The 108,236-nt window shown below is 54.4% G+C and overlaps 5 protein-coding genes across 18 annotated transcripts; 2 read left to right on the top strand and 3 right to left on the bottom strand.

The window, feature by feature from the left end:
• Window positions 1–1,300: 1,300 nt before the first annotated feature.
• On the top strand, window positions 1,301–11,014 carry DDHD2 (DDHD domain containing 2). Its single transcript, XM_039564334.1, has 17 exons — window positions 1,301–1,484; window positions 2,664–2,854; window positions 3,424–3,513; window positions 3,797–3,917; window positions 4,880–4,969; window positions 5,493–5,628; window positions 6,185–6,393; window positions 6,760–6,830; window positions 6,948–7,067; window positions 7,256–7,351; window positions 7,440–7,559; window positions 7,653–7,808; window positions 7,888–7,990; window positions 8,075–8,239; window positions 8,629–8,791; window positions 9,077–9,188; window positions 9,459–11,014. The coding sequence occupies exons 1-16, from the start codon at window positions 1,301–1,303 to the stop codon at window positions 9,165–9,167; spliced, it is 2,106 nt and encodes a 701-aa protein (XP_039420268.1). The 3' UTR covers window positions 9,168–9,188; window positions 9,459–11,014.
• Window positions 11,015–11,535: 521 nt separating this feature from the next.
• PLPP5 (phospholipid phosphatase 5) lies at window positions 11,536–20,998 on the bottom strand. Of its 2 annotated transcripts, none has more exons than XM_019291201.1 (7): window positions 20,911–20,998; window positions 15,737–15,845; window positions 14,119–14,209; window positions 13,945–14,008; window positions 13,510–13,634; window positions 12,488–12,658; window positions 11,536–12,157 (listed from the first exon to the last, which is right to left on the bottom strand). In XM_019291201.1, the coding sequence occupies exons 2-7, from the start codon at window positions 15,839–15,841 to the stop codon at window positions 11,988–11,990; spliced, it is 726 nt and encodes a 241-aa protein (XP_019146746.1). In that variant the 5' UTR covers window positions 15,842–15,845; window positions 20,911–20,998; the 3' UTR covers window positions 11,536–11,987. The 2 variants fall into 2 exon arrangements, with proteins under 2 accessions (XP_019146746.1, XP_010406606.1); XM_010408304.3 differs by lacking the exon at window positions 20,911–20,998 and adding an exon at window positions 15,920–16,281.
• NSD3 (nuclear receptor binding SET domain protein 3) lies at window positions 16,455–52,953 on the bottom strand. Of its 4 annotated transcripts, XM_039564306.1 has the most exons (24): window positions 52,788–52,953; window positions 46,435–47,162; window positions 43,440–43,508; window positions 42,824–42,983; window positions 42,257–42,411; window positions 41,485–41,991; window positions 40,586–40,712; window positions 37,247–37,347; window positions 34,818–34,863; window positions 34,160–34,290; window positions 33,486–33,614; window positions 32,737–32,863; window positions 32,147–32,344; window positions 31,353–31,523; window positions 28,676–28,825; window positions 26,324–26,480; window positions 25,561–25,763; window positions 24,997–25,109; window positions 24,278–24,547; window positions 23,602–23,718; window positions 23,362–23,503; window positions 22,992–23,098; window positions 22,472–22,676; window positions 16,455–21,710 (listed from the first exon to the last, which is right to left on the bottom strand). In XM_039564306.1, the coding sequence occupies exons 2-24, from the start codon at window positions 47,116–47,118 to the stop codon at window positions 21,469–21,471; spliced, it is 4,311 nt and encodes a 1,436-aa protein (XP_039420240.1). In that variant the 5' UTR covers window positions 47,119–47,162; window positions 52,788–52,953; the 3' UTR covers window positions 16,455–21,468. The 4 variants fall into 4 exon arrangements, with proteins under 4 accessions (XP_039420240.1, XP_039420242.1, XP_039420241.1 ...); XM_039564308.1 differs by lacking the exon at window positions 28,676–28,825; XM_039564307.1 differs by lacking the exon at window positions 43,440–43,508.
• A 1,934-nt stretch (window positions 52,954–54,887) lies between these two features.
• On the top strand, window positions 54,888–60,766 carry LETM2 (leucine zipper and EF-hand containing transmembrane protein 2). 3 transcript variants are annotated; one of them, XM_039564335.1, is made up of 10 exons: window positions 54,888–54,995; window positions 55,311–55,746; window positions 55,872–56,015; window positions 56,268–56,402; window positions 56,784–56,987; window positions 57,575–57,694; window positions 58,080–58,190; window positions 58,324–58,410; window positions 59,119–59,193; window positions 59,451–60,766. In XM_039564335.1, exons 1-10 carry the CDS (start codon window positions 54,949–54,951, stop codon window positions 59,499–59,501), a joined length of 1,410 nt encoding a protein of 469 aa, XP_039420269.1. In that variant the 5' UTR covers window positions 54,888–54,948; the 3' UTR covers window positions 59,502–60,766. The 3 variants fall into 3 exon arrangements, 2 of the variants coding, with proteins under 2 accessions (XP_039420269.1, XP_010406607.1); XR_752769.2 differs by lacking the exon at window positions 54,888–54,995 and having other exon boundaries at window positions 55,017–55,746; window positions 59,451–60,240; window positions 60,515–60,766; XM_010408305.2 differs by lacking the exon at window positions 54,888–54,995 and having other exon boundaries at window positions 55,017–55,746.
• A 3,143-nt stretch (window positions 60,767–63,909) lies between these two features.
• Window positions 63,910–90,486, bottom strand: FGFR1 (fibroblast growth factor receptor 1). 8 transcript variants are annotated; one of them, XM_039564316.1, is made up of 19 exons: window positions 90,260–90,486; window positions 85,538–85,651; window positions 84,051–84,258; window positions 75,696–75,959; window positions 74,907–74,990; window positions 74,296–74,471; window positions 72,989–73,112; window positions 72,007–72,197; window positions 71,159–71,309; window positions 68,771–68,973; window positions 68,097–68,242; window positions 67,877–67,998; window positions 67,657–67,767; window positions 67,344–67,534; window positions 67,076–67,198; window positions 66,855–66,925; window positions 66,462–66,599; window positions 65,899–66,004; window positions 63,910–65,812 (listed from the first exon to the last, which is right to left on the bottom strand). In XM_039564316.1, the coding sequence occupies exons 3-19, from the start codon at window positions 84,139–84,141 to the stop codon at window positions 65,636–65,638; spliced, it is 2,469 nt and encodes an 822-aa protein (XP_039420250.1). In that variant the 5' UTR covers window positions 84,142–84,258; window positions 85,538–85,651; window positions 90,260–90,486; the 3' UTR covers window positions 63,910–65,635. The 8 variants fall into 8 exon arrangements, with proteins under 8 accessions (XP_039420250.1, XP_039420249.1, XP_039420252.1 ...); XM_039564315.1 differs by lacking the exon at window positions 85,538–85,651; XM_039564318.1 differs by lacking the exon at window positions 85,538–85,651 and having other exon boundaries at window positions 68,777–68,973.
• Window positions 90,487–108,236: the final 17,750 nt, after the last annotated feature.

Below are 108,236 nucleotides of genomic sequence, written 5' to 3'. Positions count from 1 at the left end.
CTGAGCCGAGCTGGGATCAGGGAGCAGGGCACACGTCCCACACCTCAGCCTGCAGGAAACTGCTGTAACCGCATCCCTACCTGCTGCCTCTGCCTCCTTCACACAGGACCAAAGTGTGTCATGGCTCAGCCGGATGACCCGAATGGAGACATTCTGACACGGGCAGGAGCTGTGTCAGCACCGACTGGTGCGGGCTCTGCACAGACAAGGTTCGCAGGCATTTGCTCTCCAGCTGCAGAACTGGGGATTTTAGCACTCCTGACCCTTCAGTTTTCCTCACCAGCCCCTGCTGTGGCAGCAGTGAGCAATGGCAGAGCAGCTCCTGGCAACTGGTTTATCTTGCAGCATCCACCCACATCACAAACCCCAAATTAGAAAGTCTCTCTCTGTTTATCGCTGGACTCATCTCTACAGAAACCAAACGCTTACTCTGGGGTGGCCCATTGCTTCTCCAGCAGCGCTCGCCCTCAGCAGAGGGTTTCTCAATCGCCACAGAGGCTAAAGGGACTGAAAAACAAACATTAAATCAGCACCTCGTGGTTTCTGCTGCAATCACCCCATGCTTGAGTGTTTGTTCCTGCCGCAGGCAGGAGGCAGCTGGGTGGTGTTTCCCTGCACCCCAGTGCCCCGCATCCAGCTCGGGGCCACAATGACCCACCCGGGCTGCTGCCAGCGGCCGGGGGCAGGGAACACGGGCAGGGGTCACAGGCAGGGAACAGGGGCAGGGATCATGGGCAGGGAACACGGGCAGGGGTCACAGGCAGGGAACAGGGGCAGGGATCATGGGCAGGGAACACGGGCAGGGGTCACAGGCAGGGATCATGGGCAGGGGACACTGGCAGGGATCATAGGCAAAGGTCATGGGCAAGGATCGCGGGCAGGAGCTGCAGGCAGGGGCAGCGATTGCGGGGCTGCAGGGCAGGGCTGAGGGCAAAGGTAGCGGGCAGGGATCACGGGCAGGGGCCGCAGGCAAGAGCTACAGGCAGGGACTGCGGGCAGGGATTGCGGGCAGGGATTGCGGGCAGGGATTGCGGGCAGTCCCCGCTCCTCCCCGCGCTGACGGCAGGGGCGGGCCGCGGGCAGCACCGCCCCGGGCTGGGCGGGCGCCGGGGCCGGGGCCGGGGCCGGAGCGGGGCCTGCGCTGCAGCAGCCGCCGGGGCGGCGGGGCCGGAGCCGCTCGGGGCCGGAGCCGCTCGGGGCCGGGGCTGGGTCCCCGCGGCGCAGGGCGCGACCCGCGGAGCCCCCGGTGGCGGCGGAACCGGCGCTCCCGGGGTGGCCGCGCTCCCCCCGCAGCGGCCCCATGGCGGCGCAGGAGCCGCCGCGGCCGCCCCCGGCCCCCGCCGAGCCCCCGGAGCCGGAGCCCGGCGGGCGGTACGAGGCCGTGGTGCCGCACTGGTTCCACTGCAAGGTCACGGACACGCGGGAGCGCTGGGTCCCGTTCAGCGCGCAGGACTCGGAGCGGCTGGAGGAGGCGCACGGCGCAGGTGGGGCGGGATGCGCCGGGGGGAGCGCGGGCAGAGCGCGGCCGCCGCGGGCGGGGGTCCCACGGCACCGCCGGCCCCCGGCTCCTACGGCCGCTGTTCGTCCGTCGCCCTTTGCTTTTACATCCCGCGTCCTTGCTCTTAAATCACCGTAAGGGATGGGCCTGGTGAGGGTGACGGGTGAGCATCAGGTGTGTGCTTGGGGGAAGTGCTGTTTGGGTACCGGGGAAAAATTCCCCGGAGACATCCATGGCTTCCACCTGGCATGCTAGATTCTCCCTCAAGGAATTTTAAATTGAGACTTTTTTTGGCCATGCGCCTGCTCCCAATAACTGAGCTGTTTGGATGCATCAAATGGTCTGACCCCATTCAACTGATACTGCTCTAAGTTATATATAATCATACTGCAAAGCATCCTCTGGTGAGGCGGGGAGAATGCCAGCAGGATGGCAGGAGTTCCAGTGGGACATTCACCATGGCATGGGGCTGTCCCTCCTATGGTAGCAAGGTTTGGGGGTCAGCTCCGAGCCCTGTGCTGAAGCCCTGGTGTGCCAAATGTCACCATCTGTGCCACCTGCTGCTGCTACAGGCAGAGCTCCGATTGCCCAAGGGTTGGCTCCCATCCTCCCTCGCCCAGGAAGTTTCGGATTAGAGGCTGCACTGCCCATCCCCAGTGCTGCTGCCCGGCCCAGCCTGGCACGGGGTGCTGTGCCACCAGCCCAGCCCGCAGGCAGACCCAAAAGGCAGCGAAATTCACAGAATTTGAGGTCTGTGTTGGGGTCTGTAGAGAGTTCTCTGTTTCAAAGAGGAATGGCTTAGAGACAGGGACCCTGGTGCACCCCCGCGGTTACACAACGCACTTCCCAGGGCCACAGATTCTCTTTTACCCTGCAGGCGAGGCAGGAAAAGGACATGTAAGCATGTGCCTGAACTAGAGAGAAGGACAGTGTTGTGTAATGTTTTCATCTTACCTTCTGCCTCTGGGGGAAGTCTGACTTCGGGCATCTCGCCCAGGATACCCCGACACCGCTCCCTGAACTTGGGAGCAGAGGATGTTGGCATCTGCTGCCGTGGCTCTGACCTGCTCCGCTGTGCTGCCCAAGGGAATGATCCAGCCTCATGCCTCTGGGAACTTGCCATTCCAGGCCTCTCATGATTAATTCCAGGCCTCGGTTCCCACAGGGAAAGACCGGGATGACGTGGTTGTCCCGACATCAGGAGGCAGGTACGACGTGCACCTGCGGACGCGGCAGCGCGTTGCCGTGTACTGGGAGGAGGAGGCGTCTGAAGTGCGTCGCTGCACCTGGTTTTACAAAGGAGACAAGGACAATAAGTTTATTCCCTACTCAGAGTCCTTCAGCGAGGAACTGGAGGTAAACACACCTTTCCCATTGGTTTCCATCCCAGCTTCTCCTTGTCACACACTGTCTCTGATGTCCCAAACCCCATACAAGGCCACTGGCACCGCAGTCAGGCCTGAGGACGTGAACTCCAAAGAGGCTTTGGCACGGCATTCCTGCGGCTGATTGATGTAGCTGTGAGCACTGCCATGGCCTCCCCTTCCCCTGCCCTCGTCCGGCCTCGGTGCATCCTTCCACGGCACCTTAAAGTGCCAGGCTTTCCTTTGGGAAGATGCAAATGTAGAGATATGTAGACAGATGTATAAAAATACACATCCTTGCAATAATTCTATTCTGATGTACCAAAACCACAGTTCGAAGTTGATGGGGAAGTCTGATGCTGCTGCTGTCAAAGCGGCGAGTTCTTAAACACTCTCAGCAGGTGATCCTGGGATGACCCTGCTGCTCCTCCAGCTGATTTCTCTGCTTCTTTTACAAAGTGTTGATAAAAGATTCTGAAAACTGGGTGGGGAATGTCCCAGAAGGTTGAACATTCATGGGCATACTTCCAGCTGACTCACAGAGGGTGTTCTCTTCTGTAGGAAGCTTACATGATTGCCGTGACCCTGGATGAGTGGAAGAAGAAGCTGGAGTCCCCCAACAGAGAAGTCATTATCCTGCACAACCCAAAGGTGAGCAGGCCTGGTGATTTCTGTGGTGACCAGTGAGGACATCCCCTTGGGTCTCTTTGTGCTGTTCCCTTCAAATGGGTTTGTCCCAATGGCATTGCACTCACTTGCCTGTACCAGAGGCGAGGGCAATGGCTCTCTGTCTGCCACCAGCTTCACATTTCTTTTCAACACCCCTTTGGGCAAAGGGCAGCACAGTCTGGTACCACCCCGTGTCACCCGGCAGCTGCTGTAGCCAGAGCTGTCTCTGCTCTCGGGTCACTGACAGGCTCTCCTTGTTCCCAAGCTGATGGTTCACTACCATCCCGTCGCCAGCTCCGACGACTGGGTCTCCACCCCCACGGAACAAGGTCGGCCCCGGACTGTGAAGAGAGGAGTGGAGAGCATCGCTGTCGAGATCCCCAGTGGTGAGCTTGCTTCTCCCTTCCACCCGTCCAAAACCCTGTGGAGTGTTTTCCAACCTGTTCGCTCAGAAAGACTGGCAGAAGCTCCCCTGATCCTTTAAGTGAAGTGCACATCAAAAGATTTTGTGCCAAAAGGATCCAAATGGTTTCAGAGACCTCCCCAGCCCCAGCGAGCTGCAGATCCAGGGGAGGGTGGTGAGCTTCCAGCTCCTGTACAGAGACAGAGCTGTTGGGAGCTCTGCAGTGCCTGAAACTACCCCCGAGGTCTCGATGTCTATTTGCACAGGAGGAGAGTTTCTTTCCCTGGTAGGGACACAGCTGTTTATCACTTACCTACGTGCTGGTGGCTCTCTGGAGCACATGTTCTCCCCATCGATGCAGCCAAGTGTCAGCTCTGTCCCCTCCCAGCTGCCCTGAGCCCCCAGTCAGGCCTCAGGACTTGTCCCCGTGGGGAGGTCAGGCAGTTACTCCATTTTCCATGTGTGCCTGCCCTCAGGAAGGCACGTATGCAAACTAAGGTGTGTGGGAAGTAGAGAACAAGCCCTGACTCCACCTGGGGCCTACATGGGAGGTGCAGCTCCGTGGGGCTGGGGTGGCTCGTCAGGGTGGGCTGGGCAGCTGGACTGAGACCTCCTGGCCCTGTGCTTCTCTGTGCTGAACGCTCCCCATGGCTGGACAAGGGTGAACTGCCCAGAGCAGTGAGTGAGGGTGGTGGCAGAATGGGGACGAACCACTGCGCCTTCCTCTACTGTCCCGTTGGTCCAGATCCATTCCAGGGCAGGCGGCTGAATTTAGCAGGACCAAGAAACCCCACCACCCCTGAGGTGCAAATCCAGGCACCAGTAAGGGTTTTCATGGGCTGAGGTGAGGGTGGGAGGCTCCAGTCCCGCACAGCGGTGCTTCCAGCAGGTCGATTCCCTGCTAGGCGCCGTCTCCGCAGCCCTGAGCCCCTCTCCCCTCCTCAGGAGAGCCGCTGCAGATCGACCACCTGGTGTTCGTGGTGCACGGGATCGGCCCCGCCTGCGACATCCGCTTCCGCAGCATCGTGCAGTGCGGTAGGTGCGAGAGCTGGGAGCCCAGGGGCGCTCCCGCCGGGAGAAACCTCGTCCTGGGCGACGGGAAACGCTGTCACGGTGCATCAAACCATCCCCACGCACTGGCCGGCTGCACGGCCAAACCTGCTGACTGTGGGGAGTGTGAATGGAACGCTCACTAACCCACCAAATCCCCCCTTCTGAAAAGGTTTAGGCAGCTGCTGTTCATCCCTTTTGCTTCACAACAGAGTTATTTTTTATAGATTTCTAAATGTGCCTTATCCTGACTGCCAGACTAAAGCCCTGCCCATGTGAAGGAGGCACAGATGGGGCAGTGAAATCCAGTAAACACACGTGGCAGGACTTGGAGCCTTCCCTGATCTCTAGTTAAAGATTCAGGGACTTAGGGGAGCAGCAGCAGCAGCAGATTAAAGACCCCAGTGGGATTTCCCTCTAATGATCTTTCGTGGTATTAAGTGTTGTTGGTGCCACGAGCTGGCCCCAGAGCCCGGTGGATCTCCATAAGAGCTCTTCTCTTTTCCAGTGAACGATTTCAGGAATGTCTCGCTAAGCATGCTGCAAGCACACTTCAAGAAGGCCCAGGAGCAGCAGCAGGTTGGCCGGGTGGAGTTCCTGCCCGTGAACTGGCACAGCTCCCTCCACTCCACTGGCGTGGATGTGTAAGTGTCTGCAGGGATGGCAAAGTGCACAGGCAGCCTCCTCCCCTGGAAACTCCACTTTTTCTGTCCGAAAAGCAAAGGGAAAGCTGTGAGCTTTTAGGGTAGGGGTGAGCAGGTGAGACAGGAACCCCCAGAGCACTTCCCACGGCCATTCTGTAGCACACAGCAGGCGCCTGCTCCGATCAGCATCCAGAGAGCAGAGGCTTCTGCCTTTCCATGGCTGATCTGGGGAGGGGCCGTGGATGCCCAAACCTTGCTAAAGGCCTCTGAGAACTGAGTACCCAGTTCCTGCACTGCAGCACTGCTCTGCAGTGCCCCAGGAAGGACAGAAAGCAGGCCAGGCTCCTGGGGAAGAAAGGGCAGGCTCTTCATTCTTGGAATATAAGAGCACAGGCTGTGCTTTGCCTTTGGTCTGGGCATAAGCCGAGGGTCTGGATTACAATGTACACCCTTGGGGACAGCGTCATTCCTGCTCTGAACTTCTATTTTGCTTTAGAAACATGGTGGGGTTCCGTGGCTTCCTCAGCTGCAGCCCCCTCTCCCCTTTCCCCCGCAGTGACCTGGAGCGGATCACGCTGCCCAGCATCAACCGCCTGCGTCACTTCATCAATGACACCATCCTGGACGTGTTCTTCTACAACAGCTCCACCTATTGCCAGACCATCGTGGACACGGTGGCCTCGGAGATGAACCGCCTGCACCAGCTCTTCCTGCAGAGGAACCCGCAGTTCAAGGGCGGGGTGTCCATCGCGGGGCACAGCCTGGGTAAGGGCTCACCCGCGGCTCCTGCGAGCGCCAGGGGAGCAGGGAGGGAACAGCCACAGAATGCTTTGGGTTGGAAGGGACACCTTCCACTAAGACCAGGTTGCTCCAAGCCCCATCCCAACTTCCAGGGGTGTGGCAGCCACAGCTTTGCTGGGCAGCCTGTGCTACTGCTTCACCACTGAGTAAAATAATTTCTTCCTGACATCTAATGTAGCCTGTCCTCTGTCAGTTTAAAGCCATTGTCCCTTGTCCTGTCACTGTCTGCCTGTGAAAAAGTTCAGGGTGCAGCTCTTCCATCCCAAAAAAGGAGGTGGCTCGGGCTCTTCCCCTCCGGCTGCTGATGCTCTGCCCATGCCTGGTTTCTAGGGTCACTCATTTTGTTTGATCTCCTGACGAACCAGAAGGCTGATCCTGAGGAGGACAAGCACTGTGCACAGGTAATGGAGGCCACTGACCTCACTCCTGCAGCTGTGTGGGGATGGGGGAGAGAACCCAATATGCACAGGAGCAAACTGGTGAGCAGAAAGCACAATCCCTTCTGGATCTGTTCACAGGGGTCCAGGACAACCTCAAGCACAGGGGGTATTGAGGAAGTAAAAGAAATCCTGAGGAAGCTGGAGCTGTCTGAGTATTGTGATGTTTTTGAGAAGGAGAAAATGGACAGGCAAGCACTGGTGAGAAGTTCCCCTGTTTTACTGGCTCTTGTGGCTCTTCTTTGCTTTTCTTCCCCACCATCCCACCAGTGCACATCTTCTGGTACTGAGTCACACGTGAAACATCTCTGAGGAGGAACAGTCCCATAGAACAGACACCTCACCACACCTTTGCTCCTGAACTAACACCAGCCTTGCTTATTTTCCAGTTCTTGTGCACAGAGACAAACCTTAAAGAAATGGGAATTCCCTTAGGGCCAAGAATGAAAATACTCCATTACCTCAGCTCCAAGACAGAGATGAAGGTTTGTTTTCTGCATGGCTTGTGCTCATCCCATCACATCTCATCCCATTCCATCCCTCTGACACAAGGACCCCTTTGTGCTGCTGCAGGATCAGAGCTCAGCAGCTCCCGGGCACAGCAAACGCGGAGCCGAGGCAGGGGGGTCCCAGCACGGGGACAGCACGGAGGATGGCAGGAATTGCCAATACCGGGACATTGGCTTAGGACAGGTAACAGCTGAGCTCTGGCTGCACCCACGAAGCCCTCGTAACACCAGCACAGAGATTGTCTCGTGAACAAATCTGAACATCCCCCTCTCCCAGGTCTCAGCAAACTACCCCCAGCTGAACTACAAGCCCACCATCTTCTTTGCCTTTGGCTCTCCCATTGGGATGTTTCTCACAGTGCGAGGAGTGAAGCGCATCGACCCAAACTACAGCCTGCCCACCTGCAAAGGCTTCTTCAACATCTTCCACCCCGTAGGTATAAGAACCAGAGCTGTCCTGCGTGAGACACGTGGAGCACAAGCCCTGCCACTGTCCCCCTCTTCCTGTGCAGTTTGACCCCGTGGCGTACCGGATCGAGCCCATGATCGTCCCAGACCTGGAGTTCGAGCCGATGCTGCTGCCCCACCACAAGGGCAGGAAGAGGATGCACCTCGGTACGGCACAGGCAGCCCCTGTCCCCCGGCCTGGGGCCGCTGCTGCAGCCCCCAGCCCCACACCCACCCCCTCCTGCCTTGCAGAACTGAAGGAAGGGCTGACACGCATGAGCGTGGACCTGAAGAACAACCTGCTGGGGTCACTGCGCGTGGCCTGGCAGTCCTTCACCCGCGCCCCGGTGCCGGCCCTGGAGGCAGGGAGCACCGAGGCCGAAGCAGAGGCAGAGGCTGGCACAGAGAAGCAACCAGGTCAGTGGTGGGGGGCAGGGGGGAGCCAAGGATGCAGCCTTAGGAGCTGCCAATGAAGCAGCGTGCCTGGATTCCTGCAGCCACACTGCCCATCATCTGTGCCCAGCAAAGGGATCGCCTTCAGGCTGTGGATGCACCTGGCTCTCCCCAAATGCTGTGGCCTTTTAGCATCTGATGAAGGGATTTTCTGGTGGGTCTCAGCACACCACACCACGTTTTAAGCCTGTCCCCCTCCTCTGGCTGCTCCTTGCACTGCTGTTTCCGAGCACTTCAGCTGCCCCTTCCCTGTGTGAGCCACAGAGGTGTGAAAGGAGGGCCTAGCCCTGCTGTTGTACTGTCATGGTTGCTGGTGCCCTGTGCCTGAACCACGCTGCTCTTCCTCTCTCCAGACACAAAGCCAGAGGAGCCCCCCACAGCAGTGAAGGAAGAGACTCCCCTCATCAACGTGGGGAGGCTGAATGGAGGGAACCGCATCGATTACGTGCTGCAGGAGAAGCCAATAGAGAGCTTCAACGAATACTTGTTTGCACTCCAGGGGCATCTCTGCTATTGGTAAGTGTCTGTGTAATGCTCAGGGCTTCAAATTCGCATGTGGTGGAAGCAGAATGACATCAGTTTCACAGCCAGTGTAGTAAGAAAAGCCGTAACTGATCAAGGGAACAAGATCTTCTCCTGCCCGTGACACGGAGGCTGGGCAGGGACAGAGGAAGGAGACTTGTGGTTCTCCTTGCCTTGTGCTGCCTGCACCTGCAGAGCACTGCATCTACTCCAGCCATCACAGATGTGCTGATAGAGTGCAGGGAAGCCTTCCCTTCTGATGCCCATGTCCTCCTCCAGGGAGTCAGAAGACACCGTTCTGCTGGTTCTGAAGGAGATCTACCAGACACAAGGCATCACACTGGATCAACCTTTACCAGGAAGCCAGTGACCAACCTGTGCTGTTCTGGCTGTAAGTCACCTTTGCCTAAACCCCTTCTGGATTTCCTAGGATACCTCAGAGGAGATCTGGTTTGTTTGAGGGAGTAATATCCATTAGCTAAGGCAGGGAGCTTTTGCCAGCCTTTTTCTTTGGCCTCTCAGCACCTCTGGTTTCTTTCCTCTTCCCTGGACACAATCAGGCATGAGGAGAGAACCAAGGAGGGTCCAGGAGGCTGTGCTGGGTGGATTCTGGCTGCCTCACTGCAGCCAGAATTCCTGTCTTCTCCTTTTGCTTTCTTAGGTCCAGTTCCACTGAGTACTCACCCGGAAAGTCCAGATCTCTTCTCTGCCTTCCTCTCTCCTCTGCTGCCGTGTCCTGCATGCTGCTTCCCAAGTACTTGCTGCTACCTGGAGATAAGGATGGATTTTTCTCCATTTTGGGTAGGGCTAGGGGGGAAACTGTCAAGGGAAAACCACTTCTGCTCAAACACACACAACACCTGTACAGTGACTCCTGTGGCAACGTGTACTTTTAACCCTCCACCCTGCGAGTCCTCACCCCAGCTCCTCCAGCACTGCAGCAGATGAGCTGTCCAGGCTCAGAACCCACCGAGGGCCTGACCCTGCGCCTGGCTCGGTGAGGACACTCACAGCCTGGGACCTTGAGGAGAAAAAGCCTTAAATACAGAGCGTGGAAAGAGCTACAGCAGCCTTGGAGCAAGGGAGATTGCTGACTGCTGACACAAACACCCACGCCAGCACTGCAGGCCTGGGAGGCGAAGCCCAGGGCACAGGCTGCTGCTGAGCCAGCAGGGTCTGTCCACCAGCCACCTTCATGTCCCTGCACTGCTGCTGCATGTTTGTGCAGCCCTGGGCCGTGCCAGGCAGGGCTGCCCCATAAAGCACCTCGTGAGAGCGGCATGTTTGTGCTCCTTCCTGCTCTGGTGTGTTGGTAGTGACGTCTCAGCACCCTCACCCAGCCCACGCTGGCAGACCAAGGGCCTCCCCACGGCACTGACCAAGCCAGTGCCCAGCTGTACCTGCTCCGAGGAAAGCTTCACCTCCAGCTCCAGCCAGCCTGGGGACCAGCAGCTGCTCCTGGCAGTGTCAGGGCAGCGTGAGCCCTGTGTGCCCTGCAGGGGCACGGAGCAGCGCTGCCGTCCCGCGGGGCTCTCAGGTGGTGACGGAGATCTTGCGCCCGCCGCACTCCCGTCCTTGTTTTTAGCTTTAAATATACAAAATGCAGCCAGCAAAGGTGGAGCCCAGATCCAGTAGGGCCTGGACACTGCAGGAATGACACCAGCTCTGTAAGCAGCTCAGTCTGCAGCTGCCTTGGAGCTCTGTTCTGAGGGGGACAGGGCTAGAGAGCCTCTGTGATCCTTCCCTGGCCACCGAAGCCCCCAGGCTAGCTCAGTGCCTGGGCTGGGGCTCCAGTGCTGTGTGAGGTGTTGCTGTGCAGCCTTTGGAAAAGCCAAACCACTTTCCTTCCCGCTGACTTTTACCCTGCATGGGGTAAGGAGCCTTTTTCCCCCAGAGCCTGTTGGTTTGTTTTTCCTCCATTGTCTGTTATTTGCACTATTGGAAGGGTTTTGTTTGCAGCCTCCATCCCTCCTCCCCTCCCAAGGAACAGAAGCTGTTCTTTACCTGACTGCAGGAACAGCCAAGCTGCTCAGTTGGCACCTGAACTACTGCTGGCTAAAGTCTCCTACGGGAGTAGGAGAAGGGACAGTTTTAACGTGGGACACTAACGATCAGCTTTTTAAGTTATGCACTTTGTTAAAAAAAAAGAAGTTAAATACATTTTAAATGTTATTTAATGTCTTTTCCAGTAAAAGCCAAAATAAATAAGTAGATGACTGTGGTGTATGCATGTCTGGGGGAAGAGGGAAGGGCTGGAGAATTCCATGAGCCGTTTTAGGGGAAAGTGAAGCTATTTCTGTAATTCTGTTGAAGCTGCAGAGCCATTGAGGGTTCCAACTGCAGCTGATGGGCTGGTGTTTCATTACTGATGCACCTGCCTTGCTCTGCTGCAGCCTCACCTGTGCTGTTTGCATGTACACACACACCCGATGAAACTACACCTGTGTGTGAAGGGACCAGTGACAAACAGCTGCTCACAGAGCTCCTGCCAGCCCTGGATCTCTGCAGCACTCTGCCCTTCCTTGTCTGAGAGACAGACCATGGGCAGGGAAACGAGCACCTGTGCAGGATGCTCTCACAGAGGTGCAGGGATGCCCTCAGACACCATTTCATTTTCTGCTGTCATCTCCTTAAAACTATACTAAAGCTGCAAGGAAACATACAAAATGAGCACCCACCAGAAACCCCTTCAGACACCTGAGGAAATGGCTTATAAAGCAACAACCCAAGCCTCGAAGTAAAGTTTGAGTACCACAGCTCAGTACAAAAATTAAACTTTATTTGGGAAATTAGAAAAAACTCAAAGCTGGCAGGTCCTGCACTTCATTTCTCAGGAGAAGGGCTGGGACAGCTCAGCTGGATTGCAGGGAGGTGACCAATGGTGCTTCCTGGGCTGGACACAAGAATTCCCACAGACTGGGCACACTGGGTTGTCACATTTTCCCAGCTCTTGTTCAGGACCTTCGTACTGCAATTGTCTTTCCGCCCTGAGTGCCTCCCTCGCCTCACAGTGGGCCTGAAGAGGGGGTGGCCTACAAAATCCAATTAACCGAAGCAACACAAGGGCCTGGGCAGGAAACTCACCGGCTCTGCAGGGAACACCTGCCCAGGGGTTCATCCTCATCAGAGCCACTTCTCATGAGCAGCCTCCCCAAAGGCATCCAGGGGCCAGGCAGGACAGAGCCCATCTCTATATGTTCAGGTGGAAGCTGGGAGCTGGAGGCTTCTCCTCATGCGCCGGCAGCGGTTTGGGCTTGGCCAGAGATGGTTTGTGGCACGTGGGGTCTGCCAGGGGAGGGTAGTACTGCCTGTAGCACAGGTACGCGAGCGCCAAGCCCATCGCTGAGCCAACCAACACATCTGTGGGCGAGAGCAGAGGGAAGTTAACGGCCCTTCACCCTCGCAAGCCTCGTGATGGAATTCCCCAGCAGCAGCAGCTTTTCTGCTGGATCCATAACCTGACTTGGCTGTAAACCCAAGCTTGGCATGTATTTCAGAAAGGCATCAGTTCCCTGCAGGTGGCACCAAAATTGCCACTGGAGGAGTTTAAAAAAAAAAAAAAAACCCCAAAAAACCCAAATTGCTGTTGGGGGCTCTGAACCTCTGTGGCACCACAGCCCTCCCTGCCTGGAGTGCCCACTCAGGCACCTGCTGAGCCCCGTCCAGGCGCACTGGCAGACGCTGACCCACCTTCCCAGTGGTGCTTGTAGTCACATGTGCGGGACACGGCGATGAGGGTGGCCAGGAAGAGCGGGAGGAGGAAGGCACAGAAGCGCAGGGCTCGGCCCCCCCGGCCTGGGACAAAGGTGTGCAGCTTCCCCGCCAGGTAGAAGGCTGAGAAGGCAAGACCAGCGAAGGCAACTGGAAGAGAATAGAACAGTGTTGGCTCAGAACATCTCCAGGCTTTGCAGCCAGACCCTCACCCTCTGCTGCTGCAGTGGAAGGGCTGTGAGAGGCATCTGTCCTGTCCCTGTGTGTTGAAGAATGGTTAGAGGATCAGGGGCATGGGTCATTGATAGAATTATGGGATCAATAAAAGAACTGTACAAGCAAAAGGCCTGCAAGCAAAGGTTAGTGTGAGAAACTGTCTCCATGAGAAAGCACCTGTGTGAGAAACAAGCCTGAGAACAAAAAGGGAGTTTTGAGGATGTGCAGCTGTGCAGATAAGATGTACTGACCATGAGAAGGGAGGGTGAACTCTGAATTCTTTAATCATAACATAACTAGTAGAAGCTTGCCAATGTAGTCTAATTATGTAGAAGCAAAAATGCGCTTTGATAGGTTTAAGCCAATAAAGAGTTAACAAGCTGGTATACGATATAAGTGCCTCTGGATTGCTGATAAACGGAGCTTGCTTTATCAATCACATTGGTTGTCTGCAATGTCTTCCCCCGCCAAAGTCATCGAACAGTTTCAAGACCTGTGAGCCGAGGGAAGTACCGGCTGGGAGTGAGGGATCATCTGGGAGTGATGGATCCTAGGAGCTGGTACCTGGCACACATCCCTCCTCCCGGCGTTACAGACAGCATTGGACCGCATTTCTCACCCCACTGCTTTGCACAGGGAAACCTGAGTCCCCCGACCAGGTCAACAAATGCAGCCAAAGCTGTGGGGTGTGGGAAAGCAGATCCAAGCTCCCTCCCCCGCCATGGGTCCTGCTCCCCACAGCTGCTGATCAGGGCTGCAGCAGGAAGGAGACGTGGAAAACTCACAGGAAGCGTGTCCGCTGGGGAAGCTTTTCCGCCCCTCTGTCACTCTGCGGGTGTCCCCTGTGCACACCAGCTCCGCGTTGGCTTGGCCGTCCGGGAAGCAGCGGTAAAAGAAGTCGGGCCGCGGCCTGGGACAGGGAAGTGAAGCTCAGGGCCCCCAGGCGTGGGCACACCCAGCACCCGCGCAGCAGCACGGAGCTGCCCTTGCCAATGCGATTCTCTGCAGTGTGGGCCTAAATGAGCCCATCTGAATAATGGACAGAGACAGCAGCTCCCCAGTGTTTTTTCTAATACTGAATTGTCTTTACAGCTAGAAAAAACCACATTCTTTCCAGGCTGGGCACGTCCAAGTTCAGCTCCTGGCCCTGATCTGGCTATTGCAGACCTGCTTCCCCTGCCCTCCCCGCACGGCGCAGTTGGGAACCAGCCAGTCCTCACCTCCCCACAACGAGCTTCAGGGCATTTGTAAAAACCCCATTCAAGGCAAGAGCAAGGCTGGCAGCTGGGAGAGAGCAAAAGGGTCACATCAGCATCATCCCCACCTGAAAGTGCAGCACATTCAGGCATGGGCAGGGCTCAAGCTGCCTTTCTCTGGGACAAGGAGGAGCTCACCAAGGCAGGCTTCCCGCGTGTCCTCGCGGTCGGCGCTCATGAACAGCCTCGCCAGGATGATGAGCAACAAGGGAGACAGAAATGCGATGAACTGCACAAAACAGGGAGAATTTTAGGTGTCAGTGAAGGAGGTTTAAATTCTCACCAGAACCAGCAGCATTTACTCCAGAACTCCAAGTACACTTCCCTTCCTCAAAGCCAAGCAGTGATTTGTCCTCTCCAACCACTGCAGTTCCAACAGAACACAATTCCCACCAGCTGGATTTGCAGCAGGTCCTGATCAGCCCAGCATATCCTTCAGCTCTCAGACTGCTCTTCTGGCACAGAGTGCTGCTCTGGCTGGTTATTGGGGGTGTCCCCAGCCACGGCACCTCAGCTCTCCCCTCCCTGCAAGCCCCAGCATTAGCACTCTGTCAGCAGCACCCGTGCCTGTCAGCAAAACCACAGGAGCTGCTGATTCAGAGCAACCAGTTATCATCATCCCCATCTCAGCCCTGGGGGATTTCATCCTGGGACATCCACACCACGGCTCCCATGGAGTCTGTTCCCACCTGAACTCTGGCACACGTCCTGCTTTACACTGTCTGTTCCAAATGCTATCCCGAGGTTTTATCCTTAATGCTTAGTGGCCACCTCTTGCAGAAAATCCCACCTGCCATTTGCCAAATCAAGAGCCACAGCCCCTCACCTCACACCTGTGACAGAGGAAGTCAATCCCTCTGGCACATTGCTGTCTCCTAGAAATCCAACACAGAGTTAGTCACTCTTCTAACCAAGCCTGAAGCCCTTGGGAAAACATTTGACAATAAAATCGTAATAAATCTCTGCTAAAAATAGCTGCTTGCAAGGAAAACATTCCCTGATAGAGAGAGCTATGCTATCTTCTATGTGCCTGATAACTTAGACGTGGAATGGATTATGGACAACAGTACAAAGTCCCCACTAGTTTATGAACTTCAAATCCCAAAGGCAACCCTGCATGGTAAAGCCTCAAAATACGACAAAAATCACTGTAAGTTTGGCCTAGTTGGTACTAATCTCACAGGATGGGGACCACCGGGGACCATCAAGTCCAACCCCTCTGCTCAGGGTCCTCAGAGCACATCACCCAGGATTGTGTCCAGATGGATTTTGAGTATCTCCAGGTAAGGAGAACTCCCACTGTCTGGGCAGCCCGTGTCAGTGCTCAATCACCCACATAGGAAAGTTGAGGCGGAAATCCCCATGTTCCAGCTTGTGCCTCTTGCCCCATTGAGCAGAGCCTGGCTCCATCCTCACAGCCCCTCCCTTCAGCTGTTTATCCACATGGATACAATATCCAGCACTTCCAGCGACGTGCACCAGGAGCTGCAGGTACTGCAGTGCAAGCCTTTAGCAAGCAGCTCTGCTTTAAAAGGAGAGCTTGTAATTTGAGAATAAGTCAAAGTAAATGCGGGAAACACTGGCACAGGCTGCCCAGAGAAGCTGTGGATGCCCCATCCCTGGAACTGGTCACAGCCAGGTTGCGTAGGGCTTGGTCTGGTGGAAGGGGGGCGGGCATCCCCCATAGTGGGAGGGGCGAAATGATCTTTTAAGGTGCCTTCCGACCCAAAGCACTCCACGAACCCACTGAACTTACAAACATGAGCACTGTGGGAACATGGTCCACTTCAACGTAGGGGTTTTTGTAGAGCCACATCTCCTCGGGCTGCACCACGCGCTGGAAGGGCGGCAGGAACTCCATGATCCTGGAACAACAAGACAAGTGAATGAGCCCCGGGGCGGGGGCGGGGAGGGCGGCGGGCGGGGGTCCCGCACCCACCCGAAGGTGGCGAGGAGCAGCGCCCGCAGCGCGCTCTCGGCCGCCAGCTCCGCTCGCCGCATGGCCACTGCCCGCCCGCGGAGCCGCCGGGGCGGGGCGAGCGCAGCCTCCGCGCCCGGCCCGGAGGAGGGACCCGCAGCCGGAGTCCCGTTATCCCCCCGCCCCGCCCCGAGACGGAACTGACTCATCTCATCATTGGAACATTCAGAACGATTTATTGAAGTCAACCTCAAGCAAAAATTTCAGATCAGTGGAATGTCATTAAAAACCTTTCCAAAGGAATCCTCACGGAAAAGCCAAAAAAACAAACAACCAAAAAAAAAAAAACCCCAAAAAACCAAAAAAACCCCAAAAAACCAAACAACCCCCCCAACAAACAAACAAACAAACAAAAAAAAAAAACAACCAAAAAACCAAACAAAAAAACCCCAAACAAACAAACCAAAAAAACAAACCAAAACAAAAAATTCCCACATCTGAATTCCAGAGTATTCGTAAAATAAAATAAAAAAAAAAGGCAACATCTCAGTAAATAGAATGTACAAAAATTATATGTTCTACCATCACACACAGTCAGTAAGAAGCTAAAATATTACAGGCAAGTCTCAATACGCTCTACCTAGAGGACAGGAGCTATCTATGTACAGGGAACCAGCTTTACAGGCTTCACACTATGCAAGAGGACAGAAGCCAACACAAACCCCCCAAAATATTGGATATCTCAAAGTCTATGCGGCAACATCAAGTCATGATACAGTAATGCCCCGTGGAATCAGACACTCCTCGTTAGTGCCAGGGCTGCGTCAGCGTCCAAAAACTCTTCGATACCGACTTCGGTGAATATCGATGCTTTGCTATTAAAGACTCGAGTGATTTCGTTAAAATAACATTTCACAGAATCTACAAAGTTTGTTACAGATAAACAAAGTCTACAGAAATAACGACTCTACAAAGGTCCATCTTACAGAGCACGTGGGGATGGAGACGGATCCGCGGGGATCTGTGTTGTGCAACATCACTCGTGTGGAGACAAACGGGTTGGGGTCCTCACAGCACCCGGAATGCAAACCCCCAACCCCCCCAAGCCCCCGGCTCAAACGGGACATGATCCCCCCGGGGGCTGCGGCAACGCCGTTGGCTTGTTGGAAAAGGAAAAGTGACACCAGAAATGAGATACAGATCCACCTGGGAATAGGGAGCGTAGGGGTTCATCCAGTCTGTTTATGACCCAAAAGCGAGAGAGAACTGCAAGGTGCGGGGTTCCCACAGACCCCACACAGCTGGGATCTCCCGAGGGACCCCAGGCAGCCACCTGCCCCTGGAGCTGGCGGTGGCACAGGGAGGGCACAGCCCCGGGGAACAGGGAGTGGTGAATGGCTTTGGCAAATTCATACATGTTTTCCCTTTTTTATTCACATTAATCACAGAAATCCCCTACACAAAGCACAGTTCCAGCTCCCTACCTCCCACTCTGGAGCAGCAAGACCCCTCCCAGGGGAACACAGACCTGAGCTGCTCACTCAGAAATACAGTATCACAGGGAACAGCTTTTCTTTTCTTCCTGTTTTGCCTTTTGTTTCTTTCTCCTTTTTCCCCTCAGAACAACACTGGGACTACATCCAACGTGTAGGAGTGTATCGTAAGTGCAAATGTTTTTGCTACACAAAGAGAAATGGTGGGGAAAGCTGATGGGAATGGGAAGCAAAGGGACAGCATTGCTCCAAGGTCGCCGTCTCCCACGCGACACCTGGTGAACACACACCTCCGAGACGGCTGCTTCCAAACCCTCCCGTTTGCCATGGATCCACTGTACAGCGGGAGCAGGAAGGAACTTGGGGGAAGTCAAGGACATTTTCAATGCAGTATACAAAAAATTATGTATAAATAAAAAAGCTGTAAAAGGAACCGCAGAGCTTCAAGTACATTAAACCCTGAATTCAATGAGGCAGAGGTTTCCATGTTAAAGTGACTTCTCCGTACCAGCATCGGACACCCCCATCCCACCCTCCCCCCTCCCCGCCCACATAATTCTGTAAAGTTTCAATATATACAGATTTTATGCTCATTGATAATTATGTCTAGTAATTGTGTCTTTCCCATTCTATCCTGAAATTAAGATAAAAGAAGGGAGAAGGGTTTTTTTTAGAAGAAAGGCCAAAAATCCACATTCCGGCCCTATTACTCCATTTGAACTGATTCTTCAAGACCATGTGGTGACCAGAGAAGGTGATTTGCCCACAAAATCTCCTTCCTGAGCTGCAAATGCCTTCAACAGTCTATGGACAGGACAAGTCTATACAATAACCTGACAGCTACAGCAGCTAATGCTTGCACCATGTGTTCAGGAATGGTGGAACCAGCCTCCGTACCACTGGAATCACAGAATCATGGAATTCTTGCGTCTAGACTCATCTGGCCACGGGCTGCAGTATGCCTGCACTGTGCTCAGGTGCAGCTGCAGAGGAAAAGTTCCAGTAAACCACAAACCCTGTTCCCTGGGCAGGCCAGCTCAGGCACTGCCCAGGTGCCAGAACTGGAGGCAGCAGGTCACCAGAAGTGTGGGGCCACCCCAAAAATTTAACACAAAAGTAAGGGGAAAATGTGCTGGTGTGTTCCCATGAAGGAACAACAATGTGCTGGGACAGCACACTGCAGTTCTCCACCAAAATCACCAGCTCTGTGGATTTCCTCTAGGTCTCAGCATGAAATGACCAAACTATCCAAGATTCCTTGTTTTGGAGCCCACACAAATCAATTCAGCAGCTGCCTCCCGCCCTGCTGAAGCCAATCCATCAGAACAGCTGCAGAATCTTTTCCTTACAAAGGAACAGCACTAAGAAACTACATTCTGGTTACTCACTTTACAAAGACATGATTAAAATGTGCATTTTAACATCTGAGTCTGGCACTCAGAACAGCCCCTCCAGCCACCAAGATCCTCTGAACCGGCTTTTCCTCATCTAACAATGTTAAAGCTTTTTGAAAGATTTACCTTCTCTTCAGTTCAGATTTTGTTCACAAACTGAACAACCTCACAAACCACCTCCTGTTTTGCCTTCTGAGTCCAAGCCCAGCTGTTGGCTGCTATGAATCTTTTTTTTGGTGGAAAAAAAGCATCTCTAAGAAGTTTGAACACAAAGTGAACCAAGACATTGAGTGGCACAGGAGGAGCAGCAGCCTCCATCACAGCATTTGAGAAGTTCTAAGCCTTCTGTGCCCTCCCTGTGTCCTGTGCCCTGGCACAGCACTGTGGCACAGCCCAGGTGGCCACTGACAGCCGTGGCTCCCATCCAATGCTCCCAAGGTGTCCTGGTGCTGCCACACCACGTCCCTCTGCTCAGCAGGTCACCACAGACACGGAATGAAAGGAGCAGGCCAGTGCACTCACACAGCAGCACAATATCAACATATCTGATATATATATATATATATATATATATATATATAAAATATATCAGCTGGTATCTGCAATATCAGAATGCTTTGACTTCCCAAGAGAAAATCACTGAACATTATCCAGCCTAATAAATCATGTAAAGTGAACACCTCAGGCCCTACAGATGTGGTAGCAAGAGCTGTGTTTGGAATTTCTGAGAAGGTTAAACATCCTCAATAAGAGCTTAAAAAGAGACATTTCTCACACAAAACCTTAAGAAAAATAAAATCCTTTTTGTAATTTTTTTTTTCTTTAAAAATACCAAAATCCAGCAGTGCTTTCCAGCAGGGTTAGTGTCGGACCCTCACTGGAGCACGGCCCACAGCAGGAAGTGCTTTAGGAATCCCAAGAGCTGCTGCCCCAGCACTGCCCCAACACCTGTGGGTTCTGTCACCCCAGGGAAGTGTGGGTAGGGGCTCTGGGCCGAGTCCACGGCACAGCAGCTGTAGTGTATCTATCACTCTATCATTGCACACACACAAAAACCTCCCCCTGTACATAAATTTGAGGATGAGAAGGACACCAGGCAGAGGCAAGACACGCTCTAAATTCCACATAGACCTTTTCAGCCTATTTTCTTGATCTGAGAAGTCTCCGTGCTCCCGTAGGTTTGTGTAAGCAGTTTTACAGAGACAAGGTTCTTAATTCTTCAATTCAGCCAGATGCCAGCAACACTTGATTATTTTCAGTACCCCCGAGCAAAGGCTGGCAGGGAGTAGCTATTATCAGCACACAAGTCAGAAGTACTCGCTGTACCAGAGCGGGGGGGGACACACAGTGCTTGGTGAGATCGTGGGCTGGGGGGGAAGAGTCACCAAAACTAGTTCCAGCCTGGGGACACCAGTGCCCCATGGCTCCTTGCACAAAAGAATGGGGGATAGGTTTTCTAAAGAAAGTCTGGAGCAAGAGCCAACCTAAGCCACTTCGAAAGTCTCACTGAAGGAGTTTGTCTCTCTGATTAACAGAGGAAATCCAAGAGAGAACCATCTCCTGAGGCTTCAGCTGGCTGCTGGGATATGGCCCCTTACCCAGACACAAAATACCCTGTTCATTGAGGAAGTGCTGAGATGTTCCTCAGCTCCATTGACAATGAAGATTAAAGTCAGAAGATCTCTCTCAACAAAAAAATCTTAACATCCCATCAAAACCAACACACATGGGTCAGGTCCCTCATGTGCCCAAGTCTCCCTGAAGCCAAGGGGAGCCTGAGAAGGCAGGACTGAAGAATCACACTCAGTAACTGCCACCAAACCAGCACAGATGTGGCAGATGACCTCACTGGCAGGACTGACTTCAGCTCTGACTGAGGCTGGGAGCCTCACCTGCCTGGGAAGGGCTTCCAGAATAGGTGGGATAAAGAAATGACCACTGTGCAATTAAACTCTGAATTTCCACCTGTGTGCAAACACCCAAGACAACTCTGGAGCAAGGAACCACCATTTCTTCCCCACTACCAGACCTTGTGCTACGAGCACTCCCCAGAAGTCACACACCTGATTTCTCACAGGAAAAGCTTCACAAAAATATTTGTAAGTAAACATGAGAGACAACCTACCTTCTCCAATGCCTTTAACAATAAGTACTGGAACAGAGGCATTTCAGAGTCACCTGGTCTGACACCCACACCTGTCTGTTTGGCATCTCAGTGTTACAGAGGAGAGAAGCTTTGCTCTTTCCATAAACTAGACACAAAAGTTACGTTGGCTTCGCTGTTTTGTTTTTAAAGACACGTTGACTGATCAAAGCCAGATCTTCAACACCCTTTCAAAATTAAATAAATAAATATGTGGCTATGCTTTGCTTTCTACACTCAAAGAACATTATTTTAAACAGAATATTCTTTTCACTGTCAAAAGGTTTACGGTTTTCTTCAAAGGCCAAGATGTTCCTGGTTTCCAACAGTAAGAGCTGCTGTAGCACATTCAAGGGTAAAAGAAAGACCAAACAATAAAAACCAAACACCACTGCCTGGTCCTTCTCACTCGGGTCAATGGTCCCGTTCCAGCTCACACGCGACAGTTCCGAGGACAAAGCCGAGTGTGGCATCACAATCTCTCTGAGTTCATCGCCTGCTGCCCCTCTTCTCCCCTCCCGCGTTTGTTTTTAACCAAATTCACTCCTTTGCCTCTTCCACAGCATTCTGTGCTTCCAATTTGCACTTGATCTTGCTCCAGTACTCGGGTGCCACGGGAGATTTGGGGTCATGTGCGGAGCAGCAGAGGCGGCTGTCCAGCGCCGACGGCACCAGGGCTCCCTTCTCGTGATCCTTACAGAAGGAATGGGGGCAAAACTCACAGAAGGAAACGGCAGGATTGCTACAGATGTCGCACTGATGCCATGGACATTCCCACTTTCCTGAGGATGGGAGGAGAGAGAGAAAGGAAGCTGGAATTAGTGCACTTCGGAGACAGCACCAGCCTTTAACCCTCACTCCGTGTTGGAATTGCTCAGATGAATGCAAAGAAAGTTCAGAAAAATCAGCCCTTACTTCTGCTTCTCATGTACAAGAATCTGACTGAACACAGTTCTATTCTGCATTTTTTTAGGCCTCTCTTGGCCCAGAACATTACTGCATGCAAAATCAGAGCCTAAAATGGTCAGATCTACCCCTTTGGGCATCAAGGCACTGAATGTCCTAGCAAGACTGAGGTTTTTTCCCACCTTTTCCTGATTTGTGAGCATCTCACATTGCCCTGGACACTGTGCTCCTCAGAGGGTATCTCCAAAGGAAGCTTCAGGTCAGCCCTACACATTCTGCTGGCTTTGCCAGTTTGAACTGTCATCTGACTTGTGCTAGGATACCAAGATGATGCTCATGTTTCAATCAAAATAAGAGGAAGTTTGATTCAAGGAGAGGAACAAGAATAACATTAAAAACTATGACAAAGCCTCTGCCCACTGGTTCTGTTTAGCAACAGCCACATGATATACTGCTAAAAGTGAGTGGTATTGCAAAAGCAAATTTGGTGCACTTAGTGCAAATGAACATTGCATTTAATGCATTTAATGTAAATGAACACTGTATTCTATGTACATGCATGCTGCATTTCAGCTCCAACGCTATTTTACAGCAGGAAGGAAAAGTTGAGCAGGAGGAGCCATGTGACTGCTCTTACCAAAAGGTGGTTGAGTCAGGTTAAGGCATAGGAGGTGGTATGCTTTGGGACAGTCCTTCTTATCACACATGACCAGCTCTCCCCCATCTCCACACTGGAAACAGTTATCTTCATGCATCTGCTTCTGTTCCGTTTTTATTTTCCGTTTCTTCTGCTTTAATTTTGCATTTTTCACCTTCTCTTCATTTGCTGTTGCAAATGCTGTCTAAGAAGGAGAAAATCACAACACAGAGTCACTTATAAACCCCTGGCACTAAAATCAATTTTGGGTTATTATTTGCATGAACTTTTCTTAAACGAGATCCATTTAAAATAGTTTTTAAGCTCTAAAAGCCAGAAATGCTCATTCAGGTGTTTCCCACCAGATACAACAGCATGGCAGGGCACACTTATCAAATCTTTTAGAGACTTTCAAGGGTAAAAGGTATTAGATAGGATAAAGAGGGAAATAAATCAAACCCCTCTTTGCCCTACAAAATTTCTGGATTTGGGAGGAGAAGCTTCAGTTTCATCCACGTACCTTCGGACGCACACCCAGGAAGCCGCTGCAGTTTTCTGCTCCGCAGTGACACTCAGTCCTGCCATTGCCCAGGCAATCCAGATTATAATTGAACGTTAACTCCATTCCTAAAATTTAAAGAAAAACAATTCACCCAGATGGACACTGAGGGAAGACAGGCCTGTGACAATGACACTTCACCAGCATTTGTTACCATAAGACCCCTGCTAAAACTGGAACCTTAAGTATCATCTCCACTCCAGTGAATGACAAAGTTCCTAAACACTTCACTGGTATTAATAACTTCAAAGACAAAAAAACGTGATTCCAAGTGAGGATCTTGGCCATTGCAAGACAAAAGCAAACATGCCAAATAGTGCCATCCTTTTACCTGCAGGAATGTCACAAAGAGCAAACAGTCCAACTCTAATGTCACCATTCACTGTCCACTTCTGTGTTTCACAGTTTGGATTACAACTATGGTTCATAAAACGAGAGTAGTTCCCCTTTGGGCCAGCATCTATTATTCGGTCCTTCAAAGAAAAAGACAAAGATGTGTTTAGTACTTACAAAGCAAAAAGGTTTCCTGGTGATCAGTGACATTTGCTATCAAACAGGACATAATATTCACCTTGGTTACAGTTAGCATATAAAAATTGGTGACACTGTTCTCGTGAGCACGTTTGATCCGCAGCCGGCACTCCTCCTCGTCAATCAGCTCCCCAACATATTCATTCACAAATTCACCCTGCAAAGGAAAGGAGAACAAGCATAAGGAATCTATGCATGCTAATCATGATGATAAAGGGAAGCAGCACAGAAAAAAGCATTTCTTATAAAAAAGGCTCTAATCATCACAAAAAGTGTTACACTTTACTGGTCTAGTAGGCACAATGTGAATACCTGCACCACATACTTGCTGTCCAAGCAATAAACCCACGCAGAATAAAAGGCAGCCCTGTTCCTGCATTCAATACACAAGACAGCTGTCAAGTCTGTAAAACCCTTTCAATTTTCCTGCTTTCTTTCAAAGAGGACAAAGTGACAATTTGAAATTTAATAAAATTAATGGCTAAACCCCATGTTTAAAAGCAGTCCTCCAGGCCAATAGTGTTTTCTAAGGAAAACCAGAAGAGCTGGGACGTGACCAACACCTCAATACAGGAGTCACCATTGGGCATTGCTCTGAGCAGCCAGGCAGCTGCTGAGGGGTTAAAACACAATTCATTCACTGGAGGTACAGAGTGCAATGTTTTCACCTAGACCCACCCTGACGGCTGTCACAGCCTTGTCCTGGGTCCCTCTACCTTTTTAATGCTCCTTTTGGTCCTGAGGCCCCACCCGCGGCGCTCCGTTTTGATGATCTCGGCGTCGGGGTAGAGCCTCTTGGTGAAGCATTGGTTCTGGCAGCGCTCCCCGGCTGGGCACACCTGGGGGTGGCACTCGTACTGCAGCATCCTGTTGAGGCACTCCGACTCCAGCCCGCACGGGTTCTCGTCCGACGGCTTGCAGTTACACCGGGGAATCTCGGACAGGTCGGCCACCTGGATCTGAACCTTCCCGATAACCTTGTTGGACTGGGGAACAAAGGGGGAGAACAAAGGATGAAGACAATGCACCGGGAACACAGAGTCAACAACTGACATGAAAAGGCAAAACCAAAAAATATTATTTTATCCTGTGTTTTACCGTACTATACAATAGAACAAGAGATTCGTGAGAAGACCAGCAAAATGATTTGCATGAATTTCTTTAAGCTTCCATTGTTGAAAACCTTGGTGTAAGTACATAACTTACAATCACAAAACAGCTTGGGTTGGAAGGGACCTTAAAGACCATCCAGTCCCAACCCCTTCCATGGGCAGGGACACCTTCCACTAGACCAGGTTGCTCCAATCCCCATCCAACCCATCCTTGAACACTGCCAGGGACTGGGCAGTCACACCTTCTCTAGGCATCCTTACTCATGCACAGGGCAACTTCCTCATACATAGAATGAAAATAAAAAAGAAAGAGGCCAACTCACTTTAATGTGTTTATAGGGTGGAGGTTTCCTTGAATTCCTTTCAATTTCCAATGCCTCTTTGCTTTCTCTTTGTGCTTTCAGTTCCTGGAAACGCTTTGCTGCTTCTTCAAGTGCTGTGCAAAGAATTCAGAACAGAAAGCAATCAGCCCCAGCTGCTGCTAACCAAACATGTACATGTATCTATTTAAATTTATTTTTCTTAAGGCTAGGAACAGAACTCTATTATCAAACAGACAAGCTAAAAATCAGTTATGCAATTTATCATGAATTTATCATCAGGTACTTTCAGCAGGTACCAAGATACTGAACAATGATCCCATGCAGCAGAGCCCAATCTTAACATTTCCCCCGTTTGTGGAAGCACTGAACTGGCCCACAACAACACACAATGAGTAGGCACTTAAACACATTTTTATCTGCAGTCAAGGGATCAACACAATGCTTGGAGTTCACGTGAACACAGAACACTAGTCACATAATATTCCCATGCAGGTTAAGTGGTGATGGAGACACAAACACGTGGAATTTTTGTCATAAACCACTATAAACTTTGTTTGATTTTACCTTTCTTGAAGGTCTTGTTAATACTAGTTTGCCCCTCAGCAAAGCTTTTATCTCCTTCAACATAAGGGAAAACTCTGCCCTGGTGTACCCAATAGTAGTCATGTGAACCAAAGAAAAATACTGGGAAGTCCCCGATATCATGTTTGAGGCCCTGTATGTTGAGAGGCACAGACCTGGGATTGCAGATCTCTGCTGGCCACCACCTGCAGAGTAGGAGAAAAAAGAAGAATATAAGTTCCCTAAACCAGAGCTTCCCAGTTTCCCTAATGGGATTGAGAAATAAAAGCCAGTTTTCCTTTCTTAAGGAAATGAATTCCTTTCTCACGCAGCCAAGGCTCCCGCTGGCAATACCTGGGAAGCTCCATGTAAAACACAAGCAAAGCTCTCACTCCAAATTTTGGAAAAGCCTTCTAAGAATGTCCGTGGCCTGAGAGTGGGTTTCTAGGACCACCTGTGAACACCTTTATTGCTGCAGCTGACTAAAGCAAACACCAGCAAGGACAGCTGGGCTCTGAGCCAGCCCCTCCTTTCCCACATCGTGATCACCCTCTGCAGAGCAAAGGTGTGCGCAATCCAGAGCCCAGCACTGCCTGGGAAAAGCAGGAGCGCTGCATTTCAAGGTTGACATCCGTGCCTGACACCAAGCAGAGGAATTATTGTATTTCTAACTCTTGTTCATGATGATTGAGCTGCTTTATCTTCCTGCAATTCCAGAGTACATGAAAACATCCAAAGCATTAAAACCCCCAAAAGGTGAACTTGCCTGTAATTCCCAAGCTTGACCCAAACGATCTGCTTGTACCGCAGCTTCTTGCCAGCTTTACAGTCATTGCAATTCCAGCATCCCTCAGGCATTTCTATGCTGAGACACTCGGGGTGGAAGGAAGCTGGGCAGGACTCACAGCACAACAGTTTGCCACCTTGAAACAAAGAAGCCCGCCTTGGTTTGTAGAAGCCAGGATTTGCTCCCCCCATGCACAGCAATCAACATTCATTTAAAATCATCCACTCGAGATTCCCACTGCCCCACAGAAAAATGGCAAAAGAAGGGGATCAAGTCAAACTTAACAATGTTGGTTAAAAAGGACTGTGCAGTGCTTAACCTAAGTTGGGACTCTTAACTGTATCAGACAAAAAAGCAGCTGAGGACTTAAACACGAGGTAAGTTGGCAGGAGCAGCACCATTCCCAAGGGAAGCACTGCAGCTGGGAACAGTGCTGCCAGCTTTTAGTTCTTTGGTGATGGCCAAAGCAACCACAAAACTCCGCATTTTTAAAGAATCCTTTTTCAATCAACATTGCTCTGACTGAATCCCCAGCAATCATTAGCGAGCACCAACCCCACAGCCTATAGGTTGATCAATACTTTTCTGCTGCAAGGACAGGAAAAAGAATTGTAGTGTGTTTATTCCACAAAAAGTTTACCAGGATAAGCCCAGTACATAAAGCAGAATGAGACACACATGAGTTGTCCCTATCCCGACAATTCCTGGTGCACAGAGGGAACCTCAGCACTGGGCTTCACATGAATTTCTGAAGTTTACACTTATTTGGGCAAAAGTTGTTTTGGTTGGCTCACATTTTGGACAATCTATTACACGTGGAGAGCCACAGCACAGCTCTAAGCCACCCTCAGCAAAGCAGCTCATATAAGATGACTTGATACATTACACATACTGTAATATTTTATACATGTAGGTATATAAAATATATATATATGTTCTTATATGTGTATCTATATTTAAAAATTAACAAGATTTTGTGTCCCAGATGGAAAATCTGGGAGAGACTTGAGAGTATTCAAACCAATTTTCAATCACAGTATCAAAAGAAGTGTGAATAATCACTTTTCAAACCTTTATCAGAAAATCTTGTCCACCTATAGACTTCCCAGAATATCATTGCATTAATTGATTGTTGCATGTTACAATGAGCATTCCTTAAACAATCCAGTTGCATGACCAACACTGTATTTCCTCTGCTAAAACCAGTAAAATACAGTCATATGGATCCTCCAGAGCTCCCCAAACCCATAATGAAATTTTGAAGTATTTTTTGCAAATGTAATTTCAGAGGAAATACAGACAAATTACTGAAACATTATCCAAGATGAGAAAATGCCAAGAGATGCAAAAATCAAACAAAATCAAACACAAAACTGTCAATGCTAAGCAAGAAAAAACCCAACATTGCTCTCGGGATGCATTAGGCAGATATGGCTCAAGCTAAGCACAGGGCTCAAAATAATTCTTGTTTTCAGGAATTACAGGACTACTGCAAGCCATCGATGTCACAACGCTCAAAGCGACCTAACTTGGGCTGGGCAATGGGGCACCGGCTCTGAACGCTCCTGGGGAACCAAATTTCTGTGGGGAATGAAACATTACATCTGAGCATTGCACACAGACAGCAGGAATTGCCCCAGGAGGGATCTGGGGAGGCTCAGCCCCCCTCGGCAGCAGGAAGTGACCCCTGTCCGGAGCTGCGGGGTCCCTGCGGGGTCAGAGCCCGGCTGTGGCAAGGACCCATCCCAACGGGAGGGGATGGGGATGGGGCACTGCTGTCTCAGTGGTGGAGGTGGGACACGAGGCCCAGGGACTAGTGGGGACACACAGAGGCCAAACCTCACTGCCTTCCCCCTCTGGCACCCTCCAGAAGGACACGGCACCCACCCTCGTCCAGCCCCAAATGCCCTCTCTTCTCTCAGGATCCGCACAAGATCCGAAGCAGCACATCCCCCTCTGCTTCAAATCAGTTTAAGAAGTGGTTTTACATCATCCAGGTAAATACTGAACTGCAACAATATCGAGATCCATCTGCTTCCTCTTCACATTGCTGTGCAAACAGCTCCCCGAACCTGGAACAGCCCAGGCCAGGTAGAGAGTGACCAAATCTCTTCCAAGGAGAATTTAGTGACAGCAATTATTTTAAGCCCTTTTATATTAAAAAAAAAAAAAAAAAATTGCCAACAACACGAACACAGGCTCACAATAACCATGAGTGAAGGTCACTGAAAGCAGTCAGTGTGGGGACAAGCAGACATTTCTCCGTTGATTTAGAGAGAAAAAATAGAAAAAGCGAAAGTAAATTAAAGAGAAAGAAACTATTTTGGTTACCTTTCTCACATTTCTTTTTGGAAGCTGACGAAGGAGGAGGAATCATAGGTAATTTCATCAACTCAGCACGATTTGACTCATTCAGTAGGTAGTGGGACTTATAGGCATAGGAACTGAACAGGGGGTCTGAATGGTCCTGCACTACCAGCCCTATACGAAACAAACAGAAAGAGATGAGTTGCAATGAAACTACCCATGATTCCGTGAAGGAAAAATCAAATAAACCCAATGAACACCTCTAATGCATTATGTGGGAATGAAAAAAGGATAAAATGAAGAAAAAGGAAAGTCTGACAAAGTTTCTGCGCTAACAAAGAGGTTGTGCTGGAGAGACTCAAACTTATCTAGAAAATCTTGCAATGAAATAAGCTGCTTCTAAGCGGAATTTCAATTGGCTTTTTACCCTTCATTTGTGCATTTATAGACAAGCACAAGAAAAGCAAAAAAGTTTGAATCAGTGGGATCCCCTCTCCTTCCCACAGGGCAAAAGGAATCTCCTCTGCAGACCCGGGGTGATGGTCACTGCAGCAGGGTCGTGCTCTGAGCTGGGGCTACAGACAGAACGGACGCTGGGAATGAGAACTCACCGTCCCACTCACTACAAATCTACCCCTGAGATCTTGCCTACAGAAGTGTTTTGCTTCTATAGTTGTGCTGGAAAGCAAGGAGGGGTCAGTGTTCTGCAAGGCACCAAGGGGGAAGCACAGATGCAGGTTCTGCCCTAGGCCATGGTGGCAAAGCTCCCCCACCCAGCCCTCCCAGGGCTGCTCCAGAACAGTCCAGAACTCTGTTCCCTACATAACTCCATTCCAAACCAGGCCTTGGCAATTCTCTGTCCTGCACCAAGAAGAGCTTTTCCTTGTTACTCCAGAGAGCCAGGCAGCCCAGGTGAGAGCCCAGAGCTGCGGAGCAGAAGCGCTTGGCCAGTAACTCATGGGAAGAGCAGAGCAACTAAGCCCCAAAGAAACAGGAAAGACGAGCTACCAAGAGAGCCCCCAGTTCTCTCCCTGAGGGACATAGCTGAGGGCTGTAGAGAAGCTCTTGGATGGTGCTAAAACACTGCTGTAAGAAGACTGAGGTCAGCCCATCTGGACACACATCCCTGGGAGGATGCCTAGAACAAGGGAACCTACACATGGAATCAGGTGAACTGTAACAGGCTGACTGGAGGGTACTGCAGGGTGGTGAACAAGAAGCCTTTAAATATTTCACATTTCAAGTACCTCACTGTAAGCAAGTTTGTATATTTTGTAGATTGTCTCTCATCTACATTTCTCACTTCAGTAACTGCATCTAAGTATGAAGTCTCTGCTTCTGATAGCGACTAACACTAATTAAATAACCATTCTCATAGAAGTGCCTGAGGATTTCTAAAGCATTCAGTTCCCCATTTCTTTCTGAGCAGGTGCTCAGTGCTCCAGCCCCAGGTACTGTCCTCAGCACTCTGGCTCCCGATTCCAGCCAGGCCTGGCAGAAACAAGGCCCACAAGAATGTTCTAGATGAACAAGTCCAGAGTTGCTCCAAGACACGGAGGATTCAAGCAGTGGCAGTGGTTTGTAACTGTTCAAGTTCTCCTAATTAAGATCTGGGGAATACGCAGGACAGGGAATTCCATCTGCCAGGGCTCAAGAGGTTATTTAGATTGCCAGGAGAAAATACAGACTCATGCAGTTTCATCTCTGATGGAGCCAGATTCAGGTATAAAGAGAATTACTAAAGAAATGTAAAATGGAAAAAAAAAAAGCATGAAAATTTCCTTCCGCATTTCTTGCCATTCTGAGATCTGTAATTATTACTCTGCTCTTGCCAAGTCAAGGCAAACTAAACTTCCACCTGAATGAACACCAAGTGAAAACAAAACTTCAGGATCCAGTTCACTTTCATTTCCCTATTAGTGACTCACAGAACTGCTGAAGAGAACACATCCAGTATAAACTGCTGGGATTCTGTAGAAGCTACATATTAATGTTATTCCAATGCCTAAGAATAATGGTACTTTTGAATCTTGAGACCAAAGCAGCTGCTGCACCAACATTTTTTTAAGCTGCTCTCTGGCAGAACCCTGGTGACTGACGAGCCATAAAAGTAACAAGTGGGGAAAAAAAAAAAGTTAAAAAGAAAAAGAAAAAAAAGAGAACTTTGACATATGGAAAAGCCCAGCATGAAACTTGCTCATACAGTACCGCTGAAGGTTTTCTTTCAAAGTTCTCAAATGTGATGGCAATTATAAACTGAGTTTTTCTAGTTCATGAATAAATCCCACCTTTTAGCCTTAAAACTTAAACAGTTTTAAGTTTGTAGTAGTGGAAGAATCCCCATATAAGTCTGCTTAATACAGTGATTAATAACACAGCAGCCATTCTCAGCATGCAAAGGCTGGAATTGGGGGATTGGGATCTGTTTTTCCCTACTGGCAGAACAAGCCAGCCTGAGTGCCTATTGCTGCTTCTGGCTATTAAATGTTATGGACCAACACAGCAAGTGGAATCTCATGAGGACTGCTGACCAAAATAAAATAAAATTAAATTAAATTAAATTAAACTAGATAAAAAATCCCAGGCAGCATTTAATCCCAGCAAGCCCTAAGGGAGGAGTTCCTCATGAAACACTATTTTTATCACTAAACTGCACAAGTGACAACAGAACTACAAAACAGGGAAAAACCAAGTGTCTCACCTCTTGCACAAACGAAACAAAAGCCTACATTTACAGCAGATGAGGAGTGAGTCCTTTTGGAATGGTTACTACAGATGAGGATGTGGGATGACACAAACAAGCTTCCTGCAGCGATGCAGCCGTCTCCCGAGTGATAGGCAACGGGGCAGCGCAGACATCTCGCCATGCGACCTGCTCAACAGAACACAGCGAAAGGCACACGTCACCCAGGGGCACAGCATCATTTGGGTTGGAAAAGACCTCCAAGACCATCAAGGACAACCAATGCTCGGGTCAGGATAGGGCAGACTTCCCCAGAGGCAAAGGCAAGGCTGGGTCTATCCCAATGGCAGTACTGGGTTAAGAAAAGAAACACCTACATCTTTTTTCTAAGGAAAGTTTCACAAATATTACCCCTTAACTTTCACTTTAAAATTGTTAAGAAAAATTTCCATTCTACAGTCTATTTGTTTGGTTTAAACATTTTGGTTCATTTCTAAAAGAGAACTTCATTTCTTTTTCCTTGAAAAATAATTGTTCACAAGGCCATTACAAACTATCTGGCCTCGTACTATGAACCCTTGGCTTCCACTAAACCCAGCACCAAGAGCTGACCAGGTGTGTGGATCCAGGTACACTGCACAGTGTCAAGGTGCCAGCTGCTTCCCACCCATGAGATATTTCAGTTGACGACCTCACTGAGGAGGAAACCCTCGTTCCTTGCTGCGTAGTGTGTTACAGAGAGTGGAACTGGATGAATTGTTACTGTGATGATGCCGTTGAGCCTCCTCCCTGCTCAGAGCAGCTGCCCTCACCTTTGCTGGCTTTATGCATGTCCTTGTCCATGGAGCAGGCAGTGCAGCAGTGCTGCGGGCAGCGGAAGCCCCGGGACTCGAACAGGGCCGTGGCAAACTTGCGCACACAGGCCTCGTGGTAGAACTTCCCGCAGGTGCTGACGGAGCAGCGCTTCACATCTTTGCCAGGGAGCTTGCAGGAAAAGCACGTGTGCTCTCCTTGTAAAAGAAGGAATAAGGAATCCCGATCGTAAAAGCCAACTCTGAGATACAGATATTGTCCAAACAAATTCTGAAGCCAACAGACTGCGAGCAATACAGGATTCTTCCCATCCAACAGGCACGCTGGTTACTGTGATCCACAATAACATTGGAGCTGTTGCTCACATAAAAATCTCTTATTCCAAGTAAAACCCTAAGCAGTTCATTACTTTTTTTCTTATGAGGCACTTGCTAAATGGAAAATGAGAATTTAGTCTCAGAGGTTAAAAAAGTAGTGAAATAACCCCAACTTACTCACAAACTCTTGGAAAGCACCATCTGACCAGAATGTGGCTCCTGAGCAAAGGGGGAAATCCCTCCCAGTTTTCCAGGCACAGGAACACACTCACCATTCTTACACTCGGTGCAGATGAACTTTTCCTCAGGCATGGCCTTCAGGCCGAGACACTCCAGGTGGAACACGCTGCAGCACTCGCCCTCGCAGGCCAGCAGCGACTCGCCAGTGCTCTCGCAGATCTGCAACAGGCAGAGGGCTCAGCAGGGAACGGGGCACCCCAAAATGCCAGTGACTGCCAGGTGGTAACAAGAGGAACTGCCTGGAATTGCTTCAGAATTAGGGTAAGGCAAGAGAACTGAACCTGGCAAGTCTCCGGGCCGAAGACAACCCCAGCACTCCCCGCACCCTGCTCTGGGGTACCAGTGTGAGCCAGGACAGAGCCAGGAAAGGCACTACAGCATCCACCTGCACTCCTCCATTTCTCAGGGAACAAGCTGCTCTTGCTCTTCAGGTCCTTTACTGTCAACCAGGAAACTGGCCAGAAGATTCCAGGATTTTTTTTTTCAAAATACTGAAAAATTCTCACTCTGCCCTATCCCGATCAACCATCTGGAATCTTCAAATGGAGCAGAAAATGACATTTATTTTTCTACTGATGCTGGCAGGTATAGATTAGACACCACCTTCCAGCTGCTGAGCTTTCTGGCCTGCAGGAGGGCTTAGGAATCATTTAACATGAATCATTTCCAGAGCATAAAAACTCCTAAAAGACTGGGTATTTTATCTGAGGTCAAATTAAGAGAACTAACAGAAACAGGGGATAGATATTTAGTATCCATCACTTCAGGTATCACCAGTTACCTGACAAACAGTGTCTTTTTTACTTGTTCCAGTTCCTCTCCTGGACAGGCTGGAGTCCACCGACTGCACATCCGAGGCATCGGCGTCGGCAGTGGCTGAGGGGCTGTCTGAACGCTTCCCAAAACTGCCCTACAAACAGGAAAAATCCACGGCACTCAAACCAGACAATTCCAAAGGACAACCACACTGGGAAAAGTATTTCTGTCACTGTTGATCAAAAGACCATTTGGTAGGTCAAGAGACACAAAGGTCCTCCTGGAAAGGTGCTGAACTTCACTGGGATGACACAAGTGCTGCCTTCTTGATATATTTCACCTGCACAAGCCAAACACCATAAGGAGCTCTCTTACTTTTCCAGACACTCCTTGGAGTTACACCAGATACAGCAGCATTTCCCAATTCTCCAAAAATTTCAAACCTTCCACAGAGCAAACCATAATCTAAACCAATGCTTTGCCAGACAAAGTAGCAGGAAAATTTGTAAGTAAACATTGTATTTGCATAACAAACCCATGGAGGGGATTAGAAGGAAAAAGACTGGACTTTATGTTTTCAGACAATAAAAGACTCAAAATGTGTAGAAAAGTGTTCATATATTTAGCAATAATCAACTGAAAAGCATCTTGTACACTGACAGCTTAATCAGGTCCCTGTGAGAACCAACACACCTTTACCTGTAAATCATTGAGTCCTCTGGAATCAGAGTCAGACGTGTCCCTGTAGGCTGAGCTGGTCAGTTCCATGTCCGTGGAGGCACGACTTCTCTTCTTTAAGGGTTTACAGGAGTCTGAAATCTCACTGGCACCTTAACACAACATGCTAAAATTAGCTTTAATATATGTTCTCAACTTTTTGCTTAAAATTAATAGAGGAAAGAAAGATGAGAGCCTGGATTACATTATCTGCCTTAATTTTCAGTTTGCAGTTTTGTTACTAGTTGAATTCTCCCTGAAACTCATTAACTGAAAACCAGCTTAGGCAGAGTTTTTGACAAACTTCTTAACATGGCAACACAGTGCAGGAAAGTAATAAATTGTCTCTAAGGGAGGATAAGTCCTTAGGAGATTTCCTCGTCACCATCCATCTTTAACTTTGGCTAAGCAGAGACTTTTAAGAAATGCCCAGAAGGACTTAGCTGCTTACAGCATATGAACAAACACCATCCTTGCCTCAGCAATGCACAAGGACCAGAACCCCAAACACAGCCCATCCCCAGGCAAGTCCAGCTTAGCCCCACAGAGCACCAACCCTGTGGCTCACATGGAACAAAGCTGCTGCCCAAGGGTGATGAGCCACCAAGTTCAGTTGAGTTCACTTTCACCTGCCACTCACCTTTCTGCAACCCCGTCTTCACTGCTGCCAGTGGAACCGTTTCAACCTGTTTGAAAGGAAAATCCACAGTTAACACCAGAGGAAAGTTTCTCCCTAGTACCAAAAAGCAAACAGGTCAGTTCAAGGGGTTAGAATTCGGGCGGGAGCTGCCATCCCCTCCTCAGCCCGAGCCTCCGCATCCCGCTGGCTTCACTCCTGCCTACGCTGGTGCCCGGAGCCGTGGCAGCCACGGGGCACCAGCCGGGTCCTTGCACTCTCTCCCTGTGGGCATGAAGGTGACGGGAGCGCTGCATCCGTGTCCAGCAGGCAGGAGCGGGGGCCTTTGGGCAGCCACCCCTGATGCTGTGCAAACCCCACACCTGTGTGAGCACACGTTCCCCTGGGCAGGGGTGACACTGGGCTAGTGAGACACAGTGCGGGGCCACTCGGGTGCTCCCAGCAGCATTCCCTGGAGCTCCTGGAGCCCTTCCTCCCCGTCTAGAGCTCTGCACGGGCCCCCCCGGGTGCCGTGGTGCAGGGCTCTACACAGCTGGAACTCGAGGGCACAGGCACTTCAGCAGACAAAGGTACAAGCTTACAATCTTGCAAAAGCACTTCCAGTCCTTGACCCTATGGAGAAGTTTAGGAACTGTTCTGCCAACATACATGGAAGATGTGGGAATTTGGTGACAGGGTAATATTTACGGAAGAAAGCTGTTGCCTAACATCCTGTTTTTAAGGTTAAGAATTACAAGTTATTTCTTTGCAATGGGGTTACATATGCATGGAGAAACACATTTAGTAAATATTTAAGGATTATTCTATAATTTTTTTAAAAAATATTTTATTTTGTTGTACAATAGGTAAAAACATACAGTAGAAGGATTTGTATAGGATACATTTTGTAATACAAATATAAAATCTAAACAATCACTTTTATTTCTCCACTAGTCACTGTAACAGTAGCATCAACATTTTGTTTTTCCCATTAATTGTACTCGTTCCAGTTATAATTTTATACCAAGTTGTTGCAGACTAACTGGGGAATCAAGAAAACTTGACTTTGGGTAACAAATATTGTTGCATAATTGTAAGAAGTTAGTAAGATTTTTTTTTTTTAAATATAACTTAATACATTCAAGGTTTTGAGCATTACAGTGCCCCTGGGTTTCACTCTCGTCAGATACTTCTCCTGAGAAAAGCACTTTAATTAATGTCCACAGACTGAGTCAGCCAGGTAAGAGAAGCACATGAAGCCACCTGGCATCCATGAAGTTCATCTTGTTGGTTCTTATACCTTTGTTAAATTAAGAAACCTTTACAAACATAAAATAACTCTTTTGAACAGGGGAGGCTGCAACACCTCATGCCAAGAGGCTCCACGGACCACATCGGGTGTCACACACCCAATATTTAAAACGCTTTAAAGTTTCAGCAAGAAACTGCCTCGAGCTGGAGCACCCCTCTGCTGCACAGCAGTGCAGAAATGCTGCAGCATCAAAGGAAAAATAAGGAAAAAACACCCAGAAAAAGGAAGTGGGTTCACTTTCAGTCTCTGAAGTGAAGGAAGTGCAAAACAAAGCGCAAAGGGCAAAGAATAAATTAAAGAGATAAAAATATTTTTTCCCCTTCCCATATAAATCTTCATCCTGACTGTCCCTCTTTAAAAATTCTCATTGGGAAAAGCTAAACTATGAAACATTTATATAAAATTCTCAGCTTTCAGACAGAGGCCCTTGAAGGAAAAATCAACCATGCAAGGAGAAGAACCAACAACTTTGACAAACTTGTTAAAAGTGTATGCAGGTTTTAATATTTCTGTCCATCCACTGCACTCTGCTACTCATTTCCACGCAGAAATTTCTTATCATTAATTTTTTTTTAAAGCAACAACATTTGTCTATCTGACATCCAGATTAAAGGAATGCCCTGTACACGTTAGAACTATTTCAGGAAAAAATGGTATATCCCAGAACTGTTTTGCTGATGTCTGCCAACATGAAAGTCTGACTATTCATCTTTAAGTGAAATCATCCTTGAAGTCCATTTTCAGAAGTGGTCAAATTAATCACTCTAACTTCATTTGAAAAACAAAACCTCAACACAAACCAGCAGCTAAATCAAGAGCCAAAGGAAGGAACCTGGTGGCAATTCCATCCAAGAGAAATCACTGAAACAAACCCATTTTGCTCAGAACAGAAATCTCAAAGGAAACATGGCAGGTTCATTAGGAGTCATCCATCACTGCGTTCCCACTTCCATAGCCTGACTGATACTGAGAAGATGCCAGTAGCAGAGTCACAGCAATGGCATTGACAGGGGGATTTCATGGAGGATAGTCCAAACCGAAACCCGATGGGGAAAAATGGAGAAAAATAAAAAGGCACCAATATAAGCCACAACATTTATGAATACGATATATTTTAACTCTCTACATGGAGGAAGCCAACCTGCTCCTTTTTGATCTTCTTCTTTGGCACAACTTCGGTGGATTTCTCAGACTCGGAGCGGGTTCGAATCGATCTTCTCTGTTGCTTCTTTTCTACAGAACCTGAAGAAGGAAAAAGGTTTCCATTACATGATTCCTTGTATTTCTGAGGAACACCAAGATGTGCAACACCAAACCAACAGGTAAAGGAATGAAACCAAGACTTTGTCCTCTTTTGAATGTTTTATTTTTAAATTCAGTTCCAAGCTATTGACCAGCTGGTGCTGTGGCTGCAGACACACATTCTGATTCCAGAGACAGATCAGCTTCAGAAAACAGACACCAGGAACAGAGTGGAACAAAAGGCTGGACCTCAGCTTAGGGCAAACAGATTTCCACAATCCATAATACACCTCTCAGGCACAGTCTTCACTTGGTTAATTTTGAACCAAACAGTCCATCTTTGGTGTTTTGGGAAGGTAGCCACAACCAACTCCTTGAACAAAAACAAACTAGAAATTTCGGATGCAAAGCACAGCTTCAGGATCTCCCCCAAAACACCAGTTCTGTGCCCCCCTCTGTGGGGTGACGGCCTCTGTCACACAACTACAGCCAGCCCCCCGCTGCACCACCTGCAGCCACACCAGACCTCAATGCTCACCTGAAGGTTTCAAGGTGAAGAAAAACCTCAGTGCAAACAGAAGCATCGACCACGATGTGTTATCGTCATTAATGAATGTGAAAAACAAGTTTTTAAAGTATTACCATACAAAACAAACTCAGATTAATGAAGGATATTGTGACATTTCAACAGAAGAAGAGGGAGCTACTGGGTTTTTGGCAACTAAGGCTGGCAAAATCAAAAGACCTTTCTGTGCTCCAGCACCTCCCAAACAGGCATATCGAGAACCATGGACACGATACTCAACACCATGGGCAGCTGTTGGAACAAGCACACACTCAGAGCTGACAGGAAACTGGCACCCAAGGATTTACAAACACCTGCTGGGAAGCATTATTCTGGGTTTTCAGTCTGGGAGGTTTCACCTAAGAAGACACAACTGTGAAATACTTTGTTTTCTTCCAAGCAAAACTGCAAACATTTGGGAGCTGACTGTGCCAGCCAGATGTACTGTTAGGAGCTGTAAACCTGCCTGGTCTTGTCAGGAGATCACGTATCTAGAGACACACACAGGCTTGAACCAGACTGAAACACAGCCTTGCAAAGGACTTTGGAGAAAAAAATTAAAATTCCTCTTGATCCATTGGATGAGCATTTTTCCCATGGCTGCATGGCTCAGGAGTGTCTCAGTAACTGAACTATCCAGCTGGAAAAGTTATCATGTTACAATAATTGGATTTCTGAGGGGAAAAAATTGTTGTTCTTCAAGGGAAAAAACTTTTACAGCACATTAATTAATGAATAATAGCAGTTAGTTATTAATAATTTAGAAGTTAATGACTCAGGTCAACATCCATCATGTCCATCCACGTGTAACTTCTGGTTCCAATAGGCCCCATCCCTTGAGGGACTCCCACAGCTGCAGTGGGTCTCCACATCAGAGCTGGGCAACATCTTTTGTCACTTTGCTGTGTGACCAAAATCCCCTGAACCAGCTTCAGGTAAATTTGAGCAGATGTGACCAACAGTTACTTAAACCAAGAATGGATTTTCTCCTTGTGCTGCCCTGCTGAAGGAAATAAGATCAAGCCCTGGATCAGAGAACTCCAGAACTGGAGTGCCTAATGTTGGCTGACGGCAACACTGATCACTGCAACGGGCAGTTCTCCTCTTCCCGCTCTCCAAGGATCCAGCCATCACCTTCACAATGCTCCTATCCTATCTTCAGGCATATTTTCATCCAAAGTTTCAGGACAGATGTTGGACCAGCCCTCCACCTTGCTGGAGATAAGTCCTAGTTCAGTGTCTGCAGACCAGAGGCACCAGGGATTCTCAGGGCTGCTCTTGCAGTAGCAGATTTCAAACAGAATTATCTTCCCGGCATTATTGAATTCTGTGAATCTAACTGCAGGTTATCAATAAGGACTCCCAGGCTCAGCCTGGGAAATACTTTACCGTAAAGGGATTCTGAAGTTCCGGTGACCTTACATTTGAAAAAAGGACTTGGCAGTTATGTACCACAAGAGGGGACCAATAACTGGACTTTGGAAATGGCTTTGAGAGTGACTGTTTGGAGCGTGCACTGCAGGAAAGCTCAGGCACTTACAGGGTGTTAGCAGGTGGAGTGTTACGTATCCAAAAAGCCTAAGAAAACGAAAAAAGAGAGGCTCAGAATTCTCACCCCCTACGTCTTGAGGAGCCATAGGGAAGCTGAAGCCTTTAGACCCCAGGTGAGAGAAGCAGAACAGCGATGGCCTCTCCTGCTGCAAGGCAATTCAAGTATCCACAGCAACCACAGCTGGAAAGAACCACCACTGCCAACAGCAGGGGAAACCTCATTCACACCAGGAAATCTGGAGTACCTGGCCTGTGTGCTGCAGTCCCAAACACGCTCCATAAACCAGCGTATCAAATAACCCTGCCTAAACACTGCACACGGACAGAACCTGAAATGCGTTTGCAGAGGACTCATGGATGCTGACCACTGAGATTTCTGACTCTGGTTCTCATTCATTTCATGTTTGGAAAGGGAGAAATAATCAAACAGATGGATAGTTAAAGCAGAAGTGACGCCTGGCAACATTATGAGATTCAAATAGCTCATTCAAGGTTTTCCCATTTCAGGCCCAGGTTCCATTATTTGCTTCAGTGGTTCTTTTCCCTCAGACCTGATACTTCAAAACTCACTGCTTTATGATGCGGCCCCTGAGACAGCTTCAGAAGGCAAGCACCACCTCCCCTGGTCGATGAAGTTAGTTAAAGTGGTTTTTTTAAAATCCCTGTTCTTTAACAGGCCATGCAAGAACGCAACAACAAAGCCTAGGGAGTTTCCATCCTGAATCAGACATTCCCTACTGAAATGTGCCACTTCCTGACTCTTTTCCTTTCATGACAGTTCTTGTATTTTACATTTGGGGCCAAAAGCCATGGCAATACCTTACTAACACACATCCACTGTGTTGTCTTCTAAACCAACTTGCTGTCTGCTCTGCACAGGACATCACCCCTCGAGTATGTTGGCTCAGGCTGTAAGATGCAGAGGCCAAACCACCAATCCCACCCCACAGCCATGCTGTGTATGTTGGCTCAGCATGTGTAACATTAGCCATGCTCACTATAATTATTATGTAAACAGAAAGATGTTAATAATAATTTTTAAGTAATGAGAAAATGCTGGGTTTGGTATTTGAATTTTCATGCTGAGGGCTCAGGTTCAGACCAGGAGTGCAGTTTCCCTACCTGCTGCCCCAGAAGTTGTCTCAGGAGAGGACACGTTTTGCACCACTGCTTTTTCACTTCTCTGAGCTGATGAAGAATTAAGTTTCTCTTGTCCTTTGATGCTTATTTCTGTTTTGTTACCAACTCCCTTAAAAAGAAAAAAGGAAAAGATTGTCTTCCCCTGATATAAATGTGTGTTGCTACCAGGTAATAAACCTGCCCCTGAATCTCAGAACAGAAACAATCAACAACCCAACACATAAACAGGATTAATCTACTACGGAGTTACTTCCCTGCAGAACTTTCCACCCCTCTCGATCTCCCCTTACACACAAGGAAAAAACAATTCCAGTGACTTTTCTAAACATTACCTTCTCTATAGGGCTTAGGATGAAATAAACACTCTCCAGGTAGAGAGGCAGAAGAAGGAGGCTGAGAAATAGTCCTAAGCCTTTTCCTTACACTGACTGTGGGAAGCTGCTGTGCACCTGAAGGAAGCTCAGAGGCAGAACTCAATTTAAAAGTCTGTTACACAAAATGTAGTTATTACTTTTTAGTACATTATTAACAATTTTGTCATCTGTTTCCCACAAAACCACTGATTTTATCACGAATTTTTGGATTATTTCAACTAGGAAGCTGAAGTTAAAACAGCTTTAATATTTTTAATGTGTTACAAACAAAAATATGGCCACCTGTAGGGAGCTGCTCTGCCACCAGCAAAACAGCTACTGCCAGAGCTGCACTGAAAGTGGGGTTCAGTGCACTGAAAGGTTCTGTTGTCACAGCTGTCTGTTAATCTCTCCAATGAAAGGAACATGGATGGTGTGAAAGCTTGGTGGACACAGTTCGAGCTCCCCAGTAAGGCAGGCTCGGGATAACTCAAGAGCAAAAGAGGGGTCACTGTGCCAAGCACGTACCTTGGTGGAATAAACAAACTGATCGATGAGTTTTCCATCCCCAGCAGCATTCTGAAGGGCAAAAACCTGTTCAATTTTAACAACTGGAGACATGTTACACTTTTGCAAATCCAAGTTGTGCATGGTTATCGAAGCTGGTAGGGACTTCCTAGCTGCAGCTGTTTTCCATGCGATTTTCACGGGCGGTGCCTCCTCCTCCTCCACGCTGGACTGCCTCCGCTGGCCCTGCCTCCGCGCCTCGGCGCTGGAAGGTGACGACCCTGCCGCCACGCTGGCGTGTTCCGGCTGCGCGTTCGGCACCGGCTTCGGCCGGCGGTTCTTCTTGGCCTCCGATTTGGAAGCAGCAGTCTTTTTGGCTTTGGCCAAAGCCTCCTCTGGCTCTTGGTCTACGTAAATGAAGGTGTACTGTTCTATCCTCTCTTCCCGGGTCATTTTCAGCGCCTTCTCGGCGTGGGCAATGCCAATGTCCCACTGGGCTCGCTCCCTCTGCGGCCGGGGCTTGCGAATCTTAAGGGACAAAGACAAGCAGTTGAAGACACTGAAGATTTTGCCACTACAGCACTTAAAACACAATCCTGAGGGTCTCTACATCTCTCAGGCAGCAGATTGAAGTCTGCTCTCCATTTACAGGGTATTTTTGACACTGAATGTGGACACTGAATTCCCTGCCAGCAAGATGCAGCCAGTCCTTCTCAGGGTAAAGCCCTGCAGAGTTCTAGACCAGCCCCAGAGCATCTCCCTTACAGAGATGATCCCCCCAGTGCCCCTGTACCTTCTGTTTTTCGGAGTGGTTGCTGGCTTGCTTGGCTGCCTCAGCCAGTAACTGCTCATATTGTTTGTGCCCTTGGTACTCCCGAACGCGCTTCTCGTGCACCCAGGCCCGCTCCGGCTGGTTGCTGAAGAACTGGACGTGGTATTCCCGGGCACCTGAAAGGGAGAACACCAGTCAGCAGTTGTATCAACACTGCCCTGCCTGTTCAGCTTACGCTTTCCTCCTCCCCAACGCTCCATTCCTGCAAGTGGAGGTACCTGGCTCAAGTGCAGAAATACAACAGGCCAGATCCAGAACAGTTTAAGATGGAAGCTCAGTACACCCTGCCCGCACCAAACACTCTCACACTGACTTGAGAAAAGCAGAAACGCCTGTGCACAAGCCCATTCCCACAGTTCCACCTGCAGAGGTCACGTACCAGGTACTAGTTCTGTGTGAGTCAGGACTGTCCTGCTCAGCACACACACAGCAGAATTCACCCCGCAAAGGCAGTTCAGAACTAAGATATTTTTAATAAAGGAACATCTACAGACACCTGACACTCTGGCAAAGAGCTTCCTCCCTCACCTCTTGTATTAATTTTGGTATGCACGTCAAGCTGTGGATCACACGACACCATGCAAGGCCACCACGGGTACGTCCCCACCTTGGACCAAACGAGATCCCCAACCTGGAACTTGACGTCGTGGGTGACCTGCGTTGGAAGGGATGGCAAGAGCTGCTGGACCTGCAAAGGAAACACCAGATTAAAGCCACAGGAGAGGATTTAGAGCACTTGGAGATGACACACTATCCACAGGGACTTGTTGTTGTTGTTCTCTCAGATATCCCTGAGGTTTGATAATCCAAGATGAGAAAAACATTTCTCAGAAACATGACAGAAAGGAGCTGCACACAGCTGGGATTTACGTAACATCACTGACAAACCAAGATGCAAAAGAGCAACTGTCACCCCCCCAAAATGATTCTGCTTCCTAAGTTGATTAGAAATAATGCTTTTAGGATAAAATAAAGCAATAAATCCAGTACAATAAGAGATGCATTGATGCAGTAATGATTAGTAAGAGTTTAAAAGAAATGACAACTGATTTATCAGACAAATTAAAAGAAGCAATGGAAGAAACAGTCCAAAAATAGTAACATTCTGTATGTTCCAAAAGTGTTAATTGGTGTATGTACTAACCGGGGCTTCTTCCAGCACTGCATCTTCTCTTGGTCTCTCAGAGAGTGTGCTAAGCCTCTCGTTTGGTCTCTAGGAAATGGGTAACAATGAAGAGAAAAAAGGAAAACAAACACAAACAAGGTAAGGGGACAGTAAAACAACAGAAGACAATAGTGAAACCAGGCAGAAAAAAATAATTCACAGAGAAAGGCAACCAAGAACCCAGAAAACAGGAATATGACTGCTCCTTGTACTCAATTAACATAGTAACATCACAATAAAGAAATACCTGGTTTCCCCTACGCTATTTACATTACGATCACACCTGACTATAACTACGTTCTCCTGTAACAGGTGACAGAAGAACATACATTTAGAAACAGTGAATCCAAATAACTTTCCACCTAAAATAATACACAATTTCCAAAAACCAGAGAACCCCATGTGAGGCTATCCATAGTAATGCGGTGAGTCTCACTGTACACCAGTTATCTGCAAGAACAGCAGTACATAAATCATGTTAAATACACAACATGATCATTGTAAAATCGATGTTAAATTGCACAGAGTTGACAAATATATTTGGAGGATCAAACATGTCTGGAACACAGAGCAGAATCAGCCCCAACCAGAAGCTGACACTGACGTGGGGTGGCCATGCCAGACAGTGTGAGGGGACGGGCTGAGATAAGGGTTGGCTGGGAACTATCTCAGGAGACAGATCCCACACACTTGCTTTTCCTGCAGCAGAGAAGTCTGAAGTCAAAGGACTCAAAGAGCAGCAAAAGGAGCCGTCAGACACAAGCAGTGAGAAACTAATAATGCAGACAATCCCCATTATTTGCAGGCCACTCCAAGCACAGACCCCACATCAGTCCATGCTGTGTGCTCCAGAGAGCCGGGGACACAAGGAAAGGGACAGAGCAGCTCAGGTCAGGGGGGGCATGGCCCAGTGTCTCATTTGGAGCTGTGTACATAACCACCATTTAAGACTGATCACATTGCTATCTGCTGTGCAGAAATCCTTCCTCCCTGTACTGCAGGAAGCACAGCACTGATTCCTGCCTTTCCTTCACTACAGGGAGTTAGTGAAACCTCCCCTCTGCCAGAAGAGTCAAGCTGAGTTCACACACTGCAAACTCCCAGTTCCTCACAGAACATAACTACCGAGCAGAGAGGCTGATTCTTAAAACAAGGATTCAGAGCTTGACGTTCATCCGTGTATTCACAACATTTCAACTTCAAATCAGGCTCTCCAGTATGGGCATACCCTCATAGTCAGTGGATTCCCACTGAGATTACAGTGCCAGAACAAGGAACAACTAGCAGATCATCCGACTTGCCACAGCCTTGTTGAGTGTAAAACTATAAAACAAGCATAGTTGTACAAAAAGTTGTTTGTTCCTATGAAGACGATCCCAAGTCACAAGTCTCACACCATTAACACTGAAGATGACAAAAGCGTACATGATGAACACACATGAAGATGAAATTGTGCAGAGGAAGGCAAAGCGATGGGAGGATGGACCTGAGACTGCCCTGGCAAACTCATACCGAAAACCACCAGCACAAAATGCTGTTCCTGTCAGAGCAGGCCGTGTCTGAAACAGGGCTGGGTAACACGAAACATTAATTGCAACACCACCTTTAGAAAGGGAAATGGAAGCAACAAGGAGGACAACAGCAAGACCAACATTTCTGGTGAACTCTAGATGACACATACGACTAGGAACTTGGAATTCAAGATGCAAGGTTTTAGTTCAGTCTGTGAGAGACAGAAGATTCCATTCTCGCGGTAAGCAGGTAACAGAGCCAGAGGGACAGGCAGATCTGAAGCTTCAGGAGCAGAACAGGAGTCACTGGTAAGAGGGGAAACAAACTGACAGCCTGATGTGGGGGTGATGGAGTCTGGAGAAGAGGCCAGAAAGTTGGTACAGTGCAAGGGAGACACTGCTCAGGGAGTGCCAGCAGGACACAGCAGCTCCTACAGCCACCTCACAGGGGCTCCAACAGCACCTCCATGGGGCACAGAACCCACTCTACTAGATCAGAGCTGATCCCTGCAGGACAGGATCTTCTCCCTGAAAGCACCAAGGGCTTTCACAGACTTTACAAGAAGCCCAGCTACATTCTGTAACAGCCCAGCCCAGCCTGCACTGGGCAATTTCTGTCCTGGCCAGATACAGCAACTTCCCCATTCCTGGCACTTACCAGCCTCTCTGCCACCCATTCTCTCAACTGGGAGAGGCAGAAACCAGCACCACAGAGGCGGCAGTAACAAGCATGAGAAAAGGAAACAGAAGTACTAGAGTGGCTTATGAAACTGAAAGAAAAAGAATGAGGGGGCAGCAACGTAATCTGGGTCTTTGCTTCCCGGAATCTCAGTTAACACCACCTGATGTACATCCTCTGGATATGGACAATATCATACAAAATCTGACATAAATGGGAACAGACAACAATACTAAATCTTTCCAAAATGTGCTGTGTCAGCTGGTACTTCTCATTCCCCTGCTGATTTAGAATACTCATTTTTACTGGTTCTACCTATGCTACACAGCTCCTGGGTTTTGTAAATCACAGTATTTTAAATATCCTTCAAAGACCAATTAAATATTTCACTGCTGAATACCCCAAGTAACCTGACCTTCCACTCAACAATCCAGCACTATTTTGAGAGGCAATTTTAGGAACGTGTGAGCTTTTATCCAGAAGTTCCATCTTCAACACTGGCCGGAGTGCAGCAAACTCTAAACATGCTATAACACTAAATAATATTTAAAAAACAGTAATAAATAAGACCCTTTCTAAAATTTATTTTTCATATGAGCCTTTTAACCAGCATTGTGTTGTCCTACAGACACAGCTCCCGGCAACCTCATCCTGAGGCTGTGACAAGTAACTAAAGCCTGGTGACTCAGAGCGCACACAGCCAGAACAAGGACAAACCCTGCTGGACAAGCTCTCCATCAACAATACCAGGTGTACAGATGGCTGAAATTACCATTCCACTTACATTTTGCTCCTCTGGTTCTAATTTTGGAATTTTGTGCGACTTGCGCTCTTCCGATCGGGAAGAGTCATGCTTGCTACTTTTTTTCCTTTTCTCTTTCCTCCCTTCATGTTTTGCCTTAGCGTACTCCCTCGCTTGGACTTCATTCAACAGGTCCCCACACAGGGAGGACTCAAACAATTCCCTGCCGTTCTGGATAGTTTTGGTTATTTTGAGTTTGATCTCTGGTGAGCCAGTCTTCTTTGGAATCCCCACTTGTGGAGCTGAAGGTGGTGGTGGAGGTGGCGGCTGGGGAGGGGAAGGTTTTTCCAGAACTTCATGCGGCCTCGCGTTAGAGTTCTCCATTTGGTAATACTCCGGGGGACTGAAGTTCCTGACTGTTCCAAAGCCATTGGCCGATCCATTGGGATACTGAGCGTACGTCTGGTATTTGGCTTGGGGTTCGTACATGCTGATGGCCGGGGGATACCCGTTGGTGAGGGGGGGCAGCTCCTCTGCCGTGGGCGTGGGGTACTGGAAGCCTTGCTGCAGCGCGGCCTCGTACGGCGTCCGGCCCCCATCCTCAGCAATGTCACTGCTGCCATCAAAGGCCTCCTCTTGGCGGATGTTGGCGGAGTCAATGAGTTGAGGTGGTTGCTGAATTGTGTTTCCCATGATCCCTTGCATGAAAGAGAAAGAGAAATCCATTGTTCTGCTCCAGCATCCTTAGCTTTCCCTTTTTCTCATAGGGCCTAGAGGCAGGGGAAGGGAAATAAGAAGTCAGTGTAAATTAAAAAATAGTAATTAAGCAAATTAAACAGTTGAGGAAAAAAGGGATCTCAAGACCAATTTCCCCCTCTCTATTCAGCAGCCACCCTCGCCTGGATTTAGACTGGTGTTACTGAGCCTTTACAAAGGGCTACTGAAGTGTCTTTCATATGGCAAATGTCTTCCTTTCCAAGACATTTCAAAAAATATCAGAAGCACCTACAAGTGCTTAAGAACTATAAGCCCTAGTCATGCAGGAGGAAGGGTTACTCCAACCCCAAACAGCTGGACAGCATTTCACCCTGCAGCATATAAGAGATACCAAGTTCTCCTGACACAGTCGCTGTAAACTGCATGACTGAGGAACACCACAGAAGAACAAACAACAAGAACAACAAACAAGAAACCTCTCCTCCTGCCTCCCTACCTTCTTGCCAAAATTCAAGACATGAGCAGCCCTTAGGAGAGCAGGGCCCTGAGCCATGGGATGCTCTGAACAACAGCACAATGAAAGCAAGTGGGTCATTCCACCTTGGCCACTGAGAAACCAGTGCCCTGCAGCAGCCTCAGAGGGGGCTTCCCAACCTCCACCCTCGCCTGAGAAGCAGAGTACAGCTGGCATGCACTGGCTCTCAGCAGCTGTGTGAGCAGGGTTATTCTCCTGCCCCTCACACCTTATTTTAATATTAAGCACTGCATGGGTCTGAGCCTCAGCACCAACAGACCCCCAAACCCTGAGGTTACTCACTGAATGAGATTCCAGCTGAGCACTGGCATACACACCTTCAGCTTTCCAGTGCATATTAAAACACCAAAACCAGACTAAATCAGAGTTAGACTTCCAAAACTGAACAGCAGGCTCAGAGAAGGCTTTGCCATTCACGTAAGCAGCTCAATGTTCAACAAGAAGCAACACACAGTGACCTGACCTGCAGGTAAGAAACACCAGTTTGCTTCCCACAAGGTTAGTTCAGCCCTTCCAAAGCAAACACGGCCCCATGGTATTTGTTCTGCCTGTGTGGGCACGCAGGCGGGTTACTGTGCCCTTCTGGTCCGGGTTTGAAATGACATTAATGCATCCCACAGACACTTCTTCGAATAGGAACCTCAATTAAACCCTGCCCACATGAAATTCTCACCCTCCCAAAGCAATGCTTCTCAATACCTTAGCTAAGAGCTTTCCTAACACTGAGAACTTCCCTCCTCCAAGACTGCAAAAAGTAACCAAAGTTCCAACAGGAACAAGAACTTGATCAGATTTGTGCTGGATGTTTGGGGTGATGCTTTTGGATGACCTTCACACTCAGATTAAATTGATGTTTGTCTTATTTTCACTGCCCTGTGAGATCGACTCAGGCACGTTTGTGACCATAATTAAGCAATTCAGGGCAGTAACAGCACAAGGCTCTGCAGCAGAATTTTCTCATTGCAGGAACTTTCAAACCTTGGGGCCATGAAACCGTCCCTTCCTCCACAGCTCTGCACATCAGCCAGCAAACCAACACACCTGCCACTGTCAGGGGGCACAGATCTGAGGAGCAGCACGTGGGATTGTACAGCAAGATCAGAAACCCCAAACCACCCCTGTTCTGGGAAGAGGAAGTGTTTGTACTATTTACCACCAAATTGTTACTTTGCATCTGCCAAACTGAAGAGCAAACAGCAGATTCTCACACTAGGCTGGGCTTTATTTTTCACTAAAACCAGGTTAAATCTTCTTTTTCTTCTGAATACTTGAAAAGAACTCTTGGGAAGCTGTGGCAGCACTTCAGGAACATCCACAGCTGGAAGGGCACAGTCCCAGCTGCCGATGCAGCTCCCGCAGGCTCTGCAGTGGTGGCTGCCATTGTGCTTTGTTTTGTTACATGACAGAAGTGTGGCTTAATGAACTTCAAAGCACTGCATTTACACTGGATTTAGGAGCTACCAGTGAAAGAATAGTTATGATTTCTTTCTTTTTAATTAGTTCTGGAGCTCACCTGTGTCACTCAGCCTGGGTGCCAGCCTGTTCTGCACAGCTGGGACACCCCATCCCAAATTCGTGCCTCAGTAATTCTGTGCAGGCTGAGAACCAGGGTCAGGGCTCCACAGAACTGCTCTCAGCAGCCCCAAAGCACTTGAGGCTGTTCTCTGCTCTCCCACAGCACTGACATTACTGCCAGCTCCTTCCTGCCCAGTCTCTCACTGTCATCACTGTTAACACACCCAGACTTTCCCACCCTCCTCCTTGCCCAAAATTCTGCATCAGTGGATCAGTCCCCAGATGCTGCCCAGTGAAGTGGCATCTGGGCAGGCTTACAGTGAGAGGACAGGCCCTGCAGTGACCCACAGTAACAGAACACAATGAGGAATCCTAAGCACACAGGAATCTCAACATCCAAGCCTAAGGAAGGATCACTTTGTGTACGTCCCTGAAGAACACCCCACTGTCACCGAAGAGAGCCATCCCTGCCGCACAGCAACACCACCCAAACCACAGGGCAACGGGATTTCCAGCTGATCTTGCAGAAATGTATTCCAGAATGAATTCTTCTCACTATGCTAGTGATTACTCTATTAACCCACCCTGTGAGCCTCCCGTGAGCGGCACAATTTTAATTCCAAACATGACCTAGAACAGATCCTGCACAACACTGTGATACAGTGATACAACACTGGCAATCAACAGATAAAGAAACAGTTTCATCATTTCAAGGTTTATAGGAAATGGGCACTTCACAGGCTGCAAACAACTTGAAATCAGCACTTTCAAAAGTGCAAGTGAATTTCCTAATGAGAGAAAGAGTTTCCTCTTTAAAAGTGAGTGTCCGCCATTCTGTTCTAGTCCTTTCCCAGGGTAGACAGGGACACAGGGCCATTTAAAAACACTGGGACTCTACACACCTTCAGCAAATATTTTCCTGTTGTCCATGGGAGAGTCACAATTCAAAGTACCAGAGGAAAAGGTAAATGAAAAAATACAAGCCATACAGAATAAGGCAGGTCAGCCTAGTAGAAATCTTTCTTAAGTGAACACTGTTTCAGTTCCCATCCCAAGCTTCTCAGCTCAACTGAGCATAACTCAAAAAATCAGTTCCACTCCAAGAGTGAGTGCTCAGTGAGGGCAAGGTTTTGCACAGATTATGGATCCTCCAGGTTCACGTTTTCACCAACAACTGCAGTTATCTAAAGCCAGTTTTAACATGAGTATTTTTCAACTTTGCTCTCAGAAAACAAGACTTAAAGTTCTCAAATCTTGCTTCCATGCTGCATTAGACTAAATAACAACTGACCTCAGATTCTCACACAATTCCAATCCCATGTGATCACAGCTTTTCTTCTTCCGAACCAGGGAGTTCTGTAGGTTTGGCTGAGGCTGGCTGTGGCCACAGCAGGGAGAGATACAGGAGCTACTGATAAAAGTCCAGCATACACATATTTCAAACAGAAGTTTCACAAAACCTTTTTCCACCTTTTTCTGTTGACAATCCCCACATGGGGTTAGCACAGTCAGAGGTAAGGTGGTTTATGGATGGAAAGTGTTTGCTGTGAGACAGGACCTGGCCTGCTGGCTCCCTAAGGGAGCTGGAAGCACTGCTGTGAGTCAGCCGTGTGTGCTCAGAACGGTGTCACTGCCTTGTCAGCCTGAGCTGGGCTCTCTATCAACAGGCTCAAAAGCAGAAGTTCCAGGACATCTTTATGTACAAATACCAACCCAGTTCCTGTCCACACAGACCTAAATCAGAGAGATTCAAAGCTCTGCTCACATCCTACCAACCCCTCCTTACCCCACAGATGTTTACTGCCATTTTCTGTGCTGTTTCGTTCCGAAGTATCCAACCTGCACTGGTGCTGGGCCCCTCAAGTATCCAACCAATGCAGCAACTGCTCTCAGTAGCTCTTCACTACTGCAGGTGTTAGACAGACAGACAGACAGAGCTGCCTGGCTTGACAGGCCGGGTGTCTGAAGTGATGCAATCATTCCTGACCTCTCAAAACCTTAAGCCTGCAGTTCACACACACACTCCTGCATCTCACTCCTCTCCAGAGCTGAGCACACCCACAATTTCTAATCACTTTACCCATGACCCAGAGGGACACCTTTTTCACCTGGAACATCATCCAGGCAGATCAGAACTGTACGAACTGCAGACTGAAATAAAATAAAACAATTGTTTCTACTAATCCCTGCATTCAGTCTGCACAATCTGCTTTGTCCCGTTCTTCTCTTCATGTCCTTAACAAAAAATCCCCCAGGCAAAGCTCTGTTTGCACACGTTAAGACAACTCCAAATTTTCACCTGCACGTGAGTCTTTAACAGGAAACCCGGCCTGTGGATTTTCCTGACTCCAGCTGGACTGAGCTGTTCCTCCTGGCAGACAGCAGTGGTGAATCAGAGGCCTCTTGACAAACTTTAAAGAATTGAGGTGAGGCTGCTTCCCTGAGCACCTTTGCAAAGGTGTTTTGTGTTTGGTTTCTGAATGCCAGAAAAAACAGTCATGTCTCTACCTGGGTTTGATAAGGGCATTTGGAAGGAGTTTCCCACGGTGCTGTGGAAAGAAACAACTTGGACAGCAGAGAAAAGGGTTTTGTCTGAAAAAGGAGCTCAGAGACTCATTTGGTTAGAGAGCCACAGGATTCAAACAGGAAACATGGAGCAAAATCTTTGGATCTTCAGGAAAAGTCATGGGCTGGTCCCGACATGAAGCCAGAAGTCAGATCTCTGGCAATACCAAACACAGTAACGTCGTGACAGGCAGTCACGTATCACAACCAGGGCAAGAACCACAACGTGTGTCACACGAACCACCTCAAGCTCAGGCAAAGTCGCGAAACTGGAAAATGCAAAATATGTTTGTATTAAACAAAACATACAGTCTTTGACCACCATCCTCCACTCTTACCCTGTACCTTCATAAAGCACGTGCTCAGGTTTTGGAACAAAATCTTTTCAAGCAGTTCATAAAAATAATTAATTAAAAAAAAAAAAATCTAACTACCAAAGCATTCACTGTGCATCTCTGCAAAAGGTCACTGAAAGACCTAAACAGTCATCAAAACACGATACAATTTTTCCTTCAACTGTAACTACTGGCTACTTAATATTGCCCTTTGGGCTAGTTAGTATCTACAGAACTATGTTATCGTTGAGACTTTTAACAACAAATTGCACTGAAACGACGGAGTGTATTGACAGCGAAATGAAAGCACTGCGAGACCACAACAAAGTGCAGCACAACGCAACAGTACCGCAAAAAAATAACATCGGAGCAACAACAAACCCTTCGCTGATGCGCAGCTCTTCCCGCGCGCAATAAAAGCCTTTTCCTCGGGCTGGGGAGGCCGCGGCACGGTGACACCGACGGCTCCGCTCGGGTGAAACCCCGAGTTTCTCGCCCGCAGCAGGTCGGGGCTCGGCCCCGGTGAGAGCCGCGGGGCCGGAGCGGGGAGCGCGGAGCCGGCCGGGGGTCCCGCGTCACGGCGCCGAGCGCGGCCGAACCCGCGGTCTGCCCTGCCCGGAGTGTGCCCGGCCCGGCCCGGCCCGGCCGCCCCGGTGCCGCCGCAGCTCCCGCAGCAACATGGCGGCCGCGGCCCCTCCACCCCGGGGCCGCCGCGGCCCCGCGCTCACCTTCAGTCAGTTCCATTCTCACGGCCCCGCCGCGTCCGCCCGGCCCCGCGCAGACAAAGGCGGCGGCGGCGGGGGCGGCGCGGGGCCTCCACCTCCTCCTCCCGCAGCACCAGCAAGGCCGCGACGGAGCCCCGGCCTCGATTTCCGCGCCCCCGCCGCTGGCGCCGGCTCCGCCCCGGGGAGGCCGCCCGCCCCCAGCGCCCGCCGCGGCCGAGGGAGGCGCTGGCGGGGCCCGGCGGGCCCGGCGGGTCGGCGGCCGAGGGAGGCGCTGGCGGCGGCGGCGCTGGAGCGGCTGTGCCGGTGCGGCCCCGCCGAGCGCCTCCGCCTCCGCCCGCCCCCCGCCGCCGCCGCCGCACTGCGCAGCCGCGCGCGCACGCGCCGCCATCACCCATTGGCCGCTCGGGCGGTGCCCGCCGCGAGGCACCACGGGAGATGTAGTTCGGTCGGGGGTGGCGTTGGGGTGACCCCCAAGGGGACCCGGGCAGAAGAGAGGAGTGGGCCGGGTCCGCGTCCACTGCTGGGCTCCTCGGACAAGAGAGACAAGAGGATGGTCTGGGAATAGCTGTAGTAAAGGAAATCTAAAAACTGATTCTGCTCCTCACTTTAGGGACCTTCCTAAAGGCCCTTGCACAGCACAGAACATCCATAGATCAGTCTCCTCGGGAACACGACTGTCTCCCCTCATTCCCACAGGAAAAACTGTTTTAGAGACATAATCTAAACGTGTTTAAATCCAAGTTTTGTACTGGGAGCTCTGGCAGCAGACTCAGGAGCTCTGTCCGTTTATTCACCCATCTTACCCCATTTTATTTTCTACTTTTAAAAATACTGTTTGGGCATCCATTAGCCAAAGAGTTCCACACCCTTTTTTCACTGGGGCAACAAAATGGTTTTTTCCCCCCTAGTCTCTCAAAACTAGGTAGTATTTCATGGAATTTCAGAATCGCTCGGGTTGGAAGGGACCTTAAAATGATTTCAAGGGATCAAGTCACCTGTCATCTGCTGAGAATGTTTCTCCGGCTGTCAGTGTGTTCCATCCGCTCCTCAGACACACAGGACTGGGGTGTTTGTCTCACACGTCAGGGCTTCAATCTCCCCTCTGACACCTCATTCCATGCAAAGCTGTTCCCAGAACACAGAGGAGTTTCTGCTCTGCTGTGTCCTGTCACACACAGAGCCGCTCACAGGAACTCTGTGCTATCTGTGGGCATTGTATGGAGAGAGACTATTGACCTGGGCCTGGAGCGACAGGACAAGCGGGAACGGCTTCCACTGCCAGAGCAATCTTGGGAAAAACTCTTCCCTGTGAGGGTGGGGAGGCCCTGGCACAGGCTGCTCAGGGAGGCTGCGGCTGCCCCATCCCTGGAAGTGTCCAAAGCCAGGCTGGACGGGGATAGCGGAAGGTGTCCCTGCCCATGGTGGGGGCTGAGCCTGGGTGTGCTTTAAAGCCCCGTGGCGGGGAGCAGTGGGTGCGCCCCGTGCGGCCCCGCTGCGGCTCCCCCGAGGCCTCACGGCCCCCAGGGCCGCTCCCGAGCGCCTCCCACCCGCATGACGTCATGCGCAACGCCCCCGTCTCGCGATGGCGTCACGCACCGGCCCGTGACGTCACCGCCTGCGCGCCGCCACCGTTCTCGCACCCAATCAGTGGCTTTTCCCGAGGGCTCCTCGGGTCAAGCCCCGCCCCACTCTGCTCCCATTGGGCGGAACTCCAGCAGGACCGGGATTCTGACTTCTGATTGGCTGATGTCGAGGCGGTGCGGCGCGGCCCGAAGGCGTCACGGCTCAGATACCACAGAGCGGCGGCGGGTCAGAGCGGCGCGCGCGGGGCACGACGGGACGGGTGGGAGGGGCGGGAGGAGTGCGGCCGCCGGCGAATCGGTTCCGGGACCGGGATCGGGATCAACGGTCAGGGGATTGGGGCGACCGGGACAGGGATCGAGATCACCGGGACTGGGCCGAGCACAGGGAGCGGAGAAGGGCAGCGCAGCCCGACCAGCTCAGCCGAGGACCCGTGGGAGCCCCCGGTCCGGCCCGGCCGCGCCCGGCACCGGGTCGGGGATGGGTCCGGCCGGGCCCCGGCCGCCCCCGCCGCCCCCCGGAGCCGCCGCCGCCCCCCGCCGCTGCCGGGGGTGAGGTGCCGGCGGCCCCGCTCCGCAGCGCCATGGCTGCCCGCGGCTGCAGCGCGCTCCTGGCCGCGGCCAGGGCCAGGTACGGCCGCAGCCCCCGCGCCTGCTCCGCCTGCGGGTGGGGAGGAACCTCTCGGGGCTTGTTTCGGCTCGGTTTACCCCGTTCCTTGGTAAAAGGGCTTCCGGGAGACGCTGCGGAGGCTTGGGTGGTTCTTCCCCAGGAGATGAGTCACTGGCACGGGAGAAGTTCTCAGTGTTTCACCCGTTGCTGAAGGATCAGAATCTCAGCCACAAAATGAATTTCACGAGGTTGATTTGGTGCTGAGAGTGTCTATTCGGGTGCGATGCCTCGGTACTTTGGCCTCGCTGCACTGTTCTTACTGACACAACTCTCCAGTTTCAGAGGCTCCCAGCTCCTGGCGCACGCCAGCCCTCTGTACTCTCCAGCCACTGCTCTTGTCCAGCTGGTGGATTCCCAGTTAGCCTGGACTTCAAGAGACTCCAAAAGCCATCCCTGGCCACGCCGTGCCTGCCTGGGCGCTGCCCTGCCTCGCTCACCTGCCCACACCTTGCACACTTCCACCTGCCCACGGCAGCAGCTCCCAGGTGCATCCCCGCCCCACCGAAATCCTGGAACCCAGGGAGCTAAAATTCTGACAAAACAGATCGCAGAGGCTCCTGCAGGAAAAAAGTCCTTGCGACAAAAAGTTGTGGATGAGCTGAAGCATTACTACGATGGATTCCACCTGCTCTGGATTGACACCAAGGTGGCTGCCAGGATGGTGTGGAGGCTGCTCCACGGGCAGGTGCTCACCAGGAGGGAGAGGCGAAGGGTAAGTGCCACAACACATGGATAAAGTGATGCAGTAAGAGGCTTAACCCCTTCTTTGGACACATTTTTTGTGTCTGGCTGGGTGATAATCTCTGGGTAATCTCCGCTGTGCTCTTCTCTGTACAGTTGCTGAGAACTTGTGCAGATCTCTTCCGGCTGGTTCCCTTCCTGGTGTTTGTCATTGTCCCCTTCATGGAGTTTCTCTTACCTGTGTTCCTGAAGCTCTTCCCTGAAATGCTGCCCTCGACGTTTGAGACGGAGTCAAAAAAGGTTTGTGTCCTGTCTGAGGTTGTGGAGTGTCCACAGCTCCTCAGAACATCTGTGCAGAGCTGCTGTTCCCTGTCTGCTGCTGGAAGTGAGGATCAGCCTCACCCAATGCGTGAGGCATTCCCAGCCTATTCCTGAGCTGAGTGGGAGAGTTGGAAGGTTGTGCTATGGACAGGGATCGGAAGGAATGTGCACAGCAATTCCATTTCCTGCATTATATTTTCTAATTTATAATTTTGTATTTCCCAAATGAAGGAAGAAAAGCAGAAGAAGAAGTTAAATGCAAAGCTGGAGTTAGCCAAGTTCCTGCGGGAGACCATTGTAGAGATGGCCAAAAGGAACAAAGCAGACACAGGACAAGGGAAACAATTCTCCTCTTACCTGCACGAGGTAGGATGGGCTGTGCTGGGGATGGCAGCCACAGCAGCGACACACCTTTAGTACTGCTGGTTTGGGCAGAGAACATGGGATTTGTACCAGGATTGTGCAGATGTTTGACAGCACAGAGCTGCCCTGTCAGGTGCTGTTCCCCGGGTGCCTCCCTGCTGACCCTACTGTCAGAGCTGTGCTCACAGGAATTCCCATCCTGCAAGGGTGCAAGTTTCACCCTGTGCAACTTCCAGTGGCCACTCAGTAACGGTTTCCATTTGACTTTTAACTGCATCGTCCCGTTTCCATCAGAGACAGGAGTTCCAGTGTGAGGAAGGGGAAGGGGGGGAGCAATTCCCAAGCAGTGATCCTGCTCAGGTTTGGGTTTGTCCCTTTGTTTAGATCCGTCACAGCGGCCACCGGCCCAGCACGCAGGAGATCGTCCGCTTCTCCAAGCTCTTTGAGGACGAGCTGACCCTGGAGCACCTGGAGCGGCCGCAGTTGGTGGCTCTGTGCAAGCTGCTGGAGCTGCAGCCCATCGGCACCAACAACCTGCTCCGCTTCCAGCTGCTGCTCCGGCTGCGCAACATCAAGGCCGATGACGAGGTGAGTCTGAAACAGCACCGAGGAACTGCTTGGTGCTTGCAGGTTCTGCACGAGGCCTGTGTCCCTGCCCACAAACCCTCCACAGGGCAGGAGTTTAATATTGATGGGAGTCAGATCCTCCCCATGAGAGATTCCAGAGGAAAATGGAATGAGAGTTCATCTCCCTGTGCCTTTGTGGTCTCTGGGGAGCTGTAACGAAGGTGGCACTGCAGATATTGGCACTAGAACATTTCATTTTGGAGTCATGCTAACGTACAAAAAAGGGATGTTTCAATGTGCAATGGGGTTATTTGGAAAATGGAACCAGATTTATACGTGCAGAGTGGAGGGACAACATGTAATGGCCATAAGTTGCAGCAAGGGGAATTTCAACTTGGTAAGAAAAAAATTAAAATCAGTGAGTGGATAAACAGTGGAAGAGGTTGTCTGGAGGCTGTGAAATCCCCATCCCCTAAAGAGGCTCAAAGCACAAATGGAAAATTGAATTCTGAACAGGAGATTGGACTGGGGACCTGCAGAAGCCTGCTCAGGTGCAGCAGGGCCTTGGCTACTCTGTGCCTGCATGGGAACGTTGCTGTTCTTTCCAGATGATTGCCAAGGAAGGGGTCAGTGGCCTGAGCGTGTCGGAGCTGCAGAGCGCCTGCAGGGCCAGAGGCATGCGGTCACTGGGGCTCTCTGAGGAGCAGCTGAAGGAGCAGCTCGGGCAGGTGAGTGTGCCCCGGCCTGGGCTGGTGTGGCCACGTTCCTCGGAGGACAGTTTCCAGGCAGTGGTCACGTGCAGCAAGCACAGCTTCCTCAGAATTCATGCACAAGTTTCAAGCTGGATCCTCACCTGCAGAGCTGAGGTCTAAGGCATGAAGGGTCCAGATTATGTCCCAGACCGAAGAGAAAACCAAATAGAACCAGGGCCAGCTAGAAGCAAGGTGAAGTGGGGTGTATTCTAAACTCCTCAGACCCATTTCTTCTCATTTTGGTAAATTAAAACTGTATTAGCCAAACTCAAGATTGCTTTAAGGACAAAGAGTTTTGTATTAATAAATACCCACATAGAGCCAATATGAAATAACCTTCCCTTCTGTTCTCTTCCAACAGTGGCTGGATCTGCATTTAAAGGAGAACGTTCCTTCTTCTCTCCTCCTGCTTTCCCGTGCCTTGTACTTAATAGACATAAAGCCCCAATCTGTTCCCATTCCACAGAACAAGGTGAGTTGTTTGAATAAAACTTCTAGGTTAATAGCTCAACCATTATACATTATAAAAACGAATGACTGTGACAGGAATCTTGTTTTTTGATCCTACAAGTGGACTGAAGTTATGACTCTGTGTTCTTCTGCAGACAAGTGAAGCTGCTGGAGTGATGACATCCGTGCTTGAAGGTCAGGAGACCCTCCTGGATCCCGCCCCTGTCGTACAGGGAAGAAAGGTTAGAAATAGCAGTCTGCAAGCAGGAAAACTGCTGAAATCATTGGGAATTGAGTGTGACCAAACCTTTCCAAAGCTAGACAAAACCAGTGTTTGACACCATGGCACAGAGCACGAGCAGTGTCTGTTCCTGCACTGTGTAGATGTTTCCCCCCAAGAGCCTCACAGTTGCATGTTCTGACTGAAGAGGCAAAGGAAGGGAACAGGGATCTGCTGTGGCACAACTGGTCCTGTTGCTGGAACAGCTGGTCCTTCAGTACCATGGTACTGGCATGGTACGTGTGAGCCAAGGAGGACTCCCAAGCTGAATTGCTTCAGACCTCAGCCCAGGTACATTTAGCTCAGAGAAGCCAGCTAAAGAGGACTTGTTTTTAGCCCTCCTACTGAATTTGGGCTCAGTTGTCCAGGACAGAATGAGCCACAGTTATCTAGAGTAAGAAAGCCAGAGCATATGGTTCTCAGCATCACGCTGCAGTGAATTCCTTAGATTAGTCCCAGCTGATAAAAGCAGCAGCAGGAATCAAAGAATATTGTATCAACTGCCAGAAATATTTCCACATAGTTAAATTGTGCTGGGGAAACAATGGAAATGCCAGCACAGCTTTCACAGAGTGAGCGGGGAACAGCCTGACTCAGAAGGGAGAAGGGGCTGTGGGGTTTTGCCCTTTCTGAGAGGGTTCTGTGACTTACAGCTGCTTTTTCCTTAAAGAATGAAGAATTTGTGTCCCAACCAACAGAGAAATTGCCATTCTCAGAAGCGTCAGTGAAGCCTCCCCCACAAGAGGTGAGCTTGTCAGAGTTCTTACACTTCGCAAAAGAGATTGTTCTTCACACAGCTTAAAGCTAAACTGGAAGTTTGTAGTACAGGACACTGTGAACACTGAGTTCAGGGAGCAGCTGGAGAAACTGGATGAGAACTGCACTGAGGGCTTTTCAATACAGAAATACCACAGATGACATGGGAAGGCACCTTCAGAAAAGATTCTGAATTTCAAGAGACATTTGTACTGCCTAAAATCTGCCTTTTTCTCTTGCCCCTAGACCAAAATGGAAGCGTCCCAGAGCAGCAAGGCCGGTGCCAATGGAGCCTAACCTGGAGCCAGCACTGGGAGGGAGCAGTTTCCGTCTCCACACCTCCTGCAAATGGAACAGGGATTTCCCAGGAGGCTGCTCTACACAACGAGGCAGCAGCCCTCATGGGCCTCTCTGTCCCAAGCTTGTTAGCAACTAGGCCGCTGCTGTCTGGATGGTCCCAGCTTCTCTTTTGCACTGGATCCTTGCCCTGCTACTTTTAACTTACGGTGTAAATACGTTAATAACGGTGCTGCTGTCTGTGCTGTTCCTGAGCAGGTGTTTGTGCTTAGCAAAGGCAGCTTTTCATGTCAGAATGGTCTGTGCACAGAACAAGCTGGGCTGGGGGTCCAGCAAAGCCTGTTCCACAGTGTGAAATCCTCTGCAGGAACATCCCCACACACCCAGAGGCCAGCAGCTTGTCCTGAGTGTCACAGCTCAGGCTCTTGGTCCTGATTAGGGTGGTTTAACCAGTGACCAGCCCACAACGACCCATGTGGCCACAGTTTTACTGAGGAGGGCAACCACAGGGAAAGAAGGAGGGAGCAGCACTTGGTGCTGTGGTGGAACTGATCAGAAGGACTTTAGACCTTGCTGGGCAGGAGTGGAGCAGTGACAGGAACTGCCTCCACCTATGAGCGTTTGCTTCCCCAGTGAGTGCTGTGCAGGTGCCACACACTGTGACAGAAGCAGACTTGCACTTCGAGGATCCCTCTGGATCATGTGAGGGAGCAACCCAGGACCTGCACACCTTTCCTAGGTATGGAGATTTGGTTAATCCGTACCAGGCTCAGAATACACACCAAGTGTTCTCCGTACTTGGCAAAGCGACTCCTCACACGCTCCAGTGATGACTCAGTTTTTGCCAGATTCTCAGAGGATACTGAAAAGTTGTTTTTAGCATTTGTTAAATTTTTTACTCTGTCCTATGTAAATGCTCAGAAATTACTCACATTATGGATTTTAAATATGTATATTTATACTTACTGTAAAATTAGATTTGGTGCTAAGTAGGAATGGAATCTCTCTTCCAGATGTCAGATGGCCTTTAGAACAACTCGACTGAAAGCCAGTTCTCCAAGGTCAGGTGTAAGCAGCACTTTATACCTGAGGCCTCAGGCGCCTACAGCACCACAGAGCCAGCTGTCAGGTGTCCTGTGTCCTCAGCTCTGTACCTGAACCTCTCCTTGTTCATCCAGCCCGTCTGCAGTGCTGGATCTGTGTTTAATAAATGGGAGCAAATGTTATTTCAATAAAACAACAACACCGTTGCTGCTGTGGAGTCACTGCTGCCTCTTGGCGTGATGATGAGGGAAGGCGTCTCCTCCTGCCTAGTGTTCCAGTCTGTGACTGCTCCTACTCCCAAAACCGGCGGAGGGAGAGGAGGAGGCTGGCGGGTGTCCTGGGCGGGATGAAGGCAGAGCCAGCCTGTGCCGGCTGCCGAGGGAGCAGCACATTCCTCTGCTGAGAGGTTTCACAGATGGAGAGCGAAGAGGGGCTGGCGGGGAGCCTGGACATCACCTGGGCACCGCCCTTCCGTGGGCAAACTCTGGGTGGGCTCTGGTGCTTCCGACGTCCCCGTCCTCCAGCCATGCACCAGCATGGCCACGTCACCCTGGTGTGTGTGAGGGCTCAGGCGGTGTCCATTTGCTTCCTGTGCTTTCAATTTAGGAAGATCTGGAAGCTGGGACTCGCTTTTCCTTGGATTTCCCGCGGTGACCACCCGCCCCAACCCCGTGTTCAGCTTGAAGAGCACAGGCTGTGGCAAAGCCTCCCTCCTCCCGGGGGAGCCGGGCCCTGGAGCAGGCAGAGGGGGATGAACCCGAGGCGACCCCGGGCCGCTTACACACCTCTGAACAAACCCATTTTCAGATCAAAAATCCCCTCCTCCCCCAGCCCTCGCGGGTCACTGCTGCTGCAGGGCTCTCGGGGGGACGTGCCCGAGTCTCACCTCTGCCTGGCACGTCGGGACCCCAGGCACCTCCCCAGGACCGCTGTACCCTGCAAGCACACAGAGGGGAGAGGCAGCAATCCTGCTTCATGACCTTCCGAGCGAGGGGAGGAAACGACCCCCGTGGAGCCCCATAAATCACGGGATTCTGTTCTGCAGCATTGGGCAAATGAAACGCTGCGGAGATCCAAGGCCGTGTGTGCTTTGGCGTGGGGAGAGCTTTTCCAGCCACGCCGGTGCCAAACACCTTCCAGTCTCCCCTCAGCCTGGAGAACCAGCTCCTCTGCTGTTTATCCTTCCCCCTCCCGCTATCGCTGCTCCAGCCTGGAGCCGGGGTTGTGGCGCCCGTGTCCGTCCCCCCGCGCCGGGGCCGGGCAGCGCCGGGAGTCGGGGATTTCTGCTGGATGCTGGTCGGGACCGTCTCCTGTGCCAGCGCCAGCCCCGGGCCCTGCGTCAGCCTCTTCCCCAGAAAGCTGCTGGGGAAAGATGCCCCGGTCAGCACTTTTGGAGGAGATTAGTATTCAGAGGGAAAAGCAGTGATTTAGTGCGGCCCAAGCACAACAAAGGCTGGGATTTACAGCTCCCGGGTCCCAGCGCCACATTCCTGCAGCCCTTCTGCCTCTGCTATAAACGTGTAACAAAGGAGACGGAGCTTTATCCCAGCCTAAAGTAATGTAGGACAAGGGCTGCATTGTCAAACCTTGCATGGAGGGGGATGGGGTGCAGGTGGCAACGTCCCCGAGGTGTCCCCAGGGATGGTCCCATCCCACTGCCCGACACACTGCCCATCCTGCTTGTCCTCATGGTGCCCACATGATGCAGGGCAGGGCCCATGACAGCAAGGGTTTGGGGAAGCCACGTGCCCCGGCTGCAGCTGCACACATCTGGCTGTGGCCCTACTCAGCTGTGGGTGGCCAGGGCGGGCTGGAGCTGGACGCTGGGGTCCCACTGACCCCACAGCTGGGTGGGACATGGGGGATGGAGGGCGGCTGAGGGGGCTAGGGGCAGCCATGGCCCCCAGGCTGGGGGGGATCGCTCCCCATGCATCTGCTGAGCCATGCTCCAAGCCGTGGGACCCTGTGCCAAGGTGGAATGGCACAGGAGGTTCCTGCCATGGCTGGCAGTGGGACAAAGCCCAGCTCAGTGCTGGCAGAGCAGCCATGTCCTGGGCTGGGGCCAACAGATTGTCCCAGCCCTGCACAGTCCGAGGGCTTTAAAAGGAGAGAACGAGGAAGGCGAAGAGCAGAGAAGACAAAGGATGCTGTGAGAGCCAAACGTGGTCTAGGCCAAGCACTCGGCAGCCACGGATGCCCAACACGCCCCACCCGCTCAGGGGGCTCCTGAGGGCAGCACCTTTAGATCCTCCATTGCTCTGGAGCCATTTCCTGAGGGACCCTATCCCCATCCCCCTCCTAAGCGGAGACCCTGGTGCCGGGCAGTGCTGGAGGGGCTGCAGGCACCCCCTGGGCAGGGGCCCAGCTGGGGGGTGCTTTGGTCCTGCAGGTCCCCCACAGCCCTGAGTGGGGCCTATGGGGTGCTAAGGCCAGTTTTGGGGTGTGCCCATCTCCCGGATTGCCCACACGGAGAGGACGCCTTACCGGGAAGAGTAGAGAGGAGCTGAATCTTCCTGCTGGGGTCCCGCATTCAGGCAGCCCTGTCCCATCAGCATCCACGGTTTCTGCTGGGTGCCAGCCAGGGCAGCACCCCGGGGACCCTCCATGCCTGTGTCCCCACGTCCCCATGGAATGCAGTGGGCACTCGGCTGCACGTGCCCCTTCCCCAGCCCGGCAGTGAGCACCAGCAGCTCTGCTGCAGCTGCTCTGCTTATTATCATATTTAATTGCCCTCCTGGTAACCCCAGGAAATGAGCAGGAGACGGTGAGAGCTGCAGTTTGGGATGATGTAAACACGAACTCCAGCTCTCCCTGTGCCTTGCCAAGCCAGTCCCAGAGAGAGCAGTGATTTATGGAGCCCCCCAGCCTTGCTCCCCCCGCCTGGGCTGTGAGTTTAATCCAGGGCTGCAAATTCAACATAAATCACTTGATTAAAAGCTCTACTTAATTTAAAGGGGGTGGGCAGAGTGCAGCTGATCGATTTAATTTACACCGGGAAATAGCAACAAGCAGATGCATTTAAAAAGGCCGGGGAGGCCGGTGATGCTGCAGCTGCTTCAGCTGCCTCAGCTTAACCATTTAAGGGCTCTGGAGGGGCTGGCAGCCCCTCTCACCCCCCCTCCCTCCAGGCATGGTCAGCCACCTCCCACACCACTGCCCAGGCCCCGTGGGGTGCAGGGTACTAAAACATATTTACAGGGAATACTGGAGCCCTGAAAAACAGAATTCCCACAGAACCAGCTGCCATCCCGGCTGCTCCCTGAGCATCATCTTCCCAAACTGCTGCTTGGATGAGCTTGAGCACCCAGAGCCCCGACAGCCCCATCCCCATCGCCCCTCCAGGGACAGGCCGTGGGTGGCGAAGTCGCGGTTAAAGTCTTTAATAATTACAAGAATTCCAGATTCATTACAGAAGAGTTTACAACAAATAATATTTCTCCATACAAAAGCAAAATAAACTTTTCAAGTAACAGCGGCCTGGCTCCAGCGTCGCGACACCAGTGGCAGGGAGGGAGGGGTTACAGGTGGCCCCTGCCCCGGCCAGGGAAGCGCCCCGTCCGTGCAGGTGGAGCAGAACTCAGGCAGTGGGACAGCCCGGGGAGCACGGACGGGCAGAGCTGGGATGAGGCTGCTCCCCCGGTAAGGCACTGGCAGGCATCGCCCGGGGAGCGGGGGCTGCACGGGGGCCGCGTCCCCCGGCCGGGGCACAGCGGGGCTGGACCGAGCCGGGCTGGACCGAGCCGGGCTGGAGGCACGCGGCACCGCCCCGCAGCCCAGCGGGACCCGCGGCCCCCTGCTCCTCCCCAAAGGCGGATGGCGGCCGGGCAGGGGCGGCAGCCCTCTCCCCCAGGGCACCGTCCCCATCCCGCAGCGGTGCCCCATCCCCGCACATCAACGTGGTGCCACGGGCACTGGCCGGCCCCAGCCCTGCCGGAGCCCCGGGAGGGAGCGGAGGGGACGCGGGGCCAGGGCAAGGCCAGGCACGTAATGACAACGGATTCCCAAAAGGCATCGACACATTATTATTATTGTTTAATACAACCCCATATAAAACTGAAGCAGCAGCAGCAATTTTTATCGAGGGACCTAAACTGAAATAGGTTTAGAACATAATTTAAAAAAATAAAAACAGCAAAAATAGCAAAATATATGATTTTTTTTTTTTTATAGCAACTGATATCTACCAGCCACTTGTACCTTCCTACCAAACTGGTATATCTCTGGTAACAACCCTTTTTAAAAAGACATGTAAATATATATTCATATTTATACATATTTTTCGTTATGTACACGGGACTCTGGGTTTAGCACAGGTGGGTTCGGGTGCCTCTGAGCAGTGCTGGGTGCTGCACCCGCTGTGGCTCCTGCCCTGGTTGTGCTGGGCACGGCTCAGCAAAGCCCACTGGCACTGCGGGGCTGCAGGACCAGCCCCGGAGCATCCCGGGCAGAGAGGGAGCCCCACACCAGCGAGGCTCCGGGCACACTGACGCTCCTGGCACGCCAGGGCTCCTGGCACACCAGGGCACCCGGCACACCAGGGCTCCTGGCACACCAGGGCTCCTGGTACACCAGGGCACCCAGCACACCAAGGCTCCTGGCACACCAGGGCTCCTGGCACACCAGGGCACCCAGCACACCAAGGCTCCTCCGTCGTGCAGCCGCAGGAACCGGGTGCTGCTCCCGGCTTATCAAGTTCTCCAAGTTGCAGACCAGCCCGGCTCTCTGCGCCCTACCAGGATGTGCCATCCCGGGATGCCCAGCTGGCTCTTTGGCCGTGCATTGCCCACGGGAGAGGATTTCAGCTCAACCAAGTGGGAATACTCAAGCACAGAATTCACGGAAAAGAGGTTTAAAAACGGAAGGAGGAAACGCCATAAAAACACTGGAGCCGAACTCTTTGGGCTGTGGAGAGCTGACACGAGGTGGCAGGAGAAGCTGGCTGGAGGTGGGTGGTTTTGGTTATGTGAGATGCTACGGATGTCTCTGAACCCTTTCTGCAACAGCTCAGCATGACCAGGCTGTGCAGGCAGCGTCCACGGGCATGGCACAGTGTGGCACAGCATGGCATGGCACCCCAGGCAGTGCCACCCTCAGTGTCGCTTCAGTCCACCGTTGCTGTGCTGAGGGGGGAACTTGGGAAGGCACGGCTCATCCGGGAGCGGGTCGTGGGAAAAAACAGAGTCCTCTCCTGAGGAGCAGGTGGAGCTGCGGGTGTCTGGGAAGCCGGGAGAATACTGATCCAGCGGCATGGAGAGGTCCAGGTACTCCTGAGAGGGACAAACCCCAAGGATGGGCTCAGGAGGGGACGGGGCAGCCCCCAAGGAGCACCTCCCCCAGGTGCCACCTCTCCTACCTGGTTGGAGGTCATGGCCACGATCCGGTCCAGGTCCTCCACCAGCTGCTTGAAGGTGGGTCTCTGGGAAGGGACGGCGTGCCAGCAATCCCTCATCATCATGTACCTGCGAGGGCAGGGGGAGGCAGGGGCTCAGCCCAGGGCAAGCGGCTGGGGAACCCCACCCATGGGAGCAGAGGAGCACCAGGAATGTGGCCCCGTGCTCAGGCTGGGACCAATGAAGATGCTGCTCCAGGGATTTAGGGTAATCCCCTGTGTGGAAGGAAGGGAAACTCTCCCGCCTGCCCTCATGACCTAGGGCTGTTTGGGGAGGAGGACGGACACAGTCTGGGCTGGTCCCTGTGCTGGGGTCACTCTGGGATTCCCTCCTGTCAAGGGTTAGTGGAGGGAGATGCTGATTATTGCAAATCTGATGGACTGATGGTTTTGCAGGGCTGGGAACTGCTGGGACTGTAACTCCAAACATCTGCCCATCACCCTCTGTGCCCCAGCCCATGATCTGGGCCAGGCAATGGCACTCAGAGACTTCAAGCCCCTCTTCCCCATCCTAGCACTGCACTCACAGCTCGTTGGTGCAGTTGCTCGGCTTGTCCATCCTGTGACCTTCCTTCAGCAGCTTGAAGAGCTCCTCAACGGGCACGCCGGGGTAGGGTGACCCACCCAGCGTGAAAATCTCCCACAGCAGCACCCCGAAGGACCACCTGGGAACACAGGGAGGATGCTGGGGCACCAGCTCCAGGGGGCTGACACCCCGCTGGGCCCCAGTTTGGGTACAGTTAGAGCTTGGTTTGCTGGGAGGAACAACCATCCATGGCTTCAATTGACTTTGCAGGATAAATGAGTCCCAGCACCAAATACAATTTGGATTCAGAATGTTTGGTTGGCTGACACCAATTGTAATTTCATTAAATCAAGACCAATCCCATCCGTGCATCTCCCCAGCAGGCGCTACTCACACGTCACTCTGGTGGGTGTAGATTCTGTCAAAGAGAGCCTCAGGAGCCATCCACTTCACTGGCAGGCGACCCTGAGACACAAAACCCCACATTGGCTCCGTGCCACCAGGCTGTGAGGGAGCCTGGGGCGGGGGTAAGCCCTGCACGCATGTGGCACTCCCAGCACAGACTGGAGCATCCCTGGCATCCCCACCCCACAAAGCCCCTCGCACACCACTCACATTTGTTGTCTTCTTGTAGTAATCGATGTGGTGGATGTCACGGGCCAGCCCAAAGTCAGCGATCTTCATCACGTTGTCCTCCGTCACCAGGACGTTCCTGGCTGCCAGGTCCCTGTGGATGCACTGACCGAGCACGGGACCATCAGCTGGTCCCCCAAGCCACTGACTGCATGGTTCCCCACGACGGGATGGGTGGGGTGGGGAGGGAAGGGTGCATCCCCCAGGCCCAGCTGCCCCATCACACCACAGCCTCCTGGGAGCTCCTCACCTTCTTGGAGGCCAGGTACTCCATGCCCCGTGCCACCTGGTAGGCACAGGAGACCAGGTCCTTGAAGGAGAGCTGCTCCTCGGGGACGCGGGTGGGGTTGTAGCAGTACTCCATGCCCGGGGGCCGCCGCGCCTGCAGGTACTCCCGTAGGTTGCCCTTGCTGGCATATTCCACGATCACGTAGAGGGGTCCTGAGGGGACGCTGTGATGAGAGGCTGGAGCACAGAGTCGGGTGCCAGGCCAGCCCCTCCCAGCGGACAGCGGCTGGAGGGGTGGCAGAGGGGACACCTCCTCCCTGCTCACGCATCCTCACCATCCTGTGTGCAGGCTCCCAGCAGGTTGATGATGTTCTTGTGCTTGCCAATCATCTTCATCATCTCCATCTCAGAGATGAGGTCAGACAAGTCCTTCTCCGTGGCGTCGGCTGAAGTGGAGAAGGCAGCAGTTAGGGGGTGCCAGGCTGGGTTGCAGACCCCGGGCCCCAGCCAGGGCTGTGGCATCATGCCAGGACCACCCTTCTCACTGCCACTTACACTTGAGCATCTTCACCGCCACCTTGGTCACACGGTTGGGCTTGTCCTTGTCAAGGCCAATGGCTTCTGCCAGCACCACCTGCCCAAAGCACCCTTCTCCCAGAGGCTTGCCCAGGATCAGCCTGGTGGGAGAAGACCCCGATGCAGGGGCAGCAGGTTGGTCCCAGCACCAGCACCACCATCCTCACCCAGCTCCCACTGGGGCAGGGCTGGACCTCACCTGTCCCGGGGCAGCTCCCAGCGCGGGTCCTCGGGGAGCTCGTACTCGGAGACGCCGGCCAGCATGGGGGTGCCGCTGGAGGAGAGGCGCGAGGGCCGCACCAGCATCACGCCCGAGTTCATGGATGAGCTGGAGTCGGCCGACACCTGCGGGGGACCGTGGGTTACCTTCACGCAGTGCCCGGGCCCGCGGCTGGCTGCCCCCGGGGGGGAGATGGTGATGGGAGCCCTCACACCCGCCCCTGCCCACAGGCCCCTGCCCACCCTGCCTGTGTGCTCGTCAGTGCTGCTCCCCTCGGTGGAATTTTTAATGACTCTCCACCATGCTGTAGCCCAAAGTGCACAGCCTGGGAGCTCTCCCATCTCCTCAGTGGGCACCGCGCTCTGCTCAAACCTTAAACTGTTGTAAATCCTCCTGGTTCTCCTCATGAGCCCTGTCAAGGGGGGATGAGGAGGAGCTGTGCAGCCCCCCCCCATCACTGTGCTGCCATCGGAGGCACAGCCCGGGCAGTCCCCATCCCATGCCACACCCTGGTGGGCATGGGGTGCAGTGGGTGGCACGTGCAGCAGGGTGAGACGGTCCCAGGTCATCCCATTCCTCCTCCCCCACATCCCCTGGGAAGGGCTGGGCTCCAGGAGGGGCAGTAGGTGCAAACAAACCCCCTCTCTACTTTCTGTTACCTGTCTGCGCAGGGGGATGCTCTTGGCCAGCTTGTGCACGGCCAGCTGGCTGTTGAAGTCTGTCTTCTTGGTGGTGCTCTTCAGCTTGTAGATGATGATGGTCACCACCATGCAGGAGATGAGGAAGGCCCCAATGCAGTAGATGATGATCTCCAGGTAGAAGGGAGATGTCATCATGGTTGGGGTGTCTTCAATAGCTGGGTCGGCGTGAACAGGGTGTTTTGTTAGCACCCACCAGCCCCAGGGAGTGGCACTGGGGGAGCCCCTGGCTCCTCCCCAAGCTCAGTGCGGACATTGGTGCACCAGGGACTTGGGGCTGCCCACCCACCCTGGCAGGGAAGGAGTGCAAGCAGCCCCCAGCTCATCATCCCCATGGCCAAGCAATTCCTGCATCACATCTGCAGGAGGCCCAGGGTGGGATGGGGTCAATTGGGACAGGCTGGAAGTGGGCGGACAGGGCCTGAGTCACCCCACAGGGACAGGACACCATGGGCAGCTCCAGGGACAGGTCTCTGTCCCAGCTACTCTGCCCACGTTTGGGAGCTGCAGGTGCCTCAGGATCTGGGGTCACCCTGTGCACGTGGGATAGGAGGGGGTGTCTGGCAGTGTCCAGGGCTGTGGGAGTCCAGGCCTTACTGGAAATGACTGGGGAGAGCTCGCAACAGAGCAGCCAGTGGCACCCTAGTGGCAGTGACCTGCTGTGGGAGCCTGGGACGGCAGAGAGAATGGACCCCACAGACGCTGCTTTGGTGGCTGAGGTGGTGCTGGAGCCATGAACAGCTCAGAGCCCGCAGCCATGTGCCACGGTCTGTGGGGAATCCGGCAGGATTTATTGCCACTGCACCTTCTGCACCCCCAGCCTGACGCCCCCAAAGAGCAGAGCCTCAGAGAGAGGTTTAAGAGGGAGCTGGAGATTCCTGTCCCACCTCTGAGCACACCTGGCTGACAAAGCAGTGGCTGATAACTGGGAAAGTTTTGGCTGGAAAGCAATGACCACGCAGCACCCCAAAGACTTTCCCACAGCTGTTATCAGGCTTTGGTCCGTGCATTGATACCGAGGAGCAGCATCAATGGGGACGGGGCAGCCGTCCCCGCAGCGCAAGCACACACAGCCCCTGGACGGTCCTGCACTGCAGGGCAAGGCCAGGCCCTCAGGCAGAAGGGCAGCGCTGCCAGCACCCCCAAACCTCCCTTGGTGCCCCTCTGAGCCCGCAGCACTGGCCTGGCCTGGCCCGGGGGTGCCGGGACCGTCCTGCTCCAGGGGAGCAAGCCCTGGTTAAGTTCCCCGGGTATGCATTGCCTGGGCCAGGGAGAGAGCGGGGGGCAGACCCCAATTGGGGTGGAGGGGGGCACAGGGGTGGGGGGACACTGCCCCATCCTGCTCCAGCTGCAGAGCAGCCCCGCAGCACCCATGCTGACCCGCTCTGACAGGGCAGGGGCCGGGAAGGGCTCTCTCCCAGACCACAATGCATACAGTGGAAAGGAAGGAGGAAAGGGAGAGGAAGAGAAGTATATACCTTCGAGAACTGTCAACCATGCAGAGTGATGGGAGATCCCAATAGAATTACCCGCCAAACATGTATACTCCCCAGCATCCTCAAATGAGACATTCCTTAAGTGAAGGACTTCCATTTCTTTGTCTGTCGTGTTAACACCAGCCGTCTGGAAGGAAAAATGGAAGCAAAAAACGGAGAAGCAAAAGACATGAGATCTTCTGGGAGGAGGCCAGAGAGGAGGGAGAGCCCAGTCTCATTTGCCAGACCCCCGGGGAGCAGACAGAGACCACTGCAGACCTGCTAGAGAGACCCTCGGGATGACCACTCATCCCGGCGGACCTACGGAGACGCTGGTTAAAACCCTTCACCACACTGAGTGTCCTGCCCATCCGAACATGCTGGCGATGGGCTGCATGGAGAAATCAGCCCAGGCAGAGCCGGCCGGCTGGCTCGGGGGACGTGGGGAGGCACAAGGACAGGGACGGAAGGATGGAGATGAGAGAATGGGGATGGGAGGACAGAGACAGGACAGAGACGGGAGGACGGAGACGGGAGGGCAGCACAGACAGGGGACGCAGCACTGTGCCAGCCTGTGGTGCCTGGACTGGCCTGACAGCAGCACCCTCAGAGACCCGGGTTCACTGGTGCCAGGCCCAGCAGGGACCTGGGCAGCTCTGGTGTCTGCATAGTGGGGAGGGCAGCACACAGGAGAGACAGCGGGACACAAGAAAGACATCAGCACACAGCAGAGACACTGGAACACACACAGAGCACAGCGCCCAGCCGGCCCCACTGGGTATTTTTCCATGGTTGTTGCACCAGAAACACAGCAGAAACAAGAGAGCCCAGAGTTTTGTTTTCCACCGCCAGGCATTCTTCCGATTACCTGTGGCCAGGGGCCTGGTGACAGTGAGCCACGCAGACTGGTTGGCCTCGCCAATATAATTGGAAACCTTACAAACATACTCCCCGCTCTCCGCCTCTGTCACATTATACAGGGTCAGCACCTCCGCATCAGAGCTATTAATCCCCGAGTGCTGGAACAGACCAACAACATGGAGTCACATGGATGTGCTCAGCAACAGCAGCGCCCGGAGGGTCGGCAGCGGCTCTGGGGGGCAGGGGCTGCTGCCCCCACACCCACAGCTGGGTGGGAGGGATGGGGCTGCTGCACACGGGGCGTCATGGGAGGAAGGAACAGGCAGGCATGGGGGTGTAACCCTGCTCCCCCTGCGTCCCAGCGGGCAGGGGCACAGCTGGGGATGGCTGCATGGAGTCACAGAATGGGCTGGAAGGGACCTTTAAAGGCCACCCAGTGTGACCCCCTGCCACAGCAGAACACCAGCTGGACTGGTGGCCAGTCCGCCCGCTGAGTGGCACTGCTGGGGTGCAGAGCGGGCTGCTCTCACTGGGACGATCCAGGGCTCAGCTCCCAGCTCCAGCGCCGTGCTCGCTCCCCGGGACAGCCCACCCAGCCCTGTGCTGTGTGCCCTTAGGGCTCCAAAGGGACCACAGAGCCAGCACAGCCGTAGCACAGGACAGCCCTCCCTGCTCCCTGCTCCCTGCTCCCTGCCGGCTGGTGATGGCTCTGGGGCTCCAGCTGCCCCAAGGCCGGTGGTCCCCAGGCCCAGTTGACTCCTCTGGCCCATCCATGCAGCTGCCATCGCCCTGCTCCTGCCCCAGGGACAGGGAAGCCGGGGGCTGTGGCTGGAGCCACTTGGCATGTGGCTTTACCTTCAGGATCTGCACGTAGGGCAGGTTGTCGGGGCCAATCTTGCTGCCGTTCACCTCAATGTGCTTCAGCCACTGGATGTGGGGCTGAGGGTCGCTGTACACCTTGCAGACAAACTCCACGTTGCTGCCCAGGGCCACTGTCTTGTTGGCGGGCAGCCCTGCCTGCAGGATGGGCCGGTGTGGGGACCGCTCTGCGGGACCAGGAGTGGGGCACCTTACAATGGGGTTTGGGGTGCCCTGCTGCCCATCCTCGGGTGCACCCTGCAGCCCCCCATGCCCAGGACCCCTGGCTGAGGTGGACACCAGTGCACCCAGCGCAGCATTGGTGTCCCCTTCCCCAGGAGCCTGCCTGCAGTGGGGTGAGAACATCCAGGATGGGGGGACAGGTGAAACCCCAGTGAGGGGACAGGTGAAACCCCGGGGTGGGGACAGGGACATCAGCACCTATTGGGAGGGGTCAGAGGTCAAACAAACCTATGGAGGGCCCCAGCCCTTAACAAAGTGGCTGCCACCGTGGTGAGTCAGCATTAACAAACCCCTTTGTTCACCTCACTGACTGTTCCCTTCAGTTTGCTCAGTGTAATCAAATTAAATCACATTTTTAATGGTTCATTTACTGGCATTTAGAGCAGCTCCACATGTGGAACTGCTCAGACCAGCCTTCCCAGCTGGGAATTATGGCTAATAAGGCGATTAGAAAAAGTTTCTGTCTGGTCTATGAAATTATTTTCACCACAATTAAAAATCCCCAGAACGGGGTGGGGTGAACCTTCTGCCTGGCCGGCTCGTTGCCCGCTGTGGAGCAGACGTGCACACCGGGGCGGGAGGCCACGGGAGTGGGAGGTGGCCTCAGGGATGGTGGGCAAGCCCCTTCCCTGGGAGCACAACCCACCCGTCTCTTCAGGGTGCAGCACCCGTTCCTGCTGGGGAAGGTTTGGGGGGACGAAGATGTGGGGTGAGCCCCCAGCCCTGTGCTTCTCACCCACGACATCCAGCTGGTAGGTGTGGTTGATGCTCCCGTACTTGTTCTCCACGATGCAGGTGTAGTTGCCCTTATCGGACGGCACCACCGAGTCCATGATGATGCTCCAGGTGGCCTGGCGGACCTGGGGGCAGGGGGAGCACAGAGCCGGTTACGTGCAGCACGCACGAGCCCCAGGTCCTGCTCATGCCGGAGCTGGTTCAACCCCCGGCACGGGCAGGGCATAAAGCTCCCTTTGAGGTCACCTTTCTCCTTCCCTACACAGGGGCCGTAATTGCTCCCAGCTGTCCCAGGACAGCCTGGCCACGGAGCCAACTGTGCCGAGAAGCAGATGTTGTGAGCCGAGCGCGATGGGCTCGCCTGGCGTGTGGGGACACCCCTCTCTGGTGGCCCCCGTGTGTGGAGGGAACAGACCAGCATTGTTCCTCCTGCAAGAGCTGCTTCCCCGGCTGGCCCTGGGGTTCAGACCCCCACTGCTCCCCACGGCCAGCTGGCCCTGTGCTGGCCCGTGGGCAGGTGCAGCCTGGGTGTCCTGCACCCGGGACACTCTGTGGGTGCTGCTGACCCAGTACATCCCCTCTGGGAGAGTCTCAGTGGCTCTGCCAGGCAGAGCACTGCCCAGACCCCTCTGGCCACGGGGCACCAGGAGGCTCTCCAAAAGCCAGCCCTGTCACTGCTGGCTCCAGCTGTGGCTCCTTGTGGCATGGATGCTGGTCCTCCCATGGGCCTCGTCTGCAGCAGCAGCAGCCCCACTGCAGGACTGGAGCTGTGAGAAGGGAAAGCTGAGCCACCATCCCACACAGGCAGCATCTGCAGCCTGGCTCCACTGTGGGTGCTCGGGAAGCAGCACTGAGCTCCTCCTCAGCTCAGGAAGACAATGTGGCCCCCAAATGTGGGCTGGAGCACCCCTGGTGCTGGTGCAGCCTCCACCAACCACTGCTGGGCATGGAGGGGCTCCTCCAGCCCAGGGCTCCTGCGGATGCCCACACCCCTGTCCCTGCCCAGACCCCTGTCCTCGGCAGGGGATTAGGGGGAGGTGGCCGAGCCAGGCGGGCTCCTCAGCATGAGCCCCCTCCCCCAGGGCTGAGCTGGTACAAACATGACCCAGAAGCAGGTCACTGCTGTAGGGCCACTCCTAAACAGGAATGTCAGAGGGGCCCATCTGCCCCTGCCGGGGTGGTGTGGACGGGGGCTTGGTGCCTCTTAAGCCGCAGAGCCCCTTCCCAGTCCTCCCCCTCCCCACGAGCCCCCAGCCCTCGAGGTGCGCAGAGCCAGGGGCTGCTCCCACAGTGCCCCGGCCCCCGTACCTTGTACCCCCCGATGCGGTGGTCAGGCTTGAACTCTTTGCCGTTCTTCAGCCAGCGCAGGGTGGGGTTGGGCGTCCCGCTCGACGGACACTTGAATTTCACTGTTTTGGCAGCAGGGACAGCATGGAGCTTCTTCTCCATCTTCTCGGGATAGGTCCAGTATGGAGCGATGGCCTCTGGGGAGCAGAGGGAGGGCTCAGCACGGCCAAACCCAGCAGCCTCCCGCTCCTGGAGTAACCCCAAGGATGCCCAGGGCAGGGCTGAGACAGGAATTTGGGGAGATGCCAGCAGCCAAGCCTGGCTACAGCAGGGAGGGGAGCCCTGGGACACAGGGCATTAACCACGAGCCACAGCAGCCCTTTCCTCGTTGCGTGGATGTTCGGCTTACGTGGCTCCAGCAGCGGTGACCCCAGTGCAGCCGTGCTAGCACACTCCCTGCTCTGACCCAGCTGCTTCACCCACTGCACCCAGACCTGCTGTCCCCACTGCGCCCTCACCACCGCCGGGTGCCCTGGGCTGCCTGTCCCACCCCTGGGCGATGCTCGTGTGTGCCCAGCCTCCCGTTGCCTCGCCACAGGGCAGCGCCGTGGGCAAACCCAGCTCGCACATACGGTTCGGCTTGGTGTTATCCGCCTCCTTCTCCTCCGACGAGGAATCATCTTCATCATCATCATCCTCCGCAGAGGGGAGAGCGTCTGCAAGAGAAGCGACGGCCCTGCTGAGCATCTGTGTGTGAGTGGACCTTTGTGAGCGGGGCTGACAGGGACCGGAGCGTCGTGGGGAGGTGGTGGGGGCTGTGCCTGGTGAGGCAGGAGGGCAGGGTGGTGCTGGTGCCCAGCAGGGGCATGGAGATCTCGGGGAACACTCTGCACAGTCCCCAGCACAGCCAGGGCCAGCAGAGCCCACCATCCCGGTGCCTGCAGCCATGGACATCGTGAAGAGATTTGGTGTCAGAGGTGACCAGAGCTCCTCACCCCACATCTGGTGCCACCAACACCCCTGGGGTGGCAGCCAAGACCCCGCGAGCACAGACGTGTCCCCACCTCGAGCGTTCCTCCCTCCCCAGCCTCACACTCCATCAACACCAGTGCAGACCGCATCTCCCACCCAGCACGTGCCCCTCCTGGGCCGGCCCTGCAGCCCCCTGCCCCCTCAGATAAACGTGAGATGACCTCCGCTGCTTCTCCCTGCACTGCAGCGGCCAGGAAGCCACGGCACCACACTGGAAACTCCTCCGGGCACCCGCAAGCTGCAGGTCAGCCCCAAACTCACCACGTGTGGCCAGTGTGTGCTGGCGAGCGTGCAGGGGTGTGCAGGGGCGCGCAGAGGCAGCCTGCTCCTCGCTTCACAGCCCGGCCCCGCGGCTGCCCCTTCCCTGCATAGCCGGGGCTGCTACGAACCTGAGATGTTCACGGAGAAGTAGGTGGTCTCGCTGCCCGAGGGGCTGTTGGTCATGCAGGCATAGAGCCCCGAGTCCTCGGGCACCACGTCCCTGACCTCTACCTCCTCCCCGGTGATGCGCGTCCGGTTGTTCTCAGCCAGCTGGACGCCATCGCGCACCCAGTTGATGCTCTGGACATCATCCCGCAGCCGGCAGCGCAGCTGGAGGAGGTCACCGGGGTGGGCTGAGTAGGACTCCACTTCGATTTTTGCTTTGGGCAGAGCTGGAGGAGTTAGGGGAGAGAAGAAGAGAAAAAAAAGGAGAAAAGGAATAGAGACCAAAGAAAAACCATGCTGCTGCTGCTGCTGCTGCTGCTGCGGCCTGGTTAATGAGGCAACATGCGCTGCTGAGATGCTCCCGCTGCTGGGATGCTCCCGCTGCTGGAATGTTCCCACTGTGGCACCGGGGACCCCAGCACCCAGGCGATGGAGCTGGCGGCAGCAGCAGAGCAGAGGAGAGGCAGAGGCAGAGGCTGCGAGCACCCCAAGCAGCACCAAGTGCTCCCCTCCACAGCAGGACCTGCTCAGTGCCTGGGCAGTTCCAAAGCCCTCACCCTTCTCGGCTCTTATGGAGCGTGACAGGGCAGAGGCTTCCTAACGGGGGAGAATCAGGCAACTTGTGACAACTCAGGCAGTGCCGCTGCACGGCAGGATCCAGCCTCTCCCAGAAGCATCCCAAATCCCTGCATGGCTCTGCCACACTGCAGGGGTCTCAGGATCCCTACCACCACAAGCGGGCAGCCAGCAAAGCAGGCCAGGGCCCCCATGGCACCAGGACCCTCACCCTGGTTAGAGCACGGCGGGGCAGGGATGAAAGGGCAGGGGCTGGGGGCTGAGGCAGGACAGCAGGCAGGGAGCGAGGCAGGACAGGTCAGCCCAGGGAGCTCTGGCCAGACAGGTGCCGGCCATGGCGTTCCCATCCACAGCACTCCCAGGCAGGGGAGCTCAGCTCCCCGAGGTGACACTTGTGTGAGCAGCACAAAGATCCTTTCTCTCCATCCTGCTGTGACACGATCTCATCTCTCTCAGCCCTGAAGTGTCCAGGGCTCTGTCCTCAAGTACCGCCCTCCATGATGGGTGGGTCCTGGTCCCAGGCTTGGGGAAGATGCTGGGTTTCAAATCACCTCTTCCAATTCCACAGCCCAAGGAAGGGTTCAGGCTGCTACAGCTCTGCTGAGGCTCCCTGTGATGACGTGGGTGGATGCAGTGTGATCGTCATCCCAGACTGAGCTCCACGGGTTGGCGGGCACAGCTCCAGAGCCCAACTCTTCAGGCACCCCTTGACCTCTGTCTCCTCCCAGTAATGTGTGTCCAGTTGTTCTTGGCCAGCTGGATGCCATCAGGATGCTGAGGGAGCAGCATGAAGGGGCACAGGGCACTGCTGCAGATGCTGCTCTCAGGGGCAAGAGACTGGGCTGGAAAATCCCAACAAATGCAGCAGAAACAGCCAGGAAACATTCAAGCTTCAGCTGATCTGTAGCTTGAGGGCTGAGCCCCTCAGGATTTCTGGGTGCCCAAGACAAGAACAACCTCTGCTCCTGGCTCTTCACATGTGCCCTGAACAGCCACAGGGCAGCTTGCCCTGGGCCAGTGGCTGTGGAGTGAGTGACACAGGGTCTCTACTGGCATAAAACAGTAGAGGAGCCAGGGTGTGCAGGCAGCGCAGGGCCAGGACCGGCAGTGAGGCCTCGCTCCTCCCTGCTCCTCCCTGCACCCAACAGCCACTCCGTACGGCCAAAAACAAAACCTCAGCTCTCCAGAACTGATTCACCACACCGTGACCTGCACTTCACTTTCTGGCCTCTTCTCTTTGCCTTGGACTGATGAGAAGCTTCATGGGAAAAACATTCACGAGCAGCTCCAGAGTTTCTCCTCTTTCTTTTGCTCAGCACTTGAAGGAAAACAGTGGGATGGGGAAGAATTCCCTTTCCTCAGTTGCTGTAATACCAATGCCAGGGCTCCAGTTCATCCGTGAGAGATTACAAAACATTTTAATGTGGAAGGGGAAGACTAATGAGAGCCCCTTTGGTGGTGGGGAAGGGTCTTACTTTGCAACCCTGTTTCCCCCTGATTTTCTCCCACAGGACGGGCACTTCTTACAGCTCTGATTTGTGTTTCAAGTGATTAGTCACAGGCATCTCCGAAGGCTCACAAAGCAGCAGTGACATCCCATCCTGTCTGTCTGAACACCCCGGGTCTGGGTAAGGCCACATCCTCCTGCCTGTCCCAGCTCCCTCCTCACACCGAGCAAGGTCAGTGGGCAACAAACAGCCATGAAAACCCAAACCAGCAGGAATCCAGTGCTGCAGCCATATCTGCTCTTATCTGGCTCCCAGCTCTGCCCCTTCCCACGCACCAACAAAATTCCCTATGGAACGGAATAACCCTGCAGGGAAACCCAGGTGGTGGCTCCTCCTGGCCTCCAGCTCCACCAGCACCCCACAGCTGCACCTGTGGAATGTGCAGAGGCAGCCTGGCATGGAAAAGGTCTTTGGACAGGGGAAAATTTTCGGGGAACCCAGCCTAAGCCAGGGCTTGAGGAAGCAGTGATCCAGGTTCAGGAGGGTCCCTTCCCAATGTCCACAGGTCCTTGGGTACCCTGTGCAAGTCCCACTGCTCTTTCAGACCCCTGGGCATGGGGCCAGATCCCCTTTCAAGGCTTCCAGCCCCCTCCTCCAGCCCCACAGAGCCAGGGCTGGTTTGCATCAACAGCATGACTGGGAGGCACGGAGGTGTCGAGGTGATGGACGGAGAGGGGAGGCAGAGGGCACAGCAGGGCCCTGCTCTCGGTCACCCACAGCACTTCTCTGGCACTTGGGATGAGGCGGAAAACGCGGCATGGTGGGAACGGCCTGGGAAGGAATTCACAGGCTAATGAGCATGTCCAGGTTTGCTCAGCCTCTCGGCGGGAGCGGCGCTTGAACAGCGCCATGGCCCTGGCATGCAGAGAGCACCATGGCTGCTGGGATGGCACAGATGGCACCGAGCACCGGGATGGCAGCAGGGGCACTGAGAGCTGCTGGTGTGAGCCGTGGCACTGGCGTGGCCTCCACTTTGGTTAATGATTGCTGGACTCATTAGCCTGATACATCCGTGTCTCATGTTCTGCTTTCCTGTAACCTAAACCACAGCACTGGGTACGGCCCCACAGCACAGCCTCATGGAGACCCCCCATGGCAGAGCCCCTGGCCAGTTGCCCCCCATGGGCACAAGCCAGGCCCACATGGGCCACCTCTCCAAAGGTTCATCAGCCAGACAAACACTTGGCTCTCATCCCCGAGGCTCTGGGTGCTCCTGGCACTGCACAAAGGTCGGTTAGTGGGAGTCCTCACTCCAGCTGGGAGCTCTGGGGTCGGTCACAGCCCCTTTGAGCAAACAGGGTGACAGTGAGGAGAGCAAAGCAACACCAGTCCCACAGGCCTTGTCCCATCCCAGGGGACAGGAGGGCTCATGCCCGTGGGGAGCCCCAAGGTCCCCAGAGAGGCGAGGGGCAGCCCCAGCTGATGGTGCCTCCGTGAGCACCCCCAGAAGCAGTGCAGTGCCATGGCCGGGACAGTCGCTGCGGGTTTATTACTTTATTCCAGCTTTGAAACAGAACCGAGAGCGGAGCCGAGCCCAGCGAGCACTGGGCAGATGGAGAGTGTCACCAAGGGCATATAACTGTCACTGGCTCCCCCGGGGCTAGCCCCCGACAGGGACAGCAGGGACAGGGACATGGGGCAGCCCTGGGGACAGGAGCTGCACGTGTTCATTGTGCCCCCCAGGCTGGGCACACACAGCGGGGAGCCCGGGGTGCACCCTCCGAGCGGCGAAAGCCACAGGCTGCGCTGGCCATGGCGATGGTGACGATGGCAATAAAGGGGCCAACAAAGCGGCGCGGGGACAATGCGGGCGGGGGGCGCCGAGCCGCAGGCGCCGGTTGCCCTGGAGACCCCAGCGGGGCTTTCCGAAGGTATTTCCTGAAGAAAAAGCACACACATGCCCGGCAGCCCCACTAATCCCAACAGGAAGCGCTCACCGGGACGTGGGGATTGGCTTCTTTTTGATTTAAAAAGCTCCTCACCCTGCCGTGCGCCCCCAGCCCGGGCTGTGCCGGGGGCACGTCCCGAAGGGTAACATCCCAGCACCCCAGTTGCTCCCAGAGCCGTGCAGATCCCTGGATCCCCTGCTCCAGGGAAAGGCTGCAGCACGGAGATGCCAACAGATGAGCATCGCGGGCTCAAGGCACACGCGGCTCTCGGATTGCTCAGGGCACCCCCAGCTCCTCCTGTCCGAGCCAGCCCGGGGGGCCGCGGGCTTCTCCACACCCACCCTCCGCTCCCCGGATGCCTCCTCCTCAGGGAGAGCGGGATTTATGTCCCGCTCCAGGCCCTCCCGCTCTCCCAGCCTGCACTGCAGATGAAGCAGCACTTAATTAACAAGCGTGTTGGGAGTTTGCAAAGCTGTCAGGATAAACCCACCCCTTTTCCCCGGGGCCCCCCCGGCCACGCTCAGAGCTCCGCAGCGGCTCAGAGCCCTGGAGGCAGTGGCTTGGGGCACAGACACCTCTCCACCAGCTCCCACCAGGCATGGGACAGACGGGGATCACAAGAGAACACCCCAATCCAGTTTTTGGCTGGCTTTGCCTGGCCCTGGCTCACCGCCGGCGCTGGGTGTCCGTTCCTCTGCTCACATCCCTGCTGCACAGCCCCAGGCTGTTGCACAGGGGGGGCTCGACAGCTGGCAGCCCGCAGACACTCGGGGACCCTCCTGCTCCCCCCGGCGTGGCTCCGCTCACCCTGGGACAGCTCCACAGCCCAGGCTCTGGCAGAGCACGGCTGCTTTTCCCAAAGACTCATATTTCTTCTTTTCCTCCTCAATTAAGGGCCAGAGTGACAGCATCCGAGTGGAAAGGCGGGAGGACGGAACAATGCCGGCCCCACAGGCTGGGAGGGGACGGCAGCGGCGTGATGCCCTGGAGGACACAGCCATGCCTCGGGGAGCCGGGACTGGGCGGCTGCAACACCGGGGTCTGGGGGTGCTGCTGGGCCCCCTGAGCTCCGGGAACAGTCCTGGGCTGCTGCCATCAACAGCAGAAGCGCAGGAGGCTGCAGCCTTGGCAGGGAATCTCTGGGCTGCTCTTGGGGCTCCAGCAAGGAGTCAGCGCCTTCAAATGGGATCCCCTGGGGCTCCCCGAGGCACTGGGGGGGAGACACCCAGAGCTGCAAAAACAAGGGGAGACTGGACAGCAGGGAAATGGGGAGAGGGACAGAGCCGAGGGTCAGCAGCGCCCTGGGAAGAAGCAGGGACAAGCCAAAGGTGCCGCCTGTGGGGATGCTGGGCTCCCCCAAGCTACCCGGGCTGAGCCCATGGCCTGCCCCGGACTTCTGGCTCCGGCAGGGTGTGGAGCAAGACCCCCTGGACGAGCCGGGGACAACAAAGCCCCGGGAGCCAGGGCCCCTGCTGGCCCCGCAGATGTCCGGGGGGGGGTTAAGCCTGTGGCCAGCTGGGCAGCCAGCAGCCCTGGGAAATGGGGCAGCCATTGGCCCCTGCCCCACGGGGAGAGGGCTGCAGCCAAACCTCCTGTGCTTTGGAGAGCAGATGCACCCCCTGGGGAAGTATCTGCTGCACTGGGGCAGCTTTGGGGCTTGGTGTGCCCCAAAACCAGCTGCCCAAGGCAGGAACCCCCCCAGGACACGGCTCCCCACAAAAATCTGCTCGGCCACTCGGCAACCCCTGCAGGGCCACGGCAGCCCCCTGTGAGGAGATGCCTGAGCAGCGGCTGGGACAATGGCAGACAAGGAGAGAGGGAAAAAAACCTTGGCAATTTTCTGCAGGTTTCTATTTAACCTGGAGACAAAGAGCAGCTTTGTGCAAGGGAGTGACAGAGGCTGCGCATGGAAATTTCTTGGCTTTTCCCCTTAACCAGGGTTTTTTCACCACCTCCAAATTTAGGTAACTATAAAACGCAGTAAGTGCCCGTTAATATTTTATTTGCTCCAGATTTTTTGGTACCGGGAGGGAGCCCCTGAGAAGCAGAGCTCCCAAACTCCCTCCCACACCACAAGGAGAGGGGGGCCACAGCTGAACCCCCCTCCACATGAGGCCAGGCCGCTGACCGGCCGCGGGGGATTACTCCTCCCTGAGAAGGGAGCTTAGCTGCCTCAGAACCGGGAGTAAACTGAAACCCCATAAACATCCAGAACAAAGTCCGGGAAAGCTGCTGCCTCCACCACGGAGGGGACCGAGTGCGGCCGCTGCTGCCCCCAGGGTGATGGGGGGATGCTCCTGTGTCACAGTGCTATGGGGGAAGGACAGAGATGTTGGCCCCCAGGACACGATGGCCCTTGGCATGGGAGCTGAACCCCATCCACAGCCCACGGGACCCCAGAACCCCTGGGGCGGGGTCGGAGCCTGCCCCTGCGAGATGCTGGTGGCTCAGCCCTGGCTGCAGGTCCTGGCCCAGCACTGGCTCTTCCCATCCCACACGTCCTGCTGGGAACATTGTGTTCCCACCAGTCGGCTCCCGAGCCAAGGGACGGATTCTGCCCCAGCCGGGCTCCTGCTGTGGCACTAATTGGGCCGCCCTGGTGAGAACCGTGTCGGGAAATGTTTCCAGAGGTTATTGTTAGCCCTGGCATGAGGTTGGCGAGGAACCAGCTCCCTCCTCTCCAACCTCTCCTCCTCCACTGCCACCGCCTGACGCTGCTCCCAAACCCTCCAGGGGCTGTAGGGCTCCTCACGCACCCCAAAATTCACCTGTGCTCAATCAGCTTCCCTCAGCCTGAACACCCCAACACCTTTCCCAGTGCCACAGCTGGGGCTGGGGCTGCAGGTGCTGCTCTCCTAGCAGCACAGAGCCATCCTTACCCCAAACACTGCCAGGAAACCTCTTCCAGGAAGAGCAATCTCCTGAGAAAAACATGTTTACCACTGTCTACCACATTGTTTACAGATGCGGGGAGCAGGCATGCCAGTGGAAAAATGTCAGCAATGGTCCCTGTGAGTGAAGCTCTGCCCAGGCTCCTCTCTGGAGCTGCAGCTCCCCTGGGACCGCTCATGGCTCCAGCTGTCTCCTGGGGTGTCACCTCACAGGGTGTGACCTGTGACCAGGGTACCTGCTGCTCCAGAGGTGCCAACCCTGGGACCCAAGGGCATCACCCAGGCATCTCCCACTGGGGCTGGTGCGGCTGCAGCAGGGGTCACTTCCCGGCTGCCAGCTCCCACCCCAAGCCCTCAGGGGACCCCAGGGCACCACACACCACCGTGCCCATGCCGGCCACAGCAGCAATCTGCCTCTCAGGGTTCTGCTGGGAGGAAGGGGGAAGGGGGAGCGAGTCTTAAAAAGCAAAGCAGTGCCCACAGACCAGACATTCTTGGGTAATTAGAACCAAAAGGAGCGAGTCGAAGTCCTGCGCAGCACTGCCAGGTCTGGTTATTCTCTGCCTCGCCGAGGGCCGAGGCTCTGACACGCCAGAGCAGGGCTCTCCGCCAGGGCCAACTCTGCCCAGGGCCAGGCGACCCACTTGGCCCATCTGCTGAGCCCCCACACTCCAGAGCTGAGCCAGGCTGAGGCAGGAGCACCCCTGACCACTGCTACCAGCCCTGCACTACTCCTGGGGGACAGCAGCGATAACGAGGGAGGGCATGTCCTCGTCAGGGGCTATGCACTCCCCAGCCCCAGTGGAGCAGAGATTTGGACTGCAGAAATCACCTGAGCCAGCCCCGGCTTTGAGCCCCACCTTGGGCATTCCCAGCTGGGAGCAACACTGGAGCATCCCGAGGGTTTCTGCAGGGTGCATTCATTCTTAGCACTGCCAGCCGACAAAAGCTGAACCAGTACCCTGCACCCCAATCTTCGACCCCACCAGCTGAGCCCAGGATCACCCCAGTGGGGCCAGGCAGGGTGGGAGCAGCCTCACACACATCCCGGATTATAAATCTTCACAGGGGCACAAAAGCCATGACATGGAGTGACCCCAGCGGGGGACACAGCCCCCAGGGCTCTGTATCCTCCTCCAAACCAACAGGTCGGGGCGTGCCATAATTTTTCTCCAGGTTTAAAATGTCTCCAGGCACTGCTGGAGCCACACACCCACTTCTGTGCCCACACAAACCACTCTGGGACAACATGTGCCATGTCCCCAGAGGCACCAGCTCTCAGGCAGCCGGGTGACACCCCAGGTGGCACTGGGGACGTGCTGGTGGCCCCATGGCTGGAGCACACGCCAGCCTCTGCCTTTGCTGCAGGGAGACCAGCTCATGTCGCCCAAGAGGAACACAAAGGATGAGGAGCGGGGGCTCCCGGTGCGGCTGCATCGGGCTGTGCCTCTTACCTTGGTCGGGCAGGGTGGGGGCCGGCCGGGCAGCGGAGAGCGCGGCTGCGACCAGCACAGCCCAAAGGATGAGGCACCGCCAGGTAAACATCCCACTGCTGCAGCTACTGCTCGGCGACTGGGCTCCGCAACTCCCACTCCATGGGGGCCCCAGGCTGGCCCCGGGCGGGCGCAGGGGGGTCTCCACAGGGCTGGCAGCCCCTATGAGCTGTAAAGGAGGAAAGCAGAGTCAGGGCAGGGCCAGCTCCCCCACATCCCACCGTCCAGCACGGCTGCACGGTGGGATGCACTTGCCATGACAGGCGATGTTCCTCCTGCATCCAGCCCAGACAGCAGGATGTCCCTGGGTCACGGGATGTCCCCAGACTGCAGTGGCAGGTCTCCACAGACCCCTCAGCCGCCTGACACGACCTGGCACTGACTGGCAGGGTTATGTTTCCCTGTGCAAAAGCGCTGATGTGTCAAGAGTGAAACTGCTGGTGAAGCAGAACCGAATGCAGCAAAATTTCCCCGAATGGTGAGAGAAACATTAACGCCGGTTAAAGAAAGGGAGATTCCTGCTCTCCTCCTCCTGCACTTTGTCAGGTGTTGCTGACCCATGGCTTCACTGAGGGAAATCCCTTTTCCAGAGCAAAATCAGATGTTGTCTGTGCCACCATCCACCCCAGCAAAGCAGATCTCACTGCAAACTCCAGCCCCCTCCATTCCCTATAGGATCTATAGGGCACATAGCAGCCACCCCCACGGAAAGGAGCCGGAGGGTCAGCCAGCTGCGGCCGATCTCTTTCCATCAACAGCTGTTTTTGAAGTGGCTGTTTGGGGAGAAATCCCCCAGCTTCCACGGCCAATTCTGCAACTTGCTCTCGTCCCTGCCAGCTCTCACGCTGGGCTCTCCAGCCCACCCATCCCCTCAGGTCCCCATCCCTTTCCAGGGGACTGCTCCATGCAGAGCAGCTTTGGAGCTGGGTTCTGGCACAGGGAGGCCCAGCAGAGCCTGATCCTGTCTCAGGGTGCTGTGGGGGTGTGCCCTCCATGGCCTTCATTCCTCCTTCCCTCTGACCATCCCTCCTTCTCACCATGCCAGGAGCATGGAGCTCTTCCAAGACACGTTCCAGGAGGACGCTGGAGCCCGAACCCAGCCGCCCCCGGCCAACTGCTCCGAGCCGTGTGGATGGGAACAAGCCCCTGTGCTCCACCCCCGCGCCACATCTGCACCTCGGCAGCAGCCTGGGATGAGGTCCCGACACTGGCCATGGCTAATGGTCCCGCGGGCTCTGCCGGAGCGCTCGCCGATGAGATCCTGCCCAGCATTGCACAACCCGCACAGCCCCGGCCAGGGCGCTGCTGGCAGCAGGAGCTCTGGGAGAATTACAAGGACCAGGATGTGGACAGGACAACACCACCCCACAAACCCTTTCCCAAGGCACCTCCCGGGGTATAGCTGTGCCTCCAGGCCCCACAGCCCTTGCCGAGCATCCCGAGCTCACCCGGTTCCTCTCCCAGGGGACGTGTGCTCCCCGCTGCCGCGTGCGGTGCCGTTCCCAACCTGCCGCGGGAACAGGCGCTTCCTTTCGCCGAAAGGCGTCAGGCTGAAGTACACACTGTTAAAAACAGTGAGTAATAATCGTAGTGAGTAATAAACCGCTACTCATCCTCCCCACGCACTACGGAGCTCTGGCCTCTGCCTCTCCTGCTGTAGTGCGAGAGCGAGACCCTGCGCTCCCTGTGCCTGTAGTGCTGCCTTTTCCCCAGGGATGGGCTGAGCAGCCACAAGCCCCAAAGGGCTCAGATCCTCCAAAGAGCCTCTGCACCCAAAGGAAGCCCAGCTGGGGTGTAGCTGTGGGGGCTCCAGCTGCCTCCTTCCTGCCCAACTGCTCTGGCTCTGGCTGGCACAGGAATATTTGGGACCCAAACTATTGACAGAAGGAGTTGGGCAGGGAAAAGGGTGCCCAGCAAACATTGGCATTATCTCCAACACCAGCGCTCCCAGGCACTGGGTAGTGCTTGGAAATAGTTATCGAATGTTCAGGATTTATCAGGGTTTGGAAGGGGGAGGTGGAATTCTTTGACGGGGGAAAAAAAAAGTCTTTGGTATTTCTGGAAATTATTTTCTGTCTCTCAGTGGCTTTGTTTATCGACAGCACATGCTCCCCGGAACATGCCCTAATGCGGAGCGTCTGCGTGGGCCTCCCGAGCCGGCCCCGCGCCGAGGGGAGGGATGGAGGGATGGAGGGGAGCCCAGTGCCTCCAGTTCCTGAAAAATGAGTCAGTGCTGGCTCGCGCACAGCAGAGCCCTTCTCCAGATACACCTCGGAGCGGGTGCCTTCCAGCTGATTCAAGGGCTTGACAGCAGCATATTTCCATGGCGTAGGGATCACTCGGCAGCACAGAGCTGTCCTGTGGCTGAGAGGGTCACTGGGAGGAAGGGAGGAACAGAGCGAAGTGTGCCAGGACCCAGCAGGAGCACACAGAGATGGTTGGCTTCCCAGGGCAGTGAGGGAGCGCGCAGCAGCCATGGCTTTGCTGGAGGGCAGCAGGACCGGGACACATCCTGCCCGCTCCTCCTGGACAGGTTCAGCAGCACCCAAGGGAATCACAGTGCTCAGAGATGCTGAAGAGGCAGCACAGACCCTTTTCCTCCTTTCCAAGGGAAAAGGGGAGACTGGGGAACCCCAAGACACCTGCCCTCATGACTCCTTGGTGTCCACACGGGAAGGAGGAAAGGAAGTGGGGAGAGTGCTCCTACCTGTGTAAACAACAGCACGGCTCTTCTCCGTGTTTATACAGCTTTTATATAAATCCCAACAGGAAACCATTTGCTCGGGAGGATGGCAGCTTGGGCAGGGTGGGTCTCCAGCTCCTGCCAGGCACTGGGCACTGTCCCCACTCCCCGCGGCCCCGGCACACTGCAATTTACTGCTCTGGGGTGGACTCAAACAACTAAAAATGGAAGCAGTTAGAGAGGAGCCAGGGCTAAGTGCCCCTCAGAGACCTGCCTCCAAAACTGCAATTACCACCAGCCATTACACCCACGGAGCTATTTTGGAGTGGTGATGGACAACCCTGCACCCATCTGTGCACCCTCAGGGGGCACATGCTCCCTGTGGACCACAGAGATGTTCTCACACTGCCTTTGCACACCAGTGTGTCCATGAGGAGTCTTGTGCAACCTGTTCCCCCACTGTCCTCAGGGACCCTGAGGGCTGCACTTTCATTCCTCGCATCTCTCACACCCCTGAGTCACAGGGCTGAGCTGTCCCAGGGACGTGGCACAGACGGGACCTTCCCACTCGGACAGCAGATGGACCCCACGGTTCTGAGCTGAGTGGTTCTGAGTGGGGAAGCCCCTTCCTGTCCTGTGGCTCATCTCTGGAATGCATCTGAGGTGCCAAACACAGGAGCTGGTGCTGGAGCAGAGTGTCCAGCCAGGGTTGGAGCCCTGTGACATCTGCAGGGGAGCCCCGATCTGATCCCTGTGTGCCCGTGCTGCTGGATGTGATGAGGGGTGGCTGCTGCCATGGGCTTGGTGGGGCTGGGGGCTCCTTGGCCTCTGCCTCCCTGTTGGGGCAGAAATGGCCCTTGGCACTCACCACGCCAGAGCAGCCGGGCTGCCTTGGCACCAGCAGCCAGTGGGGAACACAGCAGGCAGGAAAAGAAGAGGGACAGGCCAAATCCAACAGGGAGAAGAGTCTGAGCTCAGCTCCAGGGTCTGCACAGCATCAGGAGCCTGAGGTGGGGGACTGTGCCCAACCAGGCACAGTCCCTGTCCCTCAGGAGGTGAGGTGGTGACTGCCAGCAGACCACCCTGCCTGGCATACATGCCCCCCAGCTCCAAAACACATGAAAAGAGACTCCTTTTCCTCTGAGGTATAACAAAAGCAGCCTTCCAGCTGCCCTTGGGGAAGAAGGACACGCCAAAGGCACAATCTGTGGGCGACAGGACCGAAGCCTTTCCTTCGCCCAGTGCTCCGTGCCCCAACCTGTGGCTCAGGTCAGGAACGAAGTATTTGCTGAAATAAAAAGCAAACACAATTGCAAATGGAACTGTAGGGAAAAACTGTAATGCTTAAAGCAGACACATGCTTGGAAAAATAAATATCCAACTGTGCAGCCTACAGAGCATGTTAACCCTTCCCAGCTGGCCGCCAGGACCTAGGGCTACCAGGGGCATCTCCAGCACCGAGCTGTGGGCGGGCATCCAGTGGTGGGAGAGCCCGGGACATGGGGCAGAAAGGACAGGGAAAGGCCCAGCCTCACCCACAGATCTCTGTAAAACCATCTCAGTTCTAGAAGCATCCTCACGCTCAGGGATCCCTCCCTACCTGAAGACTTGATTTTCAGATCTACAGAACAACCATTGGTACTTGAAAATCTATACTGGGCTGGTACCCTGACTGCTCTGGGAGAAGACTGGTCAAGGATAGGGACACTGGGACACGGTCACAGCCTGCCATCCTCTGGAAGGGGCAGAGACCCATTACCCAACCTGGGAGGGAGCTGGATGGGGTTTTCACTGCTTTCCGCTCCTTCAAGGAAAGCCATTGGGAGCGCAAGGACACAAATTTGCCATCATGTCCAGAAGCAGAAGGCCCCCAAAGGGGCACAAAGCTGGACTGTTGGGATGGGATGAGCATCAGCAAGTGGCCCCTTCCAGCAGCCTGGACTTGGGGGGCTCCACCTGGGGCTGGAGACAATACGGCTCCTGGCTCAGATTATGTTTTTAGGTGGGTGAATAAAGAAGGAGCTCCAGTTCACACCTGAAAGTGACCCTTCCTGCACGGCCAGGGCAGGCACCTCGTGTGCGGAAGAGCCCAGACGATGCTCCCGCTGGCTGCCTTCACCCCGGCACCACTCGTGCCTGCGCCCTGCCGGGGCAGGGGTGATTTATTTTAATCCTCTCGCAGCAACACAAGGAAAAGGCAGCAGTGCATGCCAGCCAGCACAGGGATTAAGGGAGGAAGTGCTCCTGAGTGGGGAAGATGGCTGCTAGCCAGAGCAGGGGGCTGCAGGGCCCACGCTCCTGCGGCGTCCCTGGGCGGGGGGGCCGTCCCCGCGCCCCGCTCCTCTGTGCTGGCATCCAGCTTGTCGGCACCCGGAGAGCTCCAGCCAGAGCAAACCACCTCCTCCGCCTGTGCACAGCCCCAGTTTCCCTCTGGCCGGGACCCGGCAGCCTCCAAGCCCGACCGTTCCTCCCCGTGAGCCGCTGGGTTCACTGAACTGTTTGGGTTTAAACATTGCTGGGGAGGGAGCTGCCCCGACCAGCTGTGATCCAGGACACGGGGCAGTAACTCAGCAGTCCGGGCAGAGGAGGAACGGCGAGGCAGATCCTCGGCGTCACCTGAACACGGACACGCTCTGCTCCGTCCTCACACGAGGCCAGCGGCCACCTCTATGTCTCCCGGCCCCAGAACTCAGAAAAACCATAACCAAACCCCTCCGCAATCAAACGCTCCCGGTGCCGAGGGCCACCGCACCGGCCCGGCGGTCACCCGCCATCGCAGGTGTCGCCGCCGTCTCACCGCACTCCCGGCACGTTCGCCGTGGGCGGACGAGCGGCTCCCAGAGCCCGGCACAGCGCTGGGATGCGGCGGCTCCGGGAGCCCCACCAGCCCGGACACACAAAGGGAAGCACCAGCTCTGGGACGGCGATATTCCAGCGCCTCCATTCCCGCTGACCGCCCCGGGAACCCAAAACTGAAACGCAACCAAATCCAGCTCTTTCTCCATCTTTTTCTGGAAGCCGCAAGGCTCCCGCTCAGGTACTTTTCGGGAAGAAGGGGCCAGGCAGCGACTCGGAAAACGGCGCCCGATTCCCGCCAGGCTCCCCCGCGGCCGAGAGGGGTTTCGGGGTCGGGACTGTGGGGGTGTTCCAGTCTCGGTTCGGCCGATGGACGGGTTCGGATCCGCCGCCTTCCGAAACTGCTGCCCGCCGAGCGGCTGCACTCCAGGAGCGGCCCCGGGGCCCCCGACTCCCGCACACCGGACGGCCCCGGTGCCCGCAAACCCCCAGGTCCCTCAAAGCAGAGCCTCCCCCGCGCCGGTGCCGCCGTCGAGCCGCCCCGCCAGGGCAACGAGGCGCATCTGGGGGGTTCGGCCGCGACGGAGCCCCGTCCCCCCGATCGAGTCCCCGAGCCAGCCCCGCGGAGCACAAAGCGACGCCCCGCGGTCCCGGTGCCGCCCCCCCGCGGAGAGCCGCGGCCGTTACTCACCGGAGCCCCGCGGGCGGCGGCGGCGGCGCGGTGCCGCCGCTCCCGGGAACAATGGAGGGGAGCCCCGGCCGGGGCGAGAGGCGCAGCCCCGCCGCCGCCGCGCTCACAGCGGCCGCCCCATGGCAGCCCCGGTCCGGCCCGGCCGGCGGAGGCGGCGGGAGGCGCTCCCGGAGCCGCTGCCGGACGCGCTCCCGAAGGCGCGGCCGCCCCGACGCCGCCGCTGCCGCTGCCCGCCCGCCGCGTCCCGCCGAGCGCCCGCCGCCGCCGAACTAAGCCGCTCCCGCACCGCCCCGCCGACAGCCGCGACTCCTCCTCCGCCTTCCTCCGCCCTCCTCCTCCTCCTCAGCGGCCTGATGGGGCTTGTAGTCACAGCCGGACCGCCCCCCCCACCCTGGAGACCCTGGTGGCCTCCCGGCAGTGGGATTCCAGACGTCCCCCCGGGGTTTTGCGGGCGGTGGTCGCCCCGAAGGCAGCGCAGGTTGCGCTGGGGGCAGCGCAGGGATGCTGGCCGTGATGCTCCCCTCGCCTCTGCGCTCTTGCCCTGTTGCTCTCGCTGGCACTGGGGAAACCTCAGGCCCCGTGGGTACAGGCTGGGGCGAGGGGACTGCCCGGACCCCCTGTTATCCCTGTGCAACACCCGGTCTGCAGGCAGCAGGATGCGGGCAGTGGGATGCGGGCAGTGGGATGCAGGCAGCAGCGTGGGCAGAGCTCTGGGCAGCCTGGAGCCCCCAGCCGGCCCCTCTGCACAGCAAGGCCCAGGGCAGATGTTTAAAGGGGCCCAAGTCACCAGCCCCAAGTCCTTCCCAGGAGCCACCACTGCTGCAGTCCCTGCCCCTTCCCAACTGTTTTCACTGAGGTTTGGAGCAGGAGCATGGCAGCTCTGACACAGAGCTTCTCAAAACTCTTGACATGCACTTTTCGCTTTGTCTCAGCTGGGATCACACTCAGTCCCCAAGCCAAAGGGCGGAGTGGGACATTGTCACACCAGTGAGCCCAGCCTGACTTCTGTACTCCCCAGTATGGAAGCCCAGCTCACAGAGCCCCAGTCTGGGCACTCAGACGAGCTCCCCTAAAGCTGGACTGGCTCAGGGTAACGTGGGTGGTGCAGAGCATTCAGCCTCTGTGCAGGAAGCACTACGGGAGCAGTCGTGAGTCCAAGTCAGGGCATCCCAGGATGAAGACATCTCCAGTCGGCAGGGAAGGACCTGCCGAGGCAATGTGTAAGTGATTAAGTTATAAGAGGGGAGAAGACAGGCTGAATTAGCCCTGTCAGTCACCGGCGTTAGATTTGAACCAAATGCTGGGCATCCATCCCCAGGAGCAGCCTCCTCCTGCTCCAGGCAACCGTTCAGCTCCCCATGCCAAGACCTACGGAATATTTCTTTTTCAGGTTTGACAGATTTATGGACAGGGAGAAGGGGGAAAGGTAACACACCTGCTGGGATGTTCTCCCAGCAAGCTGAAGATGGGGAGCATTTCAATGATGGCAGAGCCGACCCCAGCCCTACACAAGCACAACTTACCCAGTGTACATTTAGGGTGCAGTCACCCATCCCCAGCCCAGCCTTCCTCACTGCCCAACAGCCAGGAGCTTTGGGCTGAAGGTGCCAAGGCTGCTGGGAAACCTGCACCTGCTGGATCCTGCTATCCATGGCTCCCACTGGGCTTCTGTGCCAGACTTTTCTATGCTGGCCCCAAAACAGACCTTACAGGGCTACACGGTAACCCCTCACGATGGACAGGCAGCACCTCTGTGGCTGCTGGTCCCTCGGCATGGTTTTCTGCATGATTGCATCAACAGGGCACAAGTTCTCGGGCCCTTATCAATGAAGGTGCTTGGAAATGGCAGAAAATGGGGAAAACTATCCCCTGCTCGTGGGAGGCTCAAGGATCTGGCTGCATCCTTGGCCTCAGCAGCATGTTGGGGCTCAGCGCAGAAGAGACCGTGAGCTGTCACGGTCTGGTGGCATCAGTTGCACACGAGCAAGTCCTTCAGGATGGACAGGGAGAGGAATGACCTCCTGGAGCAGATGGAGGTCTGCAAGGGGCATGGCTGCAACTGAGGAGCAGCAGAGACCATGGAGCAAGCCAGAGCTCACTCACTGCTGGCACTTTCAGGGATGTGCAGGGGCTGGGGCAGTTCCTTGGCATCAGCAGCCCATGCTGGGCCCCTGCCCATCTCCTGGACCAGGGCAGGAGCGTGTGATGTGCAGGGCTCTTCCACAAACACGTTTGCATTGGTGAAGCAATTTTGAGGCTTGTGAGGCTGGAGCTTGGAGAGTTTTGTGTTGGCTGAGGATTTTGTCTTGCCTGAGTAGGAACAAAGGCATTTGGGGAGCAGCTTCCCTGGGACATGGCTCTCAGAGCCCGCAGCTTGCACAGCCTCCTGCAAGCCCCCCTTCGTCCCGCACACTGGACTGGGCACAGACAGGGGCTGGACCTGTTGGGCTGCACCCACCTCTGTCCTCCCACAGGGAAATGCCCATCTCGGCTGTGTCCCTGCATGGAGTCACACACACATAGCCCCTGCAGCTCCATGCGTGCCCGTCTGCACACTCAGCGCTGTCAGATTGCCCACCTCTGCTTGCCAGCCCAAGGCCATGGGGCGGCCTTCCTCCTCCTCCTCCTCCTCATCTGCTGCCTCCACATACCGGCTCCCAGCTGTGGCATCGGAAGCAGCAAAATCCACCACAGGCAAAGCTGACCCATCCCCGCAGCTGGGAGAGCAGCCCGTCCTACCGGGCTGGTTTCCCCACGTCTCCAGAGTGGTTCCAGTGGGAACCGGACTGTGAAGAGGGGGCACTGAAAGGGCTGAGCCTGCAGAGGAGAGGCCCTGCACAATAGAGCAGCTCCCCCCTGACCTTGCCTTCCCCGTGAAAGATCTGCAGCTCTCCCCTCCTCCCCACTACAAAGGGGCTCCTTTCAGTCCCTAATTCTGCATTTAGAAAACAAAAGCAGATGCATCTAGTTTAGGTTTGGAGAGGGGGAGGCAAGAGCAAATGCTGAAGAACAAAGAGCTTTCCCTGACAGATCTGACTGACAAAGACTTTGTCAGCTCCATCTCTCCCTGAAAGGGCTGGAGCACATCAGGGTGCGGGCTCCTGGCAGGCAGCTGCAGGGCTGGCGGCTCCCAGCCTGGCCAGGCAGAGCACACGCGTGTGGGACGTGCACCAGCCCTGCGGGGCAAAGCCCAGTGTGCACACGCGTGCGCTCATGTTCACAGGGACGCAGCCTGGCCCTGGGGCTCAGGCAGGACACCCTTGTTTGTCCCCAGACGGGACCCAGCACCAAGGGCAGGCTGTGCCTGTGTCACCCTCCATCCTAGTCCCCAGGACACAACTGTCGTCTTTTCCCGCTCTCCCTTCACAGCCAGGCCACAGCGTTTGCTCTGCACCCTGCAGAGATTCCAGGTGTGTTGCCCAGCCTTGGCAAACCACTTCCCATCATCTGGAACATCTGAGTCACAGAGAGCGACCTGGCACGCTGCCCCAAGGCCAGCAGCTCGGCAGTGGGAGGCAGGAATGGGGTTTGCTGATGCCCCCTTGGAGAGAACTCGAGCCCCTCTCAGTGTCCAGCCAAGACGTATTGACCCAAACTGGCTTTTTCTTTCCTCAGTTTCATCTCAGCACCATAACCTCCCCCACCTGCCACTACTTGGCTGCTCCTCTGGGAAACATTTTTTAGGAGCCTCTGCCTGCCAAACTGCCCAATCATCATCTTCTTCATGGAGGTGAGGACCTGCTCCAGGACCAGACATGCTTGGGGCACCCACAGTCATAGTTTTAGGAGACCGGGCCAGAGCTGACCGAGCAAGCTCAGCCAGGGACAGCAGAACACCAATGCCACCCAACCTTGCCTTCAAAGCACCCAGCCCAGCTGCTTTTGCCACTTCCTTGACATTAGTGTGGTATCTCATTTTAAATCCAGCTGATAAAAGCTCTCTGCCCCATCACAGGGCTGAGAGTCCTGGCAGCCTCTGCTTGGGACAGGGCATCTCCTGCTGTCCCCACACTGAGACCCCAGCCTTGGGACCAACCCCTCCAGCCAGGCAGGAGCTCCGCTCCCCTGCAATTGTCACATGCCGAGGGGCTCATTAAGACATCACATGATATTTTATTGTCTGCAGACAGCAGTCAGGGCAGGCAATTCCACAGCGGTGCTTGCAGCCAGCACTGCAGCATGTCCCCAGACTGGTGTCTGTCCAGGACAGGCACCCACCTCCTCCCCAGGCAGAGTGAGAGGGGAGATGGGAGTGAAGGGTGCTCAGGGCTCTGCATCCCCACAGGCACTCCTGGCACAAAGATGAAGCCTTCCCCACACTGCTGGAGCTGCCAGGTAAAGGACTGAGCCATCCATCCCAGAAACCTGCTGCCCAAGAGTTCTGCCAGGCTCAGCTCACTGCCCTGGGCAGTGCAGGCAGGCAGTTACTCACTGGCGATCCATCAAAGAGAGCACAAGGGATTGTGCCCAAGGGGAGGCTCTGATTTGCTGGGAGATGAGCAGGTGCCCTTGGAAGTGCTGCGGGGATCATCCTCGTTGCTGAGGATGATTATCCACTGCAGTGTATCTCCTGTACGGGGAGAGCTTGACTTCTGCCCCCGATTGATTTGCAGAGGGAAATTAATTATGTTTGTTTGACATTGCCCCTCTGGCACTGAGGCTGAGCTGCTGTATGAATGTCATTCTGTTCCAGCCTGGCTTGCTCGTGGGGCTGGGATGTTTAATAAGCTGTCCCAGGGGACCTCCAGCTCTTCCCATCAGTTGCCCTGATGCTCGATACTTGCTGAGGCTTCTCAGGCTCCATGGAAGTGCCCACACACCCAAACAGGTTCAGAGACCTGGGGATGGAGCAGTGCATCCCTGGGCTTGCTGCCTGTGAGTTGGAGAAAGGACAGGCTCTCTGGTGGCCAGATGCTGCTCAGCTGCCCTGATGGCATCAGGACACCCCGGTGGCTGCCCAGGACAGCAACTGTGTCTAGAGCCAGGGCAGGGCCATCCTCTTCCCTTGGCTCTCCACCCTGAGAAATCCTCCTGCTATCTTTGGACTGGCCCCAAAAGATCTCCAGGGGCAGATAAAGGTGCCGAAGTCCATCAGAGCAACAACAGCCACCTCCTCAGGCTGTTATCTTGTCTTCACAGGGATGAGATAAGAAATGTCAGTAATTTACAGCATTTGTAGTGATACAGGCACAAGACAAATCTCTTGGGGGTTCTCCTCAGATGAGGACTCCATCCCCTTATCGCACCCCTCCAGCACTGCCTGCAGCACCCATACATGGTCCCTCTCCCTGCTGGGAACCGGGGACATGGGGACTGGTCCCTGGAACTGGTGGGATCCTTGCGAGTGGCCAGGGGAAGAACAGCCTGGGCTGATGCAGAGATCTATGCAGACATGGGATTTTCCTCTCCCATTCCTTTGTGGGCCAGGCTGAGAACGGTGCTGGCAGCTCTTCTTCCCAAGGCCAGATGCATTCCACCGTCTTGTTGTTGCAAAGATTCTTCACTTGGATAATCTGCTAATGGCATTTTCTGCATGCTGTCGTTTGGAAGCCCAGCAGCAGCTCCTTGCAGTGGGAGAAGGGCTGTCATTATGTGTCATTACCCACGGGCCATGATTCCTCCCCCACTAACTGGAGCTGTTTTTTTCTTTCAAGTGCTACTTGGATATTTACAGGGAAAAAAGCCACAGCTGGGGACAAAACAACCGGGATGAGGACTTTCCCCTGCAAGAGTATAAAGTGAAAGCACTGCAAAACAAACTCAAGCAGGTTTAGCACCTGGAAGGAAGGACCAAAGCAGCTGGGTCCTTGTGCCCTTCCCAGGCTCTGATGAATGAGGGATCCAGTGGATCCCATCCCTGGAGCTGCTCTGCAATGCTCGGCATAAGGATGGGAAGCAGAGAGGCTGTGAGGAAGGGAGGCCAGAGCAGGACAGAGGGGTGGTTGTGGCTGCATGGCATAACTGTGCTGCCTCCCCATCTTCCTCCACCTCATCCAGAGCCTTGGATCCCTGGATTTGGGAGCAAGGTGCCTTTGAATTGCCATTCATGGGAAGAAGGAGGAGTTTTGGAAGTTCTTGCACCCTGAAGGACACGACACAGAGGGCAGGAGGAGCTGCAGCAGCTGCAGGCAATGAGATGCAGGCAGCAGCTCCTGCCCAGTGGAGGCCAAGACCTCACTGCATCATGGAATCATTAAATTGAAAAAGACTATTAAGATCTTTGAGTCTTGATGTCCACAGCCCCTTCCAGAGGAGCTCCCTGGGCACATCTGGATACTTAAGGAGCCAGTTTTCCCTGGGCTTCCAGCACAGTCCCAGTCCCCTTTAACTCAAGGAGTTTTCTCCCAGTTCTCGGGCTGTTTCCTGTCTAGACAGCCCTGGAGAAGCCACTGTATTTATAGAGCAGGGCAGAGAGCTGTGCCCACTTGCTCTGCCAAACCCACATGAGCCTGATGCTGCTGGCGAGGCCGGATGAAGATGCCTCCCACACGCTGGAAACAGGAGGAGGAGGAAGGCAAAGGAAACCACAGACAGACCCTAAACTCTCTCACCCCTCCAGATTGTAAATGGCTCCTCTCGCTGTTAGGGACTGCTGGGATCCTCTTGCCCTTTCCCTTATTCTCAAACAGTCAATCTTCTCCTGCATCCCCCAGGTCCCTGCAGCATCCCCAGGTGGGCAGGGGGTGGGACTCAGTGCCAGGAACAGAACGACTGCAGGGCACTTCTAGGTAAAGGTGACTCAGCCACCAGCTCTCCCCAGGGTCTTATCCTGACCAGCAGTTCTGGAGCAGGTGACTGGTGTATATATAGAGCAAGAGCTGCACAAGTGCATAAAAGCTTTTAAAATTTGACTCATTGATTAATTCATCTGGGCTTAATTTGCCGGGGAGGAGCATCCTCTGGTACTTCCACCTGCCAACGTTTGACTTTATTCACCCTTCTCTTGGCTCCTGAGCTGTGGTTGCATTAAAACCTGTTTTAGCTGATGCTAGAGGACACAGAGCACAACCTGGCTCAGAGGATGGCCCTGGTGGAGCTTCCTGGCTCTCAGGGAGCTGTTGCAGGGGGTTTGGTGCCCAAAGGGTGGGAGCTCCCATTCCCACTCTGAGAGCTGAGAGGTGACTGCAGGACTCAGAGATGGGACATGCAAAGCCCCTTCAGCATTCCCAGCCTTTTCCAGCCTCTGTGCTGCAGCCCTGGGGGCTCTGAGCATGGGGAATGAGAGGAACAGAAGCCAAACTGGGTTTCCAGGAAGCTTCCCCGTGATGGATTTATAGATACGGTGCCCTTTTTACAGGAGTTCATGCTGAAAACAAGCTGCAGATGCTCTCCTTGGGGTCTCCAGCAACGAGTCCAGATTTACTGCTGCCGCCTCACAGCTGTGCTCTGGGCCGGGGTCGGTGGCTGCGTCCACCCCTCCCCGTGCTGCAGCTACTGGGGACGGTGTCACGGAGCTGAGCCCCAGCTGACCGCAGTGCCTGGGGCAGCCACCGTGTCTGTCACCCTCCCAGCAGCCGTGTCCCCATGCCGGGAATGTGACCAGCTGCCACCAAGTCCGGGCACTGTCGTGGAGCCCAGCCCCATGCCCAGCCGGGGGGCAGAGGTTTTCCCTGTTGTTCCTGAGAGACCCCAAGGTCAGGTGACTGCAGCGAGAGTGTGCTGGGCAGCTTCAGGGTCGGATTTGACACGGGACAGGGGGTGATGGCTCGGCAGTGTGGGGTTAGCAGTGGGACTTGATGATCCCAAGGGTATTTTCCAAGCTAAATGATTCCTTGACTCTATGAATTCCCCAGGGAGCTCAGTGGCTAAGCTTGTGTAGCCGTGGGGGAGGCAGGTGATGCTCCAGCCTGTTGGAATGCAAAGCGCCCTGTCACGCAGGCTGAGCGACACGAGCGGCGACCCCGCTGCCGGGGCTGTCAGCCCGGCCGCTGACCCGCGGCAGCCCCGTCCCGGCAGCGCCGCGAGCTTCAGACACGGTGACCCCTGGCTCGGTACCAAAGGCAAATTCATGCCGAGTAATCATGCAAATCTCTCGCCCAGGAGCCCGAGGGCAGTGCCCGCCCAAGGGGCTCGCTCTGGCTGACAGAGGCGCTGGGCAAAACAATCCCTACCCTCCAGCTGGGCAGTTCCCAGCATGAAGCTGCAGCATTGCCTGCTCTGTGGCCCTCCCTGCCTTGCTCCGTCCTTCCTTGGCCCTGGGGCTCTCCCTGTGCCCAGACACGGGATTTTGGGTGGTCCTGGGGACCAGGAGTTCCACGGGTGCTCGGTGTGTGTGGACTCCAGTGCTTGGAAGTTTTCCCTGCAATACCTGGGGACAAGTTTCATCTCAACCCAGCACTTCCCATGCTCCTGCTACGCATCGAGCAGCTGCAGCCCCAGGAAATGCTGAGCTGCTGGCAACTCCCAGAAATTCCCCAGAGCTGCTGTTTTGTCCTGTGGTGACCAGAGAAGCCGCAGAAAGGGTCCCTGGAGCATGCCAAGTGCTGGGGCAGGGCTTGCAGAGTCTCCTGCTTGCTGTGTCAGAGCCCCAACACCACATCCAGCTGGCTCCGAGGCTGGAAAAAGTAGGGAAGACTTCGAGGCTGGGGCCAGAAGCATCCTGCCTGCCCTGCCTGTGTGTGGAGCTGTCAGTGCACTGGGCAAACTAAGGAGATTAGCTCTGGGATTGGAGCCGGTGTGAAAAGTGACTCCCATTTTGAACGGATAAAGCTGCTTTTCTGTCCTATGCTCTAGGACTGCAGCAGCAGATTCAAGATTTAATCCCTTCCGCCTGATCCTGCTCGTTAGACATAATGTAATTAACAGGCGAGGAGCTGCAAAGCTGTTTGTGCTCCAGGGTCACATCGGAGAACAACAGGGCACCAACTGCCGGCAGCACAGGGCGGGCAGCGCAGGAATTCGGGGGGCTTGGTGCATGTGGAGGGCTCCACACAGGGGGCACGCGGCACGGGGGGCACGGGGCACGAGGGGAAGGACCCTGGTGCTGACAGATGGGAGACAGAGCCACCTGCAAACCCAAAGGCTTCGTCTCCATGCGCTGTCCTGCTGCTGCCTCTTGGCATACGGCCACCAAGCTGGACCACCAAACCCTCCTGGGGCCGGGCTGGGGGTCCCAGCACCAGGACCCCCTTGGGGGGATGCAGTGGTTGCTCCCCCCAACAAAACAAGGGGGAAAGGTCTGGACTGGGCAGGGAGCCCCCGCGTGCCCCCACTGCACCGGCCCCTCCCCACCTGTCATGCTCCGGCTCTGTGGCCCTGCTGGAATAAAAGGCCCCATTTATTTGAGTTGTGCTAAATAAGTCGGCACAGCCTCGCTGGTCTGGCTGAAGACACCCCTGGCTGTCCTCGGGAATGTCCCGGGGTGCCAGCTCCAAAGGCAGCTGTGGTGGGCTTTAGATCTTTATGGCCAGTAAAGGGGTCCGTGGCTAATTTATGCCCCTCCTATAATTTACAGCCTTTTTACAGCTGCTGTAAAATGACCTATAAATCACAGGCAATATCATAGGGCAGGGACAAAGCCCCGGCATCGTCACCTGCCAGTTGGCCGAGCAGGCGGCGGGGTGGGGCCCACGGCAGGTACATCCCCGGCACTGGGAGCACTGGGCAGGGCTCGTCAGCTGCAGCCCGCTCGGGACCCTGGCCGTGGCACTCAGCGCTGCCACTCCTTGTCCTGATCCTCGACTGCCTGGGGTCAGGGGGTCCCCATCGCTGCCTCCACCAGCCGGGAAACCCCCTCGATCCCTTGCACGGGGACAGCTGATGCAGTGTCGAGGGTCACTTGGGGCATGCTGGGGTCGCGTGGGACCGGAGGGAAGCTCGGTGGCTTCACACGGAGGTGCTGGCAGAGCTGCTGCTCCCGGTGCCCTCAGGAAGAGCTGACTCAATCCCTTGTGGGGAGGAAGCACAAACCCCCGGAGCCACGGCATCCGCGCTGGCAGGAGGTGGTTTGTGCTTGGGCTGGAGCGGAGCCCCTGGGCTCGCTCTGCCGCTTCCCACAGGGCACAGCCGGGGCTTCTGTTGCACAAATTCCCGGGGCGAATGAGGAGGGAGCTCAGCTGGCGGGGAGAGGGGTCTGGCACTGTCCTGTCTTTGTGCCTAGGTGTGAGAGCAGCACAGGGGCCTCTGTGGCACTCTTGTCCTGGCATCCAGCACCTACTAGCACTGAGCATTGCCGAGTTCAGTGCTGTGGGGTGCTTCTCTGCTCCTCAGGGGGATCCCATGGGATGTGGAGGGGAGGGGAGTTGGGGCAGGGGGTCCCACAGCTCCACAGAGCCAGACTTGGCCACTCCACCCCACTGCCAGTGGTTATCTAAACTCCTCCAAGCCCCATGTACGCTCCAGGACGATGGGTCCATGGCCCCGGCATGCAGCCAGCAGGCTGGGGCCATGTCCTCGGCTTGCACCTGTGTCCCATTCCTAAAAGCCAGGCTTGGCTCTGGTCCTCCTCCTTGCCCAGGCTGTAAATAGTGACCTGCTCACTGTGTTTCTGTATATATATATATATATATATATATTTATATTTATATTTATATGCACCAATTACAAACTAAAGCAGTGTGCAGGAAAACACAGTGGGTATTTTAGGTGACAAACGTTCTAGAGGGACAATGGCCCAAGTTTACATCTGGTGTGACAACTTGGAGGCACCTGGCTGCTGCCTGGTGGTGTTGGAACCCAGTTCGAATAAATATGCAGAGGATGGGGGTTCCTCCCAGGCCTGGGAAGAGCAGGGACCTGCAGTGTTGGTGGCTGGAGGGACAAGAGGAGTGCCCAGCACGGGACTGGCAGAGGGGCCAGGAAGGACTGGGGAGATGGAATTAAACCAGTGACACCAGTGCTGCCACCAAGGGCCCCAGTGCTACACAGGTGATGGAGCAGCTCGGGCTCCGCAGGGATGTCCTGCCCTCCTGGGAGCCCTGTGCTGAATCCGGCGGGTCTCTGGCAGCACTGCCAAAACCAGAGGCAGTGGGAAGAGGGCAAAGGTTTGGCTCTCAATTGCCAGACCACAAAAATATTAGGTGGGCAGGAGGGGACTGCCCAGGGACATGTCCGGTACTCTCCAGCCACAGTGGGCTGCAGTTGCATCCGGCGTGGTGGGACACAGTGGGGAGGAGTGGGACTGGGGCCAGGGCTGCTGGAGTGAGGATGCTGGGAGGCATCTGGGGCTGGGCCACAGAGCACATTTCTGAAATGTTTTAGGTTATTCCGGTTAAAAAACAACAAACCAGAAAGTGAAATTTTATCTGTGAGAGAGAATGTGAAGTTTCAGTAAAAAATCTGCAGATGTTCTGTCCGGGTTTGTTTTGACCCAAAGGCTAGATCAGTGTGGGAACACCCCAGTGACTTTGTACTGCTCGTGCTGCTGTGATGGGACCCACTGGTGCAGGAGCAATCTGCCACCCCTCTCCCATTTGCACTCAGCTCAGGCCTGGGTAGCAGCTCCTGGCCTCCTCCAGGCTGGGTTTTTTTAAACTGGGTGCTTCGTTTTTTCCTTTGTTAGGACAAAGGCTCCAGCGGTGCCAAGTTCATCCCTGCAGATGCTGCAGCTGCCTGGGCACCTGGGAAGCTGCCACTTGGCTCCAGACTCTGGCAGCTCCAGGAGAGGGAAGCAGCCAAACCCATTTCTGGCACAGCTGCCCAGGCAGTGGTGCTGGAGCAGAGACTGGTTGTGCTGTGCAGCTTCCAGCGGGCTGTGAGGCACGGAGGTGACCCAGCCCTGCCGCCCTCCCCGTGGCACAAAATGGTGCCTCTGATGGGAGTCCTGCAATGGCCTGACCCATCGTGAGGAGCTGAGGGCTTGGGTCTGGGCTTTGGGATAAAACCCAGTTTGGCCGCTCCTGTGTCCCACTCTTGTAGAGCTGGAACTGGAGCTGCACTGGGCTGAAATCCGGCATGAGGTGCAGGGCAGCATCACATGATGCCAACTTCCCTCCCCCCAGTGCCCGCAGCTGGACCCTCTGGGGGCTCCATGGGCAGGATGGGGCCCCTCTGCCTTGATTGTCCCCCGGGAGGAGGAAGCATGCGCAGGGCGTTCCTGCAGGGATGTGCTTCCAGAGCAAAGCTCCTAATTATAAGGGCCGCCCTGCACTGTAATTTAAGATGAACTCAACAGACATGTCTAATTTGTGGCTGGGAACAGATTTAACCTGCAGGATGGGCACCAGGAGCCTGCCAGTCCCGCCCCATGGCGAGCTGTGGGCGCGGTGTCACTTGGCTGTGGATCGGAGGCACAGCCCCGACTCGCGGGGCTGGCACCGGCAGCGGGGATCCGCACCCACGACCCCGGGGTGCAGCCTCTGCTCAGGGCTCTCCCGAACACTGAGCGAGGCAAGGGATGCCCCCAGCAGCCGGGCGGTGGGCAAGGCTGGCTCAGCCTCCCCTGGGATCCTCCAGGGTTCCGGGGAGGCACCGGGCGTGGCAGCTGTGCTGGAGGAGGTCCTGCCGCTCTCCTTCCTACCCTGGTCGCAAATAGAAAAGGGAAAGAGGGACATAAAGGGAAAATGATGCCACAAAAGTTGCAGGAGAGACAGAGGGAAAATCAACAGGCATGTTACTGGAAGCGAAGCCTCCCAAAGTTTTCCAAGCAGCTCTTGCCAGCAGCGCTCTCTGAGGAGCGGGGACCACGCCGCAGCCCGGCACTCCAGAGGCTGCTCACATATTCCCACCGCTGGGCTGCTCCCATCACTTGCCTCTGTTTGGCCTTTTCTGATGAATTATTGAACAGTGACGCTGTGACACCCCATTCCCTGCTGTGTCTCTGGCTGCTGGGAGCTGATGAGCTGCCACGTCCTGATCCCTGGACGAGAAGGTCGTGGGTTCCGACAGCAGAACCTGTTTTCCCTTCTCTGCTTTGTCTCACCAGCAGACAGCTGAAAATATTCTTTTCCCTGGAGCATGACCCACACTTCTAGAAACTTGTGCATCTCCCAGGTGAAGCTCTCTGTGTTTTGCAAAGCATTGGCACAACTGCTTGGAGCGTGGCAGAGCAGGGATGTGTGGATCTATCCCAGGAAAGGGCTGGCATGAACCAGCACGCTCCTTGGTGTGGGGCTGCCTGCGCTGCTCCAGGAGAGCTTTCATCCCCTGGGAGAAGGCGGGGAGTCCCATGGGACTCTGCAACTCTGCAGCGCTGGCCAACAGCCCCGGACGGGATGGGATGTATCCAGCCAGGCTCGCTAGACTGCTCCTAATGGGATCATCTCTGGCTAATGCACAGGGCACTCTGAGACAGGCATCATCCCTGTGCTTACCAACTCATTAAATAGCAAAAGGGAAATTAAGAATGAAGAGCGGAGTTTGTGGGGAGGAAGGAGCCAGGGGAGGGGGGATGCTGTGCTCTGTCTGCAGGAGCTGCCGCAGCGGGAGCAGCCGCTGGATCAGCAGCCCCAGCAGTAACACAAACCCGGGCTGTTTTCACTCACGTAAGTGCAAACTAATGCATTATTTACGGGACACGAGTAAAGCATCCAGGGAAGCACTCCAGAGCAGCTCTCTCCTTAAGTACAGGAAATTCTTTGAAAACACTTAAAGTCCGTGGATTCACAGATTTGAGGACCAGAAACACCATGAGGTCAGTGTGCCTCAGCCTGGCTGATGGGTCTCCTACAGCCCCCCACAATACCCAGAGATGGAGTTCCTGCTCCCTCTCCCTCCTCCCCCCATCATCCTCTCTCTCACAAGCATGCGCTGGTCCCCAGGCAACCCCCGAGTGCTCCTGACTGCTGGCTCTGGCTGTGCCATCTATTTCGTAGTATGATTGAAGAGCTCTCCAGTGCCCGGCATTTGCTGCCCACGGAGGCACTTACTCACTGCAATCAGGGAGGCACTTCAGCTCACTTTTGATGAGCTGAACAGAACACGGCTCTGGAATGGGGCCCTGCCTGGGCTCATCAGGCTGCAGGCAGCACCCTGTGGAGATGCAGCATCCCATGGAGACACTCCCCAGCACCCCGTGGAGATTCTTCCCGATACTCTGTGAAGATGCTGCTCAGCACCCCAGTGCATCCACCCAGTGATGCTGCTCCCACTCCCACTGCCCAGCGGGGGGATGTTGTTGGGTGCTGAAGGGGCCCTTGCCTGTGCTTCAGCTCCCTGGAACAGGCAGGGAGGGGTTTTTCAGCTGGGAGCTGGCTCTGAGATCCTTCAGCCCCAGGACAGTGCAGAGCAGCCAGACTTGCTTCTATGAGCCAAACCCTGCAGATAACAGCCCAGTTGCTGGGCAGAGAACAGGCTCAAGGGTGCAATTACAGCACAGATATTGCACCTTAGAGCTGCCATGGTGCTGGAGGCAGTCCTGACTCACAGAATTTGTGTGCTCCCCAGGAGCTGGCAGCCGTCTGCCTCCCCAGCCCCCAGCAATCTGCTCCAGCAAACTTTGTGAGGGCAGTGTAGGGCTGGGGGCAGCCAGCAACCACAGGTTTCTCCACACCAAAAGTACTAAAAATCAGGAAAGGTTTAAACCCTCCCCACGGAACAAGCACAGGCCTCCAGGTGCCGCCGAGACACGTTACCCATAAATCAGGGTGATTAGTGGGTTTGTAAAGCCAGGGAGCATCGATCCAGGCGGGAGCACTCAGCCAGCATTCCAGGCAGCCGACCCACCAAGGAGGCTAATGGACACGGATGCATTTGCAGGAACATCCGATGAGATTGTTGCTGTGGGGTTTTTGCTTTTCCAGGACTGTGAAATCAATTGCCCTGACCTGGTGTCCTCATCCCAGGGTCCTGCACTGCCTGCTCCAGCCCCACAGGGCTCTGTCCCACCAGGACGATGATTTTGGGAATATGGTACAGAAATGGCTGCCTCACACCAAGAAACGGAAAATTTTTATAAACCACCTCCTGCCTGTTCTGCCTACATGATGAGAGTCTTCCCCCCATCCTCACTGGAAACATCAGTGGGCCTCTTGCGGGGGGACAGACCCTCCTCCCTCCTCAGCACCATCTTGGGAACCATGACTGAACCCTGCCAAAGCTGGGATTGATGCTGGGACCCTTTGGTGAACACAGAGCACATTACCTCCTTTCCTGAGGCCTAATTAGGGTCTGGAATCAAAAGTATATTTCCTCTCACTCAGTGGAGCTGTGAGAAGTCAGAAAAGGAGCTTTTTGGTTAAAATGCCTGGGTAAGGAATGACCACAGCCCTGAGCTGTGGTGGCAGAGCCTGCAGAGCCTTGGCCCGGGAGTTTTTAAAAAAGGTTTTCATCCCAGCTGTGTTCAGGCATCTAAATAAGATGCAGGATTCCCAACAGGATCCGGGCTGCTGCTGTTTGGAGTTGGAAGGGAACAGGGAAATTCTCTGGAGCTCTGGATGGGAACGGCTGTGTGCTAATGGCTCACTGGAAACCTGAGACCACCCGACCAGGAATTTGCTGGCAATAGCATAAAACAAAGGCTCTGTCCTGGGAAGTCAAAATGCCGGCAGAATTATGGAGATGCATACTTCAGCTTGTCTTCAAGAGAGACACTTCGCAGCGACCGGGCCGGTGGTTCATGCAAAGGCAATGCAAATGAGACTGATAAATATGTAGTAGGATGGAAAGGCGACAAAAGGTGGCTGTGCGAGGCTGCGAGTGACTCCGGCACATGGGGGGGCTCATCTTGGTGTCCGGGAGCACCCTGCCACCCTGCCACGCAGCCTCGGCTCGGCAGGAGCCTCTCCGCTCCCCAGGGCATCTCTCAGGGGTGCTGGAGGGGACGCGAGCACCCGCAGGGCTGGTTCGTTCTCGGGTGCCCCCTCTCCCAGCATCCCCGGCCCACAGACGCCGCTGCCGGAGCTTCTCGGGTTTTGCTGCAGGTGAATCGCGCTGCCCAGAACCCCCTCCCGAGCTCCGCCTGCACAGCAAAATGTCTGTGAAACCCAGCGGGGGCGGAGGAAAAAAATCCCAAACAACAACTGGATGCTGCCAGAGGATGCAGCAGCCTGCTCAGAACAGAAATGCCTCCCCGGCGTGGAGGGCTGGCGTGGAGAGGCCAGCTGCTGCCACCGGCCAGGGACTTCGCGGCTGCACGGGTCCGCGGGGAGCGATCGTTCGGCAGCGACGGAGCCGTCAGCTCTGCCAGCTGAGCCCAGCACTGCCCGGCCGCCTTCTTTATGCTTTCCAGTAATCTGTTAAAATAACTGGAATGAATCAATGACCGCATGCTTGATCTCCCCCTCCCGCCAAGGAGCCCTTTGGAAGGGCTGTGCAGGGGAAGGGCTGCGGGGCAGGGTGCGGGAGCTCCTGGCAGAGCGCTGCTGGGTGCCCCTGCTCCTGGCAAGCCCCATCTCCCGGCGGGTTCGTGCGCTCCCCGCAGCCTGTGCAGCGCTGCCTGTCTTCCTGCTCTCATCCAAGCTAGGAAGGGGCTTTTGTTCCATTTGCCCGGCCTCATTTCACCGGCTTTGTTTTTCTTGCAAAGCCAGAGTTCGTGATTTCTGCTGAATTCAGCTGCCGGCTAACAGCGTGTGTTTGCATAAGTTATCGCCGCCCAGCCTCACAGCCGGAGGGCTCAGGAAGGCTTCGGCTCAAAGCAGCCCCTGTTCCTACAGATGCCAGAGAAAACACGGCTCCCTCGTCGGAGAGTGGTGGTGTTAGCAGGTTTTGCCGCCCATAAATCAGAATTTCCCTAGAAATCACCCGTCTGGTGTGCGGCCTCTATTCCCACGGGCCCGCAGTGGGGTGGGGAGGTCCCGAGCCCCCGAATGCAGCGAGTGTTGGTGCACTGGTGGCACCACGGCCCCGTCCCGGCACGGGGCTCCAGGGCTCTCTGGTGATGCCGTAGCTTCCCACCCGTGCAGCAGACAAGGATTTGCTCGTGGTTCAGGGGACGAGGCTCCAGCAGCAACCTGCGTCCTGCTAGCACCCCAGATTTTCTCCTCGCTCTCCACTCGCCCTCCTCTTGCTCAGACATTTGTTTAAAAGCGCGTGGCCCGGGAGCAGCCCTCAGGCAGCTCCTCTCCCTCCCACACCGGTGTCATTTTCCCTGCGACGCTTCTTCCCCATAATTCACGGCTGGATCCCGGGTTTTGACACTCCGATCACTCCAGATAGGAATTCGCCAGCATTATTATGCAGATGAGCTTATGAAAGCCTCGGAGTGCTTCTTGTCTGTGCAGCCAGCGGGGTTAAAACAAAGCGGTGTTTATTCCTCGGATGTGGGAGGAATGCCAAGTGGCATCGCTGGGCTGAGCATCGTCTGCTCAGGGCCAGAGATGGGGCTGCCGCCACTCCCAGACTGCTACAAGGGGGAAACCGCCTTTTTCCTGCTCTTTAGCCCTGGAAAACGGCATTTCAGCATGCCCTCTGAGTTTGGTTGTTCTTAAACGAGTTTGAGGCAATGGGGAGGGGTTTGAGCTCCAGCACAGCCGGCCCTGGCCCCCCACGCCAGGTGTCTGCAGGCAGGGAGTGGGGGGGCAATAGGAGTTTAGTCTGGAGGGCTCTGGGGGACATGGATGGGGCTGGAGGTGAGCATGCCTGTCTTCTCACCGCTGTGTCCCTGACTGCATTTCCATGGAACACCTCGAGCGCTGATAAATAAAGGAGATCTCTGCTTCCTGCCGGCGTGGGGGCTGCGGCAGCACCGCGCTGCCGCCAGCGCAACAGGAGCGGGAGCGGCGCTGACAGATCCCGCCCGGAGATGGATAGGACGGCTGGGCACTTCACTGAGGAGAGATGGAAGAAGTGAAAGATGTGTTAAATGGCAATAACCCCTCGATGAAGTATTTCTCCACATCAGGCACCTGTGAATGATGGCGGTTGTACCCAGCCTTGATTGTTTCACGTCTGCTTGCAGCCTCCATTAGAAATCATCCATGCTCTCTAATCTCGCTCTCCTGACCATATATTACCTGTGGGGTCGATGTTCTACACAAATGCCTTAAAATGAAATTATAAGCAGAAGGAAATCACATTTTAATAGAAATCCTATTGGGTAATATGCCCTGCCAGAATCGCATTACAGGGCAGATTCGGGGGGAGGGGGGAGAGTCTCTTCTCA

Source organism: Corvus cornix, chromosome 22 (assembly GCF_000738735.6).
Source record: "Corvus cornix cornix isolate S_Up_H32 chromosome 22, ASM73873v5, whole genome shotgun sequence".
NCBI classification, from domain to species: Eukaryota; Metazoa; Chordata; class Aves; order Passeriformes; family Corvidae; genus Corvus; species Corvus cornix.
This window is presented reverse-complemented; position numbering and strand designations above follow the sequence as displayed.

What these genes read in the sequence shown, in the direction of transcription:
- DDHD2 (XM_039564334.1), top strand. Translation starts at nt 1,301, where the DNA reads ATGGCGGCGCAGGAGCCGCCGCGGCCGCCCCCGGCCCCCGCCGAGCCC. An exon ending in TGGCACAGAGAAGCAACCAG is followed by an intron (nt 8,240 to 8,628) that starts GTCAGTGGTGGG and finishes TCCTCTCTCCAG; the next exon opens with ACACAAAGCCAGAGGAGCCC. An exon ending in CAGGGGCATCTCTGCTATTG is followed by an intron (nt 8,792 to 9,076) that starts GTAAGTGTCTGT and finishes GTCCTCCTCCAG; the next exon opens with GGAGTCAGAAGACACCGTTC.
- PLPP5 (XM_010408304.3), bottom strand. Translation starts at nt 16,107, where the DNA reads ATGAGTCAGTTCCGTCTCGGGGCGGGGCGGGGGGATAACGGGACTCCG. An exon ending in CTGCTCCTCGCCACCTTCGG is followed by an intron (nt 15,846 to 15,919) that starts GTGGGTGCGGGA and finishes TTGTTGTTCCAG; the next exon opens with GATCATGGAGTTCCTGCCGC. An exon ending in CTACAAGCACCACTGGGAAG is followed by an intron (nt 12,158 to 12,487) that starts GTGGGTCAGCGT and finishes TCTCGCCCACAG; the next exon opens with ATGTGTTGGTTGGCTCAGCG.
- NSD3 (XM_039564306.1), bottom strand. Translation starts at nt 47,118, where the DNA reads ATGGATTTCTCTTTCTCTTTCATGCAAGGGATCATGGGAAACACAATT. An exon ending in AGAAGATCAAAAAGGAGCAG is followed by an intron (nt 34,864 to 37,246) that starts GTTGGCTTCCTC and finishes CCTTTCAAACAG; the next exon opens with GTTGAAACGGTTCCACTGGC. An exon ending in ATATGCTAACTGTAACCAAG is followed by an intron (nt 23,504 to 23,601) that starts GTGAATATTATG and finishes TTTTCTTTGAAG; the next exon opens with GACCGAATAATAGATGCTGG.
- LETM2 (XM_010408305.2), top strand. Translation starts at nt 55,258, where the DNA reads ATGCCTCGGTACTTTGGCCTCGCTGCACTGTTCTTACTGACACAACTC. An exon ending in CCAGGAGGGAGAGGCGAAGG is followed by an intron (nt 55,747 to 55,871) that starts GTAAGTGCCACA and finishes TTCTCTGTACAG; the next exon opens with TTGCTGAGAACTTGTGCAGA. An exon ending in TGAAGCCTCCCCCACAAGAG is followed by an intron (nt 59,194 to 59,450) that starts GTGAGCTTGTCA and finishes TCTTGCCCCTAG; the next exon opens with ACCAAAATGGAAGCGTCCCA.
- FGFR1 (XM_039564316.1), bottom strand. Translation starts at nt 84,141, where the DNA reads ATGTTTACCTGGCGGTGCCTCATCCTTTGGGCTGTGCTGGTCGCAGCC. An exon ending in GGATAACACCAAGCCGAACC is followed by an intron (nt 74,472 to 74,906) that starts GTATGTGCGAGC and finishes TCTGCTCCCCAG; the next exon opens with AGGCCATCGCTCCATACTGG. An exon ending in CCCTGCGCAGACAGGTAACA is followed by an intron (nt 68,243 to 68,770) that starts GAAAGTAGAGAG and finishes GGTCCCCCGCAG; the next exon opens with GTGTCGGCCGACTCCAGCTC.